Source organism: Odontesthes bonariensis, chromosome 5, assembly GCF_027942865.1.
Source record: "Odontesthes bonariensis isolate fOdoBon6 chromosome 5, fOdoBon6.hap1, whole genome shotgun sequence".
NCBI lineage: Eukaryota > Metazoa > Chordata > Actinopteri > Atheriniformes > Atherinopsidae > Odontesthes > Odontesthes bonariensis.
In genome coordinates, this window is record NC_134510.1 from 10,249,232 (window position 1) to 10,385,410 (window position 136,179).

General features: G+C 40.7%; 2 protein-coding genes across 2 annotated transcripts; one reads left to right on the plus strand and one right to left on the minus strand.

Moving 5' to 3' along the window:
* Positions 1-20,764: 20,764 nt before the first annotated feature.
* Positions 20,765-108,204, minus strand: me1 (malic enzyme 1, NADP(+)-dependent, cytosolic). Its single transcript, XM_075464889.1, has 14 exons — positions 107,948-108,204; positions 77,442-77,575; positions 72,580-72,729; positions 49,792-49,867; positions 45,140-45,301; positions 35,623-35,726; positions 23,626-23,735; positions 23,022-23,119; positions 22,589-22,702; positions 22,209-22,314; positions 21,933-22,075; positions 21,649-21,822; positions 21,440-21,538; positions 20,765-21,319 (listed from the first exon to the last, which is right to left on the minus strand). Exons 1-14 carry the CDS (start codon positions 108,074-108,076, stop codon positions 21,152-21,154), a joined length of 1,767 nt encoding a protein of 588 aa, XP_075321004.1. The 5' UTR covers positions 108,077-108,204; the 3' UTR covers positions 20,765-21,151.
* Positions 108,205-127,978: 19,774 nt separating this feature from the next.
* On the plus strand, positions 127,979-133,320 carry prss35 (serine protease 35). Its single transcript, XM_075464890.1, has 2 exons — positions 127,979-128,187; positions 130,791-133,320. The coding sequence occupies exon 2, from the start codon at positions 130,810-130,812 to the stop codon at positions 132,082-132,084; it is 1,275 nt and encodes a 424-aa protein (XP_075321005.1). The 5' UTR covers positions 127,979-128,187; positions 130,791-130,809; the 3' UTR covers positions 132,085-133,320.
* The last annotated feature ends 2,859 nt before the right edge of the window (positions 133,321-136,179 follow it).

The window sequence follows — 136,179 nt, forward strand, 5'->3', positions numbered from 1 at the left end:
TGTTTGCCCTGCTCCGATTTTCTTTATTCACCATTACTCCGATTGTGGGATACTCGTAGCTGAGAAAGGGGCTACGTGATGGAGTATGACCGCTGTCACAATACAGACAACAGTGAGGCTTGGTGAAAAATGTAATTTCCCCTCCTCTGTGAAGCTGCAGCGCAAAGACGGTGGGGGAAAGAGGAAAAAAAAAGAAAAAGGAACCCAGCAGAATTATTTGCCTGCAACTACTAGAGCTTGTGGTAATTACTATAATGATGTCTCTGAGTCAAGGCAGAGCCAGCGTCGCGATCACAGCCAAGCTGATCAGAAAATAAAAATTTCAGAGGGCACACAAGGCAGAAACAGTCAACTCATTAATGTGCACTAATAAGAAGAAGTGACAGAAAGATGCTGTTTAACCCTCTGCATATATGAAGTGAGGAAGACAGCTTTGTTCTGTATTTTTCGGCTGTTACACAATGAAGATAATTGTGCCATCAGTTTTAAGAGAATGCTTGTTTTTTTTTTTTTTTTTTAGGTGTATTCTTTGTGAAACTGTGAGGATTTTTCATTCTTCATCATGCATCAATTTCAAACAGCGGATTGCTTAGAGTCTGAAGGGTCTACACACACAAATACACCCACATACAATCAATAACACTTAAATGAAGTGTGAAAATGGTATGAGCACAGCATGTTCAAATAAAGTGTTAATAAAGCAGATAAGCTAGAATGACTAAGTGAAGCAAAAAAAAATTTTTTGGAAGGAATGTGGACACTGCATTCTCTCGATATTTAAGAGTGCAAGCAAATGTAAATCAAATAACACAGAGTGGGAGTTTATTTGAGTCATTGTTATAGCTTAAATTTGGGTGCATGTTTGCTTGCCCGTTTTTGTCTTACTACTTTGTGTTTTGGTAGCCTAATTAGCAACAACAGATCATTTAGGCAAAAAATTTTATGCAAAATAATGGTATTGTGCCTATTTGTGTACATGGCATGTGCAGTTAAAAGTAAAATGGGGTAATTTGGTCGATCGCTAGTAAACAGATATCATGTAAAGACCAGGTTACACGCTGCAGCTCTTGTAAGTTTTCGGTTTTTAAATGTGAGTCTGCTTTACTGCGACAAAACAAAATTACTCCAGTAATCACAACATGCTGCATAACTCCAGCAGAATCCCTGAGCTTTCATCACAAAAAAACTGTAGAACCTGTGAAAGAAGTTTGAAACCCTGATGAAACAAGACAAGTGATTTATTCATTGATAGAATCCTAATTTGTGAATTTACTTGTATCTAGTTTTGGTGCAAAAGGCACCTAAAAAATTCTTCAGATTCTTGTGCAAAGAACTTTCTGAAAACAGCTCTGTGACGAAGAATTTTAGGATATTGCAGATGTAAATTGCAGAAAAAAGAAAAAAAAAAGAAGAAGTTTTACAACCAAAAGCAATTTCTGTGTGACTTTGCGACTTGCCCGAAAAGACATGGTGGACATGCAGGGACTGTAGGCTGCACAGATGTTCCCCCTCAAATCCACAAGCGTGACACCACAGCCACTGGTTCGCCCTCGCCCTGCCTTTGCTTACGCATCTTTCCTCTTGGTCCCTCCATATTACACATGGCCCCGTTTGATTCTGATGGGTCCTGAAAGCCAGGAGGCATACGTAGCAGTAACAACATCAATGCGCTTCGCCAGGTTTTCAAGTCAGGGACACGTCTTATTATAATTACTACCTATGTATTATTTATTTTGCTCCAGAGAAACAAATGGTCAGGGTGCTCTGTGGACAGTTTTGTGTTTTCTTCTCCTCCCTCCCACCTTCCTGTCCTCTCGGTAGTCCTGGGAGCAGAGAGAAGACAACAGTTTGGGAGGATGTACAGGGTGAGGGCAGGGGGAGAGTGGTGGGGGCAGCAGTGATCTGCAAATCATTTATTTACGTTTGGCATCTGCATAATGAGGCAGGGAGCCAATGGCAGCCCTGGCTGGCTGGAGACAGGGTGGCATGCCTTCAGTTTTAATGGGCACACTGAGGAAACTTCCAATTCTTCTTGACATTTCTCATAGCGAAATAAACGTGCTGTGGGTCAGAGTGTCTATTAGGAAGATAAGAGACGAACAAGTCAATTATACTTCAATGACTGCATAGCCAGGGGACCTCATTAACATGATCAGGGAGGTCCATGCTGCAGCAGCCCTCTCCTGTGTGTAGACCCTGATTAAGTTGTGGAAGAATGACATGGCCTTTTTTTTCCCCCTGCTTCATGTAGAAAAAGAAACAAACTCGAAGACATAAATTTATTCAAATATACAAAGGCACGCATAAACACACACATGCATGGGCACATATATATATGCATACACACACAAACACACAAAGCAGACATTGCCAGGATGTGGTGTCTGGCCGGCCAGCCAGAAATTGTTGACACATTCAAAAAAGTGAGAGCTCCACTCCATCAGAGGTTTGTGGGGAGGTTTAAAGCGCTGATAGGCTCCACAGAAGTGGATGCTTTGGGAAAACATTTGTGGCAGGGGGATGTTGCGATCTGTCATGCACAGCCTGGATGCATGGCCTTGGGTTGCAAGTGGAGGGTGGGCGGCGGGGTGGGGGTGTTGTAGCAGGCGAGGCGGGCGGGGCACGGGCTGAAGCCGAGGCGTGGGTTAAAAAAAGCAGAGCCTGGGGTTTGGTGGGCAGAGTAATGCATGTTTTTTTTCTCCCCTTTGCCTCTTGTTTTCTCAGTGAGGACGCTGCGATCTGTTGACATTGATGGGATGAGTGCAGACAGGGTACAGGGAGCACGGCTTGTCTTTTCTAGTGCTTGCATAGTGTGCATCATATCCAGCAACTGCTTGGCTAAGACTCTAATTAATTCATTTAAGTGACTATATCTGGACCAGTGAGAATTGATCAGCAGTGGTCTTATTAGGGGAAATGTTTTAGCTGCTTCTTCTGACTGGAATAAAAACATTAATTCAATTCATACTTGCAGGATTGTATGTTGACTGATATTACAATGCTGACTTTTCCATTGGGCTAGAAGCTGAATTTTAGTGGTCAGACATCTCACAAGAGCTTCTTAAAAAAAAGACAAAAACAAGACATTAGTTTGGGTAGGCCTTGGTAAATATACTAAACTGAACAGAAGCAAAAGTAGATGAACTCCCCTTCTGAGGATAAATGCTGGCAACATGAGAGGTTTTAAAAGGTTTGTGTTGAACTGGACTTTTTATTGCAAAATGACCACATTTCCAGAGACAGTCTTGCCTGCTGATGATCTCTGGTTTGAATGCTTTTGTGTGTGGCCATGAAGAAGAGAAGAGGAGGCAGGAACAAGCCTTTGTCCACAGGCACACCAAGCACACACAAAGGCATCCCACTAGGAGAGGTCCTGCACATATCTGCTCACATACCTCCATTATTGTTCCCTGAAACATGAATGATTTGATTATTTTATGACAGCTTATTTCTTAAATCTGTTTCGGCACCATATGTGTCTAATATAAGGCTCGCCCGCCATATGAATGCCTTGCCCTGGGGTTTGAGAGAGGCCAGAGCAGTTTTCAAACCTGGAGGGAGGATTGGCTTTGTGAACTCAGACAGGCATACTCGCTGTGCAAATGCGCATCGAACTGGATTCAAGTGCATGTTGAAGAAAATGCCTTCCTATTGCCATGCATCTCATGTTCTTCCAGTTTCCTTGTTTTTTCTTTTTTGTATTATGAATTAATAATGCTGCTTAAGGCTATAAGTGCTGTTATAGTGCTGAAACCAAATCAAGCAGAACTGAGCAACGGAAAGCCTCTTTTTCATTATTTCCATTGCCCTCCTGCAGAAACATTCTTGTTATCGTAATTGGCGCCCCAATTTTTTCCCCTTGCAGGAATTTTGAAACAAGACAACGCTTTGCGATGCGAACAAACATTAACCTGTTTGCAACCTGTGTCTCATCAGTCTAATTGGCTCTTTAGTTGATCTGACTGGACAACAGCGATGCCTTGATGAGAAATTGTGGCAGGCTGCCCAAGCTATTGGCACACATTCTCATTAACTGAATTTCTTCCCATTTCTTACAGAATTTCAGAATTATCTAAAGCCAAAGAGGTTATTTTTTTCTGTCATATATGCAGCCTCACAGAAACTAAAAACATAAGACTTTGGCCAATGAAAATATTTAAATTTTATCACAAAGCTGTACACAGATTTCAGGTTTGGGTGCCCTTTATCAGAGGTATCTTAATTAATATATCCAGCCAGATTTTTTTCTGTTTAGAAAAAATTAACTTTTTTTCAGCCGTAATGTAGTGCAAACCCAGAAGTTGAAATAAGAATAACCAGCAGAAAAAATATATCAAAATAAATAAGAATAGCATTAGAAAGTATAAAAAATACAAAAAAGCAAACACTCGGAAGTGAAAATTGCAGCAAATGCAAAAAATAAATAACAATTATTATGAATTATTATGCAAATAAAATTTGGAGAAAAGACCAAATGGCGGTGGGAATGAAAGATCCGCGGTAGCGTTCCTTCCTGCACTTACGTTGGAACAGTCTGCCACCGAAAGAGCTGCTCAGAGCCCTCCTGACCAGCTTGTTCAGTCTCTTGCTGTCCCGGTCAGTGCAGCCCACTCCCAGCAGACCACAGCATAGTGGATGGCTGAGGCTACCACAGAATCATAGAAAGGTGAAAGGTGAGATGAACACCCAGGTACTTAAAAACATCCACTGTTTCAATGTCCGAGACCTGGATGTTCACCGGTGAATGAGGTGGTGCCTTTTTCCGGAAATCAGTCAGCTGTCACCTCCTTCGTCTTACTGGTGTTTAAGCACAGGTGGCTGCGCTCACACCAAGGCCACCATGAGTGACCTGTAGTCCAGCTCCTTCCCCTCAGACACACGTCAAGTCTGAAGTGTAGAGGGTGAAGAGGAACGGTGAGAGCACCACTCCCGGAGGGGCCCCCGTGCTGCAGACCACCACCTCAGACGCACAGTTACGCAGCCTCATGTACTGTGCCCTTGGACCGGCTGTCCATCCACACCACTCAGAGAGCCGTACACTTCAAAAGGGCCAACACCAACTTCCTGCTGTCATTCACCCCTTTCCTAAATCAGAAATATCAAATAAATTATCAAAAGACAAAGAAAAAAAATCTACCAAACAACATCTAGAGAAGCTTGGCTTCAATGTAAGGGACCTCAGCAGCACTAAAATCCATGTAAACACATTCATCCCCATTGATGTGTGTCAATAAGTACAGGGGATTGTATGTTTAGTTGTATGGACAAACTGTCAAAAGAATTAAGAAACTGTAAAATAAGTGGGCTATTTTGATTATTTTTCTGCTTTCTCAAAGAACTTTTCCAACAATTGAAATATACTGGCCTTGCTAATTTTCCCCTTTTGAATAAAATCAATTCAGGAGCTATGAAGGAGGTCATGTCATGGTCTTGAGATTCAAGTCTTCCTTTATCTATCTGCAAATAAAGCCCACAACCGCTTCAAGGTTTGTGCTGCAACAAAATCTACCTGGAGAAAACTACAGCAAGGGAAAATTCAGATACTCCTGACCAATTCAATTGATTTTTTTTTTTGCCAATGTAGAGCCCAGTCGTAAGTTATTTTATTTCAATCTCAGCTGAAGACTTTGAAAATTAATTTCCAACCAATTTGGTTTTAGCCATCATAAAGACGAGAGATGCCAATAATGGGCTGTGGAATCTTGTGCAAAGATGTGAATGTGGTGCTGTGAATGGGTGGGGGAGGATTCATGCTGATCATTTAGCTCCGCTAATAGCCTCTCTGTCATGCCAAATCACCCTCCACACCAAAAATTCAGACATGAACACAAAACAACTCTTTAATTGATATGCCGTGAATCTCCAGACCTCTGAGTTAGGAGGGAGGAGGAAACTGGTTAAGCGGTATAAACAGAAAAACAAAATGCTACATCACAGAAACATTTATTTTGCTTTCTGCGATACTGGTGTTGTTCCTTTTGCCTCAGATTTCCACAGAGGAAATATTACTGGCTGTGCCCTAATCAGACAGTGATGGCTGACGTCATTCCTCTCAAGTATCTTCACTTTAAATGTATTTTTCCTTTTCTTTTTTTGAAGTGGGGTTTGTGAAGTACATGTGAGTGGCCGGTGTCTTACCTGCAGAGTGCTCTTAGTTTGGAGAATAAGTTAAGATTCCTGAAGGGTGAGCCAAGCTAATTGCTGCTCAGACCACGGTCACATTAGTGTTTTCACCTTCCAAAAACAACTCAAACCTTAAATGTGTTATAGCAGCTTAAGCTAGTTTTTGAATTTCTACACTGCGCCCGTTCTGTCTCAAACTGTTTTTTACTTTGTCACACAAGCAAAGCACATCTGTGCTCCAACACCGTCCATAGTGTGCCTGATGCACCGATGCAGTGTTAAATTCTACATTATCCAACCTCTATCAACTTGTACGGGTTTGGGATGTTTCTAATGGGGAAAACTTTGCTCTTCTAATTGGGTTGTCTGTCAGGAATCCCACCTGATTCCCCAAACTGACTGCTATAAGTGAGAAGATCCTTCTGCAATGATCACACTGATTACTCAGAAATACACACACTCCTCCTCTAAAGCAAACCCTTGAAAAACAGGCCTTCGTCTTCAACATTCCAGCAAGATTAACAAAAGACCAAAATCACCAGCAGGAACGAGTGATTTTTATTCTATTTTTTTCAAATACAGGCTTTGATTTGGATCGTTGGCTTGTTTGAGACTGTTTCTTATTACTGGGAGGAACTGAAGCACATAATACCCATCCCGTCAATAACCTCTGAGCCATACGAGCGCTGTTATGTCTGGAACAGAGCACAGCACAAGTGCCACTATGTTCTTTCACGGCAGGTTGTTTTACTTGCTTCTCCAGTAGAGCTAAATTACACAAAGGCTTCATTATTCTTTAATTCTTTAAAGTGTTTATTTCTCTTTTCTCTTTAGCCAAGAGGTCAGGTGGTGTAAAAATGCAGACATGTTTTTTTTTGTTTTTTTTAATTACCTTTTTCTAGCGACTCCAGTTAGATATCTTCCCAATTTACTCAAAATAAAATAGACAGGCGCCAATGATGATATGTACATTTGTAAGCCAAAGGAGCCCTGTGTCCCATAACAATCTGTTGTGAAAGATTGTGAGGAACATACAGGTTGTGTAAATGTTATTTAATTATTTAAGGCTAGACTATGCTTTTTGTTCCAATCAGGTATTTAATTTCCGAAACCTAACTAAGTAGCTTCATTTACATATCCAAAGAAAATTAATTCATACAGTTAAAAAGGTGATTGGGGGATGCCAGTGACAAGACTTAGAAAAATAAAAAAATAGATTAAATAAAATAGCTTCATAAATAGACATTGTCCACAATTGTGCTTTCCAAAAAACAGAATATGGAAACACAATGTTGTGGTACTGGGACTCTGTAGCTTACTTTCTTCTCACTGCAGCCTGGTTGATTATTTGTTGTAACACTAATTCGCATATGCAGCAGTATTACCTCCCAATTACAAGTAAAGAGATTTCAGAAAATCCATAAAATCCCGATAGTCTAGGGTTAGGTTTAGGCTTGTGCTTATGTGTGTGTGTGTGTGTGCATTGTGGAGTGAAAAGTTGAGCCCCTGAAGGCTGAAACAGGTCACAGTGTCAAAATTCTCATCTGAAGACCAGAGCCTGCTAATTTTTTTCACGCTTTTGCATGTGCTGGTTCATTTGCCATTATACTCACATTAACTGGTCAGTAATCTCATTTTAATTATTCAGTTTTTTTTTTCAGCTCTCATCCCTTTACGTGCTTCCATACTGATAGATATAAAGACGAGGCCCATTTTGAGTGTCATGTTCAATAAAGAAAACTGGGATGGGACCCAATTAATAACACGTAGCTGAAAGAAAAAAAAAAGAAGCTAACAGGGACATTTCCAATGGATTTAATTGAGTCTGATTATATCAGCTTTAATTTGAGCAATGATGCCTGCAGGGTATAGGTTTGTCTTAAAAGTTACACCAAGAAAATGCATGAAATATCAAATATTCTCTGATACTAAATCACACACCTGCTGAAAATTATTATCAGCATGAAGGACAGAAAAACATTGGGAGACTGCAATACTTTAAAAAACAAAAAGGCAACATCATCCAGCTGTCCAAAAGACACTTTCTCTTTCTTTGTAAATTTATTTGCGAAGGTATTGAGGTCTCACGCTCTGTCCTGTTTTCACAGGCATCTGTGGACTATGTTCAGTAATTGAGAATTTAATTTCCTTCTATTGTATCTGTATGGTAGCAAAAGTTTCATTATGGCTCTTCAAAATGTCAGCAAAATGAAAACAATCTACATGTCTAGAAATCGGGGAAAATGTGATTCGTATGGACGACATCCAATCCGTAGTAATGCATCTAAATTACTTGAATTTTAACTTGAATTAAGCAACATTTGGAGAACAGGACTCTTGTTTTCTCTGTGGTAATGTTTTGAAAAAGAAACCTAATGAAAGACACGAGGCAGCACACACTATAAACCAAACACACAATGCCGTAACTGCAAATGTAAATATAATGTATTAACTCAAAACTTGAACATCTGTTACTAAACAAGGACTTGTTCCTGCACTGCTTCCATACAGTGTAGAGGTTTGCATGAAACTCCCAGGCTTGAGGAGTCCTGTCACACCCTTATCCTCTTACCTCTTTCTCTGTCTGTCACCCCCGATAGTATAATAGCTCTTCTACTCGCTGGCAGTCTTACGAACATCTCTGCGCTCTGGACCTTCGGTTCATATTACGCAGGGCGAGTCCAGACTCTTGAAATTGCAACCTTATGATCCTCCAGGCTAAACTTAATGGGACACCAGAGTCCCAACCCGCCTCAACCAGCCCACTGGATTAGTGCTACTCGGATCCGATCACATCCAGGTCTATCACAGAGGCCCCTTCAGAGCGCAAAACTGCAAATCTGAGGCGGCACCTCTAAGTCCCAAGACCTGCCTGAGTTTATGCACAGCCTCAGGTCATGTGGATTCACTGACCAGCTCCTACAGCCTCGGGGAACTGAAACAGCAGCAGCAGAGAGGGAGACTGAAAGAGGCTGACTGACCCAGAAAGACCAGCAAGCTCAAACACATGATGGTCACATGATGACCACAACTCTGTGGGTGAAGATCTTGGACTAAAGAACATCTGGAAGGCTTCTCTGTGAGCAAGAGGCTCTTCTGTGACTGATATGAGCTGGTTAACAGAGGAAGAGAAGTCAATGAAAGAAATGGAGAAACAAATGTGGACTGAAAGAGAATGAATGATATCTGGTTTTCAAAAATGTATTGAACAGGGCAGTTTAGTTAACTTGTCAACTGACCACTTGTTTACTTTACCCCTGCGAAGTCTGTCAAGATTGTTACGCTTGCACAACCCCAGAAGTTCAGTGTAACTTTTGTTTCTATTGTTGAAATCATTGTTCTAAGAAGCAGTCATAGTTAGCTGGTGGAAGGTCGGTGATTAGCTGATTCGTTTTTGGAACAAGAATGCCTATTACGCATTTTATGGCTACCTGCATGAGATCATTCCAAAACGCTGAGGCTGATGCTTCATGTCCAAGGCAAGAATGTATGATTCTCAAAAGCTGAAGATCCACGGAGAAGGAAAAGTGTAAGTATTATCAACAATAATAGCTCATTCTCGCTAGAAACTGCGCTTGTTCAATACATGGTCGTGCCATTGTCCATGTTTGTAAATGTGCATGCCACAAGGAGGTACATTTTTGTTACTGTCTAACTATGTATTTTATCACATGTAGACCTATCCATGTCATTTGAACCCTTCACCCTAACAATTCCCAGGTGTGAGCCCAGTAACAGAATTGTGCATTGTGAGTGGGAATGAAGTAGACCAGGACAATGACTGTGATAAAAGTTGTGTTGCACCAGTCTTGAACTCGTGAACTCTTGCATGGCAGAGTACAGAGTGTCATAAGGATCTAATGATTAGTGCCTTCCATCATCCCCCTTCCTTCGTAGAGGTATTGTGGCATATGCAGTCTGTGTCGACATGCTGATGAAGAATGTCAGTCTGCATCTGAGTACAGAACAGGGCAAAGAAAACAAAATCGTGCAATTTTTTTTGCCTTTTGTGAAACTACAACATTTTGCAGTGTGGACCGATGTAGCTATTGCATGTTCAAGAGATCATACAGCAAGAATCACGTTAAGCATCAAAAATGACATTAATTCAATTACAATCAATTTGTTCTGTTTTAAGTGATTCAAGTGACATCTTAGAATGAGGATTAATGGTATGTCATATTTTTTTCGTGGACTAAAACATCTGGTTAAAGCAGGACAGAGCTGCTAATGATAATCTGAATCATATATATCTACTACCAGTCCAACCTGGTCTCAGAAACATCCTTGAAATCGTAATTGTGCTGTAATTACATAGTACTTTTCTAATCTATTTGACCACTCAAAGCACTTTAACACTACAAGCTACATTCACCCATCTACACACACAGTCATGCAATATGTTTTGTATAATGCTTTTTTTTCTCTATCGCTAAACAACTTTTGTGTTGTTTCTCAGGTTCGAACATATCTCAACAGAAGGAAGCCAAGGCCTCAACACCACTTTATAGATGGTGACAGTTTGTGAGGAATGTGCAGGTTATATAAGTGCTGCATTTAACACCAGACCGTGGTACCCCCCCTCCTTAAAGTAAAAAAGGTTTTGGTTCCTAACCTTAAACGATTATTTCACCTAACAAAGTGGCTTTTAAATGAATATCAAAAACATGTAAAAACACCTTAACAAGGTGTCATTTCACACAATTCCGTGCGAACAATCCTTAGGCTACTGGTGGCTTTTCTTATCTAACAATGCCATGAAAATTCTCTTTATTATTGATAGGCTTGCTGGCATTAAAAGTATCACCACTTTACTTTAACAGATATTGCAGTAAGTTGTTTGTTCATAACAATAAATGTATCAGCTGAATGTCAACTAAACTGGTGCTACAGGCAGCAGCAGCAACTGTGGATACAGCTGCTTTTTCACTTTCATTCCTGTTTCACTGTAGACAAATCAATGACATGTACCTTCCAATGTATCATACGTCTCAAAGACAGAGCTACATAAGATGCTGCGGAGTTAGATTATGAAATACTAATCCAAACTTCAGATACAAAGTGAGACTGAGAAATGTTTTGACTTCAAAATGTGGTCTTCGACACAATCGAAACAATCTATTGTTGTTTTATTTTGTTTTTCTTAATGTTTGAACTGTAATTTTCTTTGATTATTATTTCTTTGGTGAGTTTTTAAACAAAGCTGATTTGTGGGGTTCTACTTTTACCCGCACATCCTACTTCTTTTACTTAATAATCTTTTTGTCTGTCTGACTGGACTTTTCTTAAAAAGTGCATCTCAGCCAAACTAAACTAAGCTAAACTAAACTAATTTTGAATTGTTAAATTAGGTTGTAATTCCTGCTTGAGCAAACCAAAGCAGGAAGAAGAACCCATGGGGCCCACAGTCTCAGGATTTCTACTATTTCTCATGAAATGGTAAGTGGGACATGGAAGTAATCGATGCTTATCTTTTGTTCCTTACAACTTTGGAAATAAGGTTAAAGAATAGCATTGATTGTAAATCAGAATCTGAAGTGTGTTGTAACCATTGAACTTTGTGCTGCTTTTCTATGCTACTTTATTGCCAAGAAAGAGACTTTGATGCCAGTGACATTTTTAACCTTGTAACACAAAAGAAGAAAATAATTGCTTCATTGAAAAAGCTGTTTGGAGAATATATGAGTGAGTATTACATTAACGTAAACTTGCAAGACCCCCCAACAATCTTCCATGATGAAACTTAACTTCATGTCCTTTTAACTCCTTGGGCCTGGTTGACAGCCCTGATTGTACTGTACTGTATGAATCAGCAGTATCATTTGCCATCATCACCAGATTTATTTTCAGAAAAAAAACCATAAAAGCTCCTCCAGAGCCAAAGATGTTTCACATTTGTACTTTCAGAAACTAGTAAACAGACTGGTGCTCTGCTCATCCAAAGAAACATACTAGAGCAATAAAGCACTGTCAGACAGGTGGTTTCTATGGCACAGAAGTAGAGATCACTGAATCATGAACCCGTTTATTTTTATCTTCGCTTCTCTTGTTTTACATGAATGTTTTGTTTATTACAGTGTCCTTTAAAACAGCCTGTCTATTCAGCTCAACAGCTTAGCGGCAGCATCCGTGATACATGTGATGCTACAATAACCAGCCAGTGGCTCGGAATTCAGTCTCACTGTACAAACAAGGACAAATCAGAGCAAATGTAGGAGCCACTTAGAAAAAAAAAGAGAGAATAAATATCCGAAGAGCATGTAGGGGGGAGAGTGAGACACAGCTGAGGCTTTTTATTGTGCATGAGAGGAAGCAGAGGCACATTTCTGAGCCTAATTGCAAAAATCACTTAAAGACAGCGTCTAAAAAATTGAGCCTGTAACATCAGAGCTCAGAGTAATGGAAGCCAACGGGTCGACTGGGAGCTAGTGAATTTGTGGCGGGCGTGCAGCGGCTGGAATATCCGGAAAAACTTGTCTGTTGACTAGTCTTTTATCTGATTGGATTACTGTTACGTATCCCACACGCAATGAAGCGCGAGTAACGCAAAGCTCTTTTTTTAGACCGACCCACTCTCTCTCATGGCATTAAAGATCCCGGTGGGTGGAGGTGATGGATGGATGCAGACTCAGTGACCTATATGAAGGACATTTCCACACTTGTCATTCAAATGACTTTATAGGCCTCCTTTGTAACATAGTACACAATTAGAGATATAATTATGAAGCCTTGAGGGTTGATAATAGGGACACATTGGTCGGTCACGATGGGGGGGGGTTAAATGAGTGAGGTGTAACATTTAAAACGTTAGAAAATCAATACACCCGTGTCATCTGATACTTTATTTCAAGTTGAACATTTTTTATTGTTTATTTAAAGTTGTGTCAATACACCTATGTTTTGAAAATGGAATTAATAAGAGCACCCGTGGTTTGAGAAGCAGACATGTTTGAGGTTACACTTCATTTTCTCATTGCTGCAGCCATTCATATCAGGAACATACTCCCACTTTTCATTACATAAAGCTTTTCTGATTAAAAGCCCACCCCCCTATTCATCAGCTTTGTCATTGTGAGACAACACAATCATGTCAGACTATGTTTTCAATTAGTTACTCACTGTTTACAGGTATTGTGCTCGAGGCTGTTGGGCCGGCATAGCCTGGCCTCCAGGCCATTGTGCCTATCCACAAAAGATAATTAGCTATCCACCTATATGCAGCCTGCAGAATATGAGCACACTTGTACCCACACTGTGATTTTACTGTGTGTTACCCACAGTTTTCGATTGATCTGTTCTGCTTCCGTTTATTTTCTCTGATGAAATAATCTGACACGTGTCGCTTTCTCGGAGCATTTTCAAGAGATTTTGATGTGCAGTGAAGGATAGTGCAGGGAGCATTCAGAGCAAGGTCAAGAGCCTGATCAGGTGCTCTTTACAAGCTGGCCTGTGAGACATTCAGAGACTTGCACAACAGATCACTATTTTCTAAACTTTTGGGGATTACTGTATACCGCGATTAGCTGAAGATGTGTGTTTGTAGATAATCCTCGATGAGTTCAGTGTTGAGAGAGCTGAGTCACAAACACGGTAAGAGAACAAAAATAGTTTTATAATGGGGACCTGCAGCTGAATTTATCTGATCATTTTGAAGTGTCTAGCTTGATTTTTTTATTTGGATTTTATTGTCCATTTTCAGTTCATTACAAGGATAAGAGAACCAATTTAAAAAAAAAGAATCGTTACAACCCTTATACAGGGAAACCGGGACTTTTTGTTGCAGCCAGGTTAGAATTCGTCAGCAAAGAGACATGGAGACATGTCAGCTACTCCTGTGATTAAGAGTAGGGGTCTGGTGCAATGCCTCACCCTGTTAAAAAGCTCCGATGTGAAGGCAGATGCTCGTACTGTATCTGTGGATTAGAGCTTGTTGGTGCCTGTCATGGCGTCAACCTAAAGAGGGAAGTAGAGTTGAGCAAGGCAGATCATTTAGGGGAGGTGGAAGTTTGCTAATCCGGTCAGAGTACAGATGGTTGGACTTTCATAAGTAACACTTTTCACAGCAACACTTTCATGTGGAGTAAAGACAATAAAGAGGAGATAATCATGACTCCAGAGAGACCAACTCTGAGTGGCATTACCAAAACACCAAGCAAACACTGCTATGTTTATGTTCCAGTTTCCCTTATTGTGTAACGCCCTCTTCTGCACTGGCGAGACAAGTTGGAAGTCTGCGGCAACATGAGGAGACATAGCACGACGCCTCTCGTTGCTGGTTCTTCAAATTGGTTTGGTGTACAAGAGCCATAAGGCTAAATTACCGTGGTACCCCTTAAACATGCATTCCGAACGAAATTAACTGGCTTGAGACTAACAGCATTATTAGTGAAAATGGACACAAACTTTACCGTTGCACCACATTGCCATAATAGATTGATACTGGCATGGCACACAACTCTGTGACAAGTTGTAGGGTCTTTAATTTATCCATCAGGTGCACAAACTCAGGTGGACACTTGAGCAGTTAAGGAGATAACACAGCAGGCTGATTTAAATGCCGCAACTGATGCAAAAAAAAAAAAGAAAAAAAAGGAGCCACCTCACTCATGCTGACCACATCAAAGCAAACCTGGCTATTAATGGGCAAGGAGAGCACTGAAGGCCGCATTACCATCACATACACCTCGCCATCCTCATCTACAATCGGCAACACACACACACACACACACACACACACACACACACACACACGTGTGCATTAGGACTGGCACCATAACCACACAAGCTTAGAGAAACAAACTACTTTCTATACCCATAACAACCAGAAGCTGTTGTTGCCTCTCACAATTAATTAGGCAACTTATTGAGCTCAAGATGCAATATGCATGTTAATTTAATGGGTTATGTCTGGTTTCAGAGAAAAGAGAAAACGCTTTGATGTTTACAAAACTTGGCAGTAAATCACTGGCGGCAAACAATTACAGAATTAATGAAGATCGAGAGAACAATTGCAAAGGCTATTGTTGCAAATACATGCATGTTAATATCTTAAAACGCATGCATGTTGAATGGGATTTCGGCCAATAGTGTGCGGCAGAGGGTATTCAGGCTCAACATCAATGCTCTCTTACTGGTCATGAGTGCATCAAGTGTGATGGTGGGCTTACCTTTCTTTGTTAATAAGTGCTGTTTATTTTGGAGCAGGTTCGTGCACACTGAAAATAAGATTCAGATTTAAAAACACACAACACCGATTATGAAAAAGGCACTTACACATGCATATAGATGGTACAGTATACTGAATAAGGCAATGATAGGTATGTTTATCTATATCCTGTCTAAGCAAATTATTCTCTGAAATGTAGATACTTTTAGTAAAAGTATTAAAGTATTAGTAAATATTTTATACACATGCACATTCATTCAATTTAATATCACGTAGTCACATTGTCACATTTTGCTCTAATTTCCACATAGGGTTGTAGATATTTAAAAAATGTGATCAAAGTTTTCTGAATTGGAAATGCACCTATTCATTTGGAGTGTAAATGGTAAATGAAGTGCGTTCATGTAGCACTTGGCCACATTTCCACATACACATTCACACAGCTCCTCTTAGACTATTCGATACTGAGGTCTGAATTTGACTGTCAGCAGTATCATCCTATACTAATGTTCTAATCCAAGTTCATTTAGGAATTTCAGACTTTGGACTGATTCGTTTGCATGGTGGAGCAGAAATGAGTGATTCAGGTCACATGCAAATGTCTTGCTTGTCATATTTTCAGCATGTGTTGATCCATCTGGAGCTTACAGCAGAATAATAAGCACAAGCCTGGCTAGCATGTGCCGACATTCAGAAGGCGGCAAAGACATGCTCAACAGCTAAAGGCAAAGTACTGCAAAGAAGCTCAACTAAAGTAGGTTAAAACATGTTGCCTTTCTGCACTCTTAAACTTTTCGATATGTGAACAGCGTCCCTATTCTAATAAACAAATCCCTGGACCTGCCACATGTGGTATTTTACCTTAAATATAGGGCCTACCTACAAATATATATATAATTGCTTAAAAATGCAAAAAAGCAGGCTATTTTAGCAGGATGCTTCCCATGGTGACAGCTGCAGGGAAAGATGTCTGTGCACCCTGTGTTGTAAGGAAAATTAATTAAACACGACTTTGGGTCGTGATCACACATGTCATATTAGATTTCAGCGCAAGAATCCCAATACCAAGTGCTGGGCCTTGTCTAATTATGGAAAACTTGTCAAGGCATTGGAGCTCCGGCTTGGTATCTGCGCGTGGTACCCGCCCGAGAAACAACAGGCTGTCGGAAACCTGCGCCCACCACTGCCTCTTAGGCTAAAACCTGTGCGCTGACGTGCAGGCCTCACGAACTGTCTGTGAGACAGAGACGTCTCTCTGCATTACTCACAGAATAATTCATGGAGACGGCAGAACAGTGGGAAGCTGCTGAGCTGGGGTAGTTTCTTGATAATAGTCCTCATTCAGTCTACCACCAGCCAGGCAGGCCACAGAATTTGCTGAGGAAAGAAAGGTCACCCTGTGTAGCAACTTGTGCCGTCTTACAGCACAAATACAGCCACAACTTGTGTTCGCTCCTTTTTTTTATACACCAAATACTGCGTGATGACAGTGTCCTTGCCCTTTTGGTTTCCAAAATCAAAAATACTGATTGCAGATGAGTTGCTTTCGCAGTAAAGAATTTGCAGTGAGATCTGGCACAGAAAAAAGAAAATGTCAAAGAAACAGTAGAATGTATGTAATGTCTAGTATGTGTTCTGTCAAATCTCAACGATCTCGCAGTAGTGGATGTTTATGTTGTTTCTCCCTGAAAAGAATCAAAATGTTCACAAACATGATATCTGACTGGTTACATGTCCTCATAGTGAGGGAAAGTGGAAAATACTGTTCACATGAAAAATGAACTGAAGGCAAATCAATTTAAGAGGCTGATGACAACTATATACTACCATCAAAATGAAGAGGCATCATGGCATTTCTATCATGACTGTCCATACAAAAACCTGACAGTGGCTGCTACAAAACTGATCTTTGTTGAAAAAGTTGTTCTTTGTGTCGACATAAGAAAAGTTAATGAATGAAGCATTCATGAAAAGTGGAGATAAGGGACGCTACTTTGTCTTCTAATGGAGCTTTTTGTGCAGTGATCCTTTCCTGTCATGAAAACGTTGATTTCATGCATGCTGGCTGAATTCTTTTCATATTTACTGATTGCACTCAGCAATCAATGCGTTTCAACTTCTCCGGCTGCCACCCTCGGCTCTGATAAATATGGCTCTTTGTGATTGAGAGGAAAAAGCAGCATACAGGTGCACAGAGAGTTCTTGAAGTGTTAACAGTTGTCTGGTGGTCAACAGCAATTTTATCTTTCAAATAGCTAATGCTCGGGGGCTGAAACAAAAACAGAATTTCTTTAGTTGTCAAGACTCACACTTCATTTACAAATACTTCAAGGTTTTTTTTAATAGAAAATAAACCTTTTCCATCTTCTTTTCTTTCTTTCTTAGTACATCTACATCATTGCTTACCCTCACAGCGTATAGTAGGACCTTCAATAAGCAAACAGCTCCCAGTGATTTGCACCAAAGTCCATATGTGTAGCAATGTTTTGAGAAAAACTGGCTGCAGTACTCTAAAACCTAAGCATTGTTGATCTACGACATCTTTGGATTACCAGCTACATTATCCAAATGCCATCCAGTTCAGCCATCATCATCTCAGGTGCACACAGTGGCCTTCACTGGCCTTTCCTGTGATTTCTGCTCAAACAATATGTTAGGACGCCCTCTGCTGGTCTCTTATAGGAGTTTGATGCAAATGGCATTACTGAGGCACATTATTCTGAGATCAGTAATTGAGTTGCTAATGTGAAATTGGATTCTGACCTAAAATATTTGAACCTGATGGTTTTGAATAATTAGTATTAGCCATCAGCACATCATCAGTCACTAATACAGTTAATACCTATTGTATTGTCTTTAAAGTACAGGGTTATGTGAGATAAATAAAAAAATTAAAAAAGAGGCCGAGTTGGGGGTCCTAAAAGGCATCAAAGTTACACTGACTGGTTGTTCATCATGGTGAGCGTACCGATGGGAGAGGGAAATGTCAAACAGGCGACTGGGAGGATGGCTAGACAGACTCACTCAAGCAAATCTTCCCTGGGGGCGTGTTACTGATTGGCATCGATCAAAAGGTCTTAGCAAGGTGCCATTTAATGTGACTGTAAACAAGGTCAAATGGATGAAAGGTTACAGCTGCCATGCAGCTTGTCTAAACTTTACCAAAGGAACGAAAAATGCATGTATCCCTGTACGTTTCAATTCAGTCAGCTTTACCAGCCATGATGTGGGAGTGTGCATTGTGAGGGTTCGTGTGAAAATGTGCATTGATATCACATCATCAGAGACAGCAGTTAGGATGATGTAACAGACGAAGTGGCTAAAATGATTGCTGATAAAGCTAAATTAAAGAGGCCAAAAAAAATTTGCTAAATCAGCTACAAATACAGTCAGCTAGTTAACCACAAAGACCTGCTGAAACATATCTTAAAGTAGTTCATTCAAGACCAAAAGTATTTGATAATAAAATAGCTAAAATGTAAAAAATGACATAGAGTGTAAAATAAACAGCCACTTTAAATTTTAAAAAAAGTTTATTAGAGGATTCAGACCGTTTGTAAGTAATTACTTCTGCCTTAATACAGTTCTTTAGCTACAAGATAAATTGTGAAATAGCTTGAAAGCTATTTCCAAAGTAGCCCAATTCAACAGTTTCTGTAGTTACTACATTTCTACAAGTCGGCCTAATGATCGAGCTCAGTGTTCTTGGTTGAAACGGTATCTATGGCACTTAAATCCCCAAGCTGAAGTGATAAACCATTGATGACACAGAAAGTTAAGCTGATAACTGGATGGTGCTGACACTGAGACACACGGGGCAGTTGGGCAGAGCAGTGGTTGCCCCAGGGCTGATCTGGGAATTTAAAGGATGGGTGAATAAAAGAAAGTGGGAGAAACAAATGACTCTCTCTCAGAAACTTGCCCCGGGTGGGACGCTCAACACTGGACGCTGACTGGTCTGTTTGCTTACTGTAAGTATTGACTTCACACTGGGATGGGCAGCGAGCCAGCCAAGGTCTCTGGTACTGACTGTCTGGCTTGTTATTGATTGCTTAATCAATTTAAAATCCTCCTCATAAAAGACACAGCATACTGCTGGATCATATGAACAGTTTTATTCACCTCCCGCTAATTTGTGCCTCTCTTGTGTTTCACACACACCTCACGTCCAATGTGTGCGACCATTCAAAGTTGTTTGCTCTTTCTTGTTCAACCTCAAAAGAGTTGATTAGCATCTTGTTCACATCTTGACGGTAAACATTTTTATTCTTAAACACACACATGGATGAGCACGTGAAAGAGTTTTAAGAGCTCGTTGGCCACCCAGCGCCAGTTTAACCTTGTAGCACCCACAGTTGCAGATATGCAACAAGCTTTTTATTTATTTAAATTATATTTTTATTTATATTTTTATTTACATTACATTATTTGATTTTTTAAATTTACATACATTATTTACATCCATGTGTAATATTTTTTTTACATTACATTTTATGTGCCGACAGTTGTCACAGCAATCATTTTCTTGGGTCAGTGAATTACACTGCTTTGCGGGGGTCTGTTCGAGTTCGTTCTGGTCTCGTTTGGTGTGGTCTGCTTTGTCCACCTTTCACAGCGCTAATGGGAGGTCAGGTCTCCAAATTGTATTATTATGATTATTTTTTTGCATTTTTTTATTAGCTTCATGTGCACATTTTATATTTACATTACATTTTTATTTACATTAAATTTTTTGCATTTTATATGTGCTTCACTTTTTCACAACAAAGATCTGTGAAATCTGTTTGATTTGTTGTTGAATGGAAAGTTTATGATGGTTGCGTTCCGCACTTTATATTAAGAATGTTCAATAAAGGTCTATTATATACATTTTATTGTGTTAGCAGCAGTTACTGGTGAACTTTCACGATACCTTTTTTGCCAAACGATCTGCAGAGAATGACTTGGTTTTGTGAACAAAATTAATCAGGAAAGCCCACAGTTGCAAATATGCAACATTGCCTAAAATGATCAAAAATGATCAAAAATAACCCAATTCCAAAAATTCCAAAAATATTGGTTTATTCCCACCCAAAAAGATGCAAGAAGAGCCAAAATGATTTTTTTTCAATGATTATTCATATGCTTGGGTGTTATAAGGTTAATACAATGACATAAACTGGCCTCTGGATGGAGCCGGAACATCAGAAATATAACGGATACTTCAGAAACACCTTTGAAACCTTGTGTTACTTCCAATGAACCACACAAAACAATCCGTTTGAAATATATTAATAAAAGCTGTGTCACTGGGAGACTAGATTATTACCAAATACAAGCAAAGATACCAAAGTGTGTGTTTCAGCGAGAGGAGCTGCAGCACAGGGCTTCAATGAGACACTCAAAAACACCCCAAAGGTCGGTTTTAAATCAAAATATAATACATGTGTCATTCTTATCTTTTGTAACTAGATGCAATAATCAGACATGGAAAAATGTAATCAAAACCATTTTATTTGATAAAGTGTTTTTGGGTTTTCGCTGACACAGTCATAAAGTAACTGCTTATTACAGTACAATTAAAAGTAACCCATGAAGGACCCTCGCCAGATATTTTAATGGAATATAATTGGATAACAACTAGTGGTACAATACTTCACAAGTTTTGCTCCTCAATTAATAAGCTGACCTCCTTTAGATATTTGATACTCTTCAACATTTGGAGGTGCAGCTAATTCTACCTGAGTTGTTACCATTTATTTCAAAGAAATATATCTCTGGGAAAATTCTACACACTGCCTCTTCAACTTCTCAACATGACATGTTGTGATGATATTGCACGTTACATCGCCTTTTCAGTGCTCACGGTCTTAGTGCAAAGTATTAAAGTTTACATGACTGCACAGTCATACAGTTCTCTGGCCAGTGGTACGAGTCAACCGCAAACTCATCATAGTCAGTGCTGAAGGAGTGAGAGCGAACATATGCGTCTTTGTCGGATGGCTCTGGGTGAAGAGTGGCCATGTTGTGCTCGTAGGCATACTCCATAATCTAGAACACACAAGGATTTTGGAAATTACAGTTCTTGCAGGGTCACACGACTCAATGAATCTGGATCCAGACATGAGAAGATGCACTCCCTGTAATTCTGGGAGTAAACTGAGCTCTCACCTTGACAGCTAGTTTGAGGGAGACATCCCTGATGGAGCTGAGCGGAGGATACAGTCTTCCCTCAGCAAGGTCCTTTTCCATAACCAAGTGAGCAAGAGCCTGTTTATCAGCGAACAAACAGTTGAGCAAAAAGTTGCAGTAAAGACGAATAAAAAGAATACAACAGATCTGAAAAGGTCGCGTCCACACTGTACATGTTGTTGCCTCACCTCTGCTGCCGTCAGGAAGACTTCTTCAGTAATATGTCGCAAGGCGCAAGCATTGACACCCAAGCCCACTCCGGGGAAGATGTATGCGTTGTTGCCCTGACCAGGGAAGAAGGTCCTTCCATCGGGCAGGGTGACGGGGTCAAACGGACTGCCACTGGCAAAGATGCCACGCCCCTGCAGCACAGAGTGGTTCGGGAAAGCTTTTTAACTCGTGTTGTCATTATAGATGAGCAAAAGAATAATTCACAGCGGGGCTTTGAAATGTAGCCGGCAGCTCTGAGCACCTCTGTGATCGTGTAGCACTGCTCAGCAGTACATTCAGCTTTGCTGGTTGGGTTGCTCAGGGCAAAGATGATCGGGCGTTCATTAAAGGAGGTCATGTCCCTGATAATCTGCTCGGTGAAGGCTCCGGCAACAGCCGCCACACCTGAAACAGACGTTTGTTCTTGTGTGTTTCATTTTATCATACAATGCTTCTTTGGAAGTTCATCATCTTCAGCATTTCTATGGAATCACCATCATTTCATCTAACCGACACAACACAAGACTTGTTGATTTACCAATTATGGCTGTAGGTTTCAGTTCCCTGATCACATCCTCCAGACTTTTCATCTGAGGATGCTCATGAGCAAACCTCTCCTTCTCATGAGTCAGGTGGTCCCGACCCTGGGGATTCACAATGGGCTCGAGATTAAAGACATTCAAACATCAGTGGAAACATAAAAACACAAAAGAGTCCAGCATGGAGAGTCTGTCCGCCTTGTTGCTGCTTCTCAAAAATTCTTCAAGACAGATCATAGCAAATTAAAACACTGCTGGACCATCTACTGCGGTCAGATAGAATAGACAGATTACGGGAGATTAGCGTCATTTTGTCTGGATGTGTACTTGTGTGTTTACGTGTACGTGGGTGTTTGTTTGCAGGCTCAACATGAGACACCTTGACAATGAGACCCTTGGAATCAACCATCCAGATTTTTTTCACGCTCTCCTCTTTCGAGAGTCCCTCCTTCTCCATGGCCATGGTGATCAGCTCAGCAATCCCCATCGCTGCCTGGGAACAAGAGCGAAAAGAAGAAGAACGAGAGGAGCTGCTTCATGACATCGCCATAGCTGGTTTGTCAGTTTCAGTTTCACATGGCATCTCCATTAAAATCATATCGGAAGTGCTTCTTTCTGACATTTTTAATTGTGATGAAGTGAAAGGGCCCATTTAATGGTACTGAAGTCACCCTCTGTGTCTTTAAATAGCGCACAAGGTTGTCTGTTTGCAGACAAATGAAGCAAGACTTTTTAAAGACTAAAAAGAACCCATTTCTTAATCCAGCATACTCTGCATTTGATGTATTTCCTAACCAGAATGCAGCTCTTACCTCCCCTGCCCCTTGGAACACGATGGTATGGTCACACATTTTGGTTTTGGTGATGCGGAGGGCAGCCAGGAGACCAGCTACGGCTACTGCAGCAGTGCCTGAACATAAAGAGCAACATCAATTAAAAAAAAAAAATAATAATTGTTTGGTCTCATATCTGTCTTTTGTTCATTAAAAAAAAAATCAAATAAAATTGCTTCAAGAACATTCAAGTGTAGTGATAACATGATTTTTTTTGCCAGGAGTTGTATAAGTGGCTGGTAAGATACCCGGGGGTTTGTTGGACATCATGCAGGCCAGTGCAGAGCCTTCCCTGTACAGACGGTTTAACAAAACTGAGCTGAGCCCATATTCTCTGAAATGTTACTATGACTGCTTCTTCTGCGGCAAAATTTGCACTATCTTTAGACGGCATCTGAGAAACCAGCTGTGCAACTAGCAACTTTGGGACATTTTTGGTCCGTTGGTCTGTCTGGGTTGCCTCTTCATGCATAGCTATTACCACATTTGTCATTTGTGCAGACAAGATAAAACTCTGCAGATTCTCCAGAAGAAGATGTCCATCTGTGTGTGAGTGTGCGCAGGTGTTTGTTCTTTAAATTACCTTGGATGTCATCGTTGAATGTGCAGTACTTGTTGCGGTACTTGCTCAGCAGACGGAAAGCATTAATGTTTGCAAAGTCTTCAAACTGAATCAGACAGTCCATTCCATACCTGCAAACAGAAGAGCAGCATTTCATAGGGCATTCTGCACACACACGTTCTGCTTTCACAAACTTTATTTCAGACCTGAGGGGGGTGCTATCGCACAACACAAAACAGCACGGGGGGAGAAAAGAGGGTATTTTTGTTTCTTCACCAAAAGTTATTACAGTGCATTGCATTTATCTTTTATGGATGCCCACATCACGCATTCAATAAGGAGAAATGTTTCTCAAAATTCATGTCGATAATGAAAATTAAAGCAGCCGACTTTTGTCATTTGGACACCTGTTTCCTTCAATTTTATGACAGCACCTCACAATGAGTTTCAGTGAGGAAGGTCAAACATCTAATAAAGGAGCAGAAACGCACAAGCACAAAAGAACAATGAGCCAACCCAGTAAACCAGCAGTGTTCACATTTACAAGTTGTTGCTCAGACCACCTCACATTCAGCCGATACACCAACACAGAAGCCAGTTCCTAAGCATCATACAACAAAAATAAGGCCAGCATTACCAGTCTGTAAATTAGATTTAGAAGCGACAAAAGGATTCCCAGGTTCCCAAGCCTTTCAACAGATGGAACTTTTGTTCAGGAATTTACTGGATGTTTACAGAGCAACGGCTACAGCTATTTCTATGAAGAAAGAGGTTTTCAGCTGTCGGAAAAGGAAACGAGAGTTCTGCAAAGCTAATGCGGGAAGAAAAAAAAAAAAAGGTATTTTATTGCAGATTCTTGCACAACTGTTACTACAAAAATGCATGGTTCAATGCTATCCTGGGTAAAAAGTTTAGCCATAGAAATTGGAGCACTAACCTTCCTGATTTTAATCAAGAACAAAACATAGTATCTAGAACTGGTGAAATACAAAACAATGGATGTGCGAGCCATGACCATAACTTCTTTTTAAAACTCAGTTTGGGTCTCTACAAACTAATGCTGCTCAGTTTTGCCTTGGATGCTAAGCTAACCTAAAGCTACAGGGCTACTGGTTACCCCAACATCCTGTACGAACAGTTGTTTAAGCTTTGTCCACAAAAAAAAAAGTGGAAGATCAACATATGAAAATACAAATATTTGATTTATCAAGTGATAAAAAGTACAAAGATGTTGTTGTAGGTAACTGTATATTGAAATTTAAAGCAAACTGTATTCTTAAATATCACTATGTTAATAACCCTAACATATCCAACTCCAGCACATAAAAAAATGGATGTGCCTTTACATTTTTGGATATTTTACATATATTTATTCACTAATATTTTTATCATTTTTACTATGTTCTTTTGATGAGTAACCATCAACTGCTTTTAAAGCAGTAATAGCAAACAATTAGGGCTGACAGCATGCTAAAAACGGTGTCCTTTTTTGGTTGCTTTGTTTTACGGGTGTGCATTAATTAAAATATATGGGATGTCCAATGGTGAGAAACAGAACAGAAAACTGGCAACTACCATCCATGGCTGTCAGATAACATGAGCGTTTGCAAGCTGTAAACATGTGACTCACTGCCTTCCTTCCCACATGAAGTAAATGAGCTCGCACAAGAAGAAGCAACAAGTAAGATTGCATGGAACTACTCGTCCTTTGAAAAATGTGCCACTGTGAAGGTTAAGGCAGGTATTTTTAAATGTAATAAGTCTGTTTAACAGCCAGAAACAATGGGAGGATAGGGTGAAGCAGCCTGAAACCTGTATTTAAAACAACAGCGCTCATGTTTCTGTGGGTGAGTGACAGGAAATTGGGGACAGCCCAAGCAAACAGAGTGATTAGCTTCCAGTACTTGCAGCTCTGTCAGCAACCTGAACAGTAAGAAGTGCTGTTTGGGACCTTAGTTTTTAAATCCCTCCTTATCGCTCGGTTTCACAGTTAGAAATTCTTTGCATTCTTTTCTTTGTCCTTCCTCTGTCTTTTGAATTTAGTTCTTTTCAGCCATTTCATAAAATCCCAGCACGTACCTGTTAGCAATGTTATTGTACAAGTCAGTTAAGCTGTTTCACACTAGTTTTCAGAGGCTGCTAAACTGCTTAGATTTTCAGCGAAGAGGAAGAAAAGAACCGCGTGGAAATGAGTCAAAACAAAAAAGGCAGGATGAGAAGCAACCCGAATCCAGGTGTAATAAAACTTTATGTCCTGAGGAGAGAGTGCCATCGCTGGGTCAGTGTTTACCCTTCCCTGTGACACACAGCAGGACACGGATGCACTAATACAGACACTGACAGCGTGGCTGACTTACTGCCAACACTGAACCACTGTTGAGGGGAGAAATGTGTTTTCTATCAGGGAGTGCGCTGCAATGAAGCACTGAAAGACTGTGCAAAGAGGAGGAATAATGAGGCCAAAAAGGGAGCTATAAATTTTTCATTGTGTTTGGGCTTCAGGAGACGGAGACAGACGACAAGCGAGGATAGATGAAACCTTGCCCAAACGCCAGCACAGCGCCCTCTGCTATAGTTTGGTGCAAGCTTGCTGTATGAAAAGTCATACCAGTTCACGCAGACCCCAAATCATGACGCAGAGTCCAAAGAAGTGGATTTGGGAGCGTAGGCGTCTGCAAGAAGAAAATCATATTCACGTGCTGCAGCTATTCTCAACAGATGTTTTTTTTTTGTTTTAAAAAAGAGGATTTTGTGGCCTGACAGAAATTTGCAACTGAGGATGGCTGAGCTGTGAGCACATGCATATTCAAAGCCCTCAAATGACCATAAACTGCAGAGTGACTATCCGGGATTGTGGTGCTGAACAAAAGAACATCTTCCCGATGCAGAAAGCTCTTTGGTCTGAGGCCTACACCAATAAGAATAGGGGTAGTGTTTTGTTGAAAGCCACTTGTGCTCAGTCTCTTTTCTTCTTGGAGGTGAGCTGTCTTTGCTTGGTGACTCTCTGAATGGAACACCAAAATCTGACACTACACCGCTACGCCAGCTGATGGACAAAGAAGCGAGGCGGGCTTTGCTTTTGTGTCTACACTGAAGTATCACGGGCAGTAACTTAAGGAAGCCAAGGCACACCCAGAAGTTGAAAACATTCTCCATATTCCTGTGTGCTCTGAGAAATGCATCAGTCTCTCAGCAGCAGAACAGGAAGACGCAGAGATTGTGCTCACATAAAATGGACAGAAACTGTAATAAACAAGATGCAGATGTTTGAACTAGGAAAGTCCATTGAGTGCTTTGGGTTATTTTGAATAGCCATAGATTATTCCTTCAAGTTTCAAGTAACACCTTAATTATGTGCACTAATTAATTATCCTGCAACTAATGAAGCACTTATTGAACTCCACTACTGGAACAAATTAGCCAATAGGAAAGAGAAAAAATGTTTAGTTTAGACAGTAGTTGGTGTTGGAAGGGGGGGTTAGTGTTTATTTCAGAGTGTTGTAACCGGGTAACAACACATGATGACAAAAGAGGGACAAGGTACCAAAACATTATTCCTTGCACATCTTCTCTTGGCTCTAACACCGTTGAAGTGTTTGCATTTTTGGTATCCATCTTTGTGTATACAAATAATTTACAGTCTTATTTACCAGCTATTTGGCTTTTTAAAACTACTTTCTGGTTAAACTTTGAAATGATGGAATCTGATCCCTAAAAGGTGTTGGGGAGTCTTACAATTTCCCTGGAACATTTAACACAGTGACTTTTTTCCACATTTCATGGGTCTAATCAATAAGATGGGAAGTATGTAAACCTGCAGTCTAGGTTTGGAAGTGATATTACTTTTCCAGCTCTAAAACCAAGAAAGGCTTGGTGGGAAAGCACTCAAAATGAAGAACAGGCAAGAAAAATATTCACCCACTTAACAAGGTATATCTCGACAGTGTCTCGACAACTCCGCTGGTTCTTATATGCCCCCTTATGTTTCTGGGTTTGTTGGCTGGAGGTAACTATAATGAGTACCGGTAAGTATAATACAAGTGACTGCTAAGAGATATGGTAATGAGCAAGTGCAAAACATTACTCAGTTAAGTACTGGTTTATTCTGGGTCAGCATCTTGTAACTAAAGTTGCTGCAAATGTATGAAAATGTGAGCTGTGCCCACTATTGACCACTGAGTCCTTAGTTAAAATTTGTATGTGAACTCAGGTGCTGTGTGCTCATCAATGCTGTGCCAAGCTGAGGCCGATAAAAACCCACAACTAATCCAGAGTCATTTGACTGAATGGTGATTAAACACTTTCCCACTGCACTGAAAAACCAGTTGTTTGTGGGGTTTTTTGACCAGTGTAAAAAGGGCCATAAGCACTCTAAGGTGCTGTTTACACATACCCGGCTATTTTGATAAACGCATATTTTCTAACCTTCGTTTGCAAAAATAACTAGGTGCACACAGCCCCGTTTTTAAAAAAAAACATGTCTACATTGATCCACATAAATACGCTATCAAGAGCTGTTAAATTACGCCAAGCCTGACGGTGGCAGTGTTAGAACAATGAGAATTCCACACAAGCCAATCAGAAGCCTAATAGAGAACCGCTGAAAGGAAGAACTTCCGGATCCTTTTCAAGAAGAAAATATGGCGCCAGGCTCATGTGTGTGGACTGATAGCAAGACTGAACTTTACACGTTGCGCTGGACTATAAAACTGCTAAAGCCGTGAAAAATGTCTTTGTTGTTCAATACATTGTATGACTGTAATTTTCAAAATCACACAAGCGAGTATAGCTCTCAACAACAGAAATGCTGCTAGTACCTCCATGCTTGCCAGATAAACAATGGACGGAGAGAATGGCGTTTTCACGCTAGCATCCTGCCAACAGGGCGGATAGGGGCGGGACTCTGTACTATGACGACAACTCCTCATTCCAATCCCCAAAACTCCGTTTTAGTCTCTTTCAACCAGTTTACACACAAACGCTAAACGGAGTTTTTAAAAAATCTCCACTTTTGCCACTTTTGAGGGTTTTTTTAGCTTCGTTTTCGGAGGAAAAAACTCCGTTTGTGTATAAACGAAAGGCACAAACGAAGGGAAAGGTCGTCGTTTATCAAAATACCCGGGTATATGTAAACAGCACCTAAAAGCGCCGCCCTGTTTTTCCAGCACAGACACGGTCATATGGCGGCCTCCTCCAGCTGGGTACTTCTGAATGCCAGCTTCACATGCTATCTGAGCATGTTCATGCTACACTGAGCAGAGGTATTCAATACATGGGCATTTGAATCTCCATAGACAAATTTTCTAAGTGAGACGCAATGAATCACCATGGTCACCGACAAAATCTCTCAATTTTAGCAGTGGAGCTCCTTTAACCTGCAGGCAAAAGCTTTATTGTTGGCTCAGCATCAATTCAGATAGTTACTTCCTTGAATAAAACATATTGAAAGACCACAAAGGCAACAGAAAGAGTCATAATCTCCTATGCCTCACGCCTATAGTTTTCTGAACACTCAATGACTGTACTCTTGAAATCATGCTACCAATGACATTTATTTAATACCAGCTTATGCATGAGGCTCCACTTTAGATACTCAAAAATATTGATTTTTTTTAACATTTTTGTTCCAAGCTGAGTCACAACCAAAGAGTAAAACCGAAGAGTAAAAGAACACAGATGACTAGAGACATCCAGAAATGTCACTTGAGAAATAGTCAATGTTAGTAGCGTTTCGCAGGCACCGTTTTGTTTTTATAATGCCACTTGATCACTTTATAGTATAAGAAACTGACTGCGATAAAAAAGCTTTCAGGGCCCATTTGAAAGGCTCAGAAAACTTTGTTCATTCATCATTCACGCGCACAATATAAATTATCATATGAAAGCCAGTGTTTTGATCAATTTCAACAATAGAATCTCCCAGGAATGCAAACCAACCGGACAAGCAGACAGGACAGCAGTCTAACCTCTCCTGCGACAGGGCTGTCAAACCAATCTGAGCCATTCTACGAGAACAACACAGGACAGCTTTGTGCTTTAAACTTTTACATCACTGTGATTTATGATTTGCCACAATAATACCCTTAGCAGAAGCAAATAAACCTTAAAACTTTTTTTGTTTTTTCACAGAGTGGAGCATTTCTCGTAAGGTTTCTTGGGCTAAACCAGCCAAATTTATTAAGAGTTGCTGAAGACATTATTGCAGATGTTTGATATAAATGCGTAAGACCTAAGTAGTCAGACATTCCTCATACCCATGTGTTGAGTAACTGAGAGTTTGGTGCTCTGTCTCTTGCACTGAGGACTAAACAAGTAACCCCGTTCTCTCAAGAAACCATATCTGGATTCATAAAACCTGAATTTTCAGCGAAGAGGGCGTATAAGGATGTCATATATGCTTTCACTGCTGAAGGGGAGACTAAAAGCAGGCGAGGAAGTAAAAAGTGATTAATTCAGTTGGAGTGCATTCATTGGAGAAACGTAGAGCCAGAGAGGACCACAACAAAGGTCACGGACAAGGGTGCTCTGTCCAAACGCAGCTGCTGAATCTATGTGCATAAATGTGTGTTTGTGTACACACGCACACACACACACACACACACACACACACACACACACACACACACACACACAGACTGTTTGATACCTCTGTTCCTATGGGGCTTTGTAGCTGAGGCCTTAATAAATCCCCAGCCCACTCTCACTCTCCAGAGAGCCAGCATCTCTCAGCACACATTATTTCTCAAATCCCTGACCCGTCATTAAACAAAGACACATTCTGCATTCTTTCTCTGCTTCCCTCCTCTTGTCTGTTGTTCCATCCATCCATCCATCCATCCATCCATCAGTCTGTCTACTTGAACCTCACTCTCAGTGCCAAGAGTTTTAAAATAGTTGATGGCATTCCTGTAGTCCTTGTATGCTACTCAGATTTGCATGGGAAACATCGAAGACCCTGCTCTGTCAATTCCTTGGCAATCATTTGTGGCATGAACAAACTACAAAATTATGACAAACCACCACTATTAGCCACAACATTAAAACCATTAAAAATGAAGTGGAAAACACTGATTGACTCCTTATATTAGCACCTATCAAAGGTTGAGCCTACACTGTTTAGCAGCAAATGAAGGGCCAAATTGTGCTGGCTAGATGGCTGAGTCAGAACATCTCTAACACCTGGACACTTCTGCTTAAACAAACTGAGAAAATCATTTTTCATTCACTTAAAGTGAACCAAAGACATATGAACAGCTTGTTACTGAAAGTGAAGATTGAAGGCTATATTAGAGAGGTGTCCGAACACACAGTTTACCACAGTTGACAACATATAAGTAGATCGGCTATAGACAAGTCAATGTCCATGCTGATCTCTGTCCAGCTCCAATGGACACTTGGGAGCGAGAATTTGAACATTTAGCAGCGTAAGAAGGAGGCGTGTTCAGGAGACTGTTTTCTTTTCCATCATATGGACAGCTGGTTGTGGAAGTGTTGCTTCACTGGGGTAGAAGGGGCAGTAGAATGCACGATGAGACAGAACACACTTTCCAGCTTTCTTTGTAGAGTCTATGAAAAGAGAGCTTGGCTGTTAGTTTAACATCAGATTCAAGAGATGCAATATGGTTTTTAATCCTGGCTGTGATGCAATGGACCTGCTTAACACCCACTTTCGGTGCAATCTGTTGGTTTCCTTAGCTAGGATATTGTTTTTGAACTGGCTCTATTTGAATGAATTGGATTATTTTGACAATTATTATGATTGTAATGAATTGAATTGCACGGTGGTGTGGTGGTTAGCACTGTCGCCTCACAGCAAGAAGGTTCCAGATTCAACTCCTGGCTGGGGCCTTTCTGTGTGGAGTTTGCATGTTCTCCCTGTGTATGTGTGGGTTCTCTCTGGGTACTCTGGCTTCCTCCCACTGTCCAAAAACATGTATGTTAGGTTAATTTGTGTCTCTAAAATTGTCCTTAGGAGTGAGTGTGCTTGTTTGTCTCAGTGTGGCCCTGTGAAGGACTGGTGGCCTGTCCAAAGTGTACCCTGCCTCTTGCCTGATGATGGCTGGGATAGGCTCCAGCCCCCCCGTGACCCGACCAACGGATTCAGTGGGTATAGAAAATGGATGAATTAAATTCCAATTGGCTTGAATTTGACTATACTATTTAAGTGCCTTGAGATGACATTTGTTGTATTTGGAGTAGAGAGGTAGAGTTTGCCAACCAATCTACATGTGTTTTAAGATCTTGGAGATGGAATGTCCCAATGCTGAGCCTCTGGTAGGTGCTTCAGGAATACGGTCACAGTAGCGCACAGTTAGTGCTGGAGTACGGCAGGGAGCCGGAAAGTGTTCAGTCCAGTAGCTCAGAATCACACTTTTTCCTTTTTTGTAAATGGTCTGGTTTTGTTGATTACCTTAAGCGACTTCCAGATTAGATAGTTTGCAGTGGAGTGCAGCATCTGCAGTGATGGGCATTTGCAAAAAAACACTTAATTAATTCAAATTCCTTCCCTCATCAATGGTCATGAACTACAGTGAATGAAAAAGTAAGCTTGCACATTCCACCGGGCTTCCTAAGAGATAGTGTAATGGGCTTGGCCATTCACAAGAGCCTCAGAATAGAAGTGCTGCTCCTCCACACTGAAAGAGTCAGTTGAGCCAGTTCAGGCATCTGACCTCTCAAAGGCGACATGTTTTAGACACGTTACACCGGGAAGAGGCCCCAGGGCAGACCTCAGCTTTTCTGGGGGGGGGGGACACCTCGGTCAGTTAACTCAGCTTGGTTAACTGTAACCATAAGTGATGTCCGGGTTGCCAAAAAACTGACAACCCCAATTCCAAAAAAGGTTTGGATGCTGTTTAAAATGTAAATAAGAACAAAATGTAGTGATTTACAAATCTCACAAACCAGCATTTTATCCACAATAGAATATGGAAAACAGATCAAATGTTGAAAGTGAGACATTTTACTATTTCATAAAAAACATTGGCTCATTTCGACTTTGATGGCAGCAGCACATCTTAATAAAGAAGTGACAGGGCTACATTTACCACTGAGTAGCAATTTCCTCTTCTTTTAACAATTTTTTTAACAGTCTGCAAATGCCTAAGAACTGAGACCAGTTGCTGAACCTTTGGAAGAGGATTGTTTTCCCATTCTTATCCAACATAGGATTCTAGCTGCTCAGCAGTCCTTGATCTTCTTTGTCATACTTCTCTTTTCTTGATGCAAAAATTGTTTTCAGTTTCTGAAAGGTCTGGACTGCAGGCAGACCAGTCCACCACCCGGACTCTTCTATTAGAAGCCATGCTGCTCTAATAGATACATTTGGCAGTTTGGCGTTCTTGTGCTTAAATATGTAAGACCTTCCCTGAAAAAGATGTCTGAATGGCCATGTTCATCCCCTGTGTGCAGAGATGTCTCTAGATTCTGTGAATCTGGATATTATGTGCCGTAGATGATGGAATATTCAAAGTATTCACAAGTTTATGTAAAGGAACAGCATTCTAATATTGCTCCACAATTTAAAGACAGTTATTTCTTTTTTTGCTGAATTTGTCCATCTTTCCATCTAAGGCTACGTGCCCACGACAACGGTAACGACAGATAAACGCAGAACATTTCGACAGATGTGCCTATCTTGCACACGGCGACAGCGTTTTTAGGAGTTCAAAACGGAGAAAACGCAAACGCCCTCCAGAGTGGAGATCTTGAAAACGATCCAACCTCTCGTCGCCGTAGGAACAGTTCAAAACGCAGAAGTGCGTTTTTTGCACACGTTAAGTGGGTAGTTCTCCATTAACGACTCCCATATCTCTCTATATTTATTTTGGACACTCTCCCAATCCACATTATCCACTGCCTTCCTGGCTTTGTAGTTCAGTGTCGTGTTGGAGCAACTGGACCTCATCATCTGTCCAAACAAAGTTTGAAGGCGTACTGTTGTTGCTGCCGCGCTTTGCCATTTTCTTCCAACTGACGCGGAGGAAGTAGCCACAAAACAGGCATTTCTCATATTTATTTATATAACTCATATAACAATACCAAAGGTATTGTTGCTACTGCCACCTACGTCCGGGGCGTGCATACTACATCGGCAAACTGCGAGTTTTATACGTTTTCCCTGTTCCCATGGGTAGACAGATATCCACCCCAAGACGCTCGTGAGAACTCAGATAAATTGTGGAGGAAAAAAACGGACATCTGCGTTTATGCTTCAGAGCGTTGTTGTGGGCACGTTGCCTAAGAGACTCTGCCTCTTTAAGGTGCTCTCCGTACACTCAATCCTGTTACTGACCCGTTATCAGCTACCCTGATTAGTTGCAACATGTTCCTCCAGCTGTTTCTTTTTAATATCATTTTCAGAGTTTTCTGTTGACCCTGCCCCAACTTTCTATGTTCTATTACAAATATAATATTGGTTTGCCAGATTTCCAAATGTTTAATTTTTCATTGAAAGTTTTAGACAGTGTCCAGACATTTTTTTGGATTAGGGGCTGTGGATAATGACAGCAGCATTTAGAATAAAAAGAAAAAAAGATCATTGCTGCGTGACTTACAATCATCATCATCATTGTGTGGGCTTCTTACAGAAAAATTCAACACCTTGTTCAGGAGTTTTTGTGACAAAAAGCTTTCAAAACCAAATATCAGCCTAGTTCCTTCTTTGAAAAGTGCTGAGGGTGTATGTGTCAGCAACAAGATTATCTGATCATTTATTTAATTTCTGCTTGAACTCAAAAGCAGTGCAGATTGTTCAACAGGAGATGGGAGGCCGGCGTGAAATCAAACACAACATGGCATCGGAAACCATTCGCCCTGAGCTATGATGTATTTTTAAATGGTGGACTTAAAAAAAAAAAATCCTTCTCCTTATTGATGATGAGTCAATGCGCTCGATTTTAGCTCATGTTTAGTTTTCTAAGAAACTAAACATGAATATTACTTGAAAGACTGAAGAGCTGTAATCATTCATTGACTCTCTGAGCCCATAATTATTCATTTTCCGCCAATCTGGCTCCTGTGGGGGGAAAAAAACAAAAAACATTGCTATTCCCTGTAGTTGGGAAGCTACCCGGTTATTAGAGTCATGGCTTCTTGTTGCCAGCTGGAGGGGGCCCAGACCCAGACTTCTCTCTCGGCACTCTGGTCTCTCTGGGTTAGGATAAAGGTTTAACCAGGGCCATGTGTGCGTGTGGCTGGGATGACTCGATGGGCGCACTGGCAAGGACATGTTGGCATGGACGTTAGGCAAGGGTTTACAAATGTCTTAACTAAGTATAGATCATCGGTAAACACAGAGTTCCAGTCCCAACAGGAAACAATCTGTCTCGTCTAATTCATCTCAGAAAATAAGGATTTGGTGTACAAATATGAAGTCATAAACACCTCTGTGCCTTGTTTGTGCATTCAAGTCCAAGGAAGCAAACCAAGGTGCTGAAACAAAGTTTAACATGACATGATGGACCTGAACTATGCCTTTTCTGTGCCTCTCTATGCTTTCTCTGTGACTGGGGTTGATGTGATCAGATATTTTCCTTGGAGAGGATTACTTTAGTAAACACAGGAAAAACAGAGTTTTCCACAAACCAGAGGTCCTCGTGTACACTTTTCGGTTTCAAAAATTTAGTGTGATCGACTGTGACATTTCTAAATCCTTTAAGCAATCGAGAAAAAAGCTCTGCCCAAGAAGCAGCCAGCTCGGTCTCTGTGGATCAGTGAATACGTAACATCACTGTACGTATTTTCACAATCAGCAAAATTCCTCTTCCAGAGTTGTAATTTACATTTCTTAGCAAGCACAACTTCAGAGTAGTTCAAAGAGGGCAAAACTGAGTTTGTGGTGACTTGTATTCCAGACCCCTACAAAATGTAGCTGTATTGCATTGCATGTACTGACCATGCTAAACTGCTTAACATTTTTCTTTTAAGAGCACAGTGTGCTGTCTGCACTGAAATGACGATAGCAGACAGAATAAAGGAAGTGATCGAATGATGTATTGAAAGACGGTGCGATTGTACCTGTCTGACACAGCTGTCATAAATTCATCCAGCAGGTCATCGTAGGCCTGTCCTCGCACTCTCTTATGCCTCAGGCCAATGTAGAGGGGGTCCTTCAGCAGGGCCTGAAGAGAAAGAAAATATGAAGGTGTGAAGGTGGAGCCAAACACGAGAGAGTATATAAAACTAGCAGAAATAGTGAAGCTGCTATAGGCAACTGAGCCAACTATGCAAAAACACTAGAGCCACCCCTCATTTCTTTATATGTTGCCAGGAAAATGGGAAATTAGATGCAGAGATTAATGGAAACGTACAAATATACATTCCAATGCAGCATATTAGACAAAAAGAGAGTTTATACAATTCTAATGGACTTGAAAGTCAATATTTGATATGACGACCTTTATTGTGCAATGCAGTTCAAACTTTCTTACACAAGCTTTGTTGTAATTTTCTTTAATGTTCAGGTCCAGGTCCTGAAGAGGATTCATCAAACCTTAAGACCTGTTGCCACTGATTTTCAGTCCAGTTCTTGTGTCGCTGTAGCCTGGGAGTTCCCATGCTGCTTTGCACGCGATTTCATTCACACTGCAAAGTCAGCCTGGAAACCACCGCCCTTATTTTTGCCTGAGTTAGGGAACCAATCACAGAACAGGGGGGGGGGGGGGGGGGGAGCGGCAGCAAGACGATGACAACGTCTATGCGCGACACCGAAGCTTGTAGAGTGTTAATCCAACATGGCAGCGGACACAACGTTACCATTCGATGCAGCCTTAGAAAGTGTTTTAAGAAGCTTAGAACGCAAGTTTACTTTTAAAAAAGAGCAACGCGTCTTCTTCTTCCTCGTCGAATTTCTGTCGCTCTACATACGTTGTCTGGTATAAGTGATACAATTGGCTATGAATCGCGCGCAAAGCAGCATGGGAAGAACCAGACGCCATTTGATAGACATTCGTAGCGCCCAATAAACGGCTCTAGGCATTCTTAAACCACGCCTCAAATACGAGAAAATGCACACCTAGTTCCCAGACCACCATTTCATCAAGATGTGGACGCGTCAGCCAGACTAGTGTCGCCGGGCATACCTCAGCCTTTTCCCTTTCTGAGGAATGGCTTATTGACAGCCATCCTTCCATGGAGACCATTTCTGTTGAGGCTTCAGGCAAAAGTAGACGATCACCTGAAAGTCCAGATTCTCATGCATCTCTCTCAGGTCCTGCTTCAGATTTTTGTTTGACTTTTCTCCTATTTCTTGACAACGTCGCTTTCAGATCCTGTTTATCTGCTGTAAATAGCTTTTTAGGCCTGCCACAACTTTGTCTGACCTTCACTTGTCAAATTTCCATCCAATTTTTTTAAGGACACACTGCAGACCATGGCGGATGAAGTTTTCAGCGAAAGTTTTCTTTTGGAATCATCTTGGTGCTGTAAAATCAGAATCTTGTGACTGTCGAATTGTGGAGGGCTCTTTACAGCCGTATTGTTTAGTTTCAGAAAGATTCCAAAATGCAGTCATGCAGCAAAATCAGACTCTTAATGGACAATCTGTCAATAAGGATAACAACTAATGCAGCACAAGCAGATCCTGTCTTTCTTCAAAGCCCTTGTTGTCATGATCTGTGTTTTTTTTAATGTTCTGTTGTCTTTTGAGTTTTTACTTTTTTTCGCAGTTAATCATTTATTTCAGTCTTTCAGTCTCGTGTCTGGATCCTGATCATTTTTCTTATTTCCTCAGATCCCTCCTGTCTGCTTCGCAGCTCCATTTCCACACCTGTTTCCGTGTCGATTAGTCTCAGCTGCGGTCATTTCCTCATCAGTTCCCTCAGTATATTTTCCCCTTGGTTTGTCTGGGTCTGGGTTCAGGTTCATGGTCCAATTCTAAGTCAGGCTGCCATGTTCTTTGCTTTTGTTTTGAGTTTGGTTTTTGAGGTTCTGGTTATTCTGCGCTTTTTTCAGTTTAAATAAATCAAGTTTAGTTTTCTCTCCGCCTCAGAGTCCTTCACATCTCCACCACCCATGACACTTGTATGCTCCACATGCTCCTTTTGAGCAAACTAATGTCAGTCTCACGCATTCTCACAATATGTGTTTGAAGTGTGAAAAAAAACAAAAAAGACTTAGATCATTCATTGCTCTGTACCCCTATTTTTCAGTTCTACCAACACATGCGGTTTCACTCACTCTATGACGAGTTGTGTTTATTTTTTTCTCTTAAAAGATTCACAAGAACAGGTGGTATAAACAGTATGTCACTCATGCACACATTCTCACACCTCTGTCTCTGCAGACCATAGAGCCATATGTTATCCATGATGCCTCCTGTCAAGTAATTTCCCACCAATCTGCACACGCTTCTCTATGTGCATCTGATCCTGTGCTTAAACAGTATGGCCATGATTTTAGGAGAGAGGTTATTATTAACCCTAAGCTCCAGATAATACTATACAATAATTAACATTATTATCATTTTGAAATGTTATACATTACTGTAGAAGAGGGGACTGTAAACATCTCTTTAAAGGCAAACTTTTAAGAAGATGAGCTAGTGACTTTTACCCATCATATCACATTATTTTCAAGAATGTCAAAGATCCAGCGCTGAAGTAACAAAATCATGACCAAAAGTTGATCGGAAGACGGACTCTTAAGTTATGACAATTAATAGATTCTTTAAGTAAATCTAAATAAGGTGCACTCTGTCAACATTGACGCCAAGGAAATTTCAGTCCCAAAGGCTGGTGAACTGATCCGCAGCGTCATCATGCTAGAATAGAAGACCTTTTCTTTTGGCGATAGAAAATAAATTAAAGGGTGCCCGTAAGATGAGCACAGCTTGTAGAAGGGCGAAGCCACCTCTCCATGGCACGGTCAATAGTCAGCATGACCAAGAACAGCTCAAAAATGTATTTCAGGCAACATTTATTTAAAGTTGACAACTCATTTCCTGGCGAGTGTTTAATGGATAGAAGTAGGCAGGAGCTGCCCAAGTTCAACCAAATCAAGCAAAAACTGTTTCATGGGATCCCGCAGGGAGGTTTTGGTGGAAAATTCACAAAATAACACAACAGCATGCAGGGGAAATATAAAGAGAAGGGGCTCTAAGGATAGCTACCTCTCTGTGTGCCATTCGGTTTATTTAAAACTGTGACCAAACTGCTTTGTAAGCTGAAAGAGAAGAAGCCCTGAAGGATTTTTAAGTGGTCTGACCTCACTGACTCTGTGCTGAACTGTTGACATGAGTTGTCTTTCTGTCCCAGATTATCTGCCGGTAATTGGCTAAGCTATCCTTTGTATTGTACAGCTCCTCTCTTCTCAGAGGGATTAGCCATGTGTATGGCTGCACAGTCTAGGCTTGCTTGAGACAGATAAGCGACAGTTTCCAAAAAGTTTGTGTTGCTGGACAGTGAAAACAAAAAAAAAAAAACATGGCCAGATATCAACAACAGCTCAGACCTGTGTGAGGTGAAAGACACCCAGCACTGAACTTGTGATTGCCCACCCAGGACACACACAAGCAGCACATTGTCCAGGATGACATCATACGTTCGTTTCAGCATGAGTCAACGTGTGTGTGTGTGTGTGTGTTGAGATTACTCCCGTAGACATCAGACTGAAGCGCATAGACCAGATGGCATAGTGGTGCAGTGGTGCAACCAAGACTCTTTGAAAGCGTGTTTACTTTCATGCTGTGTGCATACTTCCATCTCCGTCCCTACAGATACGGCTGTGCTTTTTGTTTGTACTGTACAGTATGTAAGAAAGAGACAACGGCTGCCCATGTCAAGAGATTTCACAGCTACCAGACATTGCTGCAGAAAAAAAATGACTACCACCCCACTACAAAACACCTGATATGATGAGAGATGAAAGGAATGGGCTGAAAGTTATAGGACGCGGGCTTAGTTGTTTTGTTTTCAGGAGTTAAGGTGAAAATATTGAGACATTTCTGTGTATATGAAGCTACAGTTAAATGCTGGTTAGCTCAGCTTAGCACAAGGACAAGAAAAACAATGTTAACTATTTAGATTTTTTGTACAGATTAAACATGTAAGATACATTGTGTTAAACCCCAAGCCCTACAACTGCTGGTGGGCACATTCAGTTTCTTATGGACAAAGCCAGTGCTGTGATGGTGCTAGCAAGGCTAACCTAACCAGATGTTGGCTCTCGCTTCAAATTTACTGAACTGATATGAGAGCTCTCTCCGGGTGCTCCGGCTTCCTCCCACTGTCCAAAAACATGCATGTTAGGTTAATTGGTGTCTGGTGGAGTGTGAGTGTGTGTGGTTGTTTGTCTCGTTTGTCTCTGTGATGGACTGGTGACCTGTCCAGGGTGTACCCTGCCTCTCGCCCGATGACCGCTGAGATAGGCTCTAGCCCCCCCGCAACCCGACCGACGGATTCAGCGGGTATAGAAGATGGATGGATGGATGGATTTGAGAGTTGTTGCCAGAAGTCATCCAATTCCATTCAACAAAGTGAGTCCAAAGATGTTGAACTTTTGGTTTGAAGAAAAACACAAAGGTATGTCTGGGTCGTGGGATTTGCTTGCTGAAATATTTGGACGCATGCCTGCCTCTTTCTCTACCCCTACACCCACTCAAGGACAAATATAATCCCATAATAACAGTCATTTTAATAATTAGCCAGGGCTACCACTACCTCATATCCTCCCACTCCCCCTGCTCCCTTCATGCCTCCAGTTTCAGGGCTGCAGAGTGAAGTGGGTTTAACGGTAGGGCAGCAGGAAAACTTGCTTCCCAAAAAAGACCGGTCCAAAATAACCACACGTACACACATGCAGTAAGTCTATTTATCTCATTACAATCTATTTAGCCTGTCATCCCTTTATAACAATAGAAAAAAGGGAATGCTGCCATGCCCAGACAGACTAGAGTAAAATCTCTTATCGGCAAGTTTGTTGCTGTTAATATGGATACATAAGTTTTGGGTGTCGATGAACCACTTCTCATACTTCCATCTAATATAACATCTAACTTTTTTTCACAAATAGTTGTGGTGACACTTTATGGTAAAAGTATGACATTTTGAAAAAGTAATGTCAAAACGCATACTTTCTTTTAGCATTGCATACCTAAACTAAGTTTTAGAGATGGTTTGGGTAGGTTCCCTTCCACTAAGACAAGACCAAGTATAGCCAGTGAAAAATGTGCTCTACCAAATGTTTGAGGAGGAAGTTAAAGGGTCAATGTGTCCCTGTCTGGACAAAAAAAAAAAAAAAAAAAAAAAAAGCAAAGATAAGCTAAGCCACTTGGGACACACGCGAACATGGATCAAAGACTCCCAGACAGCTTGTTAAAGTTGTGTTATGATGCCCATAAAGGTCTAAAACTGTCGTGCACCTAAGAAACTTTAGATGTTTGTTTTCAACCTAAATTACTGATTCAAACTGAGCAGGAGATTCAATGTGGAAACTTAAAAAGGAGAAGACCATACAGAGAGAGGTCAGAAGGTAGAATTACATTACTTTAAGCAGGCCGATAAAGACTGAACGCTGAGGCAGAGGAGCTGACAGAGTAAGAGATAATTTAACACTTAAGCCAGTTCTAAAGCCATTAAATGGACTAAGCAATGCAAGAATAGCAATGCAATATTTTTTATGAGCTTGCTGGGAGTAAAAGTATTTGAAATGCAAGACATTTAGGCAGTAAGTCAAAGCACTTGACAAAGTGTGCACTGGATAAAAGCTCTCAGAAGGTGATCTAAGGACATCACAATCGCTTTTATCTCATCTCAAAGTTCTCCTTCTTGGTTTCTGTCCAATCAAATTACTCTTCCAGTTGGTTTCTTATGTAACATTACTTTATTAGGTTAATTTTCAAACACCTCTCACATCTGCAACATCTCTCACCCTTAATCTACTGAGACATCTGCTTGAAATGAAACTAAACTCTGGGGACTGAGCCATCTGAGGGCTATCTTGGAAAATGGAGGGCAGCCTCTGACAGTTGGAGCTCAGCTGGCAGTAGGCATCTGAGGCTGCAACGCCCTTGGCCAAGGCCGGGAGCTTTGTATATATGGAAGTGCACAAACTATTATTAGCCTGTTTAAGGCTACGGACACACGTGTTGCCCTACCCGGAGTCTGCCTGGATCGTCTCTCAGTGAGGCTGCCACAGAGAACGGGGACTATGAGTCAATGAGCTCTGCTGGCCGCTATTCTCACACACTGGCAGAGTTGTGAGGTGCTTTCCCAAATGGCATCCATCAGTGGAGGTGCTTACCTCACTTATGTAAAGGGTGTTTCCTGGTTGTAAAGTGTGAGATTTGTTTTTCTTTTCTGGGCTGACCGCTGAAGCAAGACCTAACTGGTTAGGATGGACAAAACACTTTGTTTCACCTTTTTTTATTTCAGTCTAAAATGAAAACGTGACCAAATTCAGTCTAAATCCCACAACAGTAAGGGCAACATTAACCACCTTTGGCTCTATGAATAGGGGACAAGTTGGAAAAGTTTTAAATAATGCAAGTCTTTGTCCACACCACCGGGCCAGAAGGATATGAACACTTATGTCAGCCTCATCAAATTCAGAAATTCAAGGATACTGAAGAACACTTTTATAATGGTTCTCTCTCAAAGCCATGTGGACAAACCAAATGTAATTTACATAATTTATCAATACTCAGTACATAAGTGACTAATCAATCAAGACATTGCTTGTACCATCACATGGGTATAAGGCAAGACAAGGCACACTGCTTGCTTCACCTCGTTCATGGTGCAAGGAGGCATTTTTTCTGCCTTTCTTCCTAAAAATAAACAGTTCCATCCTACACCTCTCACCAACCATTTCATCATAAAGCAGTTGATGCTTCAGTCATTTCCTTACTGAAGACATATCATTAGGTGATACAAAGAAGTTTTCCCATTCCATAGCAAAGAAAGTCTGAGGCAATCTTTGGAAAAACCACAAGAAGTCAATGGGAAACTTACACATTTCCATTGACTGGTTTGAAGTGAATAAACGAGGCTGCACAGTGCCGCCAGCGTCTAATTTCTAGTTCCATTTGTTTCAAGTTTCAGGTAGGTTTCACTCTGGTATCTTAAGAAAATAAGTTGAAATGTGATATGCTTTGGGTCTTAAAAGGATTGTGGACACAGCCTAAACACAGCTATGTACTCCTGCTATTTTTGTAACAATATGTGACCTGTTTGATACATCTTGAGAAAGGTCCAGAAGCTTTAAAAAAAAAAAAAGAATGTAATATAACACAAGTAACAAATACTACATTTTATAAATATGTACCACTTCTGCACCTTTGTCCTCAGTGCAGCTGCCAAGATCTGATGTTGGTCTCATTTGCCAAATGGGAGTGACTGAACTTTGTTTTATCAAGGCAACACTTGTAATCCTTATCAACATAGGTCGGCAGTTCTTATCTCATCACAAAGTTCATACTGGTTTTAAGCACAAGCTTATCCTCCGAAATAATCTGGCAAACAATGTCAACTAGTTATGGCTTTCTAGTGAAACATCAGCTGAAGCTACAGCAGGAGACATGAACAGAATCTGTACAGCATTACTGTGAGATTGAGCTTTTCAAATAGTGCAGTAGCTCAGTTTTTATGAATAAAGTGTAGTAAGTAAAACAGTTGCAGATGTGAATGCAATATATAGGGTTAGTCACAGACAAATTAACCAGGAGCAGCAAATGTATCTATTTAGCTTTTGGAAAATAGTTTGGAATATAGTCTATATGGATATTTCAGAATCTTTGATTTGTACATAATAGCGAACAATATTTAATACCTGTTAAACGCATTTACATTTTTTCTTTAATTTCTTTAATATTTGCACACAATTATGGTACCTTATGACAAATAATTTATCTGTTTGAAATGTAATATGTGTATATATATTGTAAATATTTAGATAAAGAGGGTTAGCTTTTGTAAGATCACCTGTTTAGCTTAGCTAAGCTAAGAAAAGTTTGGAGCAGGGGCAGCAGCAAACCCAGCTCTGGTAACACTATATACCTCAAAAGTTTACTAGTTAGCATGTAATAATTTGATGGTTTAGTTCATCCTGTGTTTAAAGGCAGTGAGCAAAAATACTACAATGCTAAAATGTTAAATTAAAATACTGAACAAACCAGTTAAACCAGAATTGCTGTTGTCATTAAAAGTGTGTTAGCATGCAGACGTTAGGCTTTAGCTTGCATATCATAAACACTGGGATTTTTTACATCATGACCTTTATGAGTCAAGTGATAATTTCGCTCATCCAGAGGATTATATGAACAAGCAGTGCAGCACTTTACTGACAAGCAGTGAGCATTTGTAGAACTCTTAAATTTACGTCGATGTCAGTGATCAGCATGAGACATTTTCAGTCAGTCCACCTCCAGAGGAAGATTTATTTAATCCATCAGTCATCAGAACACTCTGGTCCACTAGTTAGTGGTAATGCACCTCTAAAATGGTTGCTAAACACCAAAAAACTCGGGGCGGAGGAGTGCTGGAGCCTATCCCAGTTGTCATTGGGCAGGATACACCCAGGACAGGGTCCAGTCCATCACAGGGCCACACAGAAACAATCATGCATGCTCACACTCACTCTTATGGTAAATTAAGAGACACCAATTAACCTAACATGCACCACCACACCACCGTGCAGTCTGCTCAGAAACCCCCTAAAATAAAATAAAAGTTACAAAGCACTACCAGCGGGCTTGGGAAAGAAACTGAGTAGAAACAAAGGAGAGAATGAGTGTAACCGAAGAGAGCCGCTAAAGCAGGGTGAGACAGTGTTCCCATCCCAGACTGCCTGTCGTTGACTAAAAGGTCCCACTACGTCAGTGATATGGAAGTGGTTTGGATTCAGTAAAAATGATGAAGAACAGATGAATACAATGCGCAAACTTTGTCATTGGTTGGTTCATGCAAAAAATATATATAATATAAAATATTTAAACAAGTCAAAATATAACTTCTTCTTCTTTCAGCCTCTCCCTTTATCAGGGGTCGCCACAGCGAGTCGATCTAACATTGTTGATATGGCACATGTTTTTTACGCCGGATGCCCTTCCTGACGCAACCCTCACCATTTATTCGGGCTTGGGCCCGGCACTAGAAACACACTGGCTCGTGCTCCCCAGTGGCTGTTAGAAATACAACTCATTTGTTTGATCACCTGAAAAGCATTTAAATGTGCATAACTCTTGAGATCCTGACTTTTTATTTGTAATTTGTGATTACAGTTACAGAATTTGGTTTTACATTCATTCATTGTAAAAAAAAAAAACTATGTAGACGAAGACTTGCTGTAAAAGTTGTGAATGAATGGGTGACTGTGGTATGTAGTGTAAAAGCTCTTTGAGTTGTCAGCTAGACTAGAAAAGCACAATAGAAGTACGGTCCATTTACCATCAGTTTTTATGTAATTACAAGAGGAGAACACTTGTTTCTAAGTATGTTTGCACAGTTGAGTGTTTATATGGTGTCTCTTAACTTCTGCCCTAACAACCAACAAACGTAAGCTGCTTATAGTTCATTTATATTTAGAGCTCAGCTCTTACCTCATTGTCTGTGCCCACGTCAAACATGACAGGCAGGCACTGTTGTGGTGGCATACCTCCACATGCTGTGTAAAGGGCCAGCTTGCCAACTGGGATCCCCATGCCATGGCAACCCAGGTCTCCCAGTCCCAGGATCCTCTCTCCATCCGTTATACACACAGCCTGTCAACCAATACATCCGTCAGTACATTACCACACCAGAAATCCTCCTTTCATTAAAAATCTGAGCAGTTCCACTCCACGCTGGTCAGAAAAAATGACAGAAATATTTACGTCAATATTAGGATGCCACATCTGTAATAATGAGATTACATTTCTTTTAATTAGAAAATAAATAATGCAGCAGTCCTGCTCTGCCTCAACATGACCTTTTTTAAGTCCATTCTACAAAAAATAAATGTGTTTTTCCTTAGTGGAGGCCAGGCACTCCCACACCCTCCTGGATTTCCCCTCACTAGTCAGTATATTTACCGGTATTAGACAATAAGTTCCCCCTTTGGGTTGGCTCGACAGCATGAGAAAACAAATCAGTTGTGTAACATTCTATATTAGCAGCAGAAGAGTTAAATGTTCCTAAATCTTTCTTTTTCCGCCTTTGGTGTGACGCAGATAACACTGACACAAGGCTTTAACAGCTCTGTTCCTGCCACAGTCTGACGGTTTAAGAGTATCGCTAATTAGTTTTCCCACTTGAATGTTTAAAATACATTTAACAGCTTGATAATATGCGGAAGATGCTGCAGAGGCTTATTAGTGGATGACTGCCTTGGCTTTGGTTTGCCCTCTCCCCTCTGAAATGTTGAAAGTAGGGCATACATAGTGAGTTCACGATAAGACCACCCTGAGAATTAGCAGCAGCATATCGGCGGGGAGGTACAGTAAATGCTTTGCTGTTGACAGCCATGAACAGGTGGCAGAGGCTGCAGGTATATTTGACATGCCAGGAATGTCTGCCGTGTCGTCATTTTAAATATGCTTAGATTATGACTTGCACATATTTGCCCTTTGCACAAGATTAAAGAGATAGTTGAGCTTTTTGGAGAAGTTACCCAGTACAACTAAATCTTTCATGTCCCAAACAAATCATTTAATTTATCGATTTAATTTCAAAGTTATCGAACTATCTGACTTGCACTTATTCAAAATATTATCATCATTACCTTTTAAAAGCCAGGTTTATAGTAAATTTTAATTTCAACCAAAACATTAAATTCTGTTTTTACAACAAAAGCAGCATTTATACCTGTTTAATAATAATTATTTTAATGATAAATTAAAAAAAAATATATATATACAATAAAAATAATAATTTTTACTAAAACAGGACAATTAAATCCCCTCTCACTACCAAGAGCGGTGTACTTACGCTCAGTGCTCTGAAGGTTACAGCAAACACAGAATGTATTATATTTCATTCCTGCATGGAAATGAGCCCCACACAGTGAGACTGAGCGTCAGCTGCCAGCTGTTTTGCAGACAGGTAAAAATGTCAATCTTGTCACTTTTTTCTCAGCAATTCACAATTTCAGAGCTTTCATGAGAGGTGTTACGGTTGGGAAATGAGTCCTTCTGTAAAGGAATAGTGAACTGTGCCAACTCTCGCGGCTCCAAGCGCAGCTCCCTCGTGGAAAATTAGTTTGTGCTCATGGATGTTCCCATCAATGCTGATCGGAGCCAGAGGGGATAAATACTCCAGACTACTGCCGAGTCATTTGATGTGAGACTGAATGCTGATTAAACACTCTCCTGCAGCACTAAAGTCAGTATTTGTTAGTGAGTTTACTTTAGACAAAAAGCTCATCATTTGTTCGCTATAATAATAATTTTTACTTTCACTCACTTTAATGGATTTTCCCTCTGCTTAAGTGTGTTATGAATACTTTTCTGGTTCACACTAAAGAGAGTTATTCTGTCCAATAAGAGGTTACAGCTCCAGAACTGCTTGTCATTTCAGAACCAGGGGTCCAGTTGAATAAATCGTCTGTTTTGCTAGGCAACCTTCCTAACTTTGTGAAATGACCCAGAAGAATCTGAGTCATAGTCATAAAAAGAGCTGGAAGATTTTTCTAACTGTGACAGGAAGGAGCTTCAATGCTTCCTTTATTGTCTATTTTAGCAGGAATCAATTAACCATCCTTTAGGAAAGGAAGAGGGATAATTCAGTCCCACAATTCCTTGCAGCTGCAGTGTTAAAATAGATGCTAAATTATTTCAACACTAACTGGGATTCATATCAATAAATATGTATATAGGAGCATAGTGTGAGCAGCAAACTAGTCTATGCCTCTGAGCTGACAGGGAAGGTAGCAACCTATGACAACATCCTTTTCGTTTGTATTTTTGATTCGTTTTACATTTTTAACTGCCAACCTTAATGTTGAAATGATAGTTTACATGATATCTAAGTATACTAATAGGATAAATATTTGTATGATTAGTGTGAAGAATGATAAGGTAGAGTACTAAATGCACTTTCTTTGGAATATTTTTCGAACATCTGTAGACTAAGTGTGGTGGGATTATGATTGAAGCGAGGTAATCTTTTCCAAAAATCTTGAAGAATTTCTCCTCCCTAACCTTAACCCCCTTACATTTTCAAACAAGGTCAAGTGAGAGTGTTTCCCCAGATTTTCTTTGATCTCTTGTCAATCTAAGAGATATTGTGGCACACTTAAAATAACGAATGAAGGCCTTTTCAGATATGCCTTTCGAGCCAGGACTGAAACTGTCTTTGAAGCGCATTGATGTCTTATGTGAAAGTGCAGAGTCGGCATGGGGGGAGCTGAAGTTGATCCGCCTTCTACAACCCCTGGCAATAATGATGGAATCACCGGCCTCGGAGGAAGTTCATTCAGTTGTTTCATTTTGTAGAAAAAAAGCAGATCACAGACATGACACAAAACTAAAGTCATTTCAAATGGCAACTTTCTGGCTTTAAGAAACACTAAAAGAAATCAAGAAAAAAAAAATTGTGGCAGTCAGTAACGGTTACTTTTTTAGACCAAGCAGAGGGAAAAAAAATATGGAATCACTCAATTCTGAGGAAAAAATTATGGAATCATGAAAAACAAAAGAACGCTCCAACACATCACTAGTATTTTGCTGCACCACCTCTGGCTTTTCTAACAGCTTGCAGTCTCTGAGGCATGGACTTAATGAGTGACAAACCGTACTCTTCATCAATCTGGCTCCAACTTTCTCGGATTGCTGTTGCCACATCAGCTTTGCAGGTTGGAGCCTAGTCATGGACCATTTTCTTCAACTTCCACCAAAAATTTTCAATTGGATTAAGATCCGGACTATTTGCAGGCCATGGCATTCACCTTATGTGTCTTTTTTCAAGGAATGTTTTCACAGTTTTTGCTCTATGGCAAGATGCATTATCATCTTGAAAAATGATTTCATCGTCCCCAAACATCCTTTCAATTGATGGGAAAAGAAAAGTGTCCAAAATATCAACGTAAACTTGTGCATTTATTGAAGATGTAATGACAGCCATCTCCCCAGTGCCTTTACCTGACATGCAGCCCCATATCATCAATGACTGTGGAAATTTGCATGTTCTCTTCAGACAGTCATCTTTATAAATCTCATTGGAACATCACCAAACAAAAGTTCCAGCATCATCACCTTGCCCAATGCAGATTCGAGATTCATCACTGAACATGACTTTCATCCAGTCATCCACAGTCCACGATTGCTTTTCCTTAGCCCATTGTAACCTTGTTTTTTTTCTGTTTTCGTGTTAATGATGGCTTTCGTTTAGCTTTTCTGTATGTAAATCCCATTTCCTTTAGGCGGTTTCTTACATTTTAGTCACAGACGTTCCTTCCATTCGTTCCTCATTTGTTTTGTTGTGCATTTTCGGTTTTTGAGACATATTGCTTTAAGTTTTCTGTCTTGATGCTTTGATGTCTTCCTTGGTCTACCAGTAGGTTTGCCTTTAACAAGCTTCCCATGTTGTTTGTATTTGGTCCAGATTTTAGACACAGCTGACTGTGAACAACCAACATCTTTTGCAACATTGCGTGATGATTTACCCTCTTTTAAGAGTTTGATAATCCTCTCCTTTGTTTCAATTGACATCTCTCGTGTTGGAGCCATGATTCATGTCAGTCCACTTGGTGCAACAGCTCTCCAAGGTGCGATCACTCCTTTGTAGATGCAGACTGACGAGCAGATCTAATTTGATGCATGTGTTAGTTTTGGGGATGAAAATTTACTGGGCGATTCCATAATTTTTTCCTCAGAATTGAGTGATTCCATATTTTTTTTCCCTCTGCTTGGTCTAAAAAAGTAACCGTTACTGACTGCCACAATTTTTTTTCTTGATTTCTTTTAGTGTTTCTTAAAGCCAGAAAGTTGCCATTTGGAAAGACTTTAGTTTTGTGTCATGTCTGTGATCTGCTTTTTTTCTACAAAATGAAACAACTGAATGAACACACGGTGATTCCATAATTTTTGCCAGGGGTAGTCTATGCCTCTGAGCTGACAGGGAAGGTAGCAAAAGAGGCAAAATGGGCAACACATCTAACAATGCTGTCATCCCGCTGATGAATCAGCATTGCCAACTCAACGTGTGTAAGCACACCCCGTTGAGGTGCAAATAATCCAAATAATAGGTCAAATAATATAGTATAACACTAGATTACCTTGATGTCTTTTTCTGGCCAGTTTTGGAGGATTGAAGCAATATGGCCACGGTCATGTATAGTGATGAACAGTCCCCTGGAACGCAGACAAAAAAAACACACAAGCATGAAATCAGATAATCTTATGTTGTACATGTTCGACATATTTTAGATGTTAGACATAGAGCATGTTGATACACCTGTTTCTCACTTCCAAGGTTTTGTGTCATGCTCTGACAGAGTGAACTGTCACTACAAAAACCTTAGTAAAAAAAAAGAAAACACACATCAACACTTTATACTTAAAAACATTCTTATCTGAGATTTAAAAGAAAGCCGGCTTTGAGCGGCACATCAGATACCATTCAAAGTTAGGCAAACATTTATTTTCAGCCTTCCTTTCTTCTGACCAAAACTTTATTGAATACTGATGGCACCTGGGACTTTAATGTTAAGCCCAGAGCTCAAGGCCTCTATGAGAAATTTGCCTTGGACCCTTGTGGCTCCCCAAATATGAATTTATCTTTAATCACCTGCCTCGCACCAACCCTTTCTTTTTCATTTCCTTGCTCGCTGGCATCAGTGTCCTTTTCTTTAGAACAATTTCAGGATAAAGAGATCTTGTCATTGTGTGAGGTCCAGCTGCATCGTCTTTCCTATCAAATGCACATGTCTGGTTATAGTATGGGGCCAATTCCTCCTCCATGTGCCATTGACAGTGAAAACACTATTTGCTAGAAACAGCTCTTAAAGCACAAGTCTATCCCAGGTCACTGCTGCTCGGCAGAAATGTCAAACACAAGCGGAGTAAGACATTTACAAGGTACGAAGTGATATGAAGAGAAAGATGTAAAAGTGTCACATAAAAATGCTGTGATAAATAACTCGGGGATGAGGTAGGGCACACTTTCAACATGCGTTTTCTCTCAGTGGAAATGCTTCTAATCAAAATAAATCAAGGACGATATCAAAACATGCAAGCAGCAAGAGCTGCTTTGAAATCCACTGTATGAAAACAATATTCACCAGGCTACCGGGATCTGAACAGAGAAGTGAAATAAAAGGCAACATTTGGCTTTCATTAAAACAACCAGAATAGTTCCACTTGTACTCATGCGTTCTCAAAGGCATTGATGCAAAAATATTTATGAAAAATCTTTCCCAGCCAAGGTGTGTGCTTCAGTGTGCGCAGAACAGCAGATTAGCCGGTGCCACGGCCATATGACTCTTGTTAAATGGGCAGAGGAGGTCACACATGGGAAAGTGCATCAGCAGCCCCGGGGCTTGGTGTATTTGCTCTCCAAGGTAAACTATGCGCCCCCTCTAATTGATTAGGTAGGGCTCACACACTGAAAGCCCCTTTTTGAGGTGCATTGTTCCTTTGCTGAGGGCTCTATTTTGAAGCACTCTTAACCTCTTGCCTTTCCTATTTCATACATTAGAGTGCTACTAAGATTTCTAAAGGTTACTACCAATGGTGACACACATTTTTATGAACTAAAGAGAAAGTGCTGCACCCAGTGCCTTTTTTTTTTTTTTTTTTTTTTTTGATGAGCGCTCTGCTCTTTTAATGCAGCTGTACAGAAAAATTTTAGTTGGAAAACTTTTCAGAAAGGTGCTGTCACTGTTGCTTCTTTTGGGCATTTTCATACATGAATGTATGAGCTGTCATCACCGCGGTTCATTTCTACCGCAGATTGTGTTGAAAACTGGTTGTTCGCTGTGGGAATCAATCCTCACATAAGTCGGAGTTCTTTTTTTAATGACTTATATTGCAAAGTAAAGTTATTTACTTCTAAAAATCGTTTCTTTTTTTTCAAGTAGTTCAATCAGATATGAAGGACAGAGAAATTGAGCATGATTGACAGAAGACGCCGACTCCAGTAAATGATCCTCCCACAATACTCTGCAGCTCGCATAAAAGTCACTCACCTGCAGACATCTGGCATCTAGCTTTTCTAACACTCTAAACTTCTTTGTCAGAGTAATGATGCACATCTACATATCTTCTTCTACACATCTGCGTGCAGTTAAAGGGGAAGTTAGTTTTTTTTTTTAATTGCAATGTTAGTTCAGAGCTGCCATATTGTTGTTATTGGGGGCTATCGGGGGCTTTGTCTGTTATCGGTGAGTAGATGAACGTGTTTTATGCCAGATATAAGGTCCAGGTTTAAAAAATAATAATAAAATTACTTCCCCTTTAAGAGAGTCCAAAAATGACTGCAGCTGTGAGCGTCTGTAGAAAGCGGTACAAAAGAAGAAGAGGCCTGCTGTGTGTTTATCTCGAGACAGGACAGGTCACTGCCAGCTGCAGCATATGAAGAATTTTGGAGACAATGGGGGCACTGGAGCTGACAGGCTGACCCGACAATATAAATGTTGGAAAACAACTTTGTAAGATGGATCAAAGCAGACAAGGCAGACTGGCATTAATTCCTCATTCCTGTCAACTGGAAAGTTACCAAAAACATTTCGGGTTCACCTTTCCGCTGTTTCTTCCCTCCCCCCCCAATTCTCACTTTCTGCCACTTTGTACTTTCAGGGCTGCTGTCGACCCACTGACCTTTGGCCCTGAAGAAGTCCTTAAAGTTTCAGGAGGACTGCACTCTGAGCAGTGAAGATAGGCTATAATCTGCAGTGTTTCCTGATGTCAGACCATGCTGTTTTGAATCCATCATCTCTGTCTATGAAGATAATGATCTTTTTCTGTTCTGATCTTGAGTTAACAGCAGCTATAAAGGGGTTGTGTATGACAGCTTTTTGGGCCAACATAAAAGAAAAACCGGAACATGTTCCGTATCATTTCTAATCTATAAAATTGCATTTGAAGGTAACATCAAACCCTCTTCATTTTGTCTACTATGTGGTCAGCTACTCACTCACAGCCTCGTACATGTACATTTTCTCATGTTTTGCATCGGCTTGTTGTTTTTTTGCCTCTTTTTGAATGGATAACCAGGGTCTTATCTTCAGTAGAAAGCAGTCAGAGAACTCTCAGTTTGGTGAATCAGGAAGGACTTATGACAGGGAAGCTAGGCACAATGTATTCTGTCTTATCAATTTTAACACTATGACACTCTCACATCACAAAGTTATGTACTTCATTAGTGTTTTCAGCAGATGTCATTGCATAAGCAGAGCCAGTGCAATGTACCCTACCACTGATCAGTTGAGCCCGTCAGGAGTTGGATAGCTTATTTCTGGGCATTACTTATACAAAGACAAAGCAATGACATACATATTTGCGCTTTTGCAATTTTTTTATTTATCTATGTGTTTTGCAGTTGGTATTTTGTGATTAGTCTCGAAATGTATGAGTCACAGCTGACCGGCGATAACATTTCTATGTTGAGAAAATAGTGACAAGGTAAACAACTGCCAAATGCAAAAGTGACACGATGTTAGAATTCACAATATAGCATTAGAATGAACTAGTGTGTAATTCGAGAGATTTGAGTTGTTTCTAAAGGGAGAAAATTGACAGATTTGTGGCCTCGCTCTGAACAGCTGTTAGCTTGGATCAACCATCAGAATTTCTCCCTGCGAAATAGATAATTCATATCCCATTAAGTTCTATTTCTACACAACATATTTTTATAAGTTATCCTTTCACTCTCCAACTGTCCACTGCATCATGATAACAGTTTGAACAGTTTATACATCGCTTTTAGCCAGCCATTTAATCGTTAGCTTCCCTGAGCTTAATGAGCAGCTTCTACTATTTTTGGCTCACTCTTTTAACCATTTCTCATCATAAAATACAATTCAACTCTTTCAACTGATCTCCTCATTGGATATATTTTCCATGTTTTCAGTTTGCATCGTTCAAGTGTTACGGATTAATCACTGTTTATTCTTTTCATTCAAATCATGATTCATATTTTTTCATGCCAAATCTTCTCCCTAAATCTTCCGCATAACCCAAAGTGATGAAGTGACGGTATACAATTAGATCTGACTGAGAAGCTCATTTCTCTCTGTGTTTTAATGCTAAGGTTAGCCATACGTCTGTGTGTCTCACTGCTGCTGATGAAATAGCCACTATGAATAGCAGAAGCTTAAGTTTTCTAGATAAGACGAGGGCCGTGTCAGGCTGGTCTTGCAAGCTGCAGAACAACGGGCTGCTTTCCACAGCCTGACCCCCAAACGCACTTTGAGCCAAACAAAGAAAGCAGCCTCCCATCTTTGACCTCTGTCCACACAAAACACCACCAGTCGTCATTATTCCCCCCCAACTGCATAACGTTGATCCTCACCGTGTTGGGTTCAACTGACAAAATGAACACAAATCACTTAAAAGAGCGTGGAATGAGAGTTAAAGGTCACAGCCATGCAATGTGAGATTTCTCAAACTAATTAAGCACCAAATCTGAAACGACAGACGTGTTTTATTGCTGGAATGTCTGCTGAGAAAAACCATGGCCCAGGATTTTCCCCTTGATTGTCTGAATTTGTTTGGAAAGGCCTAATTGGAGCTAAATGGAGCAAACATCGAGCAATGTGAGTCTGTCCACAGGAAGACCGTAAATGTCAACTGAACGAAAAGGGCAGTTCCTGTTTTGTTACTGCGTGACATTTCACCTCTGCCTGACATTTTGCACAATGTAATAATATCAGTTTGGTAGAGAATTTATTTTTTTTTTTTAATTAAAAAAAATTAAAAATCAATCAATTAAGAAGCAAAGCTGACGTTACCAAACTATGAGTTACATGACACCTATCCGTTGTCATTGAACTCTTTTTCACGATCCCTCCACTGTCAAAAAGGTCATTCAAAGGTTATTAACCGATAATTCAATTTTCAATGTCTGGGCAAGATACTTTTCTGTCAGCAGAGCAAAACACATCTTTACTTTAAAGGTTTTTTAATATAAAAGGGGCAAAAACACATGTTCTTCCTCCTTATCCCTCTTAAGGCTCCTGTTTTCATGCATCCTGACATTACGGAGAGTAACTGCTTAAAACAACTTTATTGCTTATGCTAATCAAGCATAAGCATTTTTCATCGTACACTATAATCTAAGAATTTGTTGGGTTTCACTAGCGGCGCTATTTAATCTAAGTGAGAATTGTCAAAACATTACAGTTAAATGCGAGGTGATGTTGCACTGGGCAGAGGCAGTCCATGCTTGTAACCCATGTCAACCAGCTGCAGCTGTCACTGGGCCCAGAAAACTGTTGCTGTTGGACTAATTACTGTCTCATTAATGCAGAGGGCCTTGACAGCGCTGGCGTGCTGAACTCTAAGGGATATGTAATGAGTCTGGTTATGCGAGGCATTTTGAAGGCTTTTATTGTCTCACAGGGTTTAGTGATGCTACACACACGCTCAGTGCATGTTGCGGGACATGTTCACAGTTGACATGTCCTGTGAACATGATTTTGATTTTAAGCTTGGCCTCTATAACACAGTATAGACCAAAATGGTATACAAAAGCAAAATGATGTCCAAGATACAGTCTGCTTCTCATGGTAAAAGAAACACATTTATTCAGCGGGAGAACTCCCTCATGGAGAGCTGTGGTTTTTGTAAACTGGTTCAAACAGGCGCATCCCTCCAAAGTTAACACGCTGGATCCCGCTGCCAGAGCAGCTGCTGGGATTTTGAGGGATCATTTCATTAAAGTTGGGAAGTTCAACAGGCCCTCGCAGCAACGAAAACACGCCATTTCCAATAAGAAGAGATTAATATAAAGAATTTAATTAGAACGGATTAATCACCTGGCTGCTCGGTTTGGGTTTAAATGGTTGCAAACAAAGAACAAGAGTTAGAAATACAATAAATAATAAACCACAGATTCAAAACCCCAGTTTTATTCTAGAAAATGGAATAAAACTGTCTTTCGAGGAAGTAAGAAAAGCACTTTGAAGTCATTTTATCAGTCCAGGAATCGGATGTATGAATGATAAGTTATGCATTAAACCCAGACAATCACTTAAATTTATATAGTAACAACGTGCAGAGACAGCACTTCAGTTTTTCAGAGCACAGGTTTGAAAGTTTCACAAAAAAGAATTTGCTATTTTACATTTTTGAAACCAAAACTACATGCATAATGTATATATCTTTCGGACTGTTCCATACGTAACTTTTGTTGAATGTATTTGTCACTTTCAATGTTGACATGCCTGATATCATTATTTGACTTCATTCATTTTGGGAATCATACATGAAGGACTTTGGGCTCATGCGCCAATGTCAGCGTTGTCTACCAACAAACAAGCAGGCAATCAGGCTGTAGTGGGCAAGATGGCAGATGGCACGAAAACAAGTGCTATCAGATGTCAGAGCTCCAGTTCTGAAAAATACGGCTGTTGTCCCGCAGTTTTCCAGTGGATATCAGAGTTTCATTCTGTAGTAGTCCTTTCACTGGTGCTTTATCCCCATCTTTCATTTTCAATGATGCAACAAACTCTTTGTTCGTTTTACTTTTACAAAATTAAATACCTGGTTAGGGATTGGAAGGAAAATACATTGAACATAAAATACCTTGTGAATCCATCCAAAATGTTGAAACAGCATGTTGGTCCACATAGCAAAATCTAGCAGTTTCACAACAGAGGCTCAAATGTTGCAAGGAGACTACGATTTCAAGCTTCAAAATCCTAGCACAGCTACATTTTCCTTTAGAAGTGTGACATTCCTAAGTTTGTGAAACTGTCACAAACATCCACAAAAACACTAAAAAACACAACGAAAATGGAGTGGACCAGTTATTCTGAGTTTGAGCACCGTCTTTTTTTTTGATGGAGCCCCCCCCCCACCAAAATTTTCAGAACTTCCTCAACTTAAATATTCTAATACCACTTGTGATTTGTTAGGTTTAGGTATTAAAGATAGAGCATTTGCTTAAGAGTTGGAAATAAAAACTTAACGATTAGGTTAAAGAATTTAAAATGCACTTTATGTTTGGGGCTCATAATGTGAAGTGAGAAGCTGCTCTACTCAAAACAATAGGTCCATAAAGTGTACCTATTGTTGTGTTCACAATTCTTGAACTTTTTATGTCACACTATAAACATGTTTGCGCTGTGGACATATGTAGCTATTACAGGTTCTGGTGTGCAATTGGCAGAGGTGGGGACTTGGACTCGAGACTTGAGACTTGACTTGGACTCGAGTCCCGATTTTGATGACTTGAGACTTGCTTGACCAAATCAAATCACATCACTACGTCACGTCACTACGTCACGTCACTACGTCACGTCACAACGTCACGTCACAACGTCACGTCACAACGTCACGTCACAACGTCACGTTACCTTACGCACAGCTAACAGACCAGAGGCTACGAGAGCATGGACCATGTCTGTTCCAGCGATAATTGCGTTTGGGTTCAAGCAATACGAACAGGACAGCAAAGGGCGGAAAGCCATATGCAACGTATGTGGCGTGAAAATCACGGCTGGCACCAAAACTACGTCGAACTTCAATCGGCATTTGGAGAGGGAACACAAAGAAATGTAAGTAACATGGTGAAATTTTTATTATGGTTATTATGGTTTATGGTGAAAACGCGCCTTTTAATAAATCATTTCCAAACCAAACACCCTGAACCATAGGCGGGAGGGAGCGGGGAGGTCCGACGTCTTACAGTAAGCACACGTTTTTATTAGGGCTCGTCCGACAAGGACCCTATTGAAATTGTAATGTTTTTTATTATTATTATTCTTTACCCTTTTCGTGCCCCAATTTCGCCCCTTTCCCGTGCTCAAAAACTCACCAAACTTTTGCAAATCGTGCGGCCGGATCCAAAATTCAATATTTTTGGTTGCTAGCACACGTTTGACGCAAAATGGCGAAATAGCGGCCCCTACAGACGTTTAAAATTCCCTCTGCATTTGGTGAATTACCGTATGTCGCAAATTCAAAAACTTCATACGTAACCATGTTCCCTGAATAGATATCGCCTAATTTTTTTCAATTTCAAATAGCTTTATTGGCAAAAGAAGGCAGTGCTTATATTGACGAAGCATCTAAACACAATATTAATAAAAATAAACAAATGAATAAGTGGCAGAACATTAACAATAAAATATAAACAACTTAATTGAGGCGTGGTCATGATCCGAATCATAAATTATAATCGATTTGTTAGGACTTGGTTGGGACTCGAAAACAAAAATCCTAGGACTTGGACTTGACTTGGACTTGAGAGCAAAGACTTGAGACTCTACTCGAGACTTGAGAGCAAAGACTTGAGACTCTACTCGAGACTTGAGAGCAAAGACTTGAGACTCTACTTGGACTTGCAACATAGGGACTTTCTCCCACCTCTGGCAATTGGGCCGAAACTGAATGGACTTCACTCTGTTTAGATATCCAGTTACGATGTTCCGTATATGTATTGGCCAACTGATCTGAAATAAATCAAAGTAGGCAATAAGGCAACAAGCACATTACTTCTGAAATCACAAAGGCGAATGTACTTAACACCTCGCAGAACAATCACAAACACTTTTATTTCACCTCAGCATTCCTCACAGCTAAAGAAAAGATACACGTAGACTCAACTTCTTTTTTCTCCGCAAAGTGAACAAAACACATGGCCTTGATAGCACCAAAAAAAATAGCATTTCGGATATTGCTCAATGTTTAAATTTGAATATCGGATTTCCTCCAGAGCAACCCCATGTTTGCAAACCCTCTGTATGAGCATCCTTAAGTGCATCACAGCAATCTAAGCCCGGAGACACACAAAGCACTCATAAAGAAAGAGAGTGATTTCTGTGACTGGATGTGGTGTCTCACCACAAGCAGTAGAAAAGGACTGATGGTACAATATTTAAGCAATGAGACTGCTGGTTTCAGCTTTCTTGCTTCCTTTGCTGTAAGATATTAAATAAGTTAATGGCTTTTCATGGAAATAGAAGATTTTTTTTCTGTCTAATAACTTAGTCTACTTTGTGACAAAATTGATTTCTTTGCACGTACTGCTGCCGTGGACTCTAACCGGGGAAAAAGAGAGCAGGTCATACCTTTGAAACTGAAGACATACTTTTGGTTTAGTTCCTTCTGGTAATTTAGGTAGCTGACGCCAAAAGGAGCAAAGCAGCTGGCATCACAAATAGCACCACAATACAAGTCGGAATTCCTTCAGCCAAGCAACTGACAAAACTAATAGCGAAGAAGAAGAAGAAAATTCAGCGGGAACGTGAGTCGGGCAGTGCCAATCAATAACCGTGTTCCTGCTGCAGTCTGAGCTGACACGAACTCTGCTCGCATTAAAAATAACATATTGCAATGGAAAAGATGATCGATGAAACTAAATTTGCAACAGAGCTCCGGAAAGTGACAAAAGCACTCTGTATCTGTGAAAAGGAAAAAGAAAAGCAGAAACAACCACAGCAGGCAGTGGATGAACAATCTCGCAACATATCAAGAAAATGATTCAGCCCACACTCCATCACTCCGCCTCTGTCCATGCACACATAATCCTCCCCATTATTGTTCAATAAGGAGAGAAATGTCTGAGGGGAGTGCTGTGTGTGGGTTTCTTCAGGGAATTTTTCAAACTGGTAAGAAAACATCAACCCAGTCATTTCTGCCCAACACAGAGCTCTCGTCGCTTGGAAATAAAACGTGACTGACAGGAATTTTCTTTCCAGTCCCTTCACTTTATTTTCCCTTCACAGCCTCCTCTCTTCGTACAGTATGATTCTCGGGAGACAATGCACTCTTCTTCTTTCTCCTCAGACTTTTACAGGACTCCATCACATAACGAGTATTCAATGCGTTGCCTGAATCACCCCCTTTTTTTTTTTTTTCTCGCCCCTCACGAATTGGAGGCAGCTCCAGTTCTTGGGCTCAGAAGACCAGAACACGCCCCCACCTCATTCCACTGCAGCCCACTGAAGACATCCATACCAAAACTAATCTTCTCTTGTGAAGCTTTTCCAGACTTGGGGAAGGGGGGGTTCAAGGCCAAAGTGAATACAGTTTAGCCAGAATGATTGGCCTTTCATCACTTCGGGTAACGTGCTGAGGCAAATCATAAAAAGATGGGAAATCCCTGACACAGGCCATGAAATTAGCTACCAGGCAAAGTGAGTGAAGGGGCTGTCATAACCTTTCATGTGATGAAAAAGTCCAGATGAAGAAGAGTCAGATGACTGCCATGAATGTCCAGTTTCTCTCTGTCCTGTTTCTCTTTGAACTTTACATAACTCCTGGGGCAAGAAACGGCAGGAAAAGGTCTGTTCCAGCACAAAGGCCCTGCTAAAGGAATCAGAGGCATAGACCGGATGAACCTTACTGGTCAGATGAGTTTCAGCCCTCTGCAGCCAGCTTTTCCATTTGCCTTTTCACACATCCCGACATTTGAGGCATGGCAGTGACGTTTGGTGTGGGATGGAAAGTCACATTCAGAGGCATTTGGTCATTTCTCAGCCAGACACTTGCATAAGACTCGCCAAACTGTAGTTCAGTTCTGTATCACATGAATGGGACAATTTGCATCATCCAAACTTCAGATAGGTGTTCTTTTAATAGAAAACAGACATTGAGCTCACTGATGACAGAAAACACTGAGCATTGAATGGATTTATGATGGGGCTATGATTTATGGACCACTGTAAGTACACAAATTTTAAATATGCAATGTACATTTTTTTCCCACGCCTACGTTTTCAAGGCCATTTAAATAGGAATGTGTTCCCAGTAAACTTACATTCACATATAATAACTATCTGGAACACTGAGGTAGCCTTACACCCAACTGGAGGAACAGGTTCATGTGTGTGTGTTGTAAAACCAAAAAGTAATTTGATTCTAACAACAAAATGCTAAATTCCTTCTCAAACACCAGCGTGAGACATAGAAGTATTTTCTGACTCGACATCTCAGTCACCAGGACAACATTATTTGTTGTTGGTCTGTCCCTTCCAAATATTGCTAAATAGCTGCTGAAAATAAATCTGCTCCTCAATGTGACAAGACTCTGGTTAAAGTTGGACCGCCTTCAGGCACATAAGTGACTTTGATCATGTTTTTTTTTACTTTACAGTACTTTGTTAAGCATGCTTCACTGTCAGGGTTTAACGTGTAATCCAAGAGCAACGTCAAAATCAAGAGTAGTTCTAATTTCATATCAGAAAAGATGAAGAACCACTGTTTTACTAAATTGGAGAACTGAAATATGAATATGAACTGAATATTTCTATACTTAAGTCTCTGCTGAGACACTGATTTAGGGTAAGGACAAAAGAGTGCAAGGCAAAATATTAACAGACTTGAATATTTACGTAACAATTCCTCTGAAACAAAATGACCCATAAACATTTATCAATTTCTTTGAGATTGACTCTACTTTCATTTTATCTTATGCACATATTGGCAGCTTTGGAGCTATTCAGCGATCCACTGGCATGCAGCTACCCTGAAAGTGACGTTTTTCAACTGTCTAACAAGGAAACTGGAGCCGTGGCTCTGACTGATGCTGAAAGCTGACCCCTAAATCAAAATCAAAGTGAATGTTGAGGGTGTCAGGGGAGAGGTCAGGGCTCACATAATGATAACAGATCAAAGTGAGTCGAAGAAGGAGAATCATGTGGTTCAAACCCTATTCCTGTGGGGGCCAGACAGGGTGCCGGACATTTAGGTTACATCACAGCAAGATTGGCCATTATCATGAGAAAAAACAAAGCCCACCAACAATCTAACATACTTTACAGTCCATTTGACAAACAGTTTGTGTTATGTCGAAGTTCAAAACTTGACCTCAGACTAATGCACGGGGGTAAATATGAATGCTATGAAACACCAGAATGGTTTCAGTGATCAGATTTCCAGTGTGCTCTGCCAAAACACACTCTCTGTAAATAATCTCATATAAGTTACAAGTTAGTGTACATACATTGGTTTTCCAACATATCGGCTTCGTTCAAATGGTTTTAGTACAGCAAATAGTGTTGTTGTTAAATGTAGGAATAAATCATTCTAACAGGTACCACCAGTTTGTAGGCTGAACAAGCAGTGCAGGGGCAAACGAAGACATTACACACTGAAAAATAAACTCTTGTCTTCTGAGTATATAGAGACCCTCTGCAGACACATGCTGCTGAAATGATATGGTCTGATTTCCTATTTTATGATGTGTTTGGATTAAGATCATACAATGTTAGCCAATATATAGGAATATAATAACCAGAGCTGACAAGAAGGGTTCATGAAGGGTGTGGACAGTCTCACAAAGATGTTCCCACTGAGCAACAAAATGACAACGTTTCAACATACTGAGGCATTTCACAGGCATCAGTCAAGCTAATAAATATTTTAGATAGTGTCCTAATGTCCTTCAGTACAAGATTGAGCCAAATCTCTGACACAACGACAAGTTTTAACAGCCACAGTTGAAAAGAGCTACGACAAAGCTGTCAAAGCAGTGCCCTCTGACCACATCCTTCAGGGAAATATAGGAGCCTATTAAACTGATAAATAAGAGGCAGAGAGATCGCTGACATATGCTGTATGATTTCATATTTCCATACAAATTTTCTCACCAAAGTGCAGATATAAAAGCAGTGATTAATGAGTAATGTATTGACTTAACTCCTATCAGTATAAAGGAGTGACCCATGTCAACATGAGGCCGACCCAGTGTCAGGAAGCTCAAACCCTCCACTCGTATAAATAACAAATATCAAATAGCAATTCATTTAAAAAGCACAACAATGTAATTTTGTGTGTATTGGCACAGTTACACATTCTTGGTTGAAAAAGGGATTTTTAATTTTGAGGAAATATGTTTGTTCTGTGTTTTAAGTACTGGCATGGATTAGCATGGAGACTAAAAAATAGGCTAACTGTTAGCCTAGCTAATAGTCACATTTCTCCTGTTTTCATATTTATATAGTTTATAATTCATATAGTGTCGTTGTGAGCTGGTGAGCTTTATAGGTACTGGTACATGAATAAGAATTGGTCAAAACCAAACAGAGCTAAAAGACTTGTTTCTTCCTTTTTTAAGTCTTAATGCTAACTTAAGCTAACTGACGCCTCTACTCAGGAAACCTATATAAACTGCTTGTAAACATTGATAATGTACTGTATAATGCAGAAATGCAAACACAGAAGTAAATATATCACATTAAAAGTAAAAACTATTTTGGACTTTGGTATTTGATAACTTCTTTTTGTGGAAACTCAAACTGTGTTACACCTGGAAAAATAGGCATCGTAGTGAATCAAACAGACAACTGGGCTCAGTGACCATAATCTGTCAAGCCCCATCTTCTTCATTAAATCACATCGTCCAAACTGCTTCATCCAGTCATTGCTGAAGGTACATTACAGCAGCATATCTGTGTCTAATGGGTTTAGTGTTTTACAATATATGTTATTTCATTTTACACCAGTAGAATTAAAAGGGAGATGAGAATGCCAGAGATTGGTAAAGTGCCAATAAGGTTGGACTAAAACTCTGATTTAGAGTTTCTGTTCAATCCAGGAGGAAACATAGATGGATGCAACAAACTACTCCACTTTTCCATGTGTGAAACGTCTTGTTTGTGTCAGATTTGAGACGTTACACAAATCTATCTAAATCTGACCATATTGTATGTCCACTGACTCTAAAAGTTCATATATGCAAAGTTTTTATTGATAACAATCCTAATTGAACGGGAATCCCAATGTTTTTTTCACAGGAATTGGAATTGCTTGTCACCTGTTTGTCCAAAGCTATAGTTGCACCACAGCTATTTTCTATCTTTACCTGTAACTAGTAGGCTAACTGTTAATAAGAGAAATTATCATTTTGATGCAGATCACCGGGTTGTTTCCAGAAAGCTGTCCGCACATGACCAAGATCCAACCTGTGACTCTCAAGTTGTACCACATACATAAAGATTACACGTAGTACGTGTATTGTATTTCATCACACAGAGCCATCTGGCGCTTACTTGTCACAAAGGACATAGGCCTGCAGGTCAGCAGTGTGAAACAACTCCACTGAGGCACTGGCAACGCTCATACACTAGCTTTGACATCTGTTTTGGCATCGAAGCAATACACACACATTTCAGTCTTGACAGGTGTAATAAAGACATGATATAGTGGTGTTTCAATTTACAGTCTCTTTGTTAGTTTATATGGGCCCTGGAGCTGTAACCGTAGAAAGACAACATTGTTAAAATATACAGAGCACATTAGTACAAGTGGTGAAAGTGGCCAACATTTGCAAACATTGAACTGTTCCATAAAGCATCGTATTAAACTCGACAACCTGTCCCACTTTGTAGTTTTATAGTTGTACCACTTCTCTCAAGAAGGGGATGTAAAGCTATATCCATTCAGCACTAGTGTGACTGCATGTGGCCAAACACACACTGTAAGTGCTTAGCTCTTTTGAATCACTGTCACTGTAACTCTTTTCCTGGTGCTCTGTGAAATCCACCTTAAAGCAATTAGGGGACATCTGACTTTGTGGCCAATTTGTGTGACATATGCTGGATATATTATCTGCCTCATGCTGTTAGGACACCACAGGGTTTGCTTTACAAACCAGACCGTATGTGATTCACAGAATATCAGATAAGCTATAAGGGATAATCAGCAAGTCGTATTTTCCACTGTGGGCTAGTGAAAAATTACTTCTGCGACCAAAATATGATCAGTAGAGACTGTGTCAGTATAGCAGCCAGACTGAAGTCTGCTCTATAATTTTGTCCTTAGTGCAGAACGGAGTCTTGCATTAATGCGTCATTCAGCAACTCCATTAAAGTTCAATACTGCTCACACTGTTAAATGGAGAAAAAAGGGGCCTTATTGAAAAAAAATAAAAAATCAGAAATGTTTATTTTGTGTCATCGTCTTGAGTTATATTCCACCGTATAAGTCTGATGGACTGTGAGTAGGCAGACAGAACTCTGGTAAAAGATTTTTGATGGACTGCAGTGACCTGCAATGTCAGAAAAGATGAGTGTATAGCATATGTGCTAAAAAGATGAGTCCGCCCAGCCTGCACTGTACGTCATTCCAAGAATTATCTCTTCCCATATTTTCTGTCTAGCTCTACAGTACTAACCAAATAAAGGCAGAAATGCCTTTGACTTTGTGCAAGCTCACACACTTTACTTTGGTATTTGAAGCTTGTCCAGACCACAAATCCATTCTGAATATTGAAGAAAACATTGTGCACCAGTTTGAAAAACACATACAAAGATTAAATTTCGATCTAAGCTTCTATAATGTTGCCATTTTTACCTCGTCTTTTTCCATGAGAAAAGTAGAACAGGGTTGTAGATTGATCCTTTACAAAATGAAAATATTACATCATTAGATATTATTTTTTTTATCTAATCATTTAATGATTCTTTAAGATCTCATTATTGCAAAAAATTGCTAGCAGCTGTGCACTGCCAATAGTGGTCAGCTGGAGGTCAAAATATTAACTACTAGCACATCAGCTTGGCTAAGTGCTAGCTTGGTCACATGCTGGACCAGATAACCCAACAAGAAGTGTAAAGGTACATCTATCCATGTCACATGATGGGACAGGAGTTGCCATATTTCTAGAAACTGTCCCATTACCTGTGCCTGCTACTGTTGTTGCCCGGTCAGCTTTGTTTTTGGACATTTTTTGGCTAAAATGGTCAGCTTTGGTGGAAAGGGTAAACATTGGGGAAAGAGTGAAAGGTAAATTATGCTGCCGAGTTCCAGATCTGTTAATCATCAAGCGAGTGTTATGCCAAAATCTGATCCCCTGCAGAATGTGTCCCATAAAAACCATCTTTAGAACTTTTAGTGGACAGATATGTTTAGACTTTGGTTAAGAGGACTGAGACACAAGACTTAGGCCTTTCAAAAGCAGAATGGTAGAAAGCAAAGTCTGTTTATTCAAAAGGCCACTTCAGTGCAAACTGGAATACAATACAAACAAACCTGTGTAGGAATTTAACCCCTCATTCTCTACAGACACATCCGCACTGTAGCCTGCAAAAAAGGGCACATTTTTTGTCTTTAGTCGTGATGTTATAGATCTGAAATATAAACTGAAAGTTCATTGATAAATGAATCATTTTCAGCAGTTCTTTGAGCTGTTGCTGGGTATCTCGGTCACAAACTAATATAAGAGGTGAAACTGTTCCTGCTGACGTTTTTTGGTTCAAGACACGTGTTCTTAATTCTTAGTAGAAGAAAGGAACTTAAGGCAAAAACATTGTTTTCAAATATCACTTTACTTTCAGAACTTGTCTTTTTACATACAAGTAGAATATAGTATAGTAAAATATTAAAGAAAGAAATAAGATAGTGTCATATAAGCTTGTAAAAATGATCTTAATGTAAGCACCCATCTTGGGATGCCTATTGGTGGATCTATATATTCAAATGTTGTACTATAGTGGAAGAAAAAAATATAGAATTTTTTTCAAAATCATATTTTTAAAGGTCATCATTATTCTTTATTTACTGAATTATTTACTTTATTATTCATTCATCTATTTATGGGGTCAGAAATGTCCACTTAAGTAACAGTTACATCCTTCAAACATTCCAGTTTGTTTCATTTTCACTCGGAGGTTCATCATTAGTATATTTACACACTATATTTTTGACAGTCTGTCCCACAAAAAAATGATCACCTGAATGAAAATAATGGATGGGGGATAGTTTTGTCAAGGATTTCATCTCAAAATGTGACCATCTTTGCATGTATTTTGAAGTTGTGTGTTGTTGCAGCAGTGTAAAATCTTCCAGCAGCAGCTTCTTGTCTGTTTATATTGTACCATATCAAAGCTGGGAGTTCACAGACGCTGACTGGAGTTAGAGCATCGCAGAATGTGAGGCCAAACCTGTCTGAGGTGAGCCGGACAAATGTGGACAGAAGCTGCCAGGTGAGCTTTTAGGCTGACGAACACTCAGGCAACCAAAAACCGTGGTATTATTGCAATGACTTCATGGTTATTTTTTAGAGACACAGCGAAGAAAAGTGGATTTTCTACAGTGAAATCCAACCACCCGGATGTCCTGGAAGGCTAAAGCACTCATGGAAAGATACAGCAGTATGAATTTGCAATGGCCCCTAAAACTGCAGGTCACAGACAATTCAGCCAGGTAGTCTTAGTAAAGTAGACAGTTCATCAAAACATATATTTAGTTTGATTACTTTCCACGTTTACACAGTAAATGTCAGTGCTGCGGTGGATTTAAGCAGAGCATTAAATGATACATAATTTATCATGCTTAGGGGTACTGCAGGAAAACAGGAGTTGGGTTTGCTTTGACCTAAAATGTCTCTGCTTTCACTGGCTCAAAAACCTTCTCGGACATGAGCTCCATGTTGCTATACAAGGTCCTCAAAGTCCAGAGTGAAATTACTTCCAAATGTTTGCCACGTTCATCATGGTTTCAGTGTAATAACACACCATTACTCTCCTCCATATATATCTGCAACAGTTCTCGCAGAAAAAAAAAGTATATTATGAGCTTCTGTCGGAGTCCACCGAGGAGTAAAAATACTGTGAACAAACACATCAGCAAACATCTTACAATGAGTCATAATCGGGAAAGAACTTCTTGACTCAAGTTTTAGCAGCTACTCGAACAGTTATGGTCCAGCAGGAGAGAGTACTTTCTTGCACTTTAGGCCCACCACTCCAGAAGAAATGGTTTCTCTAAAACACTGTGTGTGGGCCCGAATAGTGTTAGATCATGGCTTAAAAACCCCTAATCTGCAAAATTGGAACACTCCATCATCCAGCACATGTCCCCTGAGACGAGGCCAAGGCGCCTTTAGTTGATGCCTTTTATTAGTCCCTTATAACCTCCTGCAGTTCACCCTCCGGTTTAATTAAAAAACCGCCCCACACGACTTCACTGTGGCTGTCGCCAAGTAATGTTACAATGCTCATTACACTGGTAAAAAGTTTCACCACTTTAAACACCATGCGGAAATTTGACAGCTATTTAACACATTCCAAACTACTTGGCCAAAGATAGCTGTTAAAAAGTATCTGGTTACATTTAAGGTAACGTATTAAAAACAAAGTTTTTCATTTCAGGAAAACATCGGGGCTTTTGTTCAAACAGCAGATAGATGGGATTATTGTACAAATATTGCATGGAATATCATTTATCCATCAAATACCTGTATATCCTTCTCTATAGTGTCCATATAATGTCTTTATCTTTTCTTGGACCACAGGCTCAAGACACAGAAAATGTCAGACACAACAAACAACATGTCCTGCTGATACATAATACTTTGTATTTCATGCTAGGTGGCATGAAAGAAAATACAGAATTCATGTCCATCAGCACAAATACAAAGTTTTATGTTTCATGACTATCTCCTGTTTTGCCGTGACATCGAACTGGTGTCTTCAAGTAAAGTCAACGAGGCACTACTCACCTATTTTACAGTGGCGTAAAGTTCTCAGCTGTCTCAGCTCGACTCCGACTTTGACTTAAATCTTTGAAACACAGTTGTTAGCTTGGGCTCCATAATGTCACGAGCCAAAGTCTCATTCTCTGAAGGCTTTGTGGTCACTGATTGAAAAATGCGTTATAATAATTGATACTCCGTTTGAACAAGTTCAGCCTTAACTGTTCGGTCTAACTTTGAACGTTGATTTAAGAAACTAAGACATTTGTAACAGGGAACAATTCTATTCTTTAAAACATGAAATGACCATTTCTTATCGTAATTACAGGGTCAAGAAAAAGACGCCACCTTGTCCACACCCTACGCTATCTATAGGGAGTTTCAAAATGCTTTTCCAGGTCCTGACAAGCAGCATAAGAGACCAGCCATCCCTACGCACTCAACCAGGAATCCACTAATTGGATACCAGTGATCATAAATCTCCATCAGCATGATGGATTGCTGCATTTCATGTACCTCAGGAGCCCCCTGAACAAGCAGATTCTTTGTTTAAAAGGGAGTATCATCAGTCCATTTAGACACTCAGCGCACCATGGAGTGGCATCGGAAATGACTGAACTAAAACCAATTACTTTCCAGCTATTCTTGGGATCATCTTTCCACCACAAAACATTATAATTTATCACTCGTGAATATTTTCAGCAGTCCAACAAAGTGCACAACCCATATTTATGGTGAAAACAGACTAACTTTCTCTGCTCAATACTCTGCCGACTTAAAGGCAAACAAACCAACATAAGTAAGCATGTCCACTAATCTTCTTACGATGTGAATGTGCTCCTTTCTCTGGCTCTACCGTCCTGGCTCTGCCTCATTTGAAGATCAGTGGATCAGAAGTGTTTTGACACCTAATGGCGTTTGGCCTTTGGCCTCTGGTACAGAGCCTGGTGTTGGAGTGTTTAGTCTGCATTAGGAAGATTAGCTGGTAACATCAGGCAAGACAAGGAAATGCCGGTGTCTCCACACAGAAACCTATAATCTGATGATTAGATACCTAATTTACAACTACGGTGGTCTGGAGACACGCATGCACACAAGCATGCACAAATGTCGGCATCAGTAATCCATTAAGAGGATTTCTAAAGTGATGCCCGTGAGTAAAAAGCAGAAACAGAAACAGAACAGTATTTTACACTCCAGATACACCAAGCAGAAAAAGCAGGTGCACTTTGATCCTCCATGTTCAAATACATCAAGACTTGCTGAGTCAGGGGTGATGTAAAGCAAGATTCAAAGATGATTCAGTTACCTACAGTCAAGTCATTGGGAAATGAGAATTTTTTTTAAAAAAGTCCAAAGTTATTTCAACTTCATTCATAATTGTCTGTTATATGTATTTTAATACAAAAAGAAAATATGGAATTTTCCACATGTCAAAATGTAGAAGTTTCACCATCAATGGCTGCTAATTTAGAGATGATAATGTATCTCTACAATGTTGTTCTCTGTAGGGCAGCATCCGGGTGACATGACAAGAATCACAACCCATGAATAGTAAAATGTACAAGCTGCATCATAAACATTTTGCATCAATGTTACAAGGTATATTTTTACTTCTATACCTTACCGTGTACATGAATTATAACCGCATATACTACATCTTGGCTGAGAGGAAAGTAAGAAAGTACTGTGGAGAATGTGCAGGATGAGGCTCCAACAAGAAACCTCTTGCCCAAACATCATTGGATTAGCACTTTCTGCCATATCCTTCTTGGCCTGTTTGTGGCCAAATAAACAATAGAACCTTGACTTTAGTAACAAATAGAAAACGTACACTGCATCTGTGATGTGAAAAGCTTATGGAAAATGTAGAACATTAACAACTTTTGAGCCTTTATTGTGACACTGCACTATATTTTGCTGACAGCCAGCACAGCTAGACCACTGTTTTTTTTTTCTCTTTTCTCAGGCATGGTTGGCGAAGAGAAACAATCTGGCTAAAAACCCATATTTGCTGAGGATAGTCAATTATATCCTTGTTTTTTTTTTTGTTTGTTTTTTATAATTGACCCCCTGATGCACATTTCTAGAAGCTGTGGGCCCTGGCAGCGGCACCCGGCCCACGCAGCCGGGAGACAGAGGGAATGTTTAAAATGACTCCTCCAGAGGGCTCAGTGTGAGGAGAAGGGATGCATGCTAGGAATATTTTCCACTTGGTTCTGCAGAGATGGGGAAACAGGGAGCTGTTGGGTAACAAAGTTATGTGCATGGGAGAATTTGAGTTGCCAAACATCCCAAATGTACCCAATGGAAAGCATTTCCAATAAAACTGTTTGGACATGATTAGGAAAGAGTGGTTTCACAGCTAATCAAAAGTACCTAAAAAGGTTGTATAAATGAAGCCATGACCAATAAAGCAACATTGGGCCACTGTAACATAGTCATTGGGGAAAATAATCAGCACATCTTCACAGCTACTTGGTATGTTACTATCTTTTAATGCATTGTCTACTTTCAAAATATGAGTTTTACCTTCCTAAAGGTATCTCATGATTAAAGTTCAGCTTGTTTATGATATTTTCTTCCCATTTCAGTTGTCAATTTTAGCTAAAATATTGCTGGCTACAAAGAATGGCTCTCTAACATAGGGAGGTTAGCAGGTTAGTGGATTGCATTCATCCTCTTCAAGGGAAAAGGTAATTATGCATGTAACAGCAGGGAGTGACCACAAATGGCAGTTAACTAGGGTGGTCTCTCCCCTTTCGGTCTAATTAAAAGTCAAAACAAACCAAACACTTGAAACCACCTGAGGAAGGTTAAAGGCAGGGAGGAGGATCCAGCTTAAACAGAATGTGGCGCTGAGTGTGGCCCTGGGAATGATGGCACTATGATATCTATCTATTGGTAGCTGCTCAGGGAGTTTCCGCTGTCAGGCCAAGAAAGACCTGGACCTGATGAACATATTTGAGGGAAAACAGACACCAGAGGAGAGGTGTGCGTGTGAGAGAGAGCGAGACAGAAGGAGTGAAAGTGTGTTTACAGTGGAGAAAGAGAGGAAACCAGTGTGCGTTTGACAGCTTGGACTGAAGCCAGAACTACTCAAAGTGAAGTCTGGACTGATTTCAACAGCTTTCAGATGAATTGTAACCAACTTAACTCCAGCAGAAAGAGCCTGTGTATCCTGGTTCAGATGTTTTAACATCAAAGTAGCCAGCTTCAACTTAACAAGCTTTAAGAGTCGTTGGACTTCTGGCTTTGTTGTAATACATCTAGTTATTTGAGACTTTGTGGCTTTCATGCTTGATGACCTACGTGGTTTTTAGATTTACAAGATTAATGGAGCCTTGGATGCCACAGTGGCCCAAGAAGTTTTTTTTTTTGCCAGAACAAGCCACCAAGCCTATTTTGCCCGCTGAGCTGTATATCCTATAGTTAAATAAACCATCTGATATATGCTATTATTGTAGAATTTACATGAAATCAACAAAGTTTGGATAATGCTCTATTTAATAAGCCCTTGTGAATTATGAAACCAGCCATGTAAAGGTTATAGTTTCTCTGTCTCTGCAATTATTTAAAGAGAAATCAAAAAAAGGAAAAATCCAGTCTGGGTGGGACAGGTCCACATACTCTTTCTTGAGTTTGTATTACGATCACATACATGATTTAACAAAAGTCTCAAAGTCGTGAATTTTATTAAGGCATTTTGAAAACTACATTTTATTATTTTAAGCACCATGTAAAAAAGTGGTTAAAAAACTTGTGGTCAAGCAGCAGTCAGATGTAAAGCAAATCTGATCCAGTTTTCAGCTTTAGAAGAAAATGACTTCAACAGCAATGCAAATAACTTTCATGAAGATAACGTGCTGGTGGTGCTAATTCTTCATTTCTGCGCTGTTACACCAGAAGAAGAGGGTGAGATTAAAACGGATGGAAAAAGTATGAAAAAGAAGATGGAAAGGCTGTGTGCTCATATGAACCCGAGCAAAGTTGGACTTTTCTCACAGTCCTCCTCTGCTGCCATTTCTTATCTCTCCAGCGGACGTTCAAGTCTGATGCTTTAAGCAAGTCACGATTTCCACTGCACTTTGTTTTCATCTATAAAAAACATGTCTATTTCAGCTTCCAGGCTCTATGATACTATGTGTCACTGGCAGCAGCCCTTAATAAGTCATTTATTCTCTTAATATGGGGAAAAGTTCCCCCGAAGCAGTAGAATAATTATGCCACACAGTCAGTAGTTCAGGTTTGACAATAAAACCAATAAAACAAGTAAAACAAAACCATAAAACATCTAATTACTTAGAGGCAGAGGCCTGACTGGGTATGAGACAAAGAATAAAAGATGCGTCTCTTATTTCATGTTTGGGTCAACAGTGGAGACGTAAGCTGAAATTAATTGTAATGTAAATTGGGTTTCCTTACCTTGAGAACACACAATTGAATTTTTAATAAAGAGAATAAAGTTGGTACTGTGGCTCACCTTGGTCTTCTAAATATGAGGCCATACTGCTGGCAGGCCAGGCCCACGGTGGGGGTGTAGATGATGGGCATAAACCTCTCAACGTCTGAGGTTATCAGCCGATAAAACAGCTTCTCGTTGCGGTCCTGGAGCCCCATCAGGAACACATATCTGAGAGAGCCAGAACACAGCTTGTTAATCGTTACAGTCCTGACAATCTTGAAGATGATGCCTGTTGAACTGAAGAGCAGCTTTTAAAGTCGGATGGTAAATCCTCAGTCTGAGCCGCAGGAAAAATGAGAACGAATATGTGAGTGTGCCCACGTGGGTACATGAAAGATGGATAAAATATCGCAAACCATGTGAGAGTAAAATCCCTGAAGTGGAAAATGTGAGAAAACACAAAGCTCGAAGAAAAGAATGCTGCTCTGCCATTTAACAACGACAAGCAAGGGCTTTTTTGCTTATGTTCCAAATGACTGAAAAAAATACACAGGATAAAAATCAGCACTCAGATGGCCGACACAAGCTCTTTGTTCTGAAGACTGATTGGGAACTGAAGGTTTGCATATGACATAAATTAAGCAGTGCACGCCAGAGAGGGCCCTAGTTCTAATCAGAGAAGTTTCCATAAAGCCTAAAGCACAAGATGCCTCTTGTTGAGGGGATAAAGAGCGTGCACACCCTCTCTGCTACAAGTCAGGCCACAGCAGCTGCACAATGCATGGTGTCCACAGTTGCTCTTAAGGAGAACTGCTTTCATGTTGGTGTAACAAATTTACCTTCCGTCATATGCAATACAATCACATGAATCACACCAAAGACCCAAATATGCTGCGGTTTTTAGCTGTTAACAAACTAACTTTATCAGCTGGGGACGACCTGACCATGAATAATAATAAAGAAATAAGATGGACTTTGTTCTTTTGTTGGGTTCAAGTGAAATACTGCAATGTAAATGCTTAAAGATTTCAAGCACTCAGAGATTAGTGGTATAAAAAAAACGTAGTCTGTGGTTTCTTACTCACCGAGAGGAATGTCTGTATCAGTGGCTGATCACAGCTATATACAGTGTTTCACTCTTCAGGGAGCAAACCAAGCAGTTTCTAATGTGGAGAGAATTTGTTTCTTTGTAAGCCTCTTAAGGTACAGCATGAACCCCTATTCAGGATGAGAAGCAAGGGGCACGTGTATTATCAGCTGATATCAAAGCTACAACAGTATGCTAATTCTTCCATCAGCTGACTGACAGAAAATGAGCCAAAGCTAACTTTATGATAGACAATAAATGATGTTCTGGCACTTTCAAACAAAGAAAGCAGATATCAAAGATCCCATTTTCAATTCAGGAGTTTGTATTTTTCTTTTGGTTTACCTGGAGAAGGTTTATTCTTCTCATGTTGTTCATTGCTGAACTTCTCGCCACCTTCTGTCTGAAATGCAAATATTAAGCCCCCCCTTCTTTAGGGCTCATTCTTTTCTCATTGGTTAACTAATTAACCAAAAATAACACGTGAAAGAGTGTAAAGCAGATAAAACATTTAGTCACTCCCTGCTGCAATGCTTTTATTTTATGTAAAGCACTTTGAACTGTTTGTACATGAAATGTGCTATATAAATAAATTTGATTTGATTTTGATTTATGTTGTGTGTCTGTCACTTCCTCCAAAAGTCAAGTTTGAATTAATCAGAATTCTAAACGTAATCCCTCAGATATACTCAAATGGTGGGTGTGGAACGTCCACCAAAACAATGCCACTGAGCCACACTTTTGCACATAAATCTTGCCGTCTTGGTGTTGGTCTTTTTATCAGCCTCTAACAAGTTGTAGCTGACTGTGCCTAATAACAGGCAGTCAGACTACGTTAAATGCCTGATGTCCCCGTTGCTTCACTTGGGTGGCAAGATGTGTCATTGTAAAGTAAACTGCTTCATACAAAGTCAACAAAAGGCCCTATTTTTGTTTGTAAAAACACCACTTCCTGGATTATTTCGTGTTGGGATTATCCTTTGCTTTGCTTTCTATTTTTTATTTTTTTTGAAAGGGGGAACTGATATTCAAAGTTCCCTCATTTTCAAACTGATATTTGAGCCTAGTGAAAGCCATAAATTATACAAATGCGATGTACATGATGATGGCATTGAGTAAAAGAGGAAAAGCCTGGACTGGATGAGGCATCACCACAGCACTGAGACCTTCCTCATTAAGCTCAGCAATGACCCACTCGCTGCTGCCGACTCTGGTTTACTCATCCTTCGTGACCTTTCTAACCCTAACCCTTTCTTTGACACCATCCCTTCTATAATCCCCCTTTTGACCACTCATCTCACCATTTTGGCATCAACAGGTCAGCTCTCTCCTGGTATCACTCCTACCTTTTCAATAGGAAAAGTAAAATCTCCTGCTCCCTTACAGCCCCAGTAAAACAAGATTATCTTTAAGGCTCTGTGCTTAGACCCCTTCTTTTTATCATTTATGTGCTCTTGCTTGGTCAGATTATCCATTGACATGATCCTATCTTCCGCTCCAACGCTGATGATACACAGCTTTAACTCCCGAACCAAACTATCCACTGAACTCCCATCCCACTCTCTGGTTAATTGGCCACGCGACATCAAAGCTCGGATGTCTTCTAATTTACTCAAATTAAACAGTAATAAAACAGAGTTCATGGTCGTGGCCCCCAAGGCTCTGCTAAGCAAGGTTGGAAAATCCCTTCCCATCTTCTGAGGTCCACAACCTTGACATCATTCTGGACTATGGCCTCACTTTTGAGAGCCAAATTGGCGATTCATATGAAAAACATTTCCACACTTCAACTTTCACTCTGACTCTTAGGCTTAATCACCAAAGCCTCGGGTTCCAATATGTCCAAAACTCTGCCACCAGGGTTGTTATTCACCATAACTGTCTTCCAGTCAAGTCTCCTATCCAGTACAAAATTCTCCTTCTCCACTATAAATCCCTTCTTACCCATGCTCTTCACTACATCTCTGAACTGTTATACCCTAAGAGCCTAATCTGGAACCTCAGATCTTCTAACACTGGCCCACTCTTTATTCCAAACACCAGACTGCAAACCTACAAAGACAGGGCTTTCAGTGCGGCAGCCCCAACCTGCTGGAATGCTCTTCCTGCTATATATATTAGCAGAGCCTCATCCTTGGACATTTCCCGAAACATCATCTGTTCATCATCATCAGATCATAGATAGGAGTTCTGCTCTGTCAGCAAAGCTACAATCTAACATAGCTTTGCTTATCCACCAAGCTTGGCATCAGCTGAATGTCATTAAACATTTTATCAGTTATTATCAGTTCACTCTGGCTGTTTTTATCTTGTTTAGTTTTTTTGTGGAAAGTGTCCTCGGGTCGCTTCAAAAAGGTTTTTCTTCTTTTTCTTGGACTTTTTGCTCTGTAACTCTGCAGACCTTAATACTCATGGGGAAACATCTGCATGACCTCTTCAAAATGAATATTAGCTGACATATGACATACTTATTCTTACTCTTATCTTTATGCATTATGCTTTCACACGAACATTCAAGCTACATTGTGACAAGTTAACGGATTTCCCTGTGTACAATGGGTGGAGAGGCCCTTAAAGAATGGAAGAGTAAAGAAATTGAGCTGACAGCTGGGTTCTGCCCAATGCAAGAATAAACATTTGACATTGTTCTTTCCATATTTGATATAACCTCGCTCATTTGTCACTTTGTCAGTCATCAAACATAACTGTAAAAATGTTTCCGCCTCAAAGCCCGACTAATATATGTTTCCAATCATTTCATGTATGCTAGTAAACCCTAAGGGAGATTTTTTCTTTATTCTTAACCTTAAAAGGTGAGGAAACAAGAATAAATATTTCCCACAGCTCAGAATAGCAGGACGCCGGCCGACTTACTGAACACTGTGTTTCCTTCTAAGTCTACCCAGTGAGGCAGCCAGGGCGTTATCTATCTTTCTTAATCAGTCTTAGCAGGAAGGATCAACCTGCTCGGGTCTGTCGGGCGGTTTTTATGCCGGTTTCTGCTTTCTACCAACCTCATTGCATGTGAAGTTTCCCTTTGGCTGCACTATTTTTTTTTCGGCTGCAGTATTTTAGTTGGCAAACCCTTGGAGCGTCAGCTTCCTCTAATCACAGCAGATACTTATGTGACTCCATCAACTTAGAACATAAAAGCATGAGCATTGCTGTGCCGTTGCCTTCACCACTGTTGCAAAAAATTCTAAATCAAAACAAATTCCACTAATATATTCTTTAAAAAGTGGGAGTAGCGTGTCTGATTAAAATAGAGTGGCAAGCAGTGAAAGTTTTGAGTAGCAATTTTGATAAATAAAGCACAGCATCCAGCAGTCAGTACCAAAGAAGGACTGAGAGTTGGGGAGCAGACGTCTGTAAACAGAGCAGTTGAGTCGTTACAGACAAAAAGCCTAAAGCTGGAAAGCACTTAGGCCCAAGAGACAGATTGTCAGTGACACCGATAGGGCATGGGAATAGCAGTTTTTAGACTGTTTTAAGATGCTGATGCTGTGTCATTGCTATGCTTGTAATGCTAACAGCTACAAGTTAAGCTTAACTGTGAGGTGGAGCTTTTGTTTTGGTCGCTGAGAACATTTTAAAAACAAAGGAAAGAGGGAGCAGATAGAGAAATGGTGGAAAAGGAGAACATTGATCGGATAAATAAGGTTAAATCTGTGGTGTGGATGCAGATCTTAGAGCGCCAGGTAGCTGATCTGCCTCTTGTGGTTTGAAAGCTTCCAGGTGTAGGATCTCTTTCTGTGCACAGAGGAGCCGTTGAAATTGTAACATTGGTTGATGATAAAAGTATTAAGTCACTGTAGATACATCAGGAAGACATTTCTGGCTGTGCTCATCTCACCTGTCCAGGTCGTCTCGCTTCATGTCATAGTTCTTGAGCACTCGGAGCAGCTGGACATCCTGGCTGACAAAGCAGGGAGGCAGCAGGCCGTGGATCCCCAGCTGGAGACGCTCCTCCATGGAGAAAGCCATGTCCTGCAGGCAGACACAAATCACTGTCAACTTCTGTCATCCACCACCATGATAACACGTGAAAACACCCCTACTGCTGATGAATGTCTTGCTTCAGAGAACTTAAGCCACAGATATGTCCCTCTTGCTACTGAAGGGAATTGTCCTTTGACTGCTGCCCGTGTTTTCTTAGCTAATTTCAAGCCTGGAAGAAATGACGGTATTTACATGGAAATAAGTACGTCTTGACAAGCCCATATCCCAATTTGTTTGCCAAGTAGCCAAGATCAAATAAAGTTAACAGGTACAGTAACAGGAAATACATCTACACACTATTCCCCACTATGGCACAGCCAAAACAAGTTGTTTAAGCACTTAAGTAAAGCACCTTCTGCAGCAATGACAACCTCACAAGTGCAGAACATGTTTGGAGGTTTCCTCCATTTATTTTGGTGGAGTCATTAAGACCAATCAGGTCTGGTGGAGGACATCGGTGCCATTTTTAGGTTCGTGTAGATATCCTCAACTACATTCAGATTCAGACTCTTGGAAGGTAGGGTTTACAGACATTTCTCCACATCTCATGCTTGGTTTTCACTTGGGTGCCCCGTCACAGGTAAACATCAGTCACGTGGTGGCGGCAGCCAGAGGACCGCTGATAAGTCGAGCTCAGTTACCAGTGCAACATCACAACATCTGAATTCTTACCGTATCAACATGAGACGTTTTCGGTCTGTTTCAAATAGACCATCAAAAAACCCTCAATCGAGTTGTCTTTATTCTTTGTGACTGAGATAAACTGTGTGTAGGCAGTGTCATTTTACAAGGAGTCTGAAAAAAACAACAAAAAACGAGGAAATGTGGTCTTAAAACCTTTGGTATGCACTGTGTGTTCAACACCAGGCTAGGCCTCATCTCAGGGAATGTCACGGGTAGGTACACACACTCAGTGGAGGCATGCACACACCTGTTAAACGAGGCTTTTGGCTGGTCTGAGTGGTTGATATGACACGCACTGGAATTTTGTTGATGAATCTCAGTGGAACTCTGAGATCAGATTAGTCTCGCACTTAAAAATCTTGAAGCATTCTTTTCTAAAACTGCTTCTTTACACTTGAGCAAATTTGCAGAAAATGCACTCACGGAGCTCTGTGCTACTGGAAGTTCTTGTTTGCAGTGAAAAGGCAAAGTAACAGGCAGGTAAATGATGTTGTTTTGATTCATGAAAAAAAGATTTATTTTCCTGCTCAGAGAGCAATATAAATTGTAATCAGTTGTGGTACAGTATTGCTATCTAATTTGAACTGTGAACAAATAAATATTTAGAAAGTATAAACAGATCCTTTCTGTTCAAACAGTCCTGAGTTACAGAGATGCCTGTCGGACAAATCCAACGATGCTTGCTCTCAGAGAAGGGCGCTCGCAGCCAGTCTGTGTTCAGAGAAGCTGCCGTTTGCTCCCAATCCGGTGTGATGTCCGCTTTCACAAACGCACACTCTCAAAAGCACACACAAAAAGGCCCAGACTAATACACTTTGACCTTTGCTTTGGCTTTTATCTTGCGCACCCCTAACCTCTGAAGGGGAATTCTGAAAAACACGCACACGTGCGGTGTCAAAGTTGTAACCCAGGTTGTAAATCACCTTTGACATGGGATGTTATTCCAGAGAGGAGTCAATGATCTCACTCAGAACAGGTAACACACCTCAAAGCGAGATCAGGCAGTGTTGCCAGTGAGCCTGAGGCTCTTAAGCCTTGTGGATTGGAGGAAATCTTCTCACTCCGCATGAACAAAGCAACAAAGTTACTTGTTGCAACAGAGTGAGAATGACGCTCACCGGAGATGGAGCTCCAGTTAACAGAAGATGTCACGGCAGAGGAGAAATAGCAGAGAGGAGACCAGCGTTTAGAAATAAAGCTGCTATTTCTTTTCAAAACCTAAAGAACATGATCTGAGGAAAACAGACTTATGACTCACAATTTGACCTCAGCTAATACTATCAAAATTGTACTGAATACAGACTGGTTTTAGTCGTTTAGTCGTAGTTTTAAAGTTTATTACCTTTTACTTTCACTATAATTCAACTGCTAAAAGAAGTCTTTTTCTGATGTCGCAATAATTATCGTGACATCAATGGAAGAAGCTTTTGGCTGCAAAAATTACACAGGCAAAATATGGACGTTGTGACAGCCCTAACAGAGACATTTGTGAGTTGTGCTAAAACACATCAGATCAATTGATCATATGAATCCAGCTGAATCTACTAAAAGACTTGTTCCAGATCTCCATTTTATCTAAAGACCAGATTATCCGCGGCACAGCACCTCTGAAGAACAGGACGGAGAAATGAAAGAAAGAAAAAAAAGATTTATCCCCGAAAACACCCACAACAAGCTCGTCCATGTTGCCAGACCAAGGCCATATTTAAACCTGGAATATCATTCTCTGCTATTGAGCGTAAGTGAGGCATGATACTCTGGCCATTCTCAGGCCTGTCTACATCCATGAAAGTTTAGCGTCCCATGAAAGTTTAGCGGCCCTCGGCCTGAACATGCCAGCAAACGCTGCTGACCACTGAGAGAGAAGGGAGGCTGGACTGTTAATGTGCGCTTTGGTTCCCACACACGGACGCCTGGCCCCAGCCAGCACCATTTGGACCAGGACCGTTGTCACATTACAGACTCAAAGAAGTTAGATTTGTGAAAAAGAAATCGGATCAAAACGGAACACAGACACACTTTGAAGACTTTTTAAAGTTTGCATACCTTTTTAATAAAAGAAAGAAAAAAAGCTTAGAAAGCACAGAAAGTGCAGATTTTAGATTTAATCTAATTGATTTTTTTAACAATAAGAACAAGAGGGAAACCAAGTAAAACATGTAATTTCCCCCTTTGGCAGAACATCTGAAAGATGAAGGTTTTGTGTTTGTTTGTTTTTTTTACTGTCTGCAGAACAAGCTCGCAGAGATTACTGCAGGCTGTGTAATTACAGATGCTGACACTGTTTAAATGTCAATTCACAGAACCAATCTTAGTCATTTAGTTGACAATATTAAATTTAGGGCTGACTGTCAAAAAAAAAAAAAGAAAAGGCATCAGTCAAACACAAGGCCAGATCTGTCTGCCGTTAGATGAGGCCTGATGCAGTCTATACTTAACCAACCTCAAAAAGACAGAAGCAGCTCTGAATTACAACCTTCCTCGAATGTGAAAAAATATTTTCTGTGCTCCAGAGAGCCATCTGTTTGCGACAGACCCGTGCGTTTGGAACTGCAGCTGGCCCACCGCTGCTCGGCTGTCAACGGGAGCTAGACATGGAGGGACGAACGGCAGAAAGGAGCCTTAAAATACACGGGGCCAACTGGGCTTAATGCGAGGCTCTAAACACAGACTCTCACTGCTCTTTCATTAGCCGAGATACGCTCACAGAGAGCTGACTGCATACTGTGTAGGTTTACAGCGAGAGCAGTAGCTGCGTCTGGTTTATTGGGCATCGATTTGAAAAAGAAGCAGGGACTTCTGAAAGAAAACACACCTTATTCGTGTTGACTTGCACTTCCTTTTTCGACAAACAGCTCTCTCATTGCACAGATTAACTGAGCAGATTTGCACACAAGCAACACTATAATTAGCCCCCATAATTCTATGTTGACGTTTCACTTTTCCAGAGCTTTTCCTGCTCTCAGGCTTTTCACGTTTGATTTTTCACTCCCTGCTGCAGATTTTAAACCTGGGAGGAGTTTTAAAAGACAAAAAAAACCCATGGCTTCATTTATCACTGGCTAAATGACTTAAACTGAACACACCTAACAACATTTGTTACCTTTGATGCAGTTGGATGCTGTGTTTGGTAGAACAAAAAAAAAAATGCAGCTGCAACTTTTATGTTCACAGAACTTGCTAAGTTTCAATTTACAGACCAATCAATCACCATTTTTCCCCCTAACTTGCCTTCAGACTTGAATAAAATCATTACCGGACATAAGAGCACACTTCCCAGCATGCACTGTTCGAGAGCTAAAACTCCCCCAGAAACTAGTTGTTTGTACTTGCCTGCTGGTAATCTTCTGTATGTCTTATTTTAAAATAATATAGTTGTTTCTTTTTAAAATCGTACAATAAGAACTAACCAAAATGAAGGTTGCTGTTGAACATACTCTCTGTCCCCAAACAGGAACAATTGAACAAAGGAACTTGGAGCAGCCTTGAATCTTGCTGTTTGTAAATGACTCTTTAAACCGGTAAAATGTGAAAAAAGAAAAAGAAAAAGAAGGCAGCAAGTGTTTTAAACGGCTGATTCTTCTTCCACTTGGACCTAACTCGAATACATCTCAGGCTGAGAGAAGACTTCTTGGTTCGCATAATACAACGAGGCAGATAAATGCAACATTGTTCGATAGAGATAGCAAAATCTGAAGTTCATACTATCAGTTCTTTGTATATAATCAGATAAAACATCATAATAGCAGAGAGTCAGGCTATGTGATTGATAAGGATCCATTAGTACGGACGCTTGTACTGTACCGACAGTGGTTGTCCATTTTGGCTGAAATCAGTTCTTCTAGTGAAGTCTTTTTGCTTTACAGTATAAGTCCCATTCACTCATACAGCTCTTTTTTTTTTAAATACTTCACCCACACACAGGTGGATGCATGGGGCGATGTGGTTTCTTTGACAGGGGACATTTCGACTTGTGGACTGAGAAGCAAGCGATCAAACTGCCATCTTTTGCCTCTACCTCCTCAGCCACTATATCACGAACATTCTGCGCTGCACTTTTGCCCTGTGGATGACTTACGATTTACAGTGTAGATAAGTGTAAGAATTTAAAGTTGGATATACACTTCACCATATATCACAGCCCTTTAATGTGACTGAAAGCAAGCATGAAAACAATGCCATGCTTCATTAAAAATAATTACCAACACAGCTCAAAGCCTGCAAGTCTAACATATGAAACAGATACTGTCTATAGAGTCTGGCCCAAAATGGCCAATAAACATTCCAATCAAAGGAGCAGAAAGCTTGGTCTTCCAGAGGGGGAAATCCTTTGCCATGGAGTGACTTTGTGATTAAGGATACGGCTCATGAAGTCAGGGCTGAGCAGCAGGCACGGAGAAAGAAAAGGGTAGGGGCTGGTGGTTGGGAGGGGTGGGTGAGGGAGTTTCATGACCAGGAAGATTAGCAGTGCACGCTTCAGAGAGTTTGGCTGGGAAAGCGTGGGATCTGTTGACACCGTTTTGACATCTCTTTGACTTCTTTTGCATGAATATTGGCTTTGCGATGCCCTTGCCCTGTGCATTTAAAGAGAACTTTCAATCTCTTTCACTCCGAGGTCCGGTTATCTTTTAGTCAACATGTCTGTCAGGCGGCAAGGTGAAAAATAATGGTGATTAAAGGAAAAGTGGAAACCTTCATTTTACCACTGAGAAATCAAGATAGTCTCTCACCAGCCTAATGTGAAACGGTGCATTCGACGTTCGATATGTTCTCGTTAGAGTTGGAAAAAATGCATAACCTGTCTTCATACAATGTACACAGCACTGACAGCTTGTTAATTCTACCAAAAGCCCCAGCTTGGTCGCAAAGGGGAGGCGAGAATTTAAATGAACATGCAACATAAATCCTAAAAAGAACAAATCAACGTTTTTCTTGGCTGCAAGTTTTGGTTTATGTTCTTCAAAAACAAATTATGGTGACAAACGAACACACTGTGCCACATATCCAAAACCAAAACCTCACTAAAAAGAACACACACACATGCGTATACACATAAACCATCCCTATGTTTGTTTGTCTGAATACAGGTTTCAGGATGCTTGACGGCTGTAATGCCTGCTCTTTCCCATAGGGAGGCCTAAACTGGGCTGGGTAGGACAAACCCTAGAAAGGTTCCACATGGCGCTGACCACATCTGAAGTGCCCGCACCCTGTGCCAACACATGTGATGCCCACAGCTCCATGTTCCAGAAGCCGGTGTAACCACCTAAACCTGTAATCTACCCACTGGGCAGTGCCAACCCTTAACCTCGGGCTGCTGCCATGCCCACCCCAAAGCACTCAGCAGAGAGAGGAAACAGCTAATTAGTTCACCAGATGGTCAAACAAGACAGATGAAAGTACAAACTGATAAAATGCCTTTCTGTTCTTCCCAGGAAGTTCAAAGGGGTGGTTTGCAGTAACTTTTCAGTGTGAAGATTTAGAAACTTAAACATTCTGTTCCCTCAACCTTTTAATCTTCTATAGCCACAGCCACAGCCACATACAGCTTTGTCTCACAGAAAGTTTGTATGTGGGCTGACAGTAAGGGCACTCCCTTCTTTACAGAAATTCCTTAATGCCATCGGAGTAAAGGGCTTCTTATTTCTGTAATAACTCTGTTCTAAAATCTTTCTCACTCACGATGTGCCCTGAACAAAGTGTGTCAAAATTTCACTTTATGTGTGAAAAGTACGAGGGTAATCCGATGATATTTCCAACAACACGAGGAGAAAAAAAACTTCAAAGTTCTGTGCTGAAATAAGTTGGCAGATTCAGCAGTCATGCGGCCTGACGCCAAAGGGCCACACAGGTCAGAGTGCTTGTTGGCTTATGAAAACAGATGTGTCCTCTGAGGGCTCTGGAGAAGCAGTTAAGATATGAGAGATGAACCCCTAAAGAGTAGAACTGACCCAAAACCTTCAGAGCTTTGACCTTTACCATGGAAATCCACATCCAAATTGGTATTTGATTTGTCAAGAATATCAAGCATCTGGATACAATCGAATATAGAATATATATATAGAATATATTTAAAACAACGATGATAACATCTTTGGCAGCTTTATGGCATGATTTGGCATATAATCACTTCATCTTGAACATGAACAGGATACAAAAGATTATTGCAGATTTTAGAGGACTAAGAATAAGCCAAAAACTAAAACTATCGCCATCCTGGGAGAAAAGGCCGAGGTGGTGGAGGAGGACAGATATTTGGGTGTTCACCTGGACAACAGATTGCAACACAAGAATGGACAGAGCAGACGTTACTTTTTGAGGGGGATACGTTCTTATGAATTTTGCAGCAAGCTGTTGCATATTTTATTAGTCTGTGGTGAATAGTGAAATGTTCTTTGCAACCTATCTGCTGGCACAGCAGCACCAGTGCCAGTGACTCAAAGAAAACAAGAGTTTCTTCAGTCAGAGGCTTCTTCAGCTCTGCTACAATAAGGGCAAGCACAGGAGGTCATCCCTAATGATGTCTTTAAAAGCAAATACTTGTTATTTTTTGTTAAGTTTAGTTTTGTTTTTAGCAGTATATGCAGCAACAACATAATTTCCCTTTTTGGATGAGCCATTATGACCTCATATGGGTCTGCTTTCACCTCTCAGGCCTAAGGTTTACTTTCAAAACATATTCGGCTAGTGACTGCATGAACTATCTGTAAGTCACAAGCTAGCTTCAAAATATCTGGAGCTATTATAGTTGGTAAATCAAACTCTTGCATAAGCCTGGCAGAAGATGCATAAAAACATCTCATCCATCATGAAAACTGTCCTTTGCAGTTTTTTTAAAAAATCAAGCTGCCTCGTATGGTAAAATCTGTTGTACATCCTCCTAGGGGCAAGATGCTCTCCTTCCATCAGCAGATGTGTCATCGTTATATTTTCATATAGATGAAAGTACAGTGGTACGGTTTTGGAAAATTCTCCAAGGAATCTTTTATGGTAGAAAGAGTTGAATGCGATGTAGATATTTTTCCTGGCAGAGGCAATTAAATGTATAAAAAAAATGAAGATACCTTAAGAATTTCTTTAATGCAGCTAGACTACAGTGAAACACCACTCTGATAGTTTGTTTATCTATTTACCCCAACCACATTCACGTCCACCTTTGACCTCATCGTGATCGCTACAGCCACTGGAGGGCTGTAGTCAAAAAATCATAGAAAATCTTGTGCAAATTACTCATATGATGCTCATTTTCACAGGAGAAGGGTAACTCACTCCACATTTGTGAATCCTTTTACAAAACTGTAACATGTCAGAGGTTGAATTTGTCAAAACTTGTCGAATAACTGACATTGATTCAAATTTGACTAATGTATAAAGGAATGAGCAAGGACACACAAGTGGAACATCAAAATACAGACAATCCTCACAATGGAAATTACATATTCTCTTCTCTCAACACTTTTTCCAATAGAAAAGCTACTTGTGGTTTCTGGGGCTAAATGACTGGTCTAGTTTAACAATTGATTCAATATGCTGACACAGAAAAATACTTGGACAAAAAAGTTGAAACCTCAAAACCCTTCCAAAATCCTGAGAAAACTTCAAACTGACATCGTCCCACACAAAGCCTTGGCTGATTCAGCTTGTGAGATTGCCACATCGGACAAGAGGTGAGGAAATTCAGTCTTACAGCCACCTACCCTCAAAAACACAGATTTTGTTTTCTAAGAAACATCTGTCGAATATGTCGAAGGCCGCCTAACTCCGCGTCTTTCGAGTTTGTTCTCAGAGCTTGTGAATGTAAATGCTCTTTGCTCTGGGATTACCAAACCCCACTTAGAGCGACCCGAGCCTGACATGACAGAAAGGCCTGTCTCCACTGAGCCTCTCTCAGCCGCAGTTTCATATCGGACATGGAGACAAAAGCCCGCAGGTCATTAACAGGGAGAGGGCTCAAATGCTTGGCACCGAGATGCGGCCTGGCAGACTAGTGTGGCCACAGAGCACTTCTCTATTCAAAGCTTTGTGGGAGAAGCGAAGCGTTCTTTTCAAAAGAGGGGCAACCAAAGCACTGCAGAACATGGCCTTCTTTTACATTTTGTTTCAGTTAAAGTTATGGACAGAGGTAATGTAAGGTGGAAGCCATCTGTACTGTTTCCCCTAATTTATCTGTCTCTAAACATGATAACGCATATTTTAAATAAAAGTTCAAATTAACATTTTTGTGGTATATAAACTCAAAGACTACAAACATAAAGTCAAATCACATCATAGTAAGGGACGTGTACCACATCAATCAGTACAAAATGCTATAAATGCAATTAGGTGATTAAAAATGGGAAATGCAGATCTTCAGTAATCCGGATAATGTGGCTGGGAGGCGGATTTTTTGCTTATTTCGACTGGCAAACCCCTAGTTCACAAACTTCAGTGCACTTTTTTCAGATCCTGGTTGGGGCTCAAAAACGTTGCTTTGGAAGAATTACAAATAAATCATGGTTTGAACTAAAGTACATTATCTTCACTATACGATTTTCACCTTCATGGACACCATTTTACAGGTTGCCATAGTGACGTGTAAACACAACACGTCACAAAAACGTTGGTTAGGGTTAGGAATCGAAACTACGCAGTCAGGGTTAGAAACTGATCACAGTTAGGGATAAAAAAAAAAAAATGCTCTCATGGCCACTAGAGGCTGCATATTCTTTGAATGTAATTGTAGTCCATATTTGGTTGCATGAACAAACACCACATGGGCCCATTTTGGGGAGGAGGACAGTTTCGGGAGTAGAGAGAAGACACAGATGAGCCATGGTTGGTAATCTAATGTTAAACTGTGTTAGTACGCAGGCTAAATTTGAAAGATGGCAAAGCTGTTACTTTTTTCCATCCATCCATCCATCCATCCATCCATCCATCCATCCATCCATCCATATCCGCTCAATCAGGCGAGAGGTAGAATACACCCAGGACAGAGCGCCAGTTTTGCTAAACTTGCAGGACAGCTGTGATATTTGGCATTCAAATTTTTTTGGAGCTCATTTCCACAAGTATTGAATTTATTCTAGACTACGGCTTCATTCCAGTCACTTCTGATATTTTTGTCAATTGCAAGTTTGCCCCACTACCGACCCAGTGTCACTGCCAAACCATTTTCACAGATACACTTCAGCCGCGATATGTTCTCGAGATGTTCTGCAGGGTAGCATGAGAGTGTACAAATTCCTACTGCTTGCAGAGATTTTCCACCGAGGCGCCCGAGAAAAATCAGAGGGTTAGACAATGTGCAAATGCAGCAGTTAATCTCAGTTGAGTTAAATTAGGAAGCGCGCCCGCTAAAGACAGTTTCTGCTTCACACTCTTAAGTTGACCTGTATGTTGCTTTCCACTCACTCCCCACTGTACAATATTTGTGCACTTATTAGAAAACAGAAATAAAAACAAACTGTAAACTAAGATAAGATAGCATTTGTTCATTTATCTCATTTCCCGTTCTGAACTCTGAGATTTTTCCAATTCAGTGTCCCTCATGTGATTTGGTTTTCATGCCTGAACAATGCACGTGTTACAGTGTATGAGAATGGCACTATTGTGTATCTTGTATAATGAAATAACTTGGGGGGGGGGAAGAAGCAGAAAACCTTTGTACTGCCAGTAAAAAAAAAACAACAATTTCTTCAAAAGGTTGCCAGTGCAAATATTGACTTTTTAAAACCCTGATATGAATCTGTGGAGGGCTAACATTTACGTAACATTTAGCAGGACTGTGAGAAAGTCAGTGACTGTGATCCGTATAGCTGGATTCATTTCTGCCGGTGATGTCAACGCTCCACAAAACCAGCAGCTCCTCTGCAGCTGACCAAACAGGCAACGGCGGACTGCAGAGGTTCTTCCCATAAACACCACCATCAGCGCCATCAACTCTAACCCGCTATTACTGCCACGTGTTCTCCCCACACTGCACAGGGTTTGGAGACTATTACAGGAGGATGTGCAGCATACACGTCATAGCGCCCCCGTTAATCCTATCTCAGCAGACAATCGGGAAGACAGAATAGTGTTTAAGTCAGAGGAAAGCAAAGAAACGTGAAGACAGGGATTGAAAGCAGATAAACTTCTTGCCCTGAGGGTTCAGACATGCCCACGTAAACGTCTCTGTTCTTGCCTCCGAACACGAAATGTGCCCCAGAAATGAAAAGTCAGCTCACTGGAAACCAAAGCCTACGAAGGAGACTGGTATGTAAATATTGAGAGTCAGCAGAAACTGAATTAGAAACTCGCTATCACAGGAAGCCTCCTGATGAGTTCACTGGGTTGGCCGACGGTGACCCGCACTGGGGGAGGCTCTGGCGAACAGCTGGAGGAAAGAGTGAGTCATTTGCCTCCGTGCCTCCATCACCGCAGCAGTTTTTACAAATACACACGCACGCACGCATGACCAAACATACTGTACACACACAATGCAAGAACAGATTACATGTTAGAGCCGAAATAGGTTAAGATTCATAAACACACACAGCCATGCCAGGGCTTATTCACGCAGAGAAGATGCACTCACAGGTACACTCCCTGATGCTTCCTGAGAACACACACATACTGCACATAAAGCTCCATTAAACTCTAATTTGGAGGGGAAAAAATGTAAGCGGCGAGTCCATTTAAGCCTGCAGCAAAAGAGGAACCACACCCCATGATGTCTCATTGTCCAACGGCGCACCGGGCCGTCCTCTTGTTTTATCAACAGCGGCATGTGTGTCTAGACACTGTAAAAACAGCTGTTGTGGGTAAGAGAATGATATTGCAGTGGAATGACAGATTTATCCCACAGTTATCATAGCTCGGATTAGATGAGAAAAGTGATGCGGGGAGGAATGGCATTAAAAAAAGAAAAGAGTCGGAAAGAGGAAAAAAAAGAAAAGCAAGAGGCTGGAGTGCTTCTATGAGGTCAAAAACAGACTGATCAGGCCGCTGGCGTCTGGCTGGTGTGGCAACTGGTTCACTGGATATAATGGGCAATACTCACATATCCCCAAGTTCTTCATCAGCCAGCTGACCAGGATTGTTATATAACAGCAAAACTCCCAAAGCACTCACTCACCACCACCACCACACTGAGCTCAGCCTCTCTCTGGGGCTGCCACGTAGAGAAAAAGGACAGAAAAAGACCCATCGTGCAGCTCTGTCAGCCATACAAATCCGGTCTGATTAGACGTAAAAATATATCCACACTATCAGCAAACTATGGAGAATACTTTCCACATGACTAACCCTAACATGCAAGTAGATTTGTTTCTGCTGACATGCAGGGATTTACCACTCTGTCGTGATCTGTTTTGCTTCTCAGATTTATTCAGAATCTGCTTTTTTTTTTTTTTTTTTTTAGAGCATTTGTAATAAGCTCTCTCAGATTTGTTTAATTATCTAAATAGGTTTGATGTTGTGCTCACTGACAAGTCACAGCCACTTAGAGCTCAGTAGGTGGAATTAACCATTTAGCTAGTGCACGGAAGTAGTCAGAAGAGGATTAGAAATCCCTGTCTGCCCACACCGCAAAACGTGGCTGCAGCTCAACACAATATCCAAAAGTGTATTTACCTTTCTTTCCGTTACCCAATTCCCTAAAGAGATGCAGCTCACATCTTGCTGCATTATGACACGGACATTCGTCATCTCCTTACTTCACACGTTGTAATGATCCCACATTTTCTCACCACAGATTGTCACCCTACTGCGTTTTGGACATGTGGACAAATGCACCTTTCAGACGTTTTTTTAGATTTGATATACAGATGCACCTGTTTAAGAAATTTGACTGAACTAAAATAACCACCTCCAGATGAGCATATTTCTTTCATTCTGTAAGGAAGTAAGTGATATTGCTGACGAGCAAAAAAAAAAAAGCTTAAACACATTGACCTGACTCTGCTCATTTTGACTATGAGGACTTCAAGATGGTCCACTGACGCAGCACCTTCCTGACTTATGTGAACCAATCGGTAAACAGGCTTTAGTTTGTCCTGTTAGAAATGACATCTCAGCATAATAAAAGCATGATGCCCTTGTCCTCATGGGGAGCACCTGTGTTGTCTATATTTCTGTGTGTTTAGGGTTGTCAAGTGGGGCCACCACCGGTAGCACAGGAACAGAAGGCGAAGTGATGTAAAACAGAAAGAAAACTTGGTTAAAACAACCCTTTCAGTGCTACAATTTCTCAGAGTTTCTGGTGTCTGTACAAACATACAAAAAATGCAAGTTTACTGAAAATATCCAGAGATTTCTCGAGAATCAGCAGTTGATAGATGCTTGTGAAAGGAAAAGTCCCAAGAGAGTTCTGCTGGAGGTTAAAAACATACCAGAACCTTGGAGTGAGGGTTTACCAGACTCCTGCAGAACCCTCACAGGTGTTCCTCCCACACTGGGGGGGAGCTGTATCTGTGTTTAGAGGGGGCTTGGAAATCTCCCTCCAATATTACTGCAAATCATGACAATTCCTGTTTCTATTATGCCATCTTTGGAGGGGTGACAAGTGTTCGAGCAAGGAAGCAGGAGTGTGATGGAGTGACTGTGAGGACGGGCCGAAGAGGCCTCGGGAAAGAGACAAAGAGAAGGGTGTGGCGATTAGAACTGGGCTTACTTCTACAATGATTCACATCTGAAAGCTTCCACCTTGTTGTTAAATAGCATAACAGTGATTTTCAGCCTTGTGTAGGCAGACACTCGCAGCCCTGTAGATGAAGTATCTGTGTTTATTTAAACTTCATGATGTCACATAACAGCACTAACTATAGCGGCAGGCAAACCTTTGGCCAAAACCTCTGACAATGTGAATTTTAAAATTTCATTTTTCCTGCTTCTTTTATTTAAATTTTTTACAGCTTCTAAATATAAAAGATGATAGAACGTATTCTTGACAAGTATCCCAACTTGCAAACATTTTTGTAGCAGCAAAGGAGCCGTTTAGGTCTTGTTTTGAGGCTTTTTCTACCATTCTACCTTCAAAAAAGGGTTCTCTTTCTGCGAGACCACCGGATCATCTTCTGTGCATTGTTCTTTTAAGAAGAGATTTCCAAACCCTGCAGTTTGAGCTTCTGGAAGTAATGCAATGTGGATTTTATAAATAGTCTCATGCTTGCCTCTAGATTTAGCTGGTTTTTAATTGAACCCATTATTTCTTGTACCAGCAAATTGTTATTTGGCACAAATCCATAAGCATGATTAAATCTCCCCTGTGCATAACAGTTAAAAAGGTGTTCTTTTCATGAAAATCCATACCTTGATCAACGTGGCCAAAAAGTTTCATCTTTACATCATCATTCCCCATTTCTTGCTTCCAGAATAAGTATTTATGTTTTCGTTCGCTAACTTCTGGCACCGAAATTTGTATTGAGGACAGGGAAGGTCAGGAAAGTTCTTCTTCTGATGAGCTTTCCATGTAGGTTTTCTTTGTGCGGGTAGTGACACGCTCAGGAGTCGCAGCCGGGTCAATGTGTGGATATACAATGGAAATATGTTGAAGATGTCAATTATTGTTTATAAATTGAAAAATATATACTTCAAATTTCTTTAGCTGCTCCCCAATCTTTCAGAGATTCCCTGGAAATTACACAAGTAGTACTTGGTCTACCCACGGTTGAGAATCTGTAGTATCAAGGAAGAATCCTTTTCTTTTTTATGATGAGTATTTCTTATTGGCAGCTTCTTTCAAAATATTGGTGTTGGCCCTCAAATTCTTGTCCCACTCTTAAAGAGACTGAAAGAAAGAGAATGAAAACAGGTGTTAGGCCTCCGTCGTGTAGTCTTTACACGTTTCCTGTGCACAGCGGGGGCAGCCGACAGTTCGGTGACGTGTGCTGTGTTCTCAGGTGCTCTCACATTTTATAATAGAATAAGTGGTTAAGTGTGTGTTGGACGAGTGATAAAAGAAGAGGGGGGAAAAAATGAATGCATTCTTTCATGCCACTCTGTGCAAGTGAGCATTCATGCTCGCCCTCTTTTGAAACAGCGAAACATAGCTCCTGTGAATCCAAATCGTGGTGAGCACTGGGCTGGTTATTGTCCAACACAAATAATGATCCTAATGCTGAAACAAATGGCCCGTCCCTTTAAACACTCTCCAGGCTCCCCCAGAATCATTGGTCCTTTTTACTCATAAATTCTCTCCGTCTGTCCATCTCCACTCTCGTTTCTTAGAAAGTACACGAGAGGGAGAAGGTATGCGTTTGCGCCTCTTGTATCTGTTGAATGGGAAGTATCTCAGGCTCTGGGAGGTATCAGGATCAGAGTCGGGTCATTTCAGTTGTACACCTATAAAGGGTCCGCGTGCGAAACGCTCTTGGATTGAAATTCTGCAAGTGTCAGCTACATGTCGGGTCCACACTTTTTGAGCAGGCAGGTCCGATGGCATCACTGCACTCGTTGCTCTTAATGGCCATAGCAGACATCCTGCACTATATAAATTCCATAGACATCATCAATCAAATGGAAACAGCAGCAATATTAGAAAGCCATTTATCCTGAAACAGTTATCCTGCTGTGCAGAGCAGCCCCTTATATACCCCTCAGAGAAATTTGAGCTAAGCTGTGTCTCTGTACCACACCGCAGACTGATTCTAACCAGGCTTTAGCATATGGTGTGCTCACGATATCATGGTGATTGGTTCTTTTTGTTTGTTATTTCTAAATCACCATAAATTGGACATAAAATAAACCAGTTCTTTTTAAAAAGTGCTGGTGAATTTCTTATCTTTTTTTCTTTTAGTTCCAATGAGTTCCAATGAGTTTTTCATTTTGTTTTAAAAAATTGATCCATTTAAAGAGGCTTGTTTTTGGACCCCCGTCTGTTTAATGCATGTCAACTGGCATTTTGAAAAAAAGAGCGATGCTTTTTTTCTTTATGGTACCTCTTTGCTTTTTCTGTGCATAACTCGTTGGCCCTTACACACCAAACCAACAATCGGCTGTCAGACATGTCCTGCATGTCAGTGTCTTTTTTTCAGCCATTTCACCTTTTTGACTTTGCGAAAGAATGCACAAGGAGGGAGGTGGAAGTGAGGACAGAGAGCCAACTTTAACAGATCTCAAGCAGTCTCTTCACATTTGTCATCTTCGATTCTTCATTTTTTTTTCAACAAAGTGGCCATGTGGAGTTAAAAAAAAACTGATAATCACCAATCAAAGGGAGACCAGCTCTGTTGGACACAGAGCAAATGCTGTGATAATGTGTTATTTTCTTTGTTCAGATGCTGATGATGCGAGGAGCAGCCAGCAGGAGGACTCTCGTTGCCACTGCTTCTTCATGTCAGTTTGGTGTATAAGAGCCCCAGGGTTATGATTTGTGCTTTGGGTGTGAGAGTTTGATCATCTCATGTAAACTAAACATCTAATTCCACTCTAAAAGACATCAGTGTCATCAAAATGGGACAAGCAAGAAATCTGCCTTTCTATGCATTTGTGCCAGTTGCAGGCAATGTGTTGGTAGGCATGGTAACTGATTATATATAATTATATTATATATAATGATTCATAACCTTAAATGAGGCTTGTTATTCTAATGTTATAAATGGATGAACGCATGGATTTGGAAACTGCTCGGATTAGGGTAAAGTTTAAAATGAGAGTACACATTTTTTCCCTCAGTCCACCCTTGTTTGGCTTCACATACGTTATAAACCTTTAATGTTACAACAGTATGTGCATTCTGTGGCCACTTAAGTTTCACAACATACAGTTAGTAATTATCACTGAATCCAAGTTTTTACTATACTGGCCCTCCACATCTAAAACCCTTTGCAAAGGAGAATTCATTCTGTCCACACAGACTGTAGAGTCATTAAGTTAGTACAGGTTAAGTCACAAGATTACTTTAGCACAACAGCAATTTGGACCCATCAGCGAGGAACCTGACCTCAGCCAACCAAACAGTTCTCCTGCCAGTACACTGTGTTCATCACTTCCCCATTCAGCTGTGTGACATTCTCTGACCCACTATCCACAAATAAACATAAACCTCTCACAGTCCTGGCTGTTTTTTTTTTTTTACCTGCAGGGACATCCTGGGGATGAAAAAGCTCAATCACAGGTGCCTCTAAAAGTGGAGCCAGAAAAGCATGTCGAGTTTTTTTAGCCCAGCAGGCGGAACAAGTTTCACTGGAAGCCAGATTGTGTAACAAATGGTTACCAACATGGATTTAAATGTTGGCGAATGCACACAATGTGTCAAAAGCCTGTTGGGTTTGACGTATGTGCCAGTTAAACAGTTAGTATCAACAACCAGAAGACGGGAGAAGAGTTGGAAAGTTAGAGGCTTAGGCGTGACAGAGAGGTTCCGAGATGCGTCTTTTTCTCTTTGAGGGGAAACATAAATCCTGACAATAAACAAAAAAGACCAAAAATGTCTAAAACAGTCCTATTTGTATGCAGAGAGAACTCGAGGTTTATTTACCTGCTCGGCCTCGTGCTTACAGGTGTAGCGTTGATGTCTGGAAAACTTTGCAAAACCGGTTGTAAAGGAGTTTTTATGTGCATACTTATTTGCCTGGATGCATGTGAACGAATCTGCATGTGTGTGAGAGAAAAACAACAGCAGCATGTGTCCACTTGGCATACTGAGGGGAATCCTGAAATGCTCCAGAGCTTACTTCAGGCTGATCTAGACTACGTTGAAGGCTGTCTATCCCAGCTGTCATTGGGTGAGAGGCGGGGTACACCCCGGACAGATACGCCAGTCCATCACAGGGCCACACAGAGACAAACAACCATGCATGCTCAAACTCACTCCTGGGGACAATTTAGAGCCACCAATCAACCTAACGTGCATGTTTTTGGGAACCAACGCAAACATACGGAGAACATGCAAACTGAAAGGCCCCAGCCGGGAACCGAACCTGGAACCCTCTTGCTGTGAGGTGACAGTGCTAACCACCACACCAACATGCAGCCCGTCTCTGGAACTAAAGTGTGGAAAACAGCATATCAGTTTACACAGTCTCTGCTCAAAACAGGCCATGCGTATACTCGTCAAAGTTGAATAAAGTTATTTAAAAACACTTACATTTTTCTCTTATAATGCAATGTCATGCTGGATTGTAAAAGATCAACACTGGTACACAGTTCAAGGTGTTAAAATTTCACAATAAAGATCTGAAAAATGTTTCACCGCAACAAAAGCCTAGAGGGGCTATGATGAAATTCTTTTAACATCATCCTCTCGAGATAAGTAAGCTCACTTATTTTATAGGGGTGACGGGATAATTATGTTATTATTCCAAGATAACAATGATGGTTTTTTCCCAAGATAATGGGTTTATATATTTTTAGGTAATTATGCCTAATGAAGCTTGTTTTCCCAACTCTGCAAACAGTGATGAGCAGATCTGATGGGCAGAGCTGGTTTATATAAATGTTTACTAAACTCAGAGCAGCAAACAGAATTCAGTATGGATGACCTGACCTCATGTTAATCTTCCCAAACTGTCATGACAGCAATAATGAATAATACAATTAGGTGTTAACAGAAGAACTACTCATTTTTTCGAGCTCTTGGGTCTGTATGTGTCATGATCTAGAAAAAAAAAAGGCAATTTTCCTTAGAAAAACAAGACAAATGAACTTGTTATCACATGATGACGCTGTGTTAAGATAACAGCATCAACATAAATATTTGCAAAGCCGGTTCCAATCCCTTTTTTTGTTTTCTGCTGCAATAGCTTTTGTTGCGCTGCTGCTGATGTCCCAGCTCCTGTCCATCGTCATGACGGTGATGCTTGTGACATAATTATGTCAACTGCTAACACCGTTAATTAGGACCAAAAAAAAAGAGGCACGGTGGATGACTCTGAACCCCTGACATTCATGTAAGAGATCCCAAAAATCTAATTGCATCTTCCAGTACATTTTCATCAGTCATACTGGTCATTAATTCGATTTTGACTTTTCTCTCAACTGTAAATGGTTAGGGTTAGAACTAATGTACATGGTTTTGATTAGTTACTAAATGCATGGTCAGGGTTAGTAAAATATGCATTGTCACTGTTTGCGTTTCGTATTTCTTGTAACGTGACACTGCTCCATACAAAAGAATTGCCTACTATAACATTGTCATTGTGCAATTTATAACCCCTGAATTTTGAAAATACTAAGTTTTAAAACATGTGCATGTAATTCCACAGCAATTCTTTTTTTTTTTTACTTACATTAATGCAGGCCTGTACAAACATGTTACATTTAAAACCGATCATGAGTCACCGCTTTGACTCTCACATCTGGTATTGTAGGGTGTTTGCTACAGGATGGTTAGAATTTACAGTCCATTTCTAATCTTTACATTCTCCCTTTGTCCATCCTCCATAAAAAGCTTTGGGAATGTGTAGGTCTTATGAAACGCATAAAGTGGCTGTTGTAGCGGATCAGAAACAATGTCAGCGATAAGACCACACAATGCCTCATAAAACGACTCCAAGTCTCCAAGAGTTTTTACAGTGAATATCTCACAATAGCTAATCTTAATTTACATCTGTAAAAAAAATATAATATTCATAATAATAAGGCCAGATTCCACTAAATTAAAAACACACAATATGGAGTAAATTTAAAGGTTTGAATCTCTGTGACACTTTTTGTCCATGTATGCTCTCTTTTTTTGCATATGCTTGTCTACAGTGTGAGGCAAGCTGCCGCAGCAGGTTTCTCTATTGTGTCCAAAGCCTGTGGCAAAGGCCAGATGCCACCCCCCCCCCCCCCCGCCCCCCATCTGTTTCCTGCTAAAGTAGCAGCCATAGCAGGGTTCAAGAGGATTGCCCTGGTAATAAAGCCCTTTAAATCCATCCCTTCCTCTCAGGAGGAAGAAAAAGAGCGTACATCGTCTCCCATCCATCTCCCCTCAGGATCTCGGAGCCTGACTAAGCTTTTCCCATTGAATACCTCCCAACAAATGTGCCGTGTAAGGCCTGCATGCGCACTCTCATTCCTAAAAGAAATGTGGTCATTTAGGAGTCAAACTGTGGTCAGAGAGCCAAAGACATTCATCAGTGAGATAACTGGTGTTTTCTTTCTAAACATTTCTACACAACGGGGCTAATAATGCTGTCCGATAGAGGTAATGAGGAAACTAATGCCTACAGCTAAATGAAGAGTGATGAAGGTAGGAATGGGACTCTCTCATGTTTGGCAATGAACTAAAATCTAACTGCTTGTCTTTGACAAATATATGCATGCACATCCCAGCTGCCATTCCAGGAGCAGGATATGTAACATGTGACTCATGTGGAATGGGAATGCATTGGCTCGGTGCATGTTAACTGTAAATGTTCATTCATATATGTTTTTATTTTTCATGCATAGCACCCCAACTGGACATGTTTATGATAAATGACAAGTTGTTCTGAGAAAACTGTAACTCCAGAGGGAATTGTGTGAGGTGGTGCAGCTTCTCTTCTGACCAACAGCAGTGACCAAGCTGTAAGCGTCCTCAGTAAGTAAACATCACGTTTTTCTCGTGTAATGACAACTACCCTGTTCCTATAGAGCAACTGAACATTCACGAGCATGACGCTGATTGTTCTATGAGCTTAATTACGTAGAAAAATTATTTTCTATTTACCTGCTGTCATCAACCATCAGATTTAATGCAACCACTGAATGCGTGTCATGCTAATGTGAATTGTTATGGTGATGCAACATGTCGTGAGAGAACTGTGACTGTATACAGAATATCATATAACACCTCACTTGATACACCGTCCAATCTCGCATGAATTTCAAATATCACACAAAGCTCTACAAGTGGAATACTATAAATGACAGTGACTGAAGTATGATATTACTGCAGTAAAAGTGCTTTCATCTCCACGTAAACAGTGTTAGCTTTTATGCTAACAAAGCACACCATCGAGTGTAGCAGTAAAAGTAAAGCTTTTTCATGTTGGCACAGTTTTTCACTGCAAAACTGTTGTGTGTGTGAGTCAATGAAATGCTATAATCGAAATTTAATCGAATTTAATCGAATCGGATTTAATCGAAAAAAAATCTATTCCTTGCAGGCTCTGCTTTGAGGCAGGTTATTTAAATTTGCATGTTTGTATAGTCTTAATATCTTTTATAGCTTTATTATATGTGTAATATTTCACCTTCAGCAAACAAGGCAGAAATGCTGGTGAAACTAAGGATTTGCCAACAGCGTGAAGCGACAAGAAATACTTTAAGTTTTGTCCATCAGTTCCTTTGGCTTTACTTGCATTTTTTTTTTTTTTTTTTCTTAAAACCTTTCAAAATCGACTTCAGCACCAGGTCGCTTGACCAAATCTGCACTCAGTGAGCAGCGAAACTGTGTCTAATTCACTTCTCACTTCATGAGTCATGACCTCCACCTAGCAACACTGACTTCTAAGCCCAACCAATGAATCTTCCTAAATTCCTCATCTCAAGAAAATATGCCGGCTCAGGGCTCCTTAAATCAAGAAGTGTCAACTTGTGAATGCACAGATTATTGGTCAAACAGCCTTGAAAACCGAGCTGCTGTTGACTTAGGGAGGGCAGCCTTAAAGTGGGTGGAGGCAGCAGACAGTTCCCTTGAGGCGACCCTTTTCATCCTACACAGTCCAGGTCCCTTAGGAGCCTTAGGAGTGTTGCCAGTAAGATTTACAAGTCTATCAGCCATTTCTGAGGCCCTACATCAAAATATACATTTTTGGCTTTTGGTGCTTGGGCAATCACTGGCCATGTTCAGGTGAAAGTACAGGTAGGGACAGCCTCGTCTGTCTCTATGGATGTCAGTAACAGTCATCTAACTGTGGCAACAACCCAGATACCGTGCATGTCGAAAGAGGTGTCGAAAGAGTCCATCAGTAAAGAAAAACAAAAGAACACAACTGAGGGTAATCATAGTCCCAGACACAGGCCAACAAACAAGTCAAAAGCTGCAATGATAAGACAGATATTTCTACCTCTCTGTGGATATCTTGTGGTGCTATCCTCTCTCACCTCTGTAACCTCAGTTATACCATTGACAGTGTCCGAACGGGCACCCACAGTGCAGCTGGCCCTGTTAATGTGCTGTGAAAAGGCCACGAAAGAGAGGGACTTTACTAAGTCAACATCACCGCTGTTTTAAAAAAAAAGCTGAAGGAAGCTGTAACACTGTCAACAGAAAGGCTGTAGCACATGGTCTGTTGAAAACAGCTCTCCATTTAAAGAAATAGTTTGCTTTTCAGCTGCCCCCTTTGTTCTGGATGTCTTATTGCTGTCAGTTTCAGAGCCTCCGTGTAAGATGACACAGCTGATCCTTCTGTCAAGCAAAAGTGAGTCCTGAAATGTTCTAGAGATGTTTGCTCCAGAAGTTCTGCAGAGATTTTCCACCCAGCCCTACAGTAAAATCTCCGGCACAAAAGCGGATGAGACAATGTATAAGCGTGTCAGAGAATATTCTGGAGCATTTGCTGCCACTGTGCAAGTGAGGGTGTGCTGTTGACAGTTTAACTTTTCTGTTGACCTGTATACTGCTTTCTGCTCACTCCTTGGTATAGTGGATACGTACAGATACATACAGATACATACAGATACATACGGTACTCATATCAACGCAATAAGGAGCCTAAACTGCTATTCTCATCATGCTGTAAAGCAAAATATTTCTACAGCCTAATTCTGCATCACATGCGGCCTCATGTGTGCTGTACAACCGCTTCCCTGCAGTACAGGAGAGACAGGAAGATTTTCTTTTCAGTAAAAATAACCAGGGGTGTCGTGTTCCCATCGATACGGATCAGGGCTGCAGTCGATAAATACCAATGAGAACCACAAAGCCATTGCACATTCTCATTGCACTCAAAAGCTAAATGTTAACCAGTGCAAAAATGGCCAAAGTGACCCATGTCTAACTGATACAATGCTATTGCTTTAGAAGATGAATGAATCCAGCAATGTCACATATCACATGTCTGAAAAGGTTCAGTCTATCCAAAAGACAAACTATGGACAGACATCTGCAAACCAACCCTGTATTGTAAAGCACTTACACGAGACTCATAGCTTCCAGACTTTTGAACTCTGCCTTTCCTTGAAAGAAAGTTCATAAAATTTTACCTCAGCATGTTCAGTTTTGCCCTTTAGACCAAATCCAGTGATCAGAGTGACTACATTAGAATGAATTGATTCTGTGTAAGAATTTCAACCTTTTGACTGCAGGGTCAGTCTGCACAGTCTCATTTATAACTATGACCATATCTACTGCCTTGGAAAATAACATTGCACATAATGCTCACACATTAACATGCTGCAGAACTCTAAAACTACCTTTAAATTCTCTGTGATGTATCTTTGTTAAGCCTTGACAAGAGCTTCACTACTTGAATACAACAGACAAAAGCAGCATTGAAGTGGAGAGGGGGGCAAGACGATAGGCTGAAAGAAGAGGGACGCTTGGGATGAGCTTCATACGCAGGTGATGAGCTTCAGACAGTGTCCCTCTTTCTGTCTGGGACACACTAATGGTTTCTCCGTTGTATTCACATGAATGAGGACCAATTTTACAATTTTCTTTGAGAACCTGCTGCTGAATAAACGCAGCATCAGATAAGAGTGTGTGGGCACAGACAATTCTGTGACAAGTCTGATCAAATTACACTCAGTTTATTTGAACCACCCCTGAAGAAAACACTAATAGAAAGCACCCACATGGCTGCAGGTTGACAAAATATGCATGTGTGTGTGAGTGCATGTACAGCTCAGGTTAGCAGGTTGGCCACTGGAATGGAACGAGGGTGCATTTTCTATCTGTCTCGTCGATCCACTCCAGTCTATCAGAGGAATGTCTGGTCACTAGCAATGCGTGCGGTCAACCTGAAACACCTGGCCACACCTGGGACAGCCTAGATACACGCACATCTGTGATAGACACATATGCACGGAGCTCTCCAGTCCACCTAGTGAGGCGGATTGATGAGTGCAGCTGTTCTCCATGAGACCTGAACATTTTCACTGCTCAGTTACACAAAGGCTTGTAATTAGGGCTGGGCGAGTTAACTCGTTATTATCGTGTTAACGCATCAATTATTTAACGCAGATAAATATTTTATTGCAAATTAAAGACATGTTTTATTTTTTTTTTCATTTTTATTTTTTTAAATTTAAAAAAAAATTGGGGGGGGCTTTTGTGCCTTTCATGGATAGGAAAGTTCAAAGAGACAGGAAGCAGGGGGCAGAGAGAGGTGGAACAACATGCAGCAAAGGGCCGTCCGATGCGGGAGTAGAACCGGAGCCAGCTGCAGCGAGACTATAGCCCCTTGTACATGGGGCGCCACAGACCACCCTGTTTTATAGGCTTTTATTTTGTAAAAGTCTGTTGCTGTCTGCTGCGGAACCGGAAAAGAAAATAATTGGCGGATCCACCAAACATGGAGAAGGGTACGGAACTTTTACTCGGCCATTTTCATTTTAAAGTTCTTCCAGATGGCGGAGTCGACAGAAACAAAGTCACCTGTAAACACTGGCAAGTTGAATTGTCTTCTCAGCGTAGTAGTTCCAGTCTAAAATATCACTTAAAGGCAAAACACACAACTGATACCAGCAAGTCATTCAACGAAACAGACAGTGGAGCGAGGCTTCTACATAAAAATGCTGATGTTAAAAGTGTGTTTGCACAACAAATGTTATGGCACTTTCAGTGGCATATGGCAGTACATTTAAAATAAAACTAAATGCTAAAATAGATTAATTAGATTAAAAATTTTAATCGTTGCCCAGCCCTACTAGTAATCTGACTGCCGACATCATCGTGTTCAATCTCACACAACAGCTGTCACACATCTCTGATCAGACTGTAATACACACACACACACACACACATACAGACTGGACACAAAATAGAAAATTTTAAGTAGTACTGCTGCAAACCTATCTTAAAATCAAATTCGACTTAACTTTCAAATAATGTAAGGGTCTTGTTTGAAGGTTTGAAAGCTGTTTGCAATCAATCTGTGAACATTTGCATTCTTACATGCCACCACTCCTGCCACAATTACTGTACGTAAACAGTCCGTGTGGAGAGCTAAAGAAGCAGAACACCATCCATCTATTCTCCATACTTAATGCATCCTGTTTGGGACTGTAGGCGGGTGGGAGCCTTTTCTAGCTGCCACCGAGTGAGAGGCAGGGTACATCTTGTACATCGCAGGGCCAACACCGAGACAAACAGCCATGCATGCACACATGTGCTCCCGCTGTCAATTTAGAATAACCACTTAATGCATGTTTTTAGACTCTGGGAGGAAGCCGAGGTACCAAGAGAGAACATGCAAACTCCACACACTAATTTGAACTGAAGGGAATGTCATTAATTCAGAGGTATTCCATTCTTATTCATAGATATCAAGACTTATCCACTTTTTTTGACCTGATAATGGCAGTGACTGAAATATTTGAGTTTTCACAATCACCACCATACCTAATTAAAAACATGAATGTCCAAATAAACAATCAATCCAATATAAGTCAGGATATTTTTCTATTAGATATTCCACGTGGACAAAATTGATTGACGCAAGCTCAAAAATGAGCCTACAAGCACCCTAAAGCTTACCAACTATTACATTAAGGCCTATATATTTGCCCAAAATTAAGGACGATGTGTAACGATCTGCTTTATGGGAAGTTATGGGCTGGAAGTATTTGCCTTGAACAGTTTGTCATGAAAAAATATATTGTCAATCCTCAAAGTGCATTTGGCATCATCGGAATCAAAGATACTACATTGATCCCTGAGAGAAACTGGGTTTCATCACAGGTGCTCAAACCAAGAACAGGAAAAAAAAAAGTGTAACATTCACCCCTTTAGGGATTTATGGGATAAAACTCATCATTTGTCATAGGCGGAATCATTAAGTCCTCGTTGTTTGTTCCTGCTCTTTGTCAAGTTGAGACACGCTTAAGATATTCTTTACTTTAAAACCACTCCTCTGTCATCACAAACAGAGGATTTCCTCTTGGATATGCCATGTTGATTGCACAGTGGAAAAACGGCCAGGAAGTTTCCAGTGATAAATAAAAAAAGACTACCAAAGTCTATGGGAACCTCGGCTCGCAGCACAAACAAGAGATCGCTGCGTTGCTTATCCAACGCAGACACGTGTCAGCACTAAACTTTTATAAGTCATGACAGCAGAAAACAAATTCAGTCCTCATTTTCATGCTGTCAGAGCAATTCTGAAAGGACTCTAAGATACAAGTAGAATTGGCAAAAATACACGCATGCTCATTTTATCACCATCTGGATGATTATGGCAGGATTTTGTTCAGGTGCGTGCATCTAACAAACCTCACCAGGTCTACGAAGGCACAGATTGGCTGCCGTGCAATGTGTTTCACATGAAAACTTGGATTAATGACTGTTTTGCAACCAAAAAGACGTGACACTTGCCCCAAAGAGGAAAATTTTAGAACCGCACAAGAACATTCATATTTCCACATCCAATTACCTTTTTTTTTTTTCCCCATTTTGTTTGTTGCTAAGTGTTTATGTCAGTCTCAGTTCAATGAAGCTGCAAACTTGATGACTTTTGTGAGCAAAAGTTTCTGAGTGAGGCAGCCAAACCAAAGTAAATCCGAGACATGAGTACCTAATGACTTCCAGTTGCTACACAGGGTTATCAGGACTGCCGCCATTTGGCATACCAGCACATCTTCAGTGCCTAGCAGGATATTCTGCTCGCCAGAAACAAATAGTCTTAATTTTAGTGTTTCATCTTGCAATGTCATGTATGGAGCCTGCGGTTTCAAACGGGGCATCCCATTGCAAAGCTGCTTGGACGTGAGCTCCCCATTTTACTCTGGGCTCAAATGGTGCATAGTGTTTGTGATTTTACAGACCTCAATAAACAAAACATCACTATTTAATCAAGGGGATTACCGTGACTTTTAGTGGGATTTAGCACTAAAAGGATGATTGACAGCATCGTTTTTCACTCAGCGGCCCACTGCATTTAAATGCAAGGCTTTGTGAGTCTTGTATCCATTGATTAAAGCTTGTTGTGTTTTGTCTGTTAACAGATAAAAATGTGGCCGGCAGACAATTGCTGTGAAAGCGTTCAGCAAAAAAAGCTGCGGTTTTTCATTCTCCACAGCCTTTGCGACTGACTGCACTTGTTGCAGTCCCCTTCACCTCCTCAGCGGATCCAGTGAATGGACATCTGTTGGGCGCTGGCACACCGACAGCCCAGTTGAGTGTTTGAGGTGAAACTGCATCCCAGACTGGGCGTTGAGAGGGTTTTTTTTAGGAGCTTGTTGTTGTTTTTCAAGGCAGCAGCAGGCGGAACCAGCATCAGAGGGACGTACTGAGAGCCGAGATGCACACAGATGCCTCATTAAGATGTGATCAAGCAGAGAGACAGAGGACTTCTGTGAAGTGAGGCCAACGCTCTGCTCAGCATCACAGAGAACCCTTTCTGCACCTCGCACCCCACTTCATCTCTTTATTGCATTGCGAGCGCACACAAAACACACCTATAATATCCGGTTCCACCGTGGAGGAAGGGGGAGGGGGAGCAAGGTGAGGCCGTGCGTCCAGACATCTGCAGCGTGGGCACACACGCACATGCAGAGAGATTAGAGGGAAATTGAAGCCTGTCGATGTGAGGACAGGCTGCTTTCAGCGCTGCATCCCTCAGCATCAATTAGCAGGTTGTGCTGTGACTGGCCCCCGTCAGAGGTAAAGTGGACCGGCTGAGAAAGGTAAACACACCTCATCCACAGGGCTTGCTGAAATCAGGAGGAGGGCAACAATGTGCCACTGCCTGCGCCACAAGAGCCTGCCTGTGCCTGGCCAATAACGCGCTTAGCAGTCATTTCCTACCTTCTCCTCCAATTTCCTTACCCTCGGTTCATGTATAGGTCCGACAGTGAAGGGTTCACCTGGCTGCATAAGAAACCTTTTTCACTGCCGTTGCTCCTACGTGCGTGTGTCTGAGGAAGCCTGTGTTTGGGGGTCACTTTGGCCGACTGATGAAAGCATTCAAGTTCATCAGGTGCAACCGCCAGCTGCAATTTGTGTCCTGGTTATCCACTCGAAATACAAATTAGAGATGTACTTTTCTCGCAATATTATTTACTGAACAAACTGTGCTCAGCAGAAACGGGCACAGCAGGCTCCTCCGCTGTTCCCTAATAAAAGCTTTTGCGCTCGCATGATCAATCTTATTAAACCACAATTTCTCCCAAAACAGAGCAACAACGCAAACTGTGAGCTCATTTAGGACAAGCAGCTTGAAAGGGAGATGAAAAGCCACCTTGTAAAAGGAAGAACAAAGGGCTGAGGCTCTTGTAACATTCACTCTTCACACCACTCCAAAGGAAAAATTGGAGAAGGGAAAAAGCAGTAAATAAACATTGTAGGAGAGAAATTGTTTTAAAACAGACATTTTAAGTCTTTCTGTGATGCTTCAATCTATGATTAAAGGAGCTTTTAATGTCTGAGGTCCAGCTTGATTAAAACAGACAAAATATAATGCAACGCCCCCTCACTGGCTGGCTTCTACATGAATTTTGGCCACCCTGTGCAGCCCTCTGTCAGAGCCCAGTTGTGCACTGGGTCCATTCAGGGCCCCAAGGTGTAAAATGAGATGTAAACAGTTTAGTGGACTAAGTGCCTGAGCAGTAGGCCTCCAGATTGTCCTCTATGACAAACCGTCTTCCTCTTTTCCTGAGGAGAAGGTTTGAAAATATATACTGTATATATTTCAAATCAGAACAGTTAGAAAAGGACAGAGATGGAAATTAGATTGCGAACACAATGGCGTGTAAGGTGTGACGCAGCAGCCATGTTACTTTTGCAAGTAAGCTTTTCAGGATGTGCCGCTGTTAAGCAAAGAATGAGATATTGGTGTCAATATACTTACTTGCCGTTAGAGAGGATGTTGCGACATTTGTTCTGCAAGAACAGAATCTGTTGCTGCTTACACTGTAGCCCGGTCCAAAAGAAACCTCCCCAATAAGCATGACACACTATAAAAATGTATGCAGTTCTTTCCAGTTAAGCTGTGGTTTCATTTGACCAAATATGTTCCAACGTTTAAGTAGATTCAAAGTAAAGTTAAAGTCAAAGTTAGTTTTTGTTACATTTATATTGGCGGGATATTCATAGAAATGATTCAACTCACAAAATTCACTCTTTAATGTTCATCTTTTACGACCCATGCGTCTATGTATTAACACCTCGCCTCAGTCTACAATTCCACACTCACATTTACACACAGGACTGACGTACAGCATTTGGTGCTCTCGTGAACAGAGCATTAACAAACAAGTCTCTGTACAGCCACCACCTCACAGATAATGGCCTCTTTTGAAATCCACTATCTGACTTATCAGCTGACAGATTGGCAGCTCCAGAAACTGCAGTAAACTGACTGCAGCCTTTATCAGCTCTGGGCAGCTTCCACCGTGAAAACGCACTGTGAATTTAGTTTATGATATCCAATCTGAGAATAAAAAAAAGTCATTCATTTACTGCTGTAGTTTCCAACAAAGAAACACGTGTGACCAACAAGAGGCCTGAAAAACAGCTCAGGGGTAAGAACAGACTGAACAAGGGTTCTAAAATTAGCCCGACATCAACAAAAAGCAGCAGTGTTTTGAGGACACCTTTCACATAGGAATGACCCTGAGTTACGCCAGTTGTTTTGAGGGTCAGTCAGCACCATGGACAGAGACCCTGTGTGTTGCCACAGCTTGACCTCTGGGGCCCCATCACGCCACAAAACCAGGAGAAAACACTAGAAAGGCTCAGAAGGCTGTCAGACACTCATTGTCTGTGATGCAGTTATGGAATGCAAGAGAATAAAACCACCAGGCAAATTCAACAGCAAATATCTATTATTTTATTACAGTCTATTTTTGTTAGACAGGCTATTTGTTCAGCAATAACATGCAAAGTCAGGCCTGTGTCTTGTGATTCACAAGGAAGTTGCTCAGCAACAGCAGGACCCTGTTCCTCTTTTTGACCGTGAGAAAAGATAACAAAAACATGCTTTAGATAACCACTTGAGCCTGTGCTACAGCTTGTAGGCTTGTGTTACTCATCCATTTTACACTACAGTGCATTATTACTGCCCCGCTGCTGTCACTAAAAAGCCGTAACACTTCAGTGTAAACAAAGGCCCCCGTCTGTCTGTGTGGCAGCAGCGCCGGGTCTCTTTAAATTCTAAATATAACCTAAAGTCCAAAGCTGATACCTTAACGTCCTGGCTTATGTGACGTTGAATGAAAGGGAGACTAATCAAACTGAAACATGACTCATTTAGCAAACGTTTGGTTTTGTTGTTGTTGTTGTTGTTGTTGTTGTTGCTTGTGTAGTGAGTCAAAGAAGAACGTCACTTCGAGTATTAGCTAGTTGTAAACTTTATATTAGCACTGACTCTTGTCATATACCGGCAAAACGTTGTTGTGGGTTTGAAACTACAAAGCGTTGAGCACTGACACCCTCTGAAAGTTAGCTAAACCCCGAGACAAGAGGTATTACAGCATGTTGCCACCGCGTTGCCTCTGACATGTTGCTATTTAAGGATGACCGTTAGGGTTTAGCCAGAATGGAAATATTTCCTGCAGTACCTGAAGGCAGCAGCTTACTTTCGACCCTCGTCGTTCATTGAAACAAAAGCGGAAAACCCGCATATATGCACAATGTGCACTCACTTTGTTCAGGTGGGGGTTTCGGGTAACATCGTAGCCCTTCTTCTTGGTGAAAACGAAAGTTTTCCGTTTGTCTTCGGACTTATACATCTCTGTTTCCACCGACTCCCGTCTGACCAGCCCGTGTGGCATGTTGTTGCCGGTTGTTGCCTCTTTAAATAGAACGACTGTGGTGAAGTGTTGTGGATGCGCAGGTCCTGCCGCGGTGCTCTGATCCCGCGTCTGTCCCGGACTTTAAGAAGAGTCTGAGTGTCCTTATCGGTGAAGCTGTTTCACTGTTACTCACTGAAGGTCAGCGTGTGAGCGAAGTGACAGTTTGTACCTGTGACCTAACAGGTACATAATTACAAAACAGTAACGGACACAAAACGGAACGCGCCGTTCAGTGACTTTAAACCTGAAATTGCTTGTATCATTTCAGCCTGCAGAAACAGTAACAACTCCAAAAATGACAGTAAACAGCAAATGATTGTGATGGGAGCCACAGCAGTTTATGGGAGATTTGCATTTGCAGTGAGTGTAGTAGACAACAAGTAAAGTAAGCTAAAGTAAATGCCTCTTTCACAGTAAGAAGCATTTAGGCATTCCCAAGAGCAAAATAGGTCTTTATTGAAAGCTTCACGCCATGTACGTTTTAGATATTTTCTGATGAGTCATGGCTTTAGTCACTAACACACTGTAGCAAAGATCATTTCATGACACGGTGAGTCTAAAGTGTCAGGAGAGAGTATATCTGAGGCCAAGGCCAACCTGCGCACTGTTACAGAGGGACAGTTGCAACATTAGACATAAAGGAACACTGACAGGAATACCCTGGCATTTTAGGAGTGGAAGAAAGGTTATTTACCCCCCATTCCATCCATCTCATGTTGATGAGGTCACAGCTACTTGTTCACAGCCGTCTCCTGAGAGCTGACTGGTTTGTCCAGGTGTTGAAATTCTGACTCACCGGGGACGTGTGCAGAATCTCATCCATTTACACTCATATGTTTCGTACTATTTTATGAATAATTCATCCTTTTGAATGGTTTTCTATGCCAGTCAACTGCTCTGAGCGCCATTGCGTGTAACAGTAAGATAAAAGGGAGGTTAAACTCTGGATGCTGCATGACTAGAATCAGATTTTATGTTGCGGGTTTCACGCATGCTGAAGGCATAAAGATGGCCACACTGATGAAGTTAATTCAAGCCTGTCTGGAAAACCATAAGTGGAATCTGGAATGACCAAAACGATGAAAAAAAAAATCTACCCTTGGATCCTGATGCGATGTGATGTAACAGACTGGAGTAGTATTGAGAACTCTTCCTGGACAAATGTGAACCAACCTACGCTTAGTACATTCAAATTAAAATAAAACAATTTCATCATCCACTGTTCATAAAATCCCTAAATTATCAAGAGAATCTGGAGATGTCTTTGTGCGAAATGCATACAAATGACAACCAGCCATGATCTGTGATCTTCAGGCCCTCGGACTGCGCCACATTAAAAACAGGCACGATTTAGTGTTTTTCTTTGTTGATGCGTCCACACGTGACAGTAAAAACTCTTGAAAAGAAGGAGCACTGCTTCTCCTCCCTGTTAGGATGAGGGTCAGGGGAGAACTGTCCTGTCGCCTGACAAATCCAAATATGTAATCGTAAGCTCGTATGGTGTCACAGACATGGCCTGATACTTGTGGCGGACCACTTGGTCATCAAATCCAACTCCGTCTGCTGCCAAATGGATGAACCTGACTGACCTCTGTAATAGTAAACAGTCATGATGTAATCCAGACAGACAATGTTTGGGGAAAAAAAAAAGAGAGAGTGAAATCACTTATAGGTATTTCAACCTTTCAACCTATTTCAAATAAAAGTGGGTGCCAAACACCCACTTTTATTCACTGAAGAAGTACAAGTACATACATATATATATATATATATATATATATATATATATATATATATATATATATATATATTGTGTAGGCATAACATCCAAACCTTGAAACAAATGATCAAATGGATACAGTATTATTTCCTGATTAACAAACTGCTATGTGCCAGCCAAGAGATGTTGAAAAAGAAGTGCTGGGAGCTGTGTGTTTGATACTGATCAGTGTGTCTAGCCAAAGTGTTTCCATATACGGATTCACAGTCCAAACCACCATGTTCATCAGGCTTTCTTACTGTGCTTGAATAACTAATCTGGACGACAAACATCTGCCTTGTGTTTCCATATCGGGCGGCTGGAAGTTATTTTAGACATTCAGGCGGGACGCCAGTTGGCAGTGGGATGGTGGGAGGAATGCACGGGAGTTTGGGAAACACCATCGGCCCACCCATTGAAGGTGATCACAGCAGTGAAACAGCTGGATGTTGCCGAGGAAGCCATCCACCTGGCTGTAGTGTTTAATGTGTTTGTCGTGAAACCGAGAGAGAACAGTCAGGCTCTAAAAATGTGATTACTATTGTCAATAAAGTGTGTGGTTCCGCTTGTGATGTGTTAATGGTTGTTTTTATTCAAAAGCTCTTAAGTCAAGCTATCACTGTGTCCAGCTGGAAATGAAATAGTCCTTCCTGTGCCTCAGGACCAGTGTTTAGAAACCAAGTGTATATTAAAGGCTTTAATGAATGAAGGGGTGTGGGAAATAAAATAAGCTAAGAATGACCTTTTACATGTAGATATTCATAAATTATTGACAGTTACATTTACTTATAGCCTTCACTAAAGTAAACTTGTTAGAAGATGACATGCCACAGAAAAGAACACATTAATTTGCATCTTTCTCAGTTTCTTTTCATCCACCTGTTTGTTTGTATTCACTTTGCACAATAAGCCCTGAAAAGAAAGAAGGCCTTAACAGGCTAATCACTGCTAGGGTTATCACTGCTCAACAGCCACCTTGTTAATGCACTTGGCTTGTTACTTTTGGCCAACAAGACCAGGCTCCAGGTGCACAAATAACACACAAACAAACAGACAAACAGCAAGAACACAGCTTCCTTCCTTCACAGAAACTGGCATTTCCAAAGACAGAAATGTGGGTTGAGAATGAACCCATATTTTGCCTTCTTCAGACCATGCAAACACTCCTTCTGGGAGCAATTTGATCCTCATGTGGTGAAGTGAAAATGGGAAAAAGGTGACACATTTGAGTATAAGTGAACAATTTCACAGAGCTTGCGCCCTAATATCACAGGACTTAGTTTGCTCATGCAGCTTTAAAAAGAAAAGTCTTTAGAGATTATTCTGATATTCTGGCACCAGATCATAGTTGGCATAAGTGCTGGTTTACATATCCAAGGGCTGTTCTCCTTGAGCTGCATTCATCCATTGTGAATAAAGCAGGACTTGTCAGTTTTGTCTTGGTGTGAGCAGATCTGATTTTTTTTGTCTCTCATTTGTAATCTGATCATTTCTCTCCCACATTTTTTGTTATCTCTGCAGATTCCTCTGCTTTGAATTTACGCAGTCGATTTCTTTGTGTTCCCTTTTGTATTGCCCCGTCAGGCCCCCGCCACCCAGACATGGGCCGCGCGTCGGAACCGACATTTTGTACTGGATGTTCGTTGATATTATGTTGATAGCGGAAGTTTATCCATGGCTGTGAGGTGGCTAAGAAAATAGTGCGAGCATGAACGAGCTGCCAAATAAAACACGACAGAAGCAACTCTTCGCAACAAAATTTGATATGGATTACCAGTGCACACCAGTAACCACTCCGGTGAGTTGATGATTTTGAAAACAGACGTTTATGGTGCTTTTACGGACCTTTTTGGACATGCATATGACTTGCCATTCTGAAGCAGGTTGAGATGAATCAAAATTAGGCAAATACCGGAGACAGCAGTAAACATCAAAAAAGCGGTGAGGGGGGTTTTAAAACATTGCAGACGACTCAGAAAAGAGGCTTAATGTTGAAAATACCGGAGTTCTCCTTTAAGTTCATATGCGTGTAAAGGCAGATGAGCGAATGCTTTTGGCAATATAGAGTATGTAATTAAGTGTCATCCCCAAGAAACTCTCCAAACAGATTTCTGTTGATTATTGTGATTCAGATTCTTTCAGTGACATGACACTCTCTTAAAACGTTATTTTTGGAAATAATGCAAATTCTGAAAAATAGATTTTAAGTTGGGAGTGGGTTCTCTCTGGGTACTGGGTTTGCTCCCACAGTCTAAAAAGATTCATGTTAGGTTGATGATACTAAACTGATCCTGGGAGCGAGTGTTCATAGTTGTTTGTGTCTGTATTGGCCGTTGGCCTTCACTCCTGCCCAGGGTGTACCCTGTCTCAGCCTCCTCTGTGACCCTGAACAGCATGAAGCACGTTTGGAAATGGGTTGATGGATGGGTGTGGAAAATGACTGAATGAATGGCATGGACAGTGAATGAACAGTTCAAGTTTGGCGACAAGATTGAGATAAAAAAACAGGATAAAAATTCATCTTCACTGGCATTATGCAAACAGGAAACGGATGTTTGGATAGCTGTGATGAATACATGTGATGGGAACATGACTAATTAGGGTAGGGCTGTGAGTGAGTTTCTGAAAAGTTCTGCTCCCACTGACCTTAAACTGTATTCTCATGTGGACAAGAGGCCAAACGGCACAGAAAAAGAAATTGCACATGTGGACGAGGAGTTAGGTTTTTAAAAGCATTGAGCTTTTGACTCCACTGGAGAGAAACTTAGTTTGCACGGTTATACATGCTAATATCTGGTAAATACTCAACATAAAACACATCTGAGGTCGATCGAAGGTACCACTTTTCGGACATCATTCAATCGGATGGCTGAAAGTTTTAATATGGATCAAGGTGGTTGACCAAACATCTGATTGACCAAACTACTCGCAAATGATGAAACTCTGATTGTACCTTTAGTACCAGTCAAGGCTTTAGGTTAATGACAATCAATCAGGGCCACGATCTGAGATAATGTCAAGGATCACTGTGAAGCCAGCTGCACCCACACAGGCTCTAAAACAAACCATGACTCATGCTATAAAACACTCATCCTACTATAACGTTATGTAATATTAACAGAATGATGGTTTATAATGTAATAAATGTGCTAACATATGCAACTATATGCTGTTACCTTTGACATCATTTGTTTGCAGCAGATCTCCTTATTTCATCACACCTGTTTACCACCAGTCTATATAAGCAGTCTACTTTTATAGCATCTTGATAACAGACAGACAGTATACTCAGATTGGAACTTCCTTAATATAAACTTTTCATCCATTTAGTCTGCATCTCACACAGCTGCTTCCTCCCCCTTTTTTTCTTTCTTGTGTGTGTTTTAACTTGTGTTTATCCCTATGGGGCTTTTATGGTCAGGAAGAGGGGGAGGCAGTAGACAAAGACAAATACAATTACTGAGAATAAAATCACACGCAAACACATGGTTTTCTCTCTTACCTCCATTTATTTCGCTGCATACTGACAGCAACACCTGGCCATACTTCCTCCACAGTGGCTGATGGTAAAGAACTCACAAACGTGGTCGTTAAATGTAATTACAGCTAGACTCTATGGAGCAGGGAAACCATAGCTTCTGGTTGCATTGGCACCTGTCAGTATAAACTGTAGAGCATTCAGATGATGGTTGGATGTAATGCTGATCCAGTGTGTTTGCAGCCCTTTAAGGCAGAGGAGGGAACTGCAACTATCAGTAAACTTCAAGACATCCAAAGTACTTCCTTACTTCCAGTAAAACTAACTCTGTGCTTTAGGAATAGTATACTGTATCATAACGTAAGGAGGATTCAGGAGCTTCAGGTGTTGAAAGATATGCATATAACGCCATGTGGATCTGAAAACAAGAAATAGCTCAAATCAATGGGTGATGAGGCACAAAGGTCAAGGTCTCAAACAACACGAGAGCGTCAGGTGAAGCCGATCCTCACGTGTATGACAGTGTGCTCACCTGCCTTGGCCTTTGAGGCACTGACCGTTCCGCCTTTTTAATTATCAACCCTTCGGGCCAATAAACTCCACCTGCAATTAGCCATGTGTGGTTTGCTTTCGTAGTGGGTTCACAGAATAACTTTTTTCCGTAGTTTTCCACTCTACAATCCCTCCGGGTTTTTTGAATGGGATTTCATTGCCACATTGACAGAGGAAAAATCTGAACAAAAACACATTTCCTCCTTGAAGGTACTTTTATTAAGCCATAACTGTTCTTGTTTGGACTGAATAGAACAAACACGAAAAAGAGCTCGGAGGCCTTCGGCCTGCTGCACACCTTAGCAACAGTGGAGGAAATGGGTGGATGTTTTGAAGGGGTTCCAGAGGGAGGCTGCAAGTCTGCTGCCAAACATACAGACCTACATGACTGCCTTCCCTCCTGTTAGTTCTCTGTTTCTCATGTGAGTTCATATATGACCTTCCCCCAGTCCCCAAAATCAATGGACCCTTTCACTGATTACCCTTCATAATGACCCACTGTTTGAGCCCACAGATATTTAGGAAGGAGGAAAAAGAGGACTTCAAGTTGCAGCTTTTCTGTTTTGCTTTATTAGAGAAAGTAGAGTTGATATGAGTGTACTGCAAGAAGGAGTTTGATCATAATAGAACAAGTTGAGCTAACAAAGCCGTGAACATGTCCTGAGGAAGGTACTGCTGAGCCTGTGGTTCACAGGCCACATGAATGTTTCAAGTAGGGTCATTGTATGGGCTGAATGCTACATTTGACAGATTGTTAGTTTTTCAGGAGCTGAATATAAGTTTTCTTTGGTGTATACTGTAATAAGCTGTTCACGCTATACTCGTCCATGCTATACTTCCATGCTTTAAAATAGAGAAATTCAACATCATTTGCAACTGACAGCATACAAACACAGCTTATGCCACAAATGATATGAGGGCAAAATAACTATCTCAAAATGGAGTCCTTGATATGAACAATATGTAGCTATGCTATGCACAGATGAAGTTTGTGCAAATAAAGAAAAACTTTAGAAATGCCAGAAATTCCAAACAAACAAAACAAAATTGGAACACAATGCAACAGACCGAGGCACACAACTTTGAGCGATGCTTGTGCTCTACTAAAATAGTTCATACAAAAACATCAGATATCTGTGGTGCGATGAGGAAACTGACTTTTCAACGAGAAGACTTTTTTTGCACCCTCTTCCTGCAAGAGTTTTAAACTGAGTGAAGAATAATTAAGATCAGCTGGGAGTAAATGGAACCATTGATTCTTCACTTTATTTCAAAGCTATGGAAACCTAGCAACAAGCTAGTAGAGTTTTCAAATGAACAGCTACATATAAATAGTTACAATTGGTAATTTAGTGTAATATAAGGTGAAAAATCTTGGCTTTATTAATTCTGTTCAACTCAAATTCAAAAGAAAGACAAACAATTATGCTAAAAAGCTTACAAGACAAACTTATAGCTGTCTAGTAAGCTATTTAGCCTGTTTGCTTCCACTTTTGACAATCTAGCTACTGTAACGAGCTTTGACAAATGTAAGTAGCCTGCCACTTCAGAGTGGAAGGGAAGCTTAGCCATGTGGACTCCTCCCAAATATTTAAAATACTAAAATAACAGAAAATAATGAATTAAAAAAAGCACTATATATGCTCATGATGATATAAACAATCGTTTTCACCTCTGAGTGACAAAAGTTTGCCACATTCACTCAGTGTGAGTTGCATGTATTTTGCTCATGCACTAATGTGAACCATTTACGATGCCAAAGATCTATTATCTGTGGAAATGTTAATGCTGTGGACTGCTCTGAGGACCGCATAAGTGATGTTTCATGTTCGATTTATTTGAGCAGAGCAGGCAGATTTGTTTACCATCCAAAACCTTTGCTCAAATTGAACGTGACTTGAGAAAACTGAGTATGTTTTATGTTAGTGACAAGTCCGACCAAATGGGAAATGGTGGAGGGACAGCACAGATTGCTAATGGTACAAAATACTTTAAGTTGTTGATGGAAAAATAGAGAAATACTGTAAAGACTCTAGGCATAGCTGTGTAGTTAAAGAGAGGAGAGATGTTGCATATGTTTTGCCTTTGATGCTTGGTTTGATTTTAAGGTAAATTAATAGGCCAAAGAGAATTACTTTTCAAAATAACTTTGACACAACTGTTGAAAAGTGAAATAGTTTTTCCTGGCCCTGAGTTTCTTTTGTGTGTGTGTGTGTGTGTGTGTGTGTTTATTGCATGCATGAACATGCACACAAGGTGGGTTGCTAAAATCAGTGCAACTGCACGGTTTGCCAGACAGAGGTGGTTATGACGCTGAACATGAGTGAGTGAAGATTTAGCCAGAGAGAAAGCAGAGCTTCCCCAGTTGAACTACTAAATGGCATTTGGCAGAATGAGCCAAAGAGGCGTCATCCTCGCACTTCAACAAAACCCCCTTTCTTCTCTCGAAAGAGGACAGAGATTAGTGTGTTAACCTAGTCACAGTGTGTTGATGTAACCTCCTTGACCCTGCCGAATATTTGAGTTTCTCTGTCTTTAGCATGCACCTAGACAAACTCTTTTCCACTGCCGAGGTTTATTCTTACAACACAATGCTCATAACATGCAAACAGTTAAAAATTAGATAAAACATTTACCTGTAAAAGCATTAATGTGTATTTGTGTGGGACACTCAGCGCAAACATTTGCAACATAACATGTGCAGCTCCTTCTTTGTTGAGGTCTATGTTTAACTTATTCTGTCTGCAAGAAGAAAAAAAAGCTTTTTTCCTCACATCCTCCCTCCTCTCAAGTGTCGGAAGTTTTGGCAGCCACTTGTGAAATGAATGCCTATGTTAATTTTCTAACCTACTCTGTCCAAAACTCCTCCATAAACAAGAGTACGTCAGGGATAAATGTCACATTTTGCCTTGTTTGTTTCAACATGTCCAAACAGCTTCATCTTAGCGCGAACACATTGCAGATCTGTTTCTCTCAGCTCAATAACAAGCATGAATTGTAGGTTCCTCTTTCCTCTTTGCTGCCAAGTGATCCCCACTCATAGTATATCTACTGTGCAATCTGCAAAATATATGTTTTGTGTTCAAGTTCTTGCACAGTGGAAGAAACCTATTCACATCAGCTGACACCTTGTGCAAACTTTTGTTTAAAGCACAACCATGTGTACATGATATTACCATGATAGGGCTGGTGTGTGTGTGTGTGTGTGTGTGTGTGTGTGTGTGTGTGTGTGTGTGTGTGTGTGTGTGTGTGTGTGTGTGTGTTTGCTTTGCTTCTCCTTTTCAAGTCCAGATTCCTCAGCTGTGCTCAATGTTTTAACACTACCAGGATGGATGAGGACGAAAGAAATATCTCAAATTAAAAAAAAGTTCTCCAACCAGAAGCTAATTCAAAGCTGCTTCAAGTCTGAGTTCTCACTTTATTACCTGGAGAAGGATCTAGGCAATGCTGAAACACTGCCATGTACATACAGTAGGCATATAAGTAGACCTCTGTATGTGAGAGAGGTCGGTGAAAGAACACTCCTATATTTAGTTCCCTCTTCAAAGGAGAAAGACTCAGATCCTAAATGGCCCTGCCTTCATCTGATCTGAGGCTGTTGAAGTGACCAATGCAGTAAAGAAGCATAAATTACAAGATCATCAATCATTGCCGTAAACCTCAACTGTCCAAATACTATCCCCGGCCATGCAAAATGCAACAGTCACTCTGTTTGTGAACTGCGGAGTGTGTGTGTGAGGGAGGGAGAGGATTAAGGAAATCTGGGGTTGGATGTTTCAGGTGTGTGCAGGCGTGTGATGTGGAGCGATATATAAATTTTTTAATGCAGAAAGAGATATAAAACAAGAGGCCACACACAGAAAGGTTCATAGATGGTGAAAAAGGCACAGATGCCGATCTGTTTTAAAGGAACAGCTCAGTCTTACTTGAAAATCTGCAAATCTCAAAAACTTCCAAATTTAAAATGTAGTGTAACTTAACAATTGGACATATTCTTAGTTTTGTTGCCAATCTGGGGGTTTTACTTTCTAAAACTGAAAAAAAAAATTCAAACATCTCAATATTTTTTGATAGATTTACACTGAATAAAACACAGACATGCATGGTCCCAGGGCATGCGTCTCTAAGCTCCTGCTGTCCTGCCCTAACAGCAGGTGTTACTGACACCAGTGGTTAATGAGGACGGTCTCACTCACACCTTGTCACGTAAAAACACTTTTTCAGGAACCCTTGGCATCAAATTATAATGAACTTGGTACCTTTTGGGGTCATTTTTCAAGTTAATTTGCAAGTTTAACATTCTGGAGGGGGTTCTATGACCAAATAAGCCAAACCGTGATCTTGTCAAAACCAAGGGCCGTTGGTATCTAAATGATTCAGAATTTCCGGACAAAACTCCCACGACTGATTCCACCACATCCACAGAACCCCTCCTACATCCTCTGTAGGACTCTGTTAGTTGTTCTTAAGACAAATAGTCCAGCATTGGCCTGGGGTCGAGTACTGCTGCTGTGGGAGCTTCCACACAATTTGCTGCATACTTTTTTTTGTTTGTTTCTTTCTTTCTTTGTTTCATGGCTTATTGACTTATAACAAACATAAGGTAAATTATAAGATATTTAATCTAACTAACAGACTACTTAGCCATGGATTGGCAACAAAAGAGGAGGTTGTGGTCTTGAAAGAGATTCTCAAGCTTAATTTTTCATGTTTTAATTTTTTTCTTTTTATTTATTCACATCGTGGCAACAGAAGTGCTCCTCTTAAATAAGTTTTTCTACATTTCCCTGGTCATCCAAAGGTGAAGAATTCCTCTATGATCTTCTGGATCCAAACCATTATTTCTGCCTGGACTGTCTCCACAGGGGAGGCGTCCAAACAGGCATTTGAATCAAAATGCCAAACCACTCAAATTGGGTCCTTCCAGCGATTCTTTTTTTTTTTTTTTCTGGCTGTCTAAGCTCCTCACCCTGCCTATCCCTGAACCACAAACTCTGTACTTTGGTCATGAACCAGAGCGCACAGTCATAGGTGAGTGCTGAAAGGCAGACAAAGCGAATCCAGTACAGCGAACCCTTTTGTCAGCGTCACTCATAAACAAGACCCCACTCGTCAGCTTCATCACTTGAGAAAAAGACTTGCTCACACACTGATAAAGGACCATGCAGCGTAAAGCAATGTTGTGCAGCAACAAGGTCGAGCTGAGGCAGTGCTGCGACCTGCCTTTACAAGTCTTTGCAACAGGACTGTGGCAGCCTGTTGGTTTGCACATGAGTTTCAAAGGTGCCCATGACTTCAGTCAGCCTTTCATCATCTACAATCCCATCTCTGAATGCTGGCATGGTAACCATTTACCTAAATATTTACAGTTAAAAAAGGTGAAAAACTGAATGTAGATTTGAGCAAGACCTTTAACTCACTGTCTTACCGATGTTTATACAGTAGCTGGAGTATGTTTGCTATGCATACTGTATTAATGCTTGAGTGTTAAGAGAGAGAATCCTATCAGATCAATGGTAGCCTGTTTGGCATACAGCAGCACTCAAAGATTCATTCAGTTGTCAAAAGCTTATGGAAGTAAACTGTGGGGGAGTGCAAACCTCTGAGTTGGTTTATTAGTGTGGCCTGTGCAGAACGTAGACTACTTTTAATGTGCAATGCTGCACTCCTGTGAAGAATGAATTACAACCTCTTTCAGTTCTAAGGTTTTAAGTATCAGAACATGATCCTTTTTAAATAATCATCGGGCGTAGGTCAAAAAGAAAGGCAAAAAAGGATATAAGGCAGTTTGCTGGTCAGGTCTGTGTTAACACAATGACATGGAGGGAAGACATCAGGAAGCATTTCAATCTGGGCATTTCTCATCAATCTGGGAAGAGTTACAAGCTCATTTACTAACATATTGGAGTCCATCATTCTACAGTGATTATTCACAAGTGGAAAACAGTTGCCAAACTTTCCAGGAGCGGATGTCCCAATAAGTCTGACTTGAGGTGAAACTGCCTAGAGAAACTGCAAAAACAACAACTACGATAGAAATACATTTTTTATAAAAAAAAAAAAAGCTTAATCTCAGACTCTACAGACCTGAATAACGTCCAGACATCACCAAAGTGGAGATGTTTGGTCATATTGCCCAGTGCCACGTTTGATGAAACCCAAACACATATCAGCACAAACACCTCATACCAACTGTCAAGCACGGTGGTGGAGGGCTGATGATTTGGGCTTGTTTTGCAGGCACAGGACCAATGCACCTTGCAGTCATTGAGTCCTCCATATACCAAATTATTCTACAGTCACCTCAAACAGACTGAAATGCTTTGGAGGACTTTAAGAGAGCTATGCATAAATAAAGGCCTGCAAGCCTCAATGAACTGATGCAGCATTGTGAGACAACGGTAACATCATTCAGAAAACAATTCCTTCAAGTCACTGCTGCTTAAAGTAGTTCTATAAATCACTGAATCATGGGGTGTACTTCATTTCTCACACATTTTAGCATTTTGACTTTGACAACAGTGAAACAGGCTGTATTTACTTTTTCACATGACTGTAGATACAGGAAGAGAAGACTAACCAGAGCCATCATGTAAGTGTCTCGGACAAGGTGAAATTCTGCCTGTTTACACAGTAAGTGACAGGGCAGATGGCTGCTCAAAGATCATTTTACCCTAACAATTTTTTACCCTGGAGGCCCATCTCCCAAAAAACGTGTGAGTTTCTTTCAAGTACCCCACCCATTTGCTGTTTTATTGCTGTGAAAGTTTTTGTAGGGCTCATCCAGTGCACCTAAAGGCAACTAATGAAATTCCTTAAACTCAGCTTTAACCTATAGGCAGCCATCTATAAAAGCAGCGCAAAGATAGACCCTCCTGTGAGGGTGTGATGCTTGACACAAAAGGCCCTCTATGCAGAGAGCGCAGCCCCAATCAGAAATATCACTCTCTGCTTTTATGGGAGCACAGTTCTCTTATTTTTTCCTGTGTTGCTTCACTCTGCTTCTGTGGTTTTTGACTGTTGATTTAACTAAAAGCAGGAACAATTACCTTGTGTCCCTCCATGTTTTAGGATTGTCTATAAAAGTGGTCACAGTTTGTATGTTGCTGGGCGGCTTCAGACAAAGCTGCAGCAAGCTGCCAAATGCAAAATAATGATATTGCAAAATGTTATGAAAAAGATGTCAAACTTCTATTTCAGCATGACAGTGCTGAAATAAGTCTGAGTGCTGGACTAGCCTGAATGCCATGCAGACCTACTGAGAACATTTGGCTTATTGTGGAAAGCAAAATACAATAAAGAAGACACAGAAATTTTAAGCTAGAATCCTAAATCAGGCAAGAATGGAACACCATTCTCTCAAAATGTAAATGTAAATGTGTTTTATTTATACAGCCCTTTAGAAACAATCATTACGATGTACCAAAGTGCTTTACAGTAGGTAATAAATAAAGAGAAGAATAAGTAAAAACAAATAAAAACAATGAAAGAACAGTGAAAGCAATAAAATGCAAAAAAATTGAATAAGATAAAATAAGATAAGAGGTCAAAGGTCCGGCAACTGAAGCAGGGGTGGTGCACAGTGGAAAACACGGCCCTGTCCCAGCTTTTTTTTTTTTAGATATCTTGCTGCCATCAAATTCAGAGCAAGCCAATGATGTAGTAAAATGTCTCGCTTTCAATATTTGATGTGTTTTTTGTTTTCTATTGTATATGAGATATTGTTTTATGATATTTGTAAATCACTGCATTCAGTCCAATGTGCTTTTATTTACATTTAACACACTCTCTCAGCTTTTTTGGAACTTGGGCGGTTTTTCAAAAATAAACACAAACCGGTCTCGCACAAGTCAGGATAGTTGTGTTGAATATCGGAGCTGTGTAAATGAAAGTAATGTGTTACAAGGTAAATTGCCTGACTTCTTATCTGCTCCCTAACAAGAAGTAACAGAATCTTTTCATATTGCAAGAAAGTCAGTGTGCCGTCTTTCGATTTGAGTAGTTTTGTTGTCAGAATTCCGACATTGCTGCTGTCAAAGAGACCAAAATGTTTCACAATAAAGTTAGAATATTGTAAAATTGCTCCACATTCTGGAGATCAAAATCGTTATATGCCAGTGTCTGCTTTTCAAACTCTTGACATACCTCCGTTTTGCATTATGAAAAACTCTCATGAATGCTCAAAAATGGTGGAAATACTCAATTTCTTAAGGCTCCAATAACATTACATGTCCATATTCCGTGCAACATTGTGGTTGAGAACTATCTCTCATGTTGTGGCTGAAATTGTGAAATCAAACTGATCGTTTTTTTGCATCTTCCAGTCATCTGCAAGTCTTATTTTCTATCTATAGTAGGCCAGTCCACAACATTGCTTCCATTTTTGTCTTGTTGTCGCTGTTAATCGCAAAACTACCTTGCTTGAACCCTGACAGGACTATTAATAGATAAAACTCCCTGCTTATAATCACAGTGAGCCCCAAGTTTGCAGATTCTATCTGAGCAGAGATGGATATTTTTCTGGGATGATAACAAGATGTTCAACTTACCTCTGCTGCTCACGGCTTGTTCTTGTGATTTGCATCTTGTGGATTCAGTCATTTCAGAAATATTTTGGCGAACGGTAACCTCACTTTGGGTTTAGAAAATTCCCTTCCCAAAGCAGACGGTGATGTCAATGTTTCTACAGTCTGTGTGGCTTTTTGAATAATCAATGATCCTGACCGCGAACACGGCTGCCTAAAAGTCTTTGCAACTAGTGTGCACCACAACCAGTGATCTGCAGTGGTTCTTTAAAATGTGATCATCAGATGTTCCTAAGAGTAGACATATGGAACCCAGTTTGACATTCATTCATTCATACCCACTTTATCTTTAATACGTTGATATTAGCATAGAAATCTGCGGCACAAGTAACACTCCGTAAGTTTTTGTCTGAACTCTCATTTAGTCAAAGTCCCTGTAGGCGAGACAGGATTCTGAGCTTGTTAACTGTTATAGGCAAGTAAGAGGTTGTTTAGTCTCAACTGAAGCATTTATGGAGCCACATGGCTCTCTTACTGTAATACTGTTTTCTGAGAAGAGCGGAGCTGAAAAATTCTTGTAAGAATTCTGTGCAGCAAAGGTTTACTCTTTTTACATCAAAGTCCCTTTCTTCAGTCGGCATACACGTGTAAAGCCGGTAAGAGTTTTTGCAGGTTGCAGGGGGACAGCTATCTAAGGAGCAAAGGAAAAGTGCTCCTTAGAGTTTTCTTTACGCCACATTGAGAAGTTGAGAACGGCAGATGAGGCTCCTTGCTGTGCTGGTGTCACACAGCTGCATGCATTTGATATGATAACTGTCATAATCCCACACTTAAACCAGCTACCTGCCCTTTAAAGCCCATTCCAACAACCTTTTTAAAACATTTTAGAACTTTTTTAAGGATGACCTGCTGAGCATTGTTCATTTTTCTCTTCAAATTGTTTTTTTTTTCCTACAACTTCTTTGGTAAAAGTAACCCTACAAAAGAAAAATAACTTAGATCCCTCCTTACTGAACAATCATAGGCCAATATCTAATCTACCATGTTTAAGTAAAAATTTTAGAGAAACTTGTTTAACCAGTTGCATGACTTTTTAACCTCTCACAATATAAATGAGACGTATCATTCTGTGTTTCGGTCCAACCACAGAACTGAAACAGCTTTTGTCAAGATTATAAATGACCTCGGATTCAATGCGGATCCAAACAAGCCCTGAGTGTCTTAGTGCTTCTCCACTTAACCGCAGACTTTGACATGGTAGACCACTTTTTAGAGGTATGGAAGATCAATCATCCAAAAGTTAGAAATAAAATCAAACTAATTCTGGTGTCGCTCAGGGGTCAATCTTAGGTCCATCCATCCATCCATTTTCTGTACCGCTGAATCCGTCGGTCGGGTCGCGGGGGGGCTGGAGCCTATCCCAGCGGTCAATGGGCGAGACAATCTTAGGTCCAACACTTTTTAATCTTTATATTTCACCCCTGGGAGGTGTCATCAGGAGACATGGCCTTCATTTCCACAGCTTTACACGGCTGTATCTCATGATGACCACGGGCCTGTTAGACTCCCTTTTAAATTGCATCTTTGATGGTAAAACAGAAAACTTTTTGGAGCTCACCAGGACAAAACTGAGGTTTTAGTTATTGGTAATAAAGCTCAGAGAGAGAAACTGTCAGTGCATCTACAGTTAGTCACTTTGAACACTAAAACGGTGAAAAAAAATCTTGCTGTTATCTTTGACCCAGATCTTAGTTTGAAACCACTTTAGAAATGTTTTTTTATCCTCTTAACACTCTGAGGTCTATGATCGCCGGTGTGATCAGATCGCATGACGTTATTACGGCTCAGAGGGTTAAGAATGTTGCCAGAATACGACAGCTTCTCTGTCAAGCCGATACAGAGACTTTATTACACGCTCTTATTACCTCTAGAACTGACTGCTGCAATGATCTACTTTCTGGTCTCCCTAAGAAAACTATTGGCCCCCTTCAGCTCCTCCAAAACACAGCTCCTCAGGTTCTGACCCGGACCAGAATGAGAGCACATATAACACCAGTTTTACAGTCTCTGCATTGACTTCCTGTCAGCTTCAGAAAAGATTTTAAGATTCTTTTACTGGATTTTAAGGATCTTAACGGTCTTTATCCTGAGTATTTATCAGAACTGTTTTTATGTTATGAGGCTGCTAGAACCCTCAGGTCTTCAGGACAGGCCTTTTTGATTACTCCCAAAGTTAGAACCAGCATCCATGGGGAGAGAACCTTTTAAAATAGACTAAAACCCACCTGTTTGGCCGTCACACCTTTTATCTTCTCTTAACTGTTGTACTTTTTACCCTTTTTAAAGTATTTTAGTTGTTTTAGTTAGTTTTTTTCCTTTTTTATCTTTTTAATTTAATTTATGTTTTAATTTTTTGTTTATTTTATCATCTTTTAGTTTATTTTAATGTATTTATGTATCTAAAGTTTTTACCACATCTCTAGTTTTTTCCCCTCACTGATAGTGCTTCCTTAGTTCAGTTTTATATTGTGGGCTCAATGATGATCTGTGTGTGTGTGTGTGTGTGTGTGTGTGTGTGTGTGTGTGTGTGTGTGTGTGTGTGTGTGTGTGTGTGTGTGTGTGTGAGAGAGAGAGAGACACACAGAGAGAGAGCGACTGATTCAAAGGGACTTTTATTTCTGTAAAGCACTTTGAATTGCAAAAACTGTATAAAAGGGTTGTATGAATAAAGTTTGATTGATTGATTAACAGTGGCAGCAAATGCTCCGGAATGTTTGCTGACATGTTCACACTGTACACGGTCTCACCCACTGATGTTTAGTAGTTTTCACCGGGGGATTACATGGAAAATCTTCACGTGAAGTCGAGATGTTGCAGACATTTGCGTTTTCCGATGTCACTGCTGTAAAAAAAAAACTTTGAACATTTGAGGTCTCCAGTGCATGTGTGAAAACAGTTTAAGAAAATGTTAAATTACTGCAGATTTTAGGCTACAAAATTGTTTTAAGCCTAAATTTTGGTGGCATGTGAAGATGAAACAGTCATGGATCCTCAGTAAAATCTTTTTTGGATATGTGCAACTGTCACAATTATACTGCACAACTATTACTTGTCCCAATATGCTTTTGATTAGGGGATGATGATGCTGAACCACAGACTGGCACAGAAGAGAACCAATATGACCCTGAACAGCGTACTGTAAAATACAGGACGTCCCTGAGGGAAATGCTGTTCATATGTGTGTTTCCACATCAGAGCAAACATCAATCTGAAGTCTTTCCTTTAACAAGCCAGAAAATACTGGCAACTATTCTTCCCTCTGAATTACTTTAATTCAACGCTGATACGCTGAGTTATTTGGCTCAAGTTAGAAATCAAAAGTACTTGGTTAAGTTTAGAAAACAGAAACATTTAGGGCTGGAATACATTCTTTTTACAAAGCAAGTTACTTTTGTGGACGCTACTTTCACAATTCACATGTAATTGCTCTCTTGACCACTTAAGGTCCCACAGTTTTAGAACTGAATTATAGTTCATTTTGGCCTGCATGAGTAAACAACCCATGGGGTCTTATGACAGAGAGGACAGTTTGAGTCCAAGTCCAACCCAAAGTTGTCCACTTCACTTTGCGACTTTGCTGTTCATCCCAGTTGGTAAAGATTAGATGTTGATAAAAATGTGGTTGGGGTTATGGTTTAGGTCTGAATTTGAATACATACGTGATTACAGGCTGGTATCACCTCACATGAATGCCGACCTGTACAAAACAAATGGCAATGAAAAACCACTTTACAATTTCCGCACCTTGATTTCGACGTTAACATATTTTGGACATGGTGACAAATGTTGCTGTTAAAATATTTTTTGTGAGGCCGGGCGGACCTGGCACTACTGTGTTCTTACAGCCTCAGTGGTCAGTCTGGTTTGTGTGTTTCATAGTCTCCTTACCAACGAAAGAGCAACACAGACCACACCGAGAAAGAAGATTAGGTGCCTTCTGAGCTTCCTGCTTTGAAAATATTAAGCTTTGTAGGATGTGACATACACACGTCTGATCCCCACCCACATGGATGTGCATCCATCATGATAATTAACATGGTGGTCAGGTGTGCAGGCCACCCAAGTCTTCTCTTTCTCTCTCTCACACACACACACACACACAGTGCAGAGAACATGGTGTAATTTTACAATCTGTCTTCAGGAGGGACGGCTGCTGTACATCAAAGTGAGTGACAGCAGCGATTTCTCAAAGAGTAGTGTCTGTTCCGAATGACATCCCTCAGTCCTTCTGGGGCCAGATGTTTATCATCACACGCCCCCCCCCCCCTCCTCTCCTCCTCTCCTCCTCTCCTGTCTCACTCTCCTTTATTACACACATATTTTCCATGGGCTTTCTTGGTTCATTGAGACTTCGACTCGTCACCGTTGCATTCTTCTCCCGTCAGCCAAAGGCTTTCAGACCTTACCTTGTAAAATGAAAACACTCAACACAAAACATTATGTAAGCTGATGTTACAGCTGCAGGTCAACCTGCCAACTGCTCCGAGGCGCTGTGCGTCAACCAGAACAGTAATGCTGTCACTGGCCAAGTCTGCTGAAGTGGGCTGTAAGGTGCAAAAGAGGCTAAATTATTACCATGCTAAACAAGTGTAGGGGCAAAAAAAGCCCAACAAAGTTAATAAATTATCATTATGGTCTTTTGTTTTTCTTCCTGCACACTTTTGTGTGATTTTTATGTACTGTAGTTTCCACAGGGAAAATCCATCATGGAATGCTGCCCAAGGCAAAATGTGTGTGTGTGTGCATGTTATTACTGTCTGACATGCGCTAAGTGAAAAAAAGAAAAGAAAAGAAAAGAGGTCAGGAGTCTGAGAAGTTGGAAAGTAGTTGCTTTTTGGAGTGTCTCTGTTTGGTTGAGTGCAATTGAGCTTGAATGCTGCCTTCGGGTGGGAGGGGTCTTTTTCAGTTGGATGAGTTCAGGTGGATAATGATGATGACCTGTTCCTGGATGTTATTGAAGACAAGACATTCCAGCTGCTGACGCTGATGTAGGGAAAGAAAAAAGCTTTAATATTAATTGCTGGTATTTTTTCTTCAAATTACGATATGACCTTTATTTATTTTTAAAAAGGTCACCAACTGTACAGAAAAGGCAGCTGGGGACAGCATCCATCATGCCTCCAACTCACTGCTCCTGAATAATCAAAGCTCTGCAGATGTTGAGGCTCACATGCCACACAATTGACTCAGAAACTATTGTGGAGGACGGTGGAACTAATTGCTTCACATTTCGCTCAGGGTCCCACTCATTGAGGTGAGTTTCATGTTTCCCACCCTCCTCCTCCTCCTCGTGCATCCTGCAGCGGGGTTTATGCCAGCGCACCTCCGTCTGGGCTGCTGCTGAATAGACCTCTGACTTTACCCCGAAATTCGCTCTTTCGGTCGACCGCCAGATCTGGCCCCACCCATTTGTGAACAGCTTTTGTCACGAGGGGAAAAAAAAAAAGTTCCTTTCATATTTTATTTCTCCCCTCCTCCCCCTCAGTCCTCCCTCCCTCCTCAGCATCAAGTGCAGCCTGAGCGGAGCGTCCAGGCTTTCTCTCAGACTCTTGGAAGAAGCTATGAGGAGAAGGCAGCCGTCGCCCTGCTGATACCAGGACGTTTGGGATGCTGTGACTCCTGTTTGTTTTCCATTGGGATCATATTTGTTTAGATCCGAGGAGAGCAGACAATACATTGCGGATTTTGGCATAATCCATCAATCGGATGCGAGCAGGTAGGAGGCTTTTGTCTCCCAGTTTACACCTCCAGATGGAAACATGCTCTTTTCTTTTTTTCTTTGCAGTTTTTTTAAATTATTTAATGATCATTATCTTTTTTCTTTTCTTTTTTTTTTGGAAAAAGTGTCTTTCATACTTACTTCTGATTGAGTTTAAAACGAATTCAACTGGGTTTTAAGGTGTAAGCAGTGCGCACCGCACCGATTTGTCCGCATTAATTTGAATCATTTTGACTCGTGAAAATGAATGGTGTTACTCAGTTGCGGCAGTTCTCCTCGTGTGTTTTCAGTGCATTTATGTCAGCTTGAGAATAAGCAGGCACCCTCAGTGATGCAGATGTGGAATTACAGATGTTTGCTTTTTACGTATTGACCTGGTTTGCATTTTCTCATCACAATACGGTTGGATCTTTGAGAAATCTTTTTTTCAACTGTCAAAAGTTGTTATTCTTATTATGTTTTTGTGAACGTTTGGCGGTATTTCTCGCCCTAATATCCTACCAGATTTTACTCTGTCCGAGAGGTGGAAGGTGAAGGAAAGTTGAGAACTGGGTCAAAATGGATGAAATCATCACCCCTTTCAATAAACGGGTTGCTGGGGTGGACAATAGAGCAATGCTCACAGAGCTGGACCTGGGCGACTGCGCCATAGAGCGCCATCCTCTGGTCGCGGTGTCCCCTTGGCGCCTCCAGCGCTCTCTTGCGACTCTTTGCACTGAGGGATAAAGAGGACACAGCCTCCTGTTTAGCTGACTGCAGTGGAAAACTGTTTAGTTGAAATGAGTGCCTTCTTCGACCAAAAGCCATCATGGCAGCATATCAGTTTCCACTCTATGCTGAGTAATTGCAGGCTCTCTCCTGGAATTGTGTTGTGTCTGAGTCTGGCCGTGGGAGTGTGAAGCTGAACAGAAACCGAGCTTCATTTTCGCATTCTCATTTATTGAGACTGTTTAACAACTCTTGCGGGCTTGTATTTTATTGCCGCCTGTTGTAGGCTGGTCAGATGTCAGCCGCTGGGTTTGTTTTATTGGATGATGTGTCGTAGAGTCGAGGCAAAATGCCCCTTTTGTAATTGTAGTCAGTTGGATGACAGTTGCTGAAAAACAGACCTGAACTCAAGGATAAAAAAAAATCTGCAGGGGAAGATGAAGCACGCCTATGATCGGCAAGTGATGATAGATGCTATGAGGTAATTCTCCCTCTCAGCTGAGTCTCCTGGGAGCTTTGCCAAAACAGACAGTTTCTCATTTTCAAAGTGCACAAGCATCTGATTTAAAGGGGATGTGTGTCTGAGGACCCCACCGGTTAATCCCTGCTATCCCCCTAAAAGGTGAAAAAGTTGCACCTCCAGCTGTAGATGTCAGCCTGTCTGACTCACTCCACTTAAACTCCTCAAAAAGCTTGAACGAAAGCCAAAAGTGTGGCATTTCACTCTTCTGTTTAAAATTAACTTTTGGATTCACACTCCTGCTGCAATGCTCCTCCATCCAAATTATTTTCTCTCCCTTTGTACGAAGTCGCCTGTGTGACTTTGTTGCCATAACCATGCAGCTGAAATTAGGTTCTCCTACTCTGTAGTTAAGTGATGGTCTGCTGAATCTTTTAAAACACACCCAAATTTACACAGTTATCAGGATTATGAGCAGCTTAACACATAGACGCATTAACATGCAGTCTGCATAGTCTCTCTGTTTGATGTCATTTGTGCACATGCACGCAGTCTTGTGGAGCTAAGGAAACCAGATATGGTCATTACTGAGGGAAAAGGTTAACCATTGTGGCAAACCTCCAAGCCAATGTCTCAGCTCATTCAAAGGATCAGGGTTCATCCTGTCTCGCTGCCCAGAGCCTCCAGCAAGACTCAAAGGACATAAATCTCCTCTAAACCACACGAGTAAAAATTTTAAACTGAGTATTGCTGATTTATCTAAATGATGGCACCAACCATCTTGGCAGGCATTCAAACACTTGAGTATGTTGTGCTGTCACTCGCTGCTGATCTGACACTAGAGCCCCAGGACTGTTCCGTCTCTAATAATCAGAGCTACATTACCTCCTTGTGGCTATAAATGGAACTGTTTGTATCTAAGTTTGAGTGACATTGGACTTTCTTAGTCTTTGGCTATGAGAATGTTAATACATGGTGGGCATACCTAAAGCAATTCTTCGGGAATCTCAACCTCATGGCGACAGCTTTATGATCACTAAAGTTTTTTTGATTTACCAACTGGAATCATTGATGTTAATGGATGTATAGTCTTAGATATTTCACTGAATGAGAGGAGCCCACACCCTCTTTGTTTAATCATATGAAAAGTCAGGGAATTGTCAGTCATCATGGTTTATCCACTAAGGACCATGATTGATGAAGTTGTATTGCATCCCAATCAATATTTCTTCATAATTGTGCAGAATTTTGTAGCAAATTAGATATTTTTGCATGAATCTAAGGAGGCCAACCAACCTACGCAGTGATTTTAAGGGTCTCTACCTGACTAAGAAGTTTGTTCTTTTTAGTGAGCTGATAATATGATGCACCAAATGGCCAATGATTCAAATCAAGTGAATGATGGTATTTACCTGTGGTCTTTCCATTTCAGAGCCAGGCCCAACTTGAATATGGGCCCCAAACCGCTATGTGTCCTGCTCCCGCTGACGGTGCTGGCTGTGGCGGTGGCTGTAGCTGCTGAGGAAAACGCAGCCAATGACGAGTACACCTGGCCACAGTGGAAGGTGCCACTGGTAAGGAAAAGACGCACTGTACCTCTCAGCAGCCCCAACTTCTCAGCTCATCCTCAATCGGAACTGAGCGGGATGTGCGGGATCCAGTGTCAGCGTGGCCTGCCTTCACCTTCACTGGACGACTTGGAGCAGTTCCTGTCCTATGAGACAGTCTATGAGAATGGCACGCGCACATATACCTCAGTTTCTGTGCAGGGCCTCAACGAGGTGACTGCGTGGTCTAGAAACATCTCTTCTAGCTCCCGCCGCAAACGAGAGGTTTACGGTACTGATACCCGCTTCACCATCGCCGATAAACAGTTCTCAACCAAATATCCCTTCTCCACCTCTGTGAAGATCTCTACGGGATGTTCCGGTGTTCTGGTGTCACCTAAACATGTGCTTACAGCTGCCCACTGCATCCATGATGGCAAGGATTATCTAGACGGAGTGCAAAAGCTGCGTGTTGGCATTCTGAAGGAGAAGTCCAGACGAGGGAAAGGTGGCAAAGGGAGAGGAGGTAGAGGAAAGGGTAAAAGAAGAAAGGGTGACGTGGATAAAGATGACGCACAGGAAAAGGAGGAGAGTGGTGGAAAAGAAGAGCGTAAAGGCAGAGGGAAAAGTAAAAAGAGTCGGAGTCGTCGAAGTGTGGAATCTGGAAAACCTTCTTTTAGGTGGACCAGGGTCAAAAAAACCCAGGTTCCTAAGGGCTGGTTCAGAGGTGTGTCTGACGGACTGACTGCGGATTACGACTATGCTGTTCTGGAGCTGAAGAAAGCACCAAAAGTAAAGCACATGGATCTGGGTGTTATCCCCTCAGTTAAGAAGCTTCCTGCCGGGAGAATCCACTTCTCTGGCTTTGATGACGACCGACCAGGTAACTTGGTGTACCGTTTCTGCTCCGTGTCCGAGGAATCCAATGACTTGTTGTATCAATACTGCGACGCCAAACCAGGCTCCAGCGGCTCTGGAGTCTACATCCGTCTCAAAGAGCCAGGCAAGAAGAAGTGGAAGAGGAAGATTATTGGAGTTTTTTCGGGTCACCAGTGGGTGGATGTTAATGGGAACGGGCTGCAGCAGGATTACAACGTGGCGGTGAGGATAACACCCCTAAAGTATGCCCAGATCTGCTCCTGGGTCCACGGGGACTCGAGTGAGTGTCAGGTAGCCTGAGACAACATTGCAACTTCACCCCTTCCACTCTTATCCACCATCCATATCCCTCAGACCCACTTCCATATACAGACTCCAGCCCTACTTTCACCCCTCCCCCTTTTTTACCAACCAGGGGCCAGACGACTGCCTCTCCTCTCCTCTCCCCGTCCTCCTGTGATCTCCTTTGGCTCCAAATGAATCCGGCTACACTGATCACCATAAACACACGTAGCTGAGCGGACTCAGTCTTGACAACAACAGGAACTCGTCAATGCATCAAGAGAACTGTGGCTTGTCAGCTTTTCTAATTTATTTGCTTAGAAAAAAAAAAAACATCTGAAATTAATAAGAACATATGTATGTATTTTACCAGATCTGCAGTTAAGTTTTTGACTTTTTTTCTTTTAAAGGAATGAATTTCCCTCTGTGGAAGTTGTGCCTGGTACACTCATATGTCTACTAGGCTTTGTATGAGAGAGAAGAGACTTGGATTGAAAGTATTCTCCACTACTGTAAAAACATTGCATGTGCTTTGGCATTGAGGAAAGACCCAGAAACAAATTAGTGTCACATTCTATTTTGAAAATGACCTGAGCAAACTCTTCATGAACATTTTCTTTGACAAACTGGTGTTTTGCATTGTGTATCTAGAACATTGTATTAGACTTTGTTAATGTTTTTGTTTTTTTACCTTTTAAAGACTATCTTCCTGTCTAAACAGAGTAAAGCTCGTTTTACATTCTGCATAGGAGATTTTTTAATCAGATTTTTTTTTAGTCTCAACCCTCTTTTCTCTGTTTTTGCAACACATTGAAATGCGGTTTCATTGTCGTGCACATAATCACATCGGAGCTTATCCAGAAGACGTGGTGCTAATTTATGGGACTGTAAACTCTTCTTTTTCTTTTTTTGGGGGGACTTCTTGGAAAATAATTTTGATGGCCTAGTACTGTAACTATGTATTTAATGTGAGGCTACATGTTTGAACTGTGTTACAATGGGACTGAACCATTCAACACTTTACTTGAGCTGTTTATATTTCTCAATTGCTAAAGGTAAAATGAGATCTTCAAAGACACTATATTGTGATGTAGCACGTTTAAAATTGGAATGTAAATGTAATTTGACTTTCTTGTTGCTTTTATTCCAAAAAGAATCGAGAGTATCCAGTTGGAATACCAAATATATGAATTGAATTATTGATTTATTGAGGATTGAAGACTACCAACCATTAAACCAAAATTTTTATTTGTGTTTGTGTGTGTGTGTTTAAGTGTGTGTGTTTGTGTCTGCTGATGAGAACGGTAAAATATCTTTGGACATTAGTCCATTAGATTTTTTTAAAACTATATATTCGTAAAATTAAACCATTGTTCCTTTTTTATTATTTAATTATTATAGGCAATTTATCAAAGAAATGGCGGTTGACACTGACATCAGGCATAAAAAAAGTAACACACCTATATTCATCAGGCCTCGAAGAGATCTTTTTTTAAGAGGAGTTGTATGAAGTAATTATGAGTTTTCAGTGGGTCACATACAAGGGGCAGAGTGCTTCTCAGTGTGGAGAATCATGAAGGAATGCTTATAACAGCTACAGATAATGGAGCCACAGCGGTTCGAGTGAATGCTAAAAAGTATGTCATCACTTTTGCATCAGACAATTATTTAATTCAATTCTATTTTCTCAGCTGAATAACGTCCAAGATGATCCGTTTGATGATCCGTCCCACGTCTTTGGCTTTTCCAGGCTTTTCACTCATTTTTACTGTCTTGTAGTGTTGATCAGTGGCAGGTTGCATTACCCAGCCATCGTACACAAAGTTAGGTTTCGCAATATGTAGATTATTTGGTTTAGAGCGCCATGATAAAGATGAAAACTGGTGCTAAATTGATATTATGTAAAAGTCTATAACTTACTGTTCAATCGAACCTTTAGGAAGTTTTTGAGGTTTTAGACGTTTTATCTGGCGAAAATTTCCTCTTCTATGGCTCCATTCAAGTAAGACACCTACTTATAGGAACTTCACACAACCCCACTTAAAGAAGAAAATTAGATAAAACAGTGCTCCAATGCATGTCAACAGCTGGGGAACCACACACCAACTGTGAAGCATCGTGATAGAAGTGACATGTTATGGGGTTGCTTCGCGGGTTTATGCCTCATGTCAAAAAGGGCCTCAAATATACAAGGAATAACTGAGTCAAGTTTAAAGTTAAACTGGAGCTGGACCTTCAAGAGGATCATGGCAAATCCACCAAAGAATGTCTCAAAAACAAGAAATGGAGAGGTATAGAATGGTCTGTTTCAAGCCCAGATTTGATTTCCACAGAAACATTGTGGAGGGATTTGAAACCGGTAGTACATGTGATAAAACTCTTGAGTGTCTTGCAAATGAAGAAGGGGATCGGGTGTCAAACAGTGGTCAAAGTTTCCGACAAGCCATTGTCAGAGACGAGTGTAAAACTATACACAAACAGCTTGAAGAACTTCTCTATGCAACAAGGTTCATTACAGCTTAATGATACAAGAATATTATATTTTTGTGTGTAGAAGTATGTTATATTCTCCTACTTATACCACTAAAGAATATTTCATCATTGAATATTCTTATGGAAAAAGTAACTAAAAAACTTATAGTACAACAGCTTTACCTGTGTGCTCCGTTTCCGAGGAGCATCATTTTTCATGTGATGTGTTTACTATTAAGAGATCTGAACACATCACACCAGTTTTAAAATCTTTACACTGTGACTGACTGTCAGTCACAGAATAGATTTTAAAAGCCTGCTGATGGTTTACAAATCCCAGAACGGTTTAGGCCCAAAATACATCTGTGATATGTTCAGAGAATATAAAGCCAGCAGAGCTCTTAGATCCAAGGACTCAGGTCAGCTGGTCCAGTCCAGAGTCCAGACTAAACATGGAGAAGCAGCATTTAGCTGTTATGCTGCAAACAAGTGGAACAAACTGCCAGTGGAGATTAAACTTTCACCAAATGTAGACATTTTTAAATCCAGGTAAAAAAACATTTCTTTTCTCATGTGTTTATGCATGAAATCTGCACGATATCTTTTAACTTATCTAGACTGTTTCTTGTTTTTAATACTTCTAATAATTTAATTTGTTTCTCTTTATATTATTTTATGTATTTTTAATGCTTCTTCCGCTCCCCGCTGTAATGCTTTTATTTTATGTGAAGCACTTTGAATTGTTTTGTACATGAAATGTGCTACAAATAAACTGGACTTTGACTTGAGCATTACAACCTCTGACAAAAATGATGGAATCCCCACTGTCGAAAGATATGCATCAAGCTTTTTTTTATTTAGTAAAACAATTATATGTAATAGCTGAACATTCAGACTTTGTAAAATATGCTTTTTGGGGTTTTTTTCAGATTAGAAATCACCTCGTGAACCTTGCCATTTGTATTTCTGGAACAAATACCCGCACAGAATATGCAAATGAATCAGCAGTTGAAAGAGAGTGGATGCAGGCGTCAACAAGCTGTTACAGTTGGCTGATGGGCATGAATACAGGGCCTCAACAAGAGAGCTGTCAGTGGAACGATGGAAAATATTATAAAATTCCATAAAGAAGGTAATTCAACACAGAGTGTGGCAACAGACGTTGGTGGTGCCCACTCAGCTGTGTCTAAAAATGTGGAGCAAGTACAAACAGAATGGGAAGGTTGAAAGAGGGAAATATGCAGGTCAACCAAAAAACGATGTCAAAGGATCAGGGCAGAAAACTCAAAGCAATATGCTTCGAAAATAAAATAAAGCGCAAAAAAAATAAGTAAAAACAAATGGGCAGAAACGGGAGTCAATGTTTGGGACCCAACTGTAAGAAGCCAGCTGAGCGAATGGGATTTACATCCAGAAAAGCCAAAACTAAACCGTTTCTAACATCTACAAGAGAAAGAGAAGCAGTCATGAACTGTGGATGAATGGATGAAAGTGATATTCGTGTCACAAGTGGAGGTGGAGCGGGAGGTTGAGGACTCGGAGTGCAGATATCAGGAAGAAGGTGAGGAACAAAGCGTCTATTGATATAACTAAACAGCAACCAGAGTTGAACTAAAAAACTGCAAGAAAACAAAAAGAGAA

Bases quoted from the DNA above. Each gene is read 5' to 3' on its own strand.
- prss35 (XM_075464890.1), top strand. From the start codon at position 130,810: ATGGGCCCCAAACCGCTATGTGTCCTGCTCCCGCTGACGGTGCTGGCT.
- me1 (XM_075464889.1), bottom strand. From the start codon at position 108,076: ATGCCACACGGGCTGGTCAGACGGGAGTCGGTGGAAACAGAGATGTAT. The intron at 77,576-107,947 runs GTGAGTGCACAT...GTCTGCCTGCAG, and splicing joins GAAACCCCCACCTGAACAAA to GACATGGCTTTCTCCATGGA. The intron at 45,302-49,791 runs GTAATCTAGTGT...ATTGGTTGACAG, and splicing joins GGCCAGAAAAAGACATCAAG to GCTGTGTGTATAACGGATGG.